The following is a 140,979-nucleotide window of genomic DNA, read 5'->3' on the forward strand; positions in this document are numbered from 1 at the left end:
TTCACCAATGTATTAACTCATTGATTAATGAATTCACAAGCAATGAACTATTAGGAGGTGAGACTTGATTGGAGGGAGTAGTTCTCCAGAGGTATGCATGTCGCTGATGGCTATACCTTGATCTCAGCATCCCCCCCCTTCAGAGTCAATCTGGAGTGAGCACCTCTGATGTACTACCTCTGTCATAATGGTCCGGCCCATCACAAGCTCACAGCATCGAGGCCAAGCAGCCACAGACTAAAACCTGTGAAACTGTGAGCCACAAGTCATTCCTCCTTTAAGCTGAGTTTTCCAGATTTTTTTTCCTTTGTCACTAAAAGGAAAGGTGAACCCAGCCCCAGGGCATTAAGGACGAGCCAAAATGGTGTTAGTAGGAGGAGTAACCCTTACCTTATGGACCCGATGGCAGTGGGGGATGGGAGGGGTGGTACTGATGCTGCTAGAATACAGCTCCTCAGAGTGCTCCCAACATCTTTGCTGGCAGTGGAGCACACTGGTCCCCCATCACTGGTAGAAAGAGACCTCACTTTATTCCTCTTGCTACAGATCTGATCCTTTTTAAGCCTTCTCTCCCAAGGAGTCAGCAGCAACCAGAGTGGATGAAGACCATATTGAAAGTGACTTGGTAGATTTTACAAGGGTCAAGAAAGCCCTAGGCCTGGAGCTCAGTTATTCCCTCAGGCAAAGTTGTCATGCCATGCTGAAGACCACACGGGTACCAGGGAACCAGAGCTTAAAGAAGCGGTAGAAGGAGGAGTAGGTAAGGGATGGAGAGCTTGAGCACTCCCAAGGCGTACTCAGGGGGTGAGTCCTCTTCAGCCAGGGCAGCACACTCCCTGGAAAGAGCCTTCCCATCTCTAGAGGAGCCCCAAAGCAAGTGTGTGACTCATGGCTGGAACTGCCCACAGGGGATGCGCACAGAGTAAAAATAATTAGAGATAAAAGTCCAAGTGGGATTTTCTTGCAGTCTGGAGGGTTGTGTGTTCTCTCTTCCATCAGGAAAAAGAGGACATGCCTAAAACTAGGCACGAGGACCTTCCAGGAGCTCCTTCAAGAATGAGGTCACTCCTGGAGTCTGGAAAACCTACTCAGAGACAAGTGCCTGACATTGCCTAAAGCTTTCTCCTCAGAAAAGTCATAGGGCTTTGAAACTAGCTTAATCTGGACTTGATAAACCTAAATGGGACTGCTTCTGAAGACCTAAAATAGACTGGAAAATCCATGGGACTGGACAGAGGTGGAACGATGGGGAAAGAAATGTAGTGATGGGAAGCAGCTGTTTCTGACCTTCCCTGAACCATGGCACCATGCCCAGTTCATGCAACACACAAGTTACCTCAGCAACACCGGGGCAGCCTTCCCATATGTGCAAAATGCGAGCCTATCCGTAGATAAGGGGGTCTCTGTGAAGTCACGTGGGTCTCAAGCAAGTCATAAAAAATGGCCCGCAAGCAAACCCTACACTGTCCCCTAACCCACATCCTGCCGTTCTTAAGGTTTATAGTCCTGAACAAAAGGGACAGGCTGGACTCTCCTGAAGTCACTGAAGCTGAATCAGTACAGACATGCTGGGTGCCTATGAGGGACCGATTGATTCCAGAACCCCAAGGATACAAAATGTCTAAGTCCCTTATATAAAAAGCCACAGGAGTCACTGGGGATCAGTATACATCCTCCTGGAGACTTTGTTTTTGTTTGTTGTTGATGATGATCTGTTTGGTTTTGCAAAGGAGTGTTTTCATTTATTGTTTTTGAGACAGGATGGCTCCATACAGTAGAGGCTGATCACTACCTCACGGCATCCCTCCTCCTCGGCCACTCAGTTGTTGGAATTACAGGCATTCTCTGCCACACCCAGCCTCTCATACACTTTAATTCATCTCTAGATTACTATGGTGTCTAATACAACATAAATTTGCTGACACATAACACCTGTGTAGACACATGAACAGTTGTTATACTGTCTAGCTTAGGAGTAGTAAAAAAAAAGTGGTTTAGGGAAAAGCTGGTATACATTCAGCCCAGATGAATTGTTTTTAACTATTTTGATCTGTGGCCGGTTGTGTCTAAGGATGCAGAAGCCGTAGGTGTGAAAGGATGGCTGTATTTACCATTCTGCTCTGGGACCACTCTTTTGTCAACATTGTCATCATGAGATGCCAGCACCAGCTTCAGGGGCAGGAAGGGGAAGCCTCGGCCAGGCAGCCAGGGGAATTCTGCTCTAGGATCTTGAGGATTTATTCACTCTTCCTGGTGAGGGTTGTTGATTCTGGGCACAGACTCAAGAACTGGAAAATGTCAGGCTTTGCTCTGCAAGTCCCTCTGTGATGGGGAGATGCATGTGGAGGGAATACAAATGGGGGGAACGCTCCAAGCAGCTGAAGGAAGCCACCAGCCACTCTCTAACCCTTTAGAGAGTCAGAGAAAGAGCTGTGGGGACACATTAGTTCCAGTGGTTTCCCTCTTAAGGAGGGGACAAGTGGCTTCTCAGTGCTCAGGAGCACAGCAGTATTTCCCTTTCCTATAGTTTCTTCCTGTGTTGCCATTTTTATTAATAGATTCCATTTGTGTTCTGTGTGTGTGCCTGTGTGTCTATATGTGTAGTGTGTATATGTCTGTATATCTACGTGTGTGCTGTGTATTTGTGTATGGTGTGTGTCTATGTCTGTCTGTTAGTATGTGTCTGTATTTGTGAGCTCTGGAGAGCAGAACTCCCAAGCCACGGTTGTCAGCAGCATCATACCCCGCAAAGGCTCCAGGGCAGGCTCTTCTGTTGATCTTCCAGCACTAGTGGCTCTGGGCATCCTTAGACTTGGCTGCATCACTATCATCTCTGCCTCTCTGTCCACACAGCCTTCTTCTCTGTGTGTCTACACCTACTCTTCTGCCTCTTATTAAGAAAACTTACCATTGAGTTTAGGGATAACTAAAACAATCCAGAATTATGTCATCATGAGATTCTTCACTTAACTCTGAAAGAACTCTTTACCCAAGTACAATTATAATCACAGATTCACTGTGGGTACGTCTTCGCAGGGAGGGTATCTTTCAGTTCACCTTGAAAGCAAAGAACAAGTGATGGCATGATGAATCATCCAGAGTCAGGAGAATCAAACCAAGCTTCCTGGGGAAGTTCTCTCTTAAAAGAGTCTGGGGAAGCCCCTCCCGCTCCATACAAGATGACCTGGTTGTAGCACACACAGGCCCTCCCTGTGCTTTTGGCCAGTGGCAGCGGCAGACTGTAGATGAAGAGGACAGAGCTGAGGTCCTCCCAAGTCTTTGTAGCAACTCTGTGCTCCTGTTCGATAGCGTGCAACAGAAGCATCTATGTTTGCTAAGAGACAGCCAGCCCTTCTCCTTAAAATAGGAAAATCAATTGTGAGGAACTCGAGACCTGTGTCTCCTGGAGCAGCTCCTTGAGTGAATACCACTCTCCAGAGAGCAATTGAAAGTGCTGCAGACATTTGCAAAGGCTACCTAAATGCTAAGTCTTCTTATCATCAATGCTGCCTCTGAGAATCAGTGAACTCCTATGGTGCTTGGATTCCTTCCCATGGATGGTGTCTTAGTCGGGGTTTCTATTGCTGTGAAGAGACACCATGACCACAACTCTTATAAAGGAAAACATTTAATTGGGGTGCCTCACAGTTTCAGAGGTTTCATCCATTACCATTGTGATGGGACACTGAGGTATGCAGGCAGACATGGTGCTGGAAAAGGAGCTGAGAGTTCTACACCTTGCAGACAAAAGGCAGTGAACTGTCTCACTGGCCATGGCTCGATCGAGCACATGTGAGACCTCAAAGGCCACCTCCACAGTGACACACTTCCTCCAACAAGACCACGCCTACTCCAATAAGGCCACACCTCCCAATAGTGCCACTCCCTTTGGGGGGGCGTTTTCTATCAAAGCCCTGCAGATGGCCATAGCTGCAACAGTATTAAGGGGTCTCTGCTGTATACAAAGGTGAACTACCTCCCAGACTTGGAGATACGACTATGCTAGGCATTTCACTCCTACTTCTGTAAGTTTCACCTTCCTTTATCTACTTATTTTTAAATTATATTTTATTTACTTATTTTGTGGTGGGGTGGGGGTGGGTGCGTATGCCACAGCATGCACGTGGAGGTCAGAGGGCAACCTGAGGGAGTTGGTTTTCAACTTCCTCCATGTGAGTCCCCAGGATCAAATTCAGGTCTTCAGTGAGCAGGTGTCTTTACCCACTGAGCAATCCTGCCAGTCCCCCTCCATTTTGTTTATATTGAACACGGTTTATTCTTTTGCAGTTCAGAGAATTGAGCTCAGGGCCTCTTGATCTTTTGTGGACCCACAGCCTCGACCCTTGCTTTTTTTCATTTTAAATGGAAAGTGTCACATCTGTAGCATGAATCTTAAAAATTCTTATTAATAATAACAAACCTGAACCCAGGTATTGGGGTGAATGCTGGAAGATCAGAGAAGCAGAACAAGCCACAGCTTCCTCACCTCGCCAATTCCTCAGCTGATCCTGTTTCCTCAGACTGGAAGCCTCTGTGTTCTCATCCAAATGAATCTCAGCTGAACTGCTTCTTGAAAGCCTGAAAGCTTAACCAGGCTCTAAGTTCCTGGTCCTCACGCCTTATATACCTGTCTGCTTTCTGCCATCACTTCCTGGGATTAAAGGCTGTTTCCAGTGTGGCCTTGAACTCACAGAGATCCGAATGGATCTCTGCCTCCAGAATGCTAGGATTAAAGGTGTGAGTGCCCCCATTTTCTGGCCTCTATGTCTGTCTAGTGGCTGTTCTGTCTTTGACCCCAGATAAGTTTATTAGGGTGCACAATATTTCAACCACACACACCCCTCTCTGCACTTGTCTAGAAAACTATATGAGTACCACAGCTTTCTCCATGTCACGCGGCCAGATATACGCATGGGCCTAATCCAGATTCCTAGAATTCTAAGCAGTGAGTTTAACTGCAGCTTGCCTTTTCCCACGGGTGTGACTTTATATAGCACAGGACAGTTTCTACCGACCGGCCTTTGCTCTTGGGCACAAGCTCTGTGTTCTCCAGAGTCTTCACCTGTGAGTACCTACCAGACCTTTTAGAAAAAATAAAAAACAAATGGATGCTTGGGGCTTGGACTTGGGAGGTGTGGCCAATATCAGCTGATGAATCTGGCACTCTGCTTTCAGGACCCCAGGTTTCAAAGCCAAGGTCATGTGGTGCCTCACATCAGCCTTTGATAAATGAAAAGCAGGATAGTAGGCATCAGGTTGGTGGACCATGGGTATTTATGGCAATCCTGCTAGGGAAGGGGCACCTCCAAGGGTGTTTAAAGTTGGGAAGTGTAAACATAAACAGAGGGCTCTAAAACCAAGTGTACCGAAGTACAAACTATTAGCAATAGAGTATCCTGGCAAGTAGAAAGGCAAGAGACATACCTGTTCAAATCCTGACTCAAGGCCACCCCAGAGGTCAGGGTCTGGTGCTGACCTGACCTCAAAGGAGCTAGCTATCTTGCTGAAGGCTGGGGTTGAGCTGACATCCTATTCAGCCAAGAATCTGTACCAGGGGCTTCAGACATAGTTAGTAAAGCACTTGCCTTGTAAGCTTTGAGGAAGACCTAGGTTCAATCCCAAGAAGACACACACACACACACACACACACACACACACACACACACACACACGGGGGGGGGGGCATAATCTTGTAATCTCAGCGCTGGGGAGGTAGAAACAGGCAGATCTCTGGGTTTCATTGGCCCTCCAGCCACAAAGAGTAGAATTGCACCCAAGGAAGAGTGACCCCTGAGGACAACCCTAACCTCCACGCACATGTGCATGCATGCACGAGCATCACACACGCAATAATATGTTCGGGAGACCCTTAGACAGCCGAGGAAATGGTGTGTGAACCCACGGGCACACAGGCACCTCCTCCTTCTCATCTACCCTGCAGTGGTCACGTGCTCCATAGAACACTAAAGTTAGTGGTCCAAGCCTTTCCTGTATCCTGGGACTGCCCACTGCTGTGGCCACTGTGACACCTTATCTGCCATCTGGCTGGTTATCACAGTGGGACTTCTGGCCCACTCATTAATTCCCAGGCAACGCTGAGTGTCTAAGAAAGCTCTGGTGAAGAGCTGAAGGAAGCAGGGGCTAGGCTGCTGGGGACGTGGGTAAGATTTCTGCACATCGCTGCTGGCTGCACAGCTCCCGAGACCTGCCTTGGGTCACAAAGATGAGGAGATCACAAAGATGAGAACACAACTGCCCCAAGAACCATGTCCCTCCAACCTCGGGTCTAGGCAGGTATGTTCTGAGGCTTCCACAAAAAGAAAAACAGACAGACAGACAGGCAAACAGAAAGCCTCTCTAAGAGATAATCATCTGAGATTTACAAATCTACCCTCGGTGAGAACATTGAAAACATTTTAATTATGTAAAATATTTAGTCATAAACCATTCTATTCCAGAAGTTGGTCTGGGATTTATGAGTCTCATAACCAAAATCCTATTAGAGAGTTTTTCTGCAGTGAGTGGAAAGCCTTCCCCCATCCCCAGAGAAGCAGATACACCATAGAGGCACTTCTTAAGAAAAATGATCCCTTCCTGTGTTCATGGGCCTTAGGGGAAGGAGTAGGAGAAAGGAAAGGCGATGAAGGGGTGGAGGAGGTTCCAAGGTCTCCTAGAGCAGCCTGCTATATAAGAGGTGGGAAGAAAGAAAAATAGAGAGGGGAAGAAGGAGTAGGAGAAGGAAGTGGAGAGGAAGCAGGGGAAGGCAGAGGAGAAGGAAATGAAGAGGAAGCAGGAGAAGGCAGGGGAGAAGGAAACAGGAAGCAGGGGAAGGCAGGGGAGAAGGAAGTGGAGAGGAAGTAGGGGAAGGCGGGGAGAAGGAAACGAGGAGGAAGCTTGACACAGTTGGCATGAGCCCCATAACCAAGCCCTGCTCCACACAAGTAATAACCAAGAAATAAGAAATTAAAACATGCTACTGTCTCTTTAAAATGGCGTCCCTTAAATAGGGTTACTAATTAGGAAGGCTCCTAGTAACATCAGAAGCTACACCCATAAAGTCTTACCAACACAATGGCCTAGATCAGAGCTGAATGTGGGTGACACTAATAGACATGCCAAAGTGGACAGGCAAACACACGAGGTCTCGGCCCGGCACGGGGAACTACGGACAGCCAAGGAATGCAGAGAGAAGGGGAAACACACGAGGTCTCAGACTCCCCCAGGGAAGAACACACCAACTGGTTATCCAAATGGTCAGCCCCGAAAGTATACCTTCGAGAAACATTACACAGACTGAGCAGGTTGAATTTAAGAATCTATGTGTGGATATATGTGTGTGTGTGTGATAACAATGCAAAAAGAGGACATTTGAAAGAGAGTGAGGGGGTATATGGAAGGGTTTGAAGGGAGGAGAGCGAGGGGAGAAATGATGTAAATGTATTATAATCTCAAAAATCAAAGAAAATATATACATAAAATGAAATACATGAAAGAAAAATTTTCAGTGTATTATAGTACTGTAAGAAATATTTGAGCCATAGCAAAAATTATGTGAAATTATAATTAAAATGAGACTCTCGTGTTTTGCTGTAACACATAAGAAACAATTCCTACTGGAAAAGAACCACCAAAATGTATGAAAATATTAAAACAAAACAAAATTAACCAATTAGGAATGCAATTTGTAGCCAGCCTTTAAGAAATCAAACTCCTCCAAGGCTGGTGTCTCCTTCCTTTACGTTACTGATGTTTTCAGCTTCGTCATGGCTCACTCGCTCACAAGCACTTTCTTGGTAGCATCATTGCTCTGAGGTTACACAGAGCTATGAGATGTGGGAGGAGATGGGGAGGGGAGGGAAGGGAAGGGAAGGCAGGGAAGAGACGTGGAGAGGGAAAGGAAGGGAGGATAGATGAGGAGGGAACAGGAGGGGGAGGGGAGGGGAGAGGAGAAGAGGAGAGGGGAAGGGAGGAAAAGGAAGGGGAGGAGAGGGCAGAGGAGGGCAGAGGAGGGGAGGGAAGAAGAGAAGAGGGGAGGGGAGGAAAGGGAAGGGGAGGGGAGAGGAGGGGAGGGACTAGGAAGGGAGGAGAGGGGAGGGAAGGAGAGCCCCTTGGTTTAGCAGGATGCTTTATTGCTTCCACTTACAAGTTCTACCAATTAACTCTAACACATGGTTTTTCTTGGCAGCTCTGTTTCCCATCACAGATGGTATGGAAAAGTCTGGCTGCTGACTTTTTGGCTCCCCTTTCCCATTTCCTCTCCTCGTAGCTAATTTAAGAACGTCTACACGGTACCAGGACAACTGTCGGCCCTGCCTCACTTCTCTTACCTTTACATCTCCAGCCACCCACAGCCCCATCTCCTCTGAGTACCCTCCAGAATCCGAGCCTGGCCTGGTCTGACTACAGGATCCTTAGCCAAAGTAACCGGTGTGGTGTGGAAGGAAGCCATACCTCCCAGGAGGGGATCCTGGGCCTGTATACACTTCTTAGTTCCTGCAAACTTCAATACCCCTGAGCATTCTCTGGGTTGCCAGCAATGGGGGTGGTAATTCAGCCGAGAACTGTGTGCCGACATAGCCTTGACTGCGCATGTCCTGCCCTTCCAGGTTCCATCCACCCCGTGGATGTAGGCTACTACTTGGCTTGGCTCGTTCCCCTAGTGTGCCAGCCCTTCACCCAAACGGGGCATTCCTAGCTCTGCCACCTCACCCTGTGGAGAAACGACTCATTTCTCAGTGCCTATCTGTAAGTAGACAAGATTTAGCAGATCCCCCGTGCATCAATTGCAGGGCCAAGGTGATGGCTGATCTCGAAGGAAGCACACTCTGGTGTATCATGGTTCCAGAGACAATTCGGTTGGCTCCTGAGGGCTCTGACCTCCTTAGTGGATTGATCACTTGATGAATTCATAATATAATGACTGGCATATAACAGATGGCACCATTGAAAGATGGGTCCTAAGGGCAGCAGTGGCACGCACCTTTAATACCAGTCCTTGGGAGGCAGAGCCAGGTGGATCTCTGTGAGTTCGAGGCCAGCCTGGGCTACAGAGTGAGTTCCAGGACAGGCTCCAAAACTACACAGAGAAACTCTGTCTCGAAAAATCAAAAAAAAAGAAAAGACTAAAGAAAGAAAGAAAGAAAGAGAGAGAGAGAGAGAGAGAGAGAGAGAGAGAGAGAGAGAGAGAGAGAAAGGAAGGAAGGAAGGAAGAAAGGTCCTAGTTGAAGAGGTAGTCACTTGGGCATGTCTTTAAGGGCATATCTTGTCTTAGCCCCTTTCTGTATCCCTGTCAGTTTTCTGTCTACCACATGAACTGTCACTGCTTGAACAACCCTTCCCTGCCGTGATGAGTTGAACCCTCTGAAACACTGAGTAAAATGAGTCGTCCCTCCGTCAGCTGTTTGTGGCAGACAGACATTCTGTCATGGTGTGGAAAGATAACTAGTGTAGTAAGTACAGCCCACCTCTCTACCTGGACGCACACCTGTCCACACACTCAGCTTCAAGAATACATGCAAGGGTGATGGATGGGAGCGCTTGTAGGTGACTGGTGTAGCAGAACTCCACCAAAGCCAGAGAAGAGACAAGAACCTGAGGTTTCTGGATATGGATGGTACCACATCCATGCACGTACAGACGTATGAAGTGGACTCAGGTTTTGGGGTCTTTGGGGGCCTTCTTTTTTTGTTGTTTTAAATACATAAAGTTGGGAGGGAAAGACATGGGGAAGAAACTGGGTGGAAAGGAATGGAGATTAATTTGATCAAAGCACATTTTATGCATATATGAAACTCTCTGTAAAAAATGAAGTATTTGGGGGCTGGAGAGATGGCTCAGAGGTTAAGAACACTGGCTGTTCTTCCAGAGGTCCTGAGTTCAATTCCCAGCACCCATATGGTGGCTCACAACCATCTGTAATGAGATCTGGCTCCTTCTTCTGGCCTGCAGGGATACATGCAAACAGAACACTGTATACATAATAAATAAATAAATCTTAAAAAAAAAAAAAGAAAAGAAAAGAAATGAAGTATTTGTTATCCTGAAAACATTAATACTTGTTATTGATCCAGGGGTAGAATGAACTCTGGGCAATAGAGACTTTACTAAGTACAGAACCCACCCAAGACTCTATTACGCAGTAATATCTCATGATTTCCCATTGTCTGCCAAGTATACTGGCCCACAAGTCACTTTATCATTGAGGATCAGTAATGTTTGACAGCTTGCTTGCTGTCCCATGGTAGCCCTACACAGTTCTTCTCCCGACAATGCCCATTCATACCAGGAACTCCAGTTCCTGGGATATGTCTACCTGCACACACTCCCAGAATCCTCTTCTTGAGTTTCTCACATTTTACTCTAGTTATATGTTAACCTGCTTGAACCTTGACTCTTTGATGTGCTCAAAAGTATATTCAGTCTCTTCTTCATTCTCATATGAGCAGAGTCTATCACAGTGCTCAGAACATTGTAGACTCTCATGGTTGAACAAACATTGGTACCCAAAGCTGAGACCTACACAAAGGTAAGTGTATTTACCTTAGTCAGGGATAGACAGGAAGACAAGGGCAGAGAAACTCATAACTACCCCCAGAATCATGTCCAATTCCAGTCACCGGAGGTTTCACTGAGACCAGAGTGTCTGCTTTGCTTCTTAAAAAAAGATGGAATTTTAGTAGATAGAGATGGGACAGTACAGTGGAGGGAATACCCCAACTAAGACCAGAGAGTGGGAGTCAGAGAGATTGCTCAACAGGTAAGGCACTTGCTGCCAAGCCTGATGACCTGAGTTCAATCCCCAAGCCCCACACGGTGGAAGGAGAGAACTGATCCCTACAAGTCAACCACTGATATCCACACATGTGCAGTGGTTTACACACACATGCACGCATACCCATAAATGCAATTTTTTAATTAGAGAATGAATAGAAAGCTGCAGAGAGTGTTGTGGAAAGAGCAACTAGATGTCCTAGGCTGTAAGCTATGTGAGGGCAGACTGGGCTGAGGTTAGGTCTGGAAGAGCAACAGGAGCTATATTCCTGCTGGTGTCAGTTCGAGGCCAAGCATCACAGGCAATGCAGTGGTCAATGGTGGGTGGCTGTCCACACTAGGCAAGTTATAAATGACGCGGTGATTCGAGCCGGGCTGTCAATTTCTGTCTTTGCCATAAAAGTTATTAGAGTAAGGTTGCTAATGTGCCAGTCATGAGGGATGAGCTCACTGATGTGACCATGAATTAAGAGCCCTGAGTGGGTGAGGGAAGACACTTCTGCATCATTCTTTGGCAAATCACGGTTGAGGCCAAAGACCTGATAGCTTGAAAACCACTTACTGCTCTCCCTTAGAAAACATCCAAAGGAAGCAAAGGGAAAATGTCTAAGGCTCAAGGTCCTAAACAGTGGCTCTGCTCTAGTCCTGGCTTCCAGGGCAGGTTGGGGAACACCATCCAATTGGTCCCCAGTGTGGAGAGACTTCAGGCTCGGGTTCCAGTCCATACTGAGCAGGGCTCCCAGAGCGAGGCTGTAATGGATCCCTTTTCTGGAGACTCAGGATGGTGTGGGATTCTTCCAGCAGCTTTGGCCTCTGCACCACCCCTGCGTCATCTTCAGTAGCCTTCACAGCAAGACACACCTGGGCCCTCCAGAAATCAGCTGCAAAAAGAAGCCACACAAAGTGGCCACAGGCTACTCTGGAGTTCTCATGCCTCTCCCAATGCCCACAGTTTTCTTTCCCTTAGTGAGTCTCAAATAGCAGTATGGACCCAGAGCTCCGAAGTCCACCATTTACAAGGGCCTAGCATTGGTTTTTAGTGTCCAGGCTAGATAAGGATCTCCATCAAGATCCTCAGTAGTTCACTGTACACTCTAAGCCTCATTCTGATACTTTCTGTGTGGCATCCTGTTGGAAGTCTGTCTCTCCTACTCCTGCAGACTGTGCCTTCCCTGAAGCTTGGGGCTGGGCTCACTGTTTTCTGGGTTGCCCATTTCTATCAGTATGACCCTCCCCGTGATCCCAGGCCCTGCAGCAATGACACTCTAGTTTTGTTTGCCAAAGAGAGATAAGAAACACATTGGCTCTTGGCATAAAAACTCTGTCCATAAAACACCCAACACCAGCGTTTGGGGGGATTGAACAAAGCCTGCACTGTGTGCACACTCAAGCCATGAAACAGCAGATGGGCATTGGACCCCATCCATCCTGATCCTTGCTGGTTTGTAAAGGCCTGGCTGCAGCAGGTTTGATATGATTGAAAGAGAGCTTTGGGAGGAGGGAGAAGGGCGGAGGACCAAGTGTCCTGGAAATTTTATTCCATTGAAATCTGTATAGAAGGCAAAAAAAAAAAGGACAAAACGATTTTTCAATTAAAAAAAAAAAGATGGAGAAAAGAAAACCTAGCTGATAAAAAAGAAAAAGAACAAAAGCCTTATTAAGCAGAGACAGATTCTGCCGACTCCCTCCAGACTTCATTCCACAATTAGTACCTTCCTTCCTTCCTTCCTTCCTTCCTTTAGAAAACAACAACAAAACCTGGTCAAATGGAGGGATAAATTGCCTGCCTGCAGCATTATGAAGCTCTGCTGAAGCAAAATGTTCCAGGGAGAGATCACAAAGAACTTCTGGATGTTCTACTTCCTTAGGTAAAACTGCAGGTGGTGGGTAATACCAGGGGCTGAGTTGATCTCCCAACTCTCAACACACACACCACACACACACACACACACACACACACACACACACACACTACATTTTTTAAGGAAGCTGAGTATGGCGGCACACACCTGTAATCCCAGCATTTAGGAGGTAGAGACAGGAGGATTGGGAGTTCTAGACCAGTCTCAGGTATTCTGTTACAGCCACAGAAAATTGACTGAGACAAGGTGAGAAATGTCAGGGTCAAAATCCATGTGGAAGAATGGTACATTCTGATACCTAATTGTCTTTTCAAGTCAGTTGCAAAGTCAAGGGCATAGTTCTATAGGCCTGGGTTCCACTACATCGGGGACGCTCTACCCCAAGACTGACCAATCTTGGCTTGCCTTCACCGAGTGGCCCCAAATCAGATGTGCCTTCAGAGGGAAGGTGCACAAGGCCACACATTCAGCATCTTGGTTGTGTTGTTTTTTGTCTGTTGCAGGAATTCCTCTGTTTGTGTGATTAGACCTCAGTGAGACTGCTGCTGTGGCCAGCTCCTGTGTTGCTGGGCTCCTGGGCAGTTACCAAGGCTTCCAAAGGCTCTGGGGAGAGCGTCACAGAGACTCAGTCTTCAAGCAAGTGTCTCGGGAGTTGGGATGTGGGACCTGGAAGGCTTCATTCAGCGGAGAGGGGAAGACAAAGAGTAGCTTCTCATTCCTGGGAGCAGTGGGGTGTCAGGATGGCTCAGCAGCGGGCAGTACTTCAACCAAAGATTGAAGAAGAAGAAAAAAGTCACCTTTCCTCTGTGTGCTAGTAATTCCTAGTGAGAAAAAGATTTACTTCTTCACATAGATGTTGGAGACCTCACTAGAAAATCCTTTCAAATGCGTACAGTCAACATATCTACTTAAAAAATAAAACCAATCTTATCTATTTATTTAACTGTGCACAATGTACATTCCTGGTGCCTGCAGAGGCCAGAATAGGGCATTGGATTCCTGGGCACTGTTGTGAGCCACCATGTAGGTGGGTTCTGGGCACCGAAACCAGGTCTTCTGAAAAAGCAATTGGGGATCTTAAATGCTAAGCCGTCTCTTCAGCTCCAAAATACCTACTTTTGGATTGCAACAAGTTCAAGGCCAGCCTGTAGTACACAGTTGGCTGGACTACAGAATGAGACTCTATCTCAGAAAACAAAAGGCAGCTACTTTGGAGCAGTCATTGTTATCTTGGGCTAGGGCCTGCAATTGGGCTCTCTCTTATTTCTAGACCTTCGGTAATTCTGCCCTTGTGTTCCTTCCCAGAAGAATAACATCAGGACATAGTTAACTTCTCCCCTGCCGTAAATTCAAAAACTTAAGGAATATCAAAGGAGAAAGGAGGTTGGAGCGACTGTAAGCGGCAGTCAGACATGATTTGTAGGAGACAAACACTCAAATGTTGGTCCCCTCCCAAGATCTCCAACACCTAACTATAAATCCACAGCTGAATTGCTGGTGAAAGCCTTTGCTCAGATAAGAATGCTGAGCAGGGATGTCACTCCATAGTAGAGAGGACACGTAAGAGACACATGATGATCCCACAGACAGGCGTTAACCACGGTTTGTTTGTTTGTTTGTTTGTTTGTTTGTTTGTTTTTACTGGAACTCGCCCAGTCCCCCTAGAGTGAGTTATGTATTGTATTTCACTTTAATACTTACTTTTGGTAGACATCTGCTTTCCTTTCAGGAACTATGCCTCCCATTCTCTGTGACTTCGCGAGCTGGAGGGCCTACGGTCTGTGCATTACACAGAACAAGGACTAGTCTTTATTGTCTTTGAGAAAGCAGCTGGAGTTGCCCCAATGACCCTGACTTCTCATGCAGCTCCTGCCTACAGTGTACCAGAGTGGGCCTGAGCCACCAGAAGAATATGGAAGAAAGAATGGCATGTCACTTTGAGACTTCTCTCCTCTTCCCTTCTTTCTTTGATTTTGAATGTGTCATTCTGGGGAAACTCAGTAGCCTATAAAGACATGACCAGTTTCCAACAGCCAATCAAGAACTGAAATCAGCCACCATGTTAGTGCTGAAACAGATCCTCCACTCAGGAAGATGGCTGCCCTGATCTGCAACTTCCTGCAACCTTAGGAAAAGTCGTGAGCCAGAACCACATGTTGCTGCATGTTCCTGACCCACAGGAGCTTTAGGTCAGCAGTTCTCAACCTGTGGGTCATGACCCCTTTGGGGGTCAAATGATCCTTTCACAGGGGTTGCCTAAGACCATCTACATATCAGATACGTACATTATGATTAATAACAGTAGCAAAATTAGTTATGAAGTAGCAACAAAAATAATTTTCTGGTGGGGGGGGGTCACCACAATATGAGGAACTGTATTAAAGGGTCACAGCATTAGGAAGGTTGAGAATCACTGCTTTAAATAAATGCTTTAAGTTGCAGGTTTGGGGATCATTAGCTATGCAAACATTGACCATTAAGGTGATACAAAGCCTTTAGCCACAAGAACACTATGATTGGTCCAGGGAAGGACAGTCTAAGCAGAGCCAATCAGAATCTTTTTCCAGAACCAATAAGGAGATGAAATGGCATAGAAAAAGCCAAGCTATTTTTGCCTGGATCCCAACTGTGAGTACAAAGTCAGCCTAAACTGTGGCTTCAACCAGGAGTCATGTTGGAGGATGTATCCAGTAATCTCAATACACAGCAGCGCTTTTGGCATGTGGATATTTGATTCCTGAAAGCCAGGAACACTAAATCCCACAATACATGGAACATTGCCACACAAAAGAATTATCCACGCCAAATTGTCAGTCGTATCCTCACTGAGAAACCTTGGCCTAGAACTTTCTGTAACTCTATTGCCCCAAATAATGCCCAGAGAATGAAATGGCAGAACCCAGATGCATTAAAAGAAATATTGAGCCTTGGTGCTAAAGTTTGAGCCCTGAATCAGTCATGCCTGAGGGGAACACTACAAACTAGAATTTCTGGTCATGTGAACCAATATATTTCAGCTTCAAACAAGTTAAACTGTATTTTAAAAAAAAAACCTGAATGTTTATGTGATATGAATTCATAACACACCCCCATGGTTGCGCATGGTTGCGCATGCCTGGTGGGACCTAGTCACTTCCAGGTCAAAACATCTCGTGTGACCAGGACCCCGTGGCTTTGCGTGGTTGCATAAAGTGGGCAGCGCAACCATGTGATCTACGTGCATGCGTGGAATAGCCACATGGGCCTGTGTGCGTAGGCGTGGCCCAGCCTTTATAAGCCGGCGCCATGATTCCCAGCTCCATCTTTACTCACGTGTCTTTTCCACAGGCCTGTGCACATCTGTCTCTCTCCTTTATCTTAATAAAACTCTTGTTAGTGGATTCTGTCTTGTTTTGTGACGTTTCCTTGCAGGGTAAGAGCGCCGCAAATAACCAACATTCTGTCCTACCAAACTTCATATGCGGCAATCCTAACCCCCAGGAGAGCGATGTTAGAGAGAAGGGCTTTTGGGAGGCAATGAGGTCATGCGTGCAACCTCATGAATGGGATTTCTACCAGAGGCCACCCGAGGTTCCCCATGCCTCTTCTATCATACAAGAATATGTCAAGGACTATCTTTGATGAACTAGCAAATGGATCTATGGATTCTTGGGGTATATAGCTCAACATGGAGCATTCCAGAATAACAATGAGTTAGCTGCTAAGGAACCAGAAGAGCTAAGCATCAGTACAGTCAGTGGTGCTGGGGGACAGGTCAAGAAGCATCTTGCTTGAAAAAAGGGGAAATGGATAGCAGCATCAGCACCCAGGGACCAGGAGCCTTGTTTGATAAACAGCAACTCATGGCCTGGGCCAAAGCTTTTAATATGTCCTAGTTCTGGCTACAGAGCCTGAGATCACCGTGACTAAAGAATCGCTTACAGGCCATTTGGGGAAACACGGAGTAATAAGACAAGGAGGCACTGATCCAATAAGCTGTCCTTTACAAAGCACTCAGGTCATTTTCTTTCTCCACTTTGCTATGATCTCTAGTATTTCATCCTGAGAAATGATGCTATTATGAAAGCAACTCTGCTTTTTACAAAGGATCCAGGAAAGAAGATATTCTTTCCCAACCAGGCTCGTCAGAGCGGGCCACATCATTTCCACTTATCCTGGTGTTTTTCTATCTCCTTCACCCAGTGCCCAGAATTATAGGAGAGAGTTCCATGCCATAATGGGTGCCACTGTGGTGAGACTAGTTCAAGGGACCAGGAGGGGACCAGGGAGTTCGCTATGTTAAGGGGGCTCTTGATCTCCAGTAAGCTCTCACTCACACTGGGCCTTGGAGGGGCATGGAGCAGCCACTGGATGATGTTTCCAGAGACTTCTTAACATTCCACCAACTTTCTCCCTCACCTAAGACTCCCAGGCCATCAATCAATCACAGCTCATCATCAATTGGGACAGGCTTATGGAGACAAGGTATTATTCAGGGGCTGCTGGAAAACATAGAGAATGAGCCCTCATTCTGGAAGGGTTGAATCAGAAAGACAACCATGAAGCCACAAAGATTTGATGTCATATTGCTGACTGAGCTAGGACAGAACGTTAATTAGGAAGTGGTTCATGATTGTGTGCCAGGGCCTTGCTCCAGGCCTAGAGATCAACATCATTTGCTCAAGAAGGAAGGACAACCTTCCAGTGAGCCACTATGAGCTAAGCCCAGAGAGACCGACCAGAGCGTGTGGACTGGGACACAGTGTATGAGACACTCGGGGGCCAGATGGAGGGGCAAGAAAGGGCTAATGTCCCGTTAACTGTGTATCATCTCAGCTCCAGAGCTTCCTCGCTTACGCTGTGACAGAAGCGCCTCAGGCCTTCTCCATCATAGCATATGAAGGCTGTCAGCAGAGAGCTGTGTCTGTGTGGGAGGAAAGGACTGTTCTTCCTGGCTCTGCTTGGCTGCTGTCCTTTCTCACCTTGAGCTCCGTGGCTCCAGGTGGCTTCCCCCATCTGTGCCCCTGGAAAACACCGTCCTTATGTTCATGCCCAGCCCTGGCTTGTAGCCACCCTGTTGCTCTATGTGCCACCCCACTTTTTGCACTGCCTTGCTGGAGAGTAGGCCCCTGAGACCCCCCTCTCCTTTTGTTCACTCTCCTACCAGACTCGGTTTCTATCCTGGACAAGTGTCTCCTCCTTGCCTAGCAACCATGAGTGTCTTAGTCAACTCAGGCTGCTTTGATGAAATACCTGAGACTGGGGATTAATGAATAATACAAGCGTATTTCTCTGTCCTGGGTAAGAGCTTCAAATGTTAAATATCACCTCCCTGCTTCCTCCAGAGGGGATAGATGCATCTGCACATAGGAAAAATACAGGAGTGAACTTTCGCCCTCAGGGCCTTTTAGACAGACACTATACCTGCCTGCCTGTGAGAGTAGCAACCTCAGGGTTAGCCACCTTTTAAAGGCCCCTGTGATTGTTTCAACATGAGCATTTAATGAATAATCCAGAAGACTTCTCTGCCACCCAGTGAGCTTCACCCACACCTCTAACAAGGCCTGGACCCAGACTTGGAAGAGGGCTCCACTTCTGAGCTCTCCTGAGTCCTCCCATAAGCCTTTGGGCAGTCTTCAGGCTTTCCTGACATCTTTATCCTCAGCCTCTTGCAACAGATAATACATGTTTACCTTTGCTTGCCTGTATTCAGATTGCTCTCCCTGGTCTAGACATGGACACACAGCCACACAGTGATGTGGTACAGGGCAGGGGGAGAGAGGGATAGGGGTGTGGGTACTGAAGACTGCAGAGAGCCATTGAGCTACACGAGAGCTCAGGTAAGAGCTGTTCCGTTCCTGTTACCTAAAAATCTAATGAAAAATGAGGAGTGGTGGAAGGATGAAAGGAGGAAGGGGAAAGATCAAACAAAGAAAGAGTAGAAAAGGTGAGTAAGAAGAGAAAGGGGAGAGGGGAGGGAGGAGAGGAGGAGGGAGAGGAGGGGGAGGGAAGAAGAAGGGAGGAAGAGGGGGAGGGGAGGAAGGAGAGGAGGGGGAGGAAGGGGAGGAAGGGGAGGGGGGAGGAAGGAGAGGAGAGGGAGGAAAGAAGAAGGGAGGAAGGGGGGAGGAAGGGGAGGGGGAGGAAGGAAGGAGGGAGGAGGGAAGAGAGGAAGAAGAGGGGGAGGAGGGGAGGAAGGAGAGGGGGAGGAAGGAAGGAGGGAGGAGGGAAGAGAGGAAGGAGAGGGGGAGGAGGGGAGAAAGGAGAGGGGGAGGGAAGGAAGGGGAGGAGGGGAGGAAGGGGAGGGGGAGGAGAGGAAGGGAGGAGGAGAGGAAGGGAGAGGAAGAGGAGGAGAGCAGGAGAAAACAGAGTAAGAACTTACAGACTTACAGTTCTATTTCATCTACCTGCCTTCCTGGCTTCCCACCCCCTCCCATCAAGGCTCCAGGTAGGTGCCTCTGGCCCTGCAGATCTCCAGCCTGGGAAAACCAACCCACATGATGCTAATATGTGTGAGAATGAGCCTGGGAAGCATTTGAGGGAATAAAATAAGTTGCTACATATTTAAACATATTCAATTTCCCTCAAAACCTTATATTGCAAACAGTTCTCAGTGCAAGTGTTTGTGGGTGGAGCCTAATGACGGATGTTTAGGTCACAAGGGTGAAGACTTCATGGATGGATTAATCCCCAAAAGGGGAAAGTGGGAACAGCTTGCTCACGTTCACATTTCTGTCTTGTGAAGACACACATTCCTTTCCTCTTACCTCACCTTCCACCATGTGAGAACACATCAGGAAGGCCGTTGCCAGATGTTGACACGTCATCTCAAGCATGTCAGTCCAGCACGTGAGTAAACAGATTTCGGAAAATGCCCCAGTCAGCAGTGTTTTGTTAAAGCAGCAGAGATGGACTAAGACAGAGGCAAAGGGGTAGAGGGGAAATGCAGACACTGAGTTGACTGAGTGTGGAATCTTATCATCCAGTGGTTGTTGCTGGAGAGCGTCTCTCCAGGTTCCCCAAGCCCCACAGTCTCACAATCCATGTATAAAATAATCACTCAGATGCTTATATTACTTATAAACTGTATGGCCATGGCAGGCTTCTTGCTAACTGTTCTTACAGCTTAAATTAATCCATTTCCATAAATCTATACCTTGCCATGTGGCTGGTGACTTACTGGCATCTTCACATGCTGCTGGTCATGGCGGCTGCTGGCAGTGTCTCTCCACCTCAGCCTTCTACTTCCCAGAATTCTCCTCTCTCCTTGTCCCATCTACTTCCTGCCTCGCCACCTACTTCCTGCCTGGCCACTGGCCAATCAGTGTTTTATTTATTGACCAGTCAGAACAATTTGACATGCAGGCCATCCCACAGCAAGTGGTTCTCATCCTGTGGGTCACGATCCCTTTGGGGTCAAACAACCTTTGCACAGGGGTTGCCAAAGACCTTCAGAAAACACAGATATTTACATTATAATTCATAACAGTAGCAAAATTGCAGTTAGGAAGTAGCAGCAAAAATAATTTTATAGCTGGGGGTCACCACAACATGAGGAACTGTATTAAAGGGCCACAGCATTAGGAAGGCTGAGAACCACTGCTGTAGTCTAAAGGAAACTTGGATGCTAGTTACTGTCTGTCTAGACATAAACAATGAGAGAATCTGAACCCGAGAACAGGCAGGAGTTATTCCCAGGAGCTTTCCTTTAGAGAGCTACATAAGGAGTTTGAGGCTAGTCTGGGCCACCTGAGACTTTGTCTCAAAAAATGGGGGGTTGAGGGAGAAGAGGAGAGGAGAGGAAGAGCATAAAGGAAGAAAAGGATCAGTCTCCCCACAGATCCCTGCTTGGTGGAGTCCATGATTCCCAGCACCTCCTGCAGGGGATGGCTTTAGGGATTCAGTGGACTGTATCTAATACAATGTCTAGAATTCAGAAATGCTCTCTGTAATGAGACAGCAGCCCACTCAAGCATGTAGCTCTGGCAGGCCCTGCTCTTTTCTGTTGTAGAATATTATTTTAAGGTGTGTTACTATTGTTTATGCTGCATTTGTTTAACTCTGTGTTAAAGAGTGTCAAAGCTGTGTTACTGCACCTATCTATAACATCTGATGGTCTAATAAAGAGCTGAATGGCCAACAGCAAGGCAGGAGAAAGGATAGGTGGGGCTGGCAGGCAGAGAGAACATATAGAAGGAGAAATCTGGGAGAAAAGGAAGGAAGGAATGAGAGAGGAAGGAGGAGGACTCAAGGGGCCAGCCACCCTGCTACACAGCCAGACACAGAGTAAGAAGGAAAGGAAAGGTATACATGAATAGAGAAAGATAAAAGCCCCAAGGCCAAAGATAGGTGGGATAATTTAAAGTTAAGAAAGCTGGCTAGAAACAAGTCAAGCTAAGGCCAGGCGTTTATAAATAAGAATAAGCCTCGGTGTGTGATTTATTTAGGAGCTGTGTGGCAGGCTCCTCAAAAGAGCAAAAACAACCAACTACATGTCTTCCCATTTCCTCTGCCTTACTAAAAACCCTTTAGATTACATTCCTAAAGCTAACCACTAAGGCTACTTCCTTCTGAGGCTGACTACCAAGGTCCAGCTTTCAAAGTACTGAAGTCCAGCAATCAAAATCCCCCTTTGGCTTACCTAATTAACATGCCCAATTAAAATTAAACACCTCATCCTAACATGGGGTTTCCCCTTGTACCTTTATAAACTGCCATTTCCCTGTGTGCCATGTCTGTCTCCCCTCTGTCTGGGGCAGTCCTTTGTCTGCCCCCACCCTTGACAAATACCCCTTACCCCTCTCCCTTGTCCCCTTTCTCCCCTCTCCCTAGTTCCCTCCCCTTCTGCCTCTTCCTCTGTCTCCTGTCTTTGTCCCTTATACCTGCCCCCTTTCCCTCTGGGGCAAATAAATCTTTGTGCTGAGAACTTGATCTTGGGGTGTCTTGAGCCAAGTTCGAGGTTCCCTACACCTTGTGGTGTCAGAGCAGTAGCTGAGAGTCCCAGGAGGTAAGCTTGGCCCTGGGGTGAGAAGCCAGGGGTGGGAGGGCTCTGCAAAAACAAGGCTTCTTGCATGCTGGGAAATGGACCCAGCAGGAGAGGCCAGGTTCCCTGGATAAAGAAGAGACCAAAAGGAAGGATGTATAGTCCTACATCTTTGGTGAGGAGCTTTCAATTTTTTAAGATATATTTTTATTGAATCTGAGAATTTCATGCAATGTTTTTTTTATCATATTCATCCCTACTCATCCCCCTAACTCCCCCCAGACCCACCCTAACCTCTCTATCCCTTCAACTTTGTAGCTTCGAAAGAGACTCATTTGATTTGCTATTTTATGTGTGTGTTTGGCCTACATGTATGTCTGTGTACCACATGATTACCTGGTGCCCTTAGAGGTCAGAAAAAGGTGTTGAGTCCCCTGAGACTGGAGTTACAGATGGTTGGGAGGTGCCATGTGGGTGCTGGGAATTGAACCTGGGTCCTCTCAAGAGCAACAGTTGTCCTTAATCACTGAGCCAATTCTGCGGGCCCACAACTTTTTTTTAGTAACCCATCAAGTTCAGTTTGTAATACCCATATACTCCAAGGTGTAGGGCCATCCACTGAAGGGTGGCTGACTTACCCTTGTCACAAATGTGTTGATGACCCACAGTTGTTTCAATAGGGTAAGTGAATATCAGACTGTTCAACATGCACTGACGTTTTCTTTTTAATTAACCTTTATACAGTGTCTGTGGGTCCGAAGTCAACCTTGCTCTGTGGTCACAGGCAAAGTCAGGAGAAAGGCACAGTTTCTTTTGCCAGGGAACTTCCCACCTCTAACTTCTTTTTAAACCTATGATCTTAGAAAATCCCCTGAAGGCTAATTAAAAGCTTTACTTTCCAGCCTCTGGTGAATTGTGCTAAATATATTTGTTGGTTTGGATGTCAACAGCAACTGGTATTTGTGAACAGCTTATGCAACATCAAAGAGTTGAGTAGAAGAAAGAGAAAAGCTCTCATCTGTACCCCGTAGGTGAGAACTTGTGTCACTCTCCGTGCTCATTAAATGGACCTAATTCTGTAAAGCACTTCATGAAAAGGTTAACAGTAAATACATCTATTCAAATGATGCAAATTTTTAATTTAAAGCATACCAATATTGATGTGCATTCATTAGAATTTCTTAGAATATAATCACATACAGGTCAGGTCAAGAGTAATTGATAAATGAGATAAAAACAGTTATATTATAAAGGCTTTTATGTTTTTCTTTCTCCTCCCCACTTCTCCCTCCCTCCCTCGCTCTCATGCATTACCAACAGAGGGGAGACTGAACAGACTCATTGGCTACAGCCTGTTATACACAGCAAAAAGGAAGAATCAGGGTTGTAACTCGTGATAAAGTGTTTGCCTAGCATGCAAGATGCCTTGGGTTTGATCCCCAGCAACACACACACACACACACACACACACACACACACACACACACACACACACCAGTCAACCTCTTGAGCCAAATCTGGTCTTTATTCAGTTCTAATGAAGATGACAAGGACAGGGAGGACAATGATGGCATCGATGACAGTTATTCATCAAGAGCTGATGCACAAAGCCAGGAATTTTTGTAAAGACGCATTTTAAAATGTTTTCCCCCTTTGAGAGATATCCAATTCAAATTTATTCTGAAACTAACACCCAATTCTTCAGAAAGAGGTTTATGCTAATTAAAGTTAATTCCCTTGGTTTATCAATAATGAGTTACCATTAAAAACAAATTTCATTAAGTCCTACTTCAAAGTTCAGAGCTCTCTGCTTGTATTAAGCACTGAACGATTGTGCTGTGTATTCGGGACTAGCTTGGAGAGGCCAGAAGAATGTGAGTGTCTTTAGTACTTCATGACTTGGCTTCTGTCCTTGAGTAGACCTAAAGGGGAAGAGAATTCTGCTTCAGAATTGCTATATTATGGGACCTTGAGTACCCCACAAAGGCCTGTGGGTTTTAGCTTGCGCCTGGGCTCCAGTATATGCTACTGGGAGGTGGTAGAGCATTCCAGAAGAAGGGTCTAATGGGAGATTTCCCATCATTAATGTGCTGACTTGGAGGGTATCCTGTGATTCTGGTCTAGCTTCATTTTCCAGCCACCAAGAGGTAAGCATTCCTTCTGCCCAGGGCTCGTACCATATGTCCAAACAGCAAAAGAGCAACTGATCCCTCTCCCATGGTTCCATGGACTGGAAACTCTAAAAACTGTGAGTCAAGAGAGACCTGGCCTCTTCTGAAGTTCCTCTCTCGGGTGTTCTGTCACCACAGTGAAAAGCAGATTAATACAGTGATGCTGTGGAGGAAAGGGAGCTAGCTACCGGGGAACTCTTAGTGACCAATGCTACCACCCCTGACTAAGCTCCACATTCTTCGGTTCCATTCAACTCCACCTGCAACCAACATTTCCTGAGGCCAGATCATTCTCGTTTCTCAATCAGGCTTTGCTTCATGTACCCAGCCAACCCTTAGGCCCACGTCTAAGGCAATATTCCCAGATGCATGCTTATTTGCACCCGGCACAGTAGTTAGTTTTATATGTCACCTTGGCTGTGCTAAGATACCAGATACCCATTGAACATTATCTCTGGTGGATGAACAGAAGATCACCTCCCTCTGGGGGGTTGGCAGTTCTTTGAGGCTCTAGATAGAACAAAAAGGGTGTATGGAAAATTCACCCTTTTTTTATGCTGCGACTTCAATCTTTAGCTCGTGGTTCTGAGACTTTCAGACTCCATGTGGGAAGCACACCACCACGCTCTTTACCCTGCTGTCTCTCAGCTCTTGGACCGCAACCAAGACTGATTTACATCATTACCCCCCTTAATTCTCAGTCCTGGGGACCAGGACCAAATTATACCACCAGCTCTTCTGGTTCTCTGTCTTGCTGATGCCATATCGTGGAACTTCTCATCCTCTATATTCAAGTGAGCCAGTTCTCTTAGTGACTTTCTCTTGAGGGAAACAGCTCAGCTAGTAAAGTGCTTGTGAAAGAATAGATTTGATCCGCAGAATTCAGGCATCATGGCGTGTGCTTCTGATCCCAGCCCTAGGAAGTAGAGTCAGGCAGAGCCCTAGGACTTTCTGGCTAGTACTTGGCTAGTGTCAGGCAAGTTAGAGATCCTGTCTCAAAACAGCAAAGCAACAACAAAAATGATGAACTGTGCCTAACAAACAATGTCTAAGTTGTCCTCTAACTGATCCCTGTTACAGTTTACATTCTGCTACTGTGATAGACACCATGACCAAAAGCTAGCTAGAGAGGAAAGGGTTTATTTTACCTTACAGCTGATAATCATCCATCAGGAAGGGAAGTCAGGGCAGGAACTCAAGGCAGGAACCTGGAGGCAGGAACTGATGCAGAGGCCATGGGGGAGTCCTATTTACTGGCTTGCTCCCCATGGCTTCCTCAGTCTACTTTCTTATAGAACCCAGGACCACCTGCCCTGGGCTGGCACTGCTCACAGTGAGCTGGGCTCTCCCCCATCAGTCATTAATCAAGAAAATGCCTATAGGCCAATCCAGACTTGCCTATAGGCCAATCTGATGGAGGCATTTTCTCAGCTGAGGTCCCCCCTTCCAAGATAGCTCTAGATTGTGTCAAGTTGACAACAGACTAACCAGCACACCCTCCAACACACAGAGACAGGATGTATTGACATGCATGGGCATGAATACACATACACACACAACATAAAAGGACAGAAAATGAACTTTCTATCTTCCTGCTAAATATCCTGCTAAAAAATAAAGGGGAAAGAAACCTTAAAAGAATCTATTGTAGTTATTGAGAAAGTCACATATGATCAACACTGAGTCCTCTCCCTCAAGATTTATGATCGAAGTGCCTCACTATTGAATAGAACCTTAAAGGTTATCGTATTACAAAAGGTAACCTCTAGCTGCTAAAACAAATAGCCCCTAAAAATCTCAGTGACCTAAAATAAAAATTTTAGATTTTAAGAGACTTTGGGACAGGTAAATTATGCTAATGTCTAGGAAGAAAAAATTGTAAAGGCTTGCCATTAAGTTAAAACCAAGAGCACAGAGCAAACATCTGTGTAGAAAGAGACTTTTGTGATTAATTTGCAGAAAGGGATACAGAGTCAGAAGACAATGGCTTCTGCCGGACATAGGACTAGGAAAGGGCAGAGACAGAAGCGCTTAGACCTCTAACTCCTTTACTCCCTATCCCTACATAGAGAGAACCAGCTTAACTCACCGCTGAAGTCCCCGAGTGACAGAAAACAGTCAGGCAAGACTCACAGAGCTCTTCTGGGAGATTGCCTCACCGGAAGATGTTTTGATTCCTAACGTGTCAAAACATGTAAAGGATCATAGAGTTCCAACTCGATCTCAGAGGGACTGGAGGCAATTGTCAAATTCTCAAAAAAGGAAATGTAAAAGTCAAACCACTTAGTCTCTCTTGTTTAACAGTAGGAAGCAGAGGCGAGGGTTTACTGTTCTCGATGACAAGATGAAAGCCACCACCCTGAAGAGGCCCCCAGCTGGCTTCCCAGCCACCGCTGCAGTGTGAGTCAGCTATAGGACAGACTAGGCACAGAGTGGGTCGTCCTGTCGGGGTGCTGGTGGGAAAGGAAACTTTAGAGCGTGTAAGCATGACTCTAGCCACAGAAACTCATTCCCTCTGAGTTGAGAGAGCTGCAAAGTCTCAGGAGCCTTTTCTGCTGGGAAGAAAGGAAGCTGCAGAGAGAGGAGGGAGAGGAAACAAGAAGGGGGAGGGGAGGAGAGCGGCTTAAACTATAAAGTCCCACCACTGCCCAGAAGCACCATCCCAGGGCCTCTGTCACACCTGTTTTGTCTGCCAGGTAGGATTTAGATACAGAAACCCGGACAACGGCAAATCAGCACGTCTGTTTGCAACAGACAAGGCCAAGGCTGCAGCTTGGTGTGTAGAGTACTTGAATGGTATGCAGGAAACCCTCGGCTCAATCCCCAGCACCACGTAAACCAGGTGTGGTGAGACTTCACTACTCCAGGCTGAGTTCTTTGTTATAGCCATTCTCTTTGTTTTCACATACACACGTTTGTTTGTTTGTTTGTTTATTTGTGTGTGTGTGTGTGTGTGTGTGTGTGTGTGTGTGTGTGTGTGTCTAGAGAAGCAAGACAGTGGACACCAGGAAAAGATGCCTCACTAGGCCCAAATCGATGGCAGATGGATGGTAGCTTTCTTAAAGCTGCGGCCATCATTCTGCCCATTGCCACCACAATTTGGGAGAGGTGGAAGAGATGCCTCCTTCACTTTTGCTTTCACCCTGGAATACGACGTAAGAAAAAGTTTTCTGACCCTGAGGTCAGTACCACACAGATCTGTGTAAATGGGGTGCTGTCCTTGGGTCATGCTGGCTCCCATCTCTCATTTCCTCTGCCCGTGGTGGCCAGCAGCACATTTCATACACTTCTTCCATCAAGGGAATTTGGAATATAGCAGCCCATATAATTGGCCTACACCACCAGCTTCTGGCCGTCAGTCTAACCTCCCATTATCGTCTAAACTTAGGCTTCTGAGGGTAACTTCAGGATGACCTACATGACAGCATTGTGGTCTGAGGTAAAAGAGCAATTGGAGGAGAGAATGAGGGAAATGAGGGAAATGGCCCTTCTGTGTTCTCCTGCCAAACTCCACAGCCCAAAGCTTCCTTCCACAACTGTTCAGCAGATACTGAGTAACATTATCTTCAGCTGCAGAGCTGAGGCTGGTCACAGATGCTGAGAAGAGGGACTCACATCTGTGCCTTCACACAAACGCCTCGAGGACAAAAGAAAGGCAGGCCACTTGAAAGTCACATGGAAAACAGTGGCTGATACAAAGGAAAAACAATCAAAATCACCTTCAATTATTCAGTAACAACAACCGCCACAACCAGTGGCTCTAAGTCATCCTATCTCTTTTGCTCTGTGTGTGTTTTCCTACCGCAGAATAGTGCCAAGCATGTAAATTCATTTCCTGATTGTTTTCCTTGTAATATTATTTTTTTAAAATCCCCATGATTACCAGAGAAACCCCACAGAGAAGATCTGTTCCTAATTAGTTGTTTTGTCTTTGTCGCCTGAGATAGATGCTTTTGTTTCCAAGTCTCATTGCAATCTGATGAGGTAGGGACTGTAGAACAACGTTCTAGTTTGCTGAGCTTTGCCTGGGTTTGTTTTAAATCTCGAGGGACCATCCAAGGGCACAGTGATGGTTCAGAAGGCGAAGAACTAGGAGGGATGGGAAAGCATTCGCCCTTCAGAGTTGGGGGGTGGTAAAGGGAGTTGGGGGCAGTGCTGGCAGCAGGCAAATGAAGAGAGAGAGAGAGAGAGAGAGAGAGAGAGAGAGAGAGAGAGAGAGAGAGAGAGAGAGTTATTGAAACAAATTAACTACTGATCTAAAGGCCAGATTACACTTCTATTATATACAAATCAGAGCAAAGAATCTCTTACTAGAGGTAAGCAAAGGTTAGAGACAGTTAGGCCTCTGTGGTACTAAGGAAACGGATGGGTAGGGAAAGGTGGAAAAGATGGTTGATGGTTAATAGTGCTTGCAGAGAACCTAAGTTCCGCTCCCAGGACCCAATCAAGTGGCTCACAATCACCTGTAAGTCCAGTTCCAGGCACTCCATACCCTCATTCTGTCCTCTGAAGGTAACTGCACACACTTTTGCATATTAAGACACACATACACACACACACACACACACACATATGCACGCACACACGCATGTGCACACGCAGCACACATGCATGCACACACATATATGCACGCACACACACGCATGCACACACACATATGCATGCACACACGCATGCGCACACGCGTGCGCAATACACCCAAAGATACATGAAAATAAATCTTAAAAAGCAAAATAAAACCGACTTGAAGTTGTGAAGGCTGGAGAAACGGCTCCGCAGTGCTTACTGCTCTTGCCAAGAACCCTGTTTGGTTCCCAGCACCACGTGGTGGCTCACAACCATTTGTACCTCTAGTTCTAGAGGATCCAGTGACCTTGCCGGGCCTCTGTGGGCTCTTGTGTGCATGGGGTACACATATAGAGGCTCACACACATACACATAGATAATAAATAAATAAATGAATGAATGAATGAATGAATAAATAAATAAATAAATAAATAGATAAATAAATATTTTTAAAGAGGGAGACAAATGGAAGGGAGTAGAAGACCTTCTGGAAGGGATTCACAGTCAGATAAAAGATGTGTTTGTTCTTTTTATGCTCAGTGAATATGAGATTACCAGGGTTATATGAACAATAAGTGAAATGGCTAAGAAACAGTGTGGACAGGTGCTAACTTTAGTTAAACTTTTATATCTCCTTGACCAACTGAATGACAGTCTTGGAAGGCACTGTGGGTTGATTTGTGTCCCCTAAAAATTGGTATGTTAAAGATCTAACTCTTAGGGGCTTAGAGCACCCCTTACTGTGAAAAAGCGTTGCTCCAGGTGTCATCGGCTGGGATGCGGCAGTGCTGGGATGCTGTGAGCGAGCTCTAATCCAACTGTCCCCTGTTACAAAACGGAAGGTCTGGTCAGAGTCTGAGGCCCCAGAATAGGGCTGTGTAACAACTAGAGCAACACTTCCCCAGCAGCATGCCTCCAGAGCCTGCAGAGGGAGGGAGGCCCTTCCCACACCTCAGCCGCGGTTCTCAAGTCTCCACTCAAGGGAGAAAACAAACGCGCCACTTTATGATAGCAATCACAGGAAACCAACCCAGAAGGGACTCTAGAAGCCACTTCATCCGACTTCCTATGTCACATAGATCTCCTCCATGATGAACAAGAAGGTCACTATCACCAGGTTTCTAATTGTTTTCTGTTGTTAGGATGCCCGATACTGGGTAGTTTCTAAAGAAAAGAGGTCTGAGTTTAGCGGACGGGGGAGTTCACAGTGAGGCAGCCACACGAGTAGAAGATTTCATACCACACTGGAGCATGTGAATGAGCATCTCACAGTGGGAGAACCCGCAAGAGAGACCAGCAGGTGCACGGAGAAGGTGAGAGACAGGGAAGCTCACCTGCTTCATACCAACTCACTCTTAAGAGAACTAATTCACTTCCAGCAAAACTCATCCAAAATGTATTACTCCCTCCCGGAGACCTCGTCTCCTCACACGCTGCACTGACAATTGAATTTTAACGTGTGTTTTGGTGGGGGACAAACTACATCAGAACCATAGCAGCCAGCCCCCATGGGGCATTTCTAAGTGATAGGGGCTCGTGGTTCTTATTTTAATTATTTTGTCACGCTTTGGTGATATAAATGTTAACAAGACAGGCTAACGTTACAGGTCATCATTTTCCCTGTAATGTTCTATTTTACATTTGATAAGAAAATGATGTATATGAAGTCAGTGTTCCTCTGTAGTTCAGCCATTGTCCAACATCCCATCATTTATGCAGAAGCAATAGAAAGCACCCGCTACTCCAGTGGAAATAAACGGCCTGTGGACTCTGCCACTGCAAACTCAGAAGCAAGCCCATGCTTCACACCCTCCTGGGCAGAACAGAGACTTCTGTCCGGCACAGGGCCCACCGGGAACAAAGCGATGCTAGCAGGCTGGCCCCTGAGTCATAGGAAGCTCAGTGCCGGAGCCAGAAGCCCAGCTGCTTCCTTTCCTGTGACAAAAAGGCAGGAAAGGAGATGGAGCCGTGAGTCACATAGTAATGCTTGAAATGGCAAAATCCCATCGGAGTCAGCAGGGGATCTAGAGACATCTTTGTTGTGTTCTATTAGGTTCCTTCTTCCCCTCCAAGCAGCCATATCTCAGAAGGGACTATGAGCTCGAAGGCTGCTCTCCCCCCCACATAGGCTGACTCAATAAGCAATTGTGTAGACAATGACCATTGCCCCAGGGAGGAATGACTAGTGTGATGGAGCTAGCTGATCTGAAAGAGCCAGCTGCCAGGAGGTGCCTGGGTGCTAACTGACTCATGATCAGAGATCAGCGCTTCCCAAAGAGATGGCAAACAGACAAACCTCATTTCCAGAACGCCTGACTCTGGGGGCGAGTGAAAAATTCTGTCCCTACCCTGTAGCATGGCCAACACCCAATCTCCAGGGATGGCACCAGGCTTAGATTCTGTCATTTCCCCACCATCATTATTACGGGGCGTTTCCAGTCCTTCTTCTTGATACACCTTGATATTTTCTTAATTCAAATTAAATTAAAGAAACTCACACTAATGTTAAGACTTCATAGGGGGAGGGGGTGTTACAAACAGCCAAAACAATCAAAATGATGCTGACAGGTCCAGGGCGTTTCATGCTTCAAAATGATCAGTTCTCATTAGCGTCATTCACAGGTGGTCCCACGTGTCATCCACTGTCCATCCAATGCTCCGATTGTACCTCTCTGTCCTATCTGAACTTAGAAGTGGCTTGCTTTGGACACTAAAGGAATGAGATCAGAAGAAATACGCCTCACCTGTGAGCAGACCACACGACTCCTTTCTCACAGGCATGTCGACATACCTGTCTCTCATGCAAGTGCTATCCAGCTCAACCCTGCCTAGCTTCCAGGATCAATCAAGATGGGGCTCATCCAGGATGGTGTGGCTGTAATTGGTGCCTCTATCTAAAATCCTTCATTCACCTGGGGCCCTTTGGAAGACAGAAATCCCTAAAAACTCATGATGGTTATACAGAGCAAACCAGAAAGGCTTGGGGTTAAGTCTCTGAGATGTGGGGTAGTGTGTTTTACCAGTATAAACTATCGTCTCCCATCAAAAGAATAAGTTCCCATAAAAGCCACAGGACTAAAGACCTCCATGTGGGAACCTGAGGACAATTTACAGGAATTGATCACTCTTTCAGTCATGTAGGTCTTGGGAATCAAACTCAGGTCATTAGGCTTAGTACCCAGTGTCCTTACTCACTGACCCATCTCTCCAGCCCCTGAAGGATCCAGGCAAATAGCATTATGACCTCAGAGTACAGCAGGATTTCTTTTTATTTTTTTAAGACTGTAGAACATAAAGGGAAAGATCAATGTACTTGATTGCAGCAGAATAAAAATGCTCCCCAATAAACACCACAAGCCAAAGCAATAAGCCACAAACTGGAAGTTTCCTCATGTGTCTAACTGACAAGACCCAAGTACAGAGTTCACATAGCATACTTGGAAAAACGTGCAGAGAGAGCACAAACTAGAGACTGTTACAGCTCATACATATAGAGAGTGTTACAGCACTTGCATGCATAGAGAGGATGTCACAGCACTTACATGCATAGAGGGGGTGTCACAGCAATACATACACAGAGAGGGTGTCACAGCAATACATACATAGAGAGGGTGTCACAGCAATACATACATAGAGAGGGTGTCACAGCACATACATATATACATACATACATAGAGAGGGTATCACAGCAATATATACATACATACATACATACAGAGGTGTTACAGCAATACATACATACATACATATATACATAGAGAGGGTATTACAGCAATACATACATAGAGAGGGTGTCACAGCACATACATACATAGAGAGGGTGTTATAGCACATACATACATAGAGAGAATATTACATACATACATACATACATACATACATACATAGAGAGGATGTTACAGCACATATATAGAACACTGAAGTCCTGTCTCATCTGTGGACACACAGACTTGAACAAGTATGAATTATTACAGATATCTGAAGAGCAATTTGGTCAAACTGAGTCAAGTTCACAACATGTAAACCTCTCAACTCCACAATAATTTTTCATTACAGTGTATTTCCTGAAGGAACACCTAGAGTGCACTAAGTGGCCTGCACTTGGGAACACTCTTCTTGTCTTTAATGGCAAACCATCAGGAGTAATGAAAATGCCCATCAACAACATGTACTATGGAATACTACGCAGCCCCTGGTGTCAACATAGATACATCTCAAACAACAACAAAAAGTCACAGCAAGTGTACTACGTACCATTTGTCCAAAGTTAGAAACATGGGCACGTCAGTAGGCACATGCACATTAATGAGAATGGAATATACAATTAGGTATGTTGTCTCTAGAGAGAGAGGACATCTCAGGAGTACAAAGTTCTTCACTAAGGAAAGCTCACACAGCACAACTTCAGGTTGAACCGAGGCTGTGTATGGCTGGGAGGTGGATTCACCATGCTATTCTTTCTATTTTTCCATTGAGAGTTTTTTTCTACTTATGACTTCCCAAGGCCATAGCAAGATGACCCTAGATCAGTGTGTTGCTGACCACACTGCTCCACCTCCATCGATAAGCTCAATAAAGAGATCTCCACCCCCAAACACTTCCATGTCCCATTAGAAGGCAGTTTCATGGAAACACTGGTTCTCAGGCTGGCGCTGTTGTGATGGTTGGTCTCAGCTGTGGATTTGATGAGGTCAAAAGATATCTAAGTCTGGTGAAAGACACTTCTGAGCATGTCCAGGGGCCATTGTCAGAGAAGACCCATGTGTGAATGACCGGTGAAGAAAGCCAGACCTAAATGTGAGTAGCAACAGCCAATGAGCTAGGATCCAGATGATTGGAAATCAGAGATGGTGAGGGCCAGAGGTTCTGGACACACAGCCCTTTTCTCCATCAGTGAGCATATCTATTGCTGTTGCCATTGTCTGTGAATGTGAAATTCCAGCTTCAGGGGCTTTGAACAGGGGCTCAACATCAGAGACTCTCCAGGGAAGTTCCAGGCCTTCAGCACTGAACTGGGATTGGGCATGCGTCTACCTCTTAGACTGGCCAGCTTCCCAGTTCACTGAATCTCCAGCATACAGACAGACTACACCCTGTATACAAATGTATTTTGTATACATACACTGTATTATTCTGTTGGGGTTTGTTCCTCTAGAGAACCCTGACTAATAAAGCTATGTATTAGGGTCATTGGTTCCCCTGGCTCCCAATCCTGGAAATTCTGATTAACTCGGTTATGGATGTGGCTTGATCAGGCCCAGTGTTTAAAGCTCCCAGATAATCCAAAGTACAATCAGGGTAAAAGCCACTGACTTAGGAGAATTGGGGGAAAGAATTCAGATTTTAGTACAATCAGGGTAAAAACCACTGACTTAGGAGAATTGGGGAAAAGAATTCAGATTTTAGACTCTGCCAGCTGTGGGAAGAATCTCAAATCAGCTGTTTCACTGCTGTGAGCAATTTCTTTAACTATTTTCTCTTCAGAAGCATGAATAACAACACCTGTTTTGTTGCATGGCCTATAGAATTACAGAAATATGATAGGTAGGCATTACCCACTGTGATATCTGACTTATAGTGGTAAATAATTTTTCTCCTAAAGACTAAGGAAGAAAACTGTTTTCTAGACATCAAAGTTAATTTTTTGTGTGACAGTAGAAAACACTAACAGAGTCGGAGTGCTAAAGATGGATGATCTGGCAGAGCCTGAAGTTTGCCTCCTCTGGAATGAGCTTTCTTATTCCATCCCCTCGACCCCCATTCGGGCTCTCCTTCTCTTTTCTCTTCATGTCTCTGCCTGTGATCTGAAACAGCCCACAGTCCTCCAGCCCTCTTAGCTCATCCAGGTGACGTGCCTGCTTGCAATTCTGGGACATTCCAATACCAAGTCCACACCCAAACCATGACTCTGCTGCCAACGACTTGGTCTGACCATTTCTGTTTAACTGGCATTATCTCAGTGTGTCAAATATTATCATTGAAATGATGAGTAGAAAGTATTTTATAGAGTTTACCTAGAAGGGAAGATAATATATTACAAGGCCATGGTCTCCTAAGCTACCTTACTGATGGGTTAGAGTCCTTTTGCTCTTCATTTTTAAAGTCTTCTGTAACTTGTTTTATGTATCAGCCATGCCTACTAATTCTTCTAACCGTCTTCAAGTGGTAGGGGAAAGGAAGGGGATGAGAAGTCTAGACATCCAAGAGAGAACATACTAGAATAATGGAGCCCACAGGGTGACATGTACACTGAAAACAAATGGTTAGCATGAGCCCATAACACACTGGATATGAGAGAAGCAGCAGACATAACCTCTTTTCACAAGACACTTCTAACAGAGTTTGGAAGAAATAGCACAAGCTTGAAGAAACTCCTAATACAGGATAGTTGAGGACCCAAGGCAGCATGTGCATGGATTCTGAATGTAGCGAGACCTTGGCAGTGGGTACAGTAAAGAGGCAGTCAGGGCAGGGAGCACTATTTCACCTAAGCACTAAAAGACGAACGGTCTGGCTGTCTTTGAGATTCAGCCTCATCTCACTCCTCCATCCCTTGACTGCTTCTGTTTGCAAAGTGAAGTGCCCACTTCAGAAAATAAGCCACATCCACAGCCATCCTGCGGTCTTCACAACTGATGGATGTGGAAGGCAAATTCCAGGAAATACTTCCTTGCCTCTGCCCCCACTCCTTTCCTTTGCATAGGTTCCTGTCCCAAGACGTCACAATTCTTAAAACTGAATCCACTTCCTAGTGAACACATAGAAGAATCTAGCAGTATGCAAAGGTGAACTGCCACTGGGGACGTCACAGAGCCTTTCTGTCAACCGCATGATTGCCCACCCGGGAGTGTTGTTATGTGAAGGAACCATGCACTTACTAGTTAGATGACTTGGCATGTCTATTCTGTCACTGATGCAGTGAGCCCTTCATCCCAAGGAGGACTGCAGGAGATTTTCACATGCATGGGGGGTGAGGAACAGAGAAATATAAGTGTGATAAAGTAGAAGGCTTGCAGATGGGAATCCACACTGAGCTTTGGTGAATGAAAGAGGGGATCCAACCTCTAACCTTGGCGGTCCGCTATCGATGTGATTATCAGTGAGTTATTCCACTCCTCTGTGTCATACTTCACATCTATTAAGTAAAATACTCAAATCTGCCCTGTGATGTTATGGTCACATCCTTAAATGGGAGGTGCTCAGTGAATAACAGTGTCTTCACTAACTGGTGAGAAAGTGGAGAGGTTAGGTGACGCCTCTGATTATGGGGCCAAAGAGATCAAATTTAATCTTATTCCTAAAAGGAAGTCCTTGAAGGTTTGTATTTTATAGATCTTAATACCATGTGTTTTTAAAAGTGTTACTGTGGGGACAGAAAGAAGAAGGCTCAGCAGGTGGAGGTGCTTGCCACCAAGCCTGAGGACCTGAATTTGAAACCCTGAAAGCTCATGGGAGAAGGTGAGAAGCTGGCTCCTGCAGGCTGTCCTATGACCTCCACACATGTGCTGTGCCTGTCACATATGCAAGCCACCCACACACACACACACACACAAATAAATAAATAAATGTAAACAATTTTTCAGTTATTAATGCATGAGCCAAATTATATCCTCGCACTAAAGGCCTGTTTATCTAAGACCCTTTTATGAAGCACATAATGTCCAGATTTCAACAACAAAATTCACATGCGGAGACTCAGATAACCTGGGTAAGCTGGTGGTTTTTAGAAAAATTGAATCAATAATGAATAGCCTTCTAACAAAACAAAGCACCAGAATCTGGTGCTTTTCTTGTTAATTCAAAGAAGCATTCTTTTAAAAAATATTTTTAAAAATCTTGCAAATAAATGAAAGCATCACATACCAATTAGCCAGACCCAAAGACCATACAACTCAATGGACTTTTATACAGTTACAGTTAGCATTCAGAATGGAAGCTGTGGAGCCTCACATTAAATTTTATACTTTCAGTATAAATATATTTTATGCACTCCACCCCTATTGAACACTTTTTAAAATAGTTATTGGCCATTTGTATTTCTTTGTTGAAAATTGTCTGATAGGTTCATTCGCCCATTTGTTGACGGGCAGTTTTATTCTTTTGCTAATTTAAAGTCTGCGGTTCTTTGTAAATTCTGAAGATGAGCTCCTTGCCCGAAGTATAGCTGCTAAAGATTTCCTCCCATGCTGAGGGCTGCCTGTTACCGGTGCGGATTGTTTCCCTTGCTGAACAGAAACTCGGTTTTCACACAGTCCCATCTGTGGATACCTGAGATTAGTTCCCGTGCAGCTGCTGTTCCGTTTAAAGAGTTCTTGCCAACCGCAGGATCTCGAAGGGTAACCCCTGCACTTTATTCTGAAAGTTTCCATGTTTCAGGTTTTAAATTAAGGTATTTGATCCATTTTGAATTGACTTTTGTATAAGGTGAAAGACAGAAATCTAATTTCATCTTCTGCAGGTAGAAATGCAGTTTGGCCAGCACCCTTTGTTCAATAGGCTATCTTTTTTCCAAAGCGTATTTTTGCCTCCTTTGTCAAAAATTAAGTGAGTATAGCTTTGCCATTTAAGTTCTGGGGCTTCTATTCCACTGGTCTACCCATCTATTTTCACACAAGTACCAGCTGTCTTTACTTGTAGGTCTAAAGGATAATTTGAGTTCAGGTGTTGTAACACCCCCAGCAGGGGGTTTGTTCCTTAAATTTGATTGCTTTGGCTATTAATGGCCTTTTGTGGGTCCAGATATTCTTGTATTATTTTTTCTAAATGTATGAGACATGACATGGGAATTTTGGTAGGTATTTCATTGATTCTGTATATTATTTTTGGTAGCATAGACATTTTCTCAATATTAATTCTGCCTATCCAGAAGCATGAAATATTTTGCCATTGTCTAGTTTCTTCTGTGATTTCCTTTTCCAGTATCTTGAAATCTTCATTATAGAGTCTATGGTAGATTGAACGAGAAAGCCCCCCGCCATAGGCTCATATATTTGTATGCTTAGTCTCCAGTTGATACACATTTAGGAAGGATTAGGAAGTGTGACCTTGGAGTAGGTGTGTCCTCATTGGAAGAAGTGTGTCACTGGAGGTGGGCTTTGAGGTTTGGAAAGCCTATACCAGGCCCAGGGTCTGCCCCACCCCACTGCCTGTGGATCAGGATGTAACTCTCAGCTACTTCTCCAGCACTGTGTCTGCCTGTGTACCACATGCTCCCCACCATGACGATAACAAACTAAACCTCCAAAACTGTAAGCAATCCTCCAATTAAATGCTTTCTCTTATAGGGGTTACCTTGGTCATGGTGTCTCTTCACAGCAATAAAACAGTGGCTAAGGTAAAATTTTTCACTTACTTGGTTAGATATATTCTCAAATACTTATTGGGGGAGGAATTTTGAATGGAATATATTTCCTACCAATCAAACATTCAAAGAAATCAATCAATCAAACATTTAAAGAAGAAATTATGTAGTGGGTAGCTATTCCAGCTTGGATCTGGAAGTTCCAACCCCCATTGAGACTCTGGCAACTGTCACGCCTACGAGGCGGGGTCAAGGGAGGTGTTTGGAGACCCGAGACCTGGATGGGAAGCACTTGCTCTGTTCCTGGACCCTGGACAGTGGAGGTTGACTGAGCAGAGCTCCAGAGAACACCGCTGGATTGCGATACACCTTCCCCAGATCCCCACAACCTATCTATTCCTTCATTTGTAAGTCATCCACTAAATAAATCTTCCTTTTAACTACGTGGAATGGCCTTTATAATTTCCCCAATAAAATTACACCAACATTTTCTATCTCTTCCCAAAAGTAGAAGCAGAGGCCGTTTCCTAAATGATCCTCAGAGGTCAGCATTGCCCTACACCCAAACCAGAAACATCGAAAGAAATCTGCATGTGACTACTGCTCATGAACACAGATATAAAGAGCCACAGTAGCCTATCACGCTCTGGCAACCCAACAGTGTAGAAGACATTATATACCCTATTATTTGGGACACATTCTAGGTATAGAAGAAGGATCAGCTTTTGAAAGTCAATCGATGCAATTTATGGCACTGAGAGACTAAAGAAGAAAATTTGTAGGAACATATACACACACAATAATAATAAATAAAATTTTAATTAATGTTAGACTTTTAAAACTTCTGTCCTGGAAAACATACTTAAAGGAAAAGGTGCCTCAAAATAAAGGAAAAAATATGTATAGCAGTTTGGATGTATCAAAAGAAAACATAAGCTAACTAAACAAATTCTCAGTGGCCAAAGGTAAGTACTATTGGTTGATATCCAAAGATATAAGATATATATCCATGAGTCCATACTGAAATAAATATTGAATCTTTAGGTAAGCAAAGGAAAAGAGACAAATCTTCTATACAAAAATATTCTAAACAATTGGTGTAGATACTCTACTGTAGAGGAAAGAAAATGAAAGTCCCCATTTCCTTATGGGGCCTTCCTTCTAAAGAGCAGAGGACACAAAGGGGAGAACAAGTCACTTCAGAAAGGAGGAGATTGGCAGTCACTACCACAGCCAAGAGTTCAAAGCCAATGCCAGTTAGGAGAGGATGCATTGTGATGTGACGTCATAGAAATGGCCATATACATAGAAACCGCCAAACAAATCCCAACTGGGAAATGTTTCATGAGATACCTGAGCTGTCTCCTCAAAACTATCAAGGTCATCAGATACATGAGAAGTTCAAGAAACAGTCACAGTCAACAGGCTCCTAATGAGACAGGAAAACTAAGGGTCATGTGATACTCTGGGCTGATCTTGGACAAAAAAGGAAGTCATAATCAAACCAAAGAAAGTCAAAATATAGGTTTTAAGAACACTGTATCAATATTTGTCCAGTAATTATAGTAAGAATACCATGTTAGTAATATGTTAGATGCTATAGGAGGAGAAATGGCGTGTGAGATACACAACAGCTGTCTAATATCTCCCGGACTTTTCTAAAAATCAAAAGCTTTTAAAAAATAAACATTTTAAAAATATTTACTTAATGATTTTTTGTAAGATAGCATTAAAAAGCTTATCTCAGAGTCTCCACCAGGAACTCAAAATCAGAGTTTAAAGAACACAGAGTCAGTGAGCTGTAAAGAAATGAGATTGCGTGCTGGTCTTTCTAAAGTTTAGATTAACACAATCCATATAAAATTCAGCAATAACAGAACCAACAAATGTGAGAGTGGGAAGATATGGATGCCAAATACCTCCTTGTTCAGAGAAGAGTAAATGATACTGGGTAAAGTAGACAGGTACACACAGATGCACACACACATATGGGCACACATACACACATGAGTACACAGAGAGAGAGAGAGAGAGAGAGAGAGAGAGAGAGAGAGAGAGAGAGAGAGAGAGAGAGAGAGAGTTAAAGGGGGTAGCTAGAGCTAGCATGGGGGGGAAAAATCACTTCTTTCCCACCTGGTAGCAACCTGAAGTTAACTACCAGATGAAGAAACTAGGCTTGCCGGAGCAGCTGACTGAGACGTGTTTAAGGCAGCTAACGCAGAATCTGGACCACGGTAAGTACTCAGTAAATCTCAGTATTATCTCAGGGCCTCCAGAAACGGATGTGGCAGGAAGGGGAACAGGGCCTTGGATTCCTCAGAGCCTTGGAATTCATAAGCACAGTGCAACTCAGAAGCACAGGAAGTAACCATTGCTCAGGTGGGTGCATCGCTTCAGGCTCCTCACTGCTCAGCATAGCTAGTGTATCATCATTCTGCAACCCGGTGCTGTGCTAATCATCTGATGCCGCAGTACCAGACACTTAACAGACAGCAGCCTCACATTTACCTGCATAATGAAGAACAAATGGTGCTTGACAGATGCTTAATTATTTTTGGATTTCCTATAAGAACAATGCTAGCATCCTGCAAAATAGATTTTGATGAATGACTACACTAAAGCTTTAAAAGAAAATTACTGACTTTGACGATCTGAGATTTTTCAGATTATGATATCATTAATCATTTTAAGTATTATGTCTCACATTGGCTAAAATATAGGATATAATCTTATACCCTAGAGGCCATGGCAGTTTATTACACTTAAAGTGAAAAACACCTTCTGCTCCTTGCTATTCAAATTTCTCTTTTGTTAACTTCTAATTCAGAAACCATTTCTATATTAAATGTAGAAAATTTTAAAATGGATTTAAAACAAAAATTACCAGGCTTATGATGATATTTTATTTGTATTCAAATGTTATTTGTATGTTAATAAATAAAGTTGCCCAGGGGTCAGAGCTATTAGCAAGCCATAGGAAAGCAGCTTGTAATCTCAGCACTTGGCAGGGAGAGCTAGGTGTCTGTTCTGTGTGTTCAGGGATACAGCCAGTATTGGATACACATGCCTTTAATCTCAATACCAATCATAGAAAACCTGGAGGTCTATACAGACAGGCCGTGATGAGGCGGTCATGTGATTGGGTTTACAACCAGTGAGAAGACAGAACAGAAACACTATAAAAAGACAGACACACAGGAAGTAGCTCTGGTTCGGAGAGATAGGACCAACACAGGAGGAAGGGTAAGGTTTTAGCTCTTAGCTCTGACCTCTTGACTTTCTTCTTTGCATTGGTTCTGTGTTTCTTATTTAATATGACGGTTGGTTACATCTACACAGGCTCCCCTGAACATTTTTCACACCCTAGAATAAGTGAGATGATATTAACAGTCATTTTTAAAGATTCTTCCTCTTTAGTGAACTTGCTACTGAAGATGGTTTTCTTCCAATTCTGAACACCAGCTGAACACACGCATGCTTCAGGTGAAACTGATAGTGCCCCTGCATGCATTAAAGTGCCTCATTCCTACTGCACTGTGCACACACATGAACTACATTCTTTGCAAGTTTTTAAAATTTCTGGAACCCACAGAAGCTCACATGGAAATCCCTGAAGCTGACAAATACAATGAGCATATGCTTTATCCAAAGTTCCTCCTAGGCCAGTGGTAGGAAGAAGGGTGTTTTAGTCACTGTCCTGGTGATGAGAAGAGATACCATGTCCACGGCATCTCTTTACAAAAAAGCATTTAACTGGGGGCTGGCTTACAGTTCCAGAGGCTTACAGTCCATTATCATCATGGTGCGGAGCATGACAGTACTCATGGCACTAGAGCAGTAGCTGAGAGCTACATCCCGATCTGCATGCAGCAGGAAGAGAGAGACACTGGGCCTGGCATGGGCTTTTAAGACATCAAAGTCCAACCCCAGTGGCAAAATTCCTCAAGGCCACGCCCACTAATCCTTCTAATCCTTTTAAAGAGTTCAACTCCCTGGTGACTAAGCATTCAAATATGTGAAACTATGGGGATCATTCTTATTCAAACCACCACAGAGGGGAAAGGTTGCCAAGAACTAGCAAGATATTTCATGCAGAATCTTGGAAAAGCTGGACAGTCAGATGTACCAGCTACTTGTGAATCTGGGGTGGACAAGGTCACAGAGGACACAAGCCTCTAAAACACTCTTTTCTGCTACATGCCGGCAGACAACTGATCCTCTCCAGCCCTTCCTTACTAAAGCTGGGAGGAGGTCTGTCCTCAGAGATGCTAGGTGCACCTGATGGGGAGACAAGGAGCCCTGCTGTAAACAGGTGTTAAATGGTAGTCTGTATGGTGGAAAGAGCATCAGACACCCTCCTTCTCCTCTCTGGGACTGCAAAACACTGGTCCCTGGGTTTAGCATCTAAGGAGAAATTCACCAATGTAAGGATGTTTAGAATGAGAATTGAACCTCTGCCACTAAAACAGGAATCCCACACAGGCACCAACAGGGGCCCAGGGGAGACAAGGCCACAGGCATACAGTGCTTCCATTGGGTTTGTTTAGCTCCCACTAAATGGATAAGACTGTTGAAAACCAGAGGTTCAGGAGATAGTTCTCTGTGAAAGACAGAGACCAAAACAGACCAATGAACTTGGAGATAGATGAAGCAGAGAGTGAATGAACACAGGAAAGATCTGAAATCAGTGTTTTCACCAAGACCCCAATGATAAGTATTCAGGAAAGGAGATAAAGAGGAGGAGGAGGAGGAGAGAAGAAAAGGGGAGGGGAGAAGAGAGGAAGGGAGTGAGAGAAGCAGGGAGAGGAGACAAGAATTCAGAGGACAATAAGACACTCTAAGGTTAAAAATAGCAGAAAACACCACTCGGGCCTGGTAAAGAAGAAAGGTATTTTCAAATTGCAAAGACTTACCATTTGTACTTTTTGAAAACACCCATCAAGCTGTTGGAGAATGTGCTTTATCACAAAAAAGGAAGGAAGGAGAGAGAGAGAAAGGAAAGAAAAGAAAAGAAAGAAGGAAGGAAGGAAGGAGAGAGAGAAAGAAAGAGAGAGAGAAAGAAAGAAAGAAAGAAAGAAAGAAGGAAAGAAAGAAAGAAAGAAAGAAAGAAAGAAAGAAAGAAAGAAAGAAAGAAAGAAAGAAAGAAAGAAAGAAAGAAAGAAAGAAGAGGAAGAAGAAATAGAGGTCTGGAAAGATGGCTCAGCAGTTAAAAGCACTGACTCCTCCTCTCAAGGACCTCGGTTCAACTCCCAGTATCCTCATGGCAGCTTACAACCATCTAATTCTGGTCGCAGGGCATCTTATACCTTCTTCTGGTCTCCTCAAGCAATGTGCACATGTAACGTGTATATACATGCAGATAAAACACCCAAACACATAAAATAAGTAAAATCTCAAAACAAATTTAAATGAAATACCTGTGGAGATGACTTGGTAAAATGCTTACTCTGCAAGCTAGAGGATCTGAGATCAAATCCTCAATATGCACATAAAAAAGAAAGGCGTGGTACCACATGTCTGTAACCCCAGCACTGGAGGACAGAGACGAGCTGATCCTGAGGGTTCGCTGGCCAGTCTCACCGAAGTGGCGAGATGTCACATTTGGTTGGAAAGGGTGAAATTTTAATTGTGAGATACTGGGGTTTAGTTATAGAAACAAATATAAGGAAATTTTAGAATGGGACAGCTAATTACAGAGAAAGCAAACAGTTATATAATATCAAAGATACTGAGAACAACCCTAACCACAGCCAGGAACAGTGCAGTCATGAGAAGCTCCACACCAAATGCTTCTACCATCTTCAATATAGTGGGGCTTTGTGATAAGTAAAAGTGTGTGTGTGTGTGTGTGTGTGTGTGTGTGTGTGTGTGTGTGTGTGTGTTTAGAAGACAATTAAAAAATTAACTCCTAATCTCCCAAAACAGAATATCAATAATGACTAAAATTGTGGAGATGTTTGAGAAAATGGAATAAAAGTTCAGTTTTCCAAACTAAGGAAAGGAGGGGTAATCAAAATTTAAAGTTTTCAGGGCTCAAATGCCTTGCCTTGACTTCTCCAGAACAAACTATTTAGATAATTATTCCAAGTAATTATATAGTCACATAGCTAGACACATACTTTGTAGGGAGTTAAATAACATCTATCCTGTTTGATATTTTGTTATCTATGATGTGATCGTCCAATACCAAAAGTTGGTGAATATTAGCTACGAAGTAAGGGAGTATATGGCGAGCAGACTCAAAGAGGATTGGACCTCGGTGTCCCCCACTCCACAGAACCTGTTTCTCGCCCTTGTCCTGTGACTCCTTTGATCATTTCCATGGCTGGGTTTCTCATTTGTTAAACACTTGAACTGTTAAGTATTTCTAGCACTAACATTATGATCAAAATTGGACATCTGAGGCAGGCTTTCCAGAAACTGGGATCTGGGTTCCACTCTGAAAATCCACAGTGGGAGTTTCAGAGGCAAAGCAAATAACTAGCATGTAATTACTCCACTGAGACTTCCTTTAGCATATATTTAGGAATTTTGCTGTGCAGAGTGACTCAGAAGGCTGATGATGGTGCGAATGTTAGGGACAAAGCTGTAAAATCTGGACAGGATCTGCCAATGAAGTCGGAAAGGAGCGGAAATCTCAGTCACCCAGCACTGCCCATGCTCTCAGCAGCCTGTTCCTCCCTCCTTTGCACTTCCCATGTCGCCACTATACTCGGACCCACCGCAGAACCATCACCTTGATTTGGGCTGTCTATTAAATTCATGCTCTGGGTTGCTGACGTAAATCCACAGTCAGACTCCGTATTGTAGCTGGGTTTTTTTTGTTTGTTTGTTTACTCGTTCTCTAAGGTGGTTTTCACAAAATGTCTTCCATCAAACCAGCCCCACTGAGCACTAGCAGAGGTCCAGGAAAGGGTTCTGAGATAGCTAAGTTTGAAAAACACTGAACAGATTCGCCCAAGGGTCTGTCTTTCAGACACTGCACAGTCCAGATGCTCACTCAGTAAGTCTGAGAAGACGACACTGGCCTTTCATCTCTGTCCACTCACACAGCAAGGACGCCTTCCCTTCAGGGACCAGCCACTTGGACACCTTCCACAACACATATTTGAGACAATTGCCATAATAAGATCCTGCTTTTCAAAACCATAAACCATAATTGTCTTTATATTTTCCCAATGAGCCATGAAAGACATGGCTCCTTGTCTATGTCAAAAATCAGGGAAATGTGTATATTATGCACAGTAATAGCTAGACTATGAATCAAAATAATGGTTCTTTAAGTTCTGTATCAAAAAAATCTGGTGAGGTTCTCATCTGGAATATGAAGCTGTGGGTAGGGGACAGGGAAGCAACTAGTGGCATTTCCCTCCTCGTTCCAAAGTCAGAATTTAGCGTTCTTTGGTCTCCAGGGATGACTCTGTACTCCACCCTCCTCTGGCAGCAGAAAGGCCACAAAATCAGCTTGTCATTTGTCCATTTTAACTGGTGGCTTTCAGCCTGTGGGCTCACAGGAGGCTGGAAATCATTGTATAATTCGAAGATCCAGCCAAAAAAAATTATGACCATAAGTTGAATCATTAGCTATACGGTAAGGAAAAACACTCAGTCAGAAGCAATGTCAACACATCCGTCCATTGTTTGGCTAGGACCAACGGTGATGTTGAACACAGTAAAATAGGTAGGGATTGTCTCTGAGGCAAGCAGCTGAGTCCATTACTCAACAAGCAGTGAGAATGGGAGTTAATGTTAAAAAAAATGATTTTTCAATATTACTTACCTGGATAATTAAAAGTTTTCAGGAGACTAACATGGTTCTCTTTCACAGCTGTTATTTACAATCCATAAGAATGTGTGCGTGTGTGTGCTTGTGTGTGTGTGTATATATGCACGTGTGCATCATATGTACACATGTATGCTGTGTGTGTGCATGTGTATGCAGGAGGATGATAATGGGTGTGTGAGTTTCTTCCATAAATGACATTAAAAGGACTCAAAAAATTGTGGTGGATTAAAAGGAAGAGTGTGGGAAGTTTGAGTTTAACACATACCAAAAATAGATGTTCATTTATTGACTAATAGTGTTCCTTAGCATTCAAAACAACATCTCAGGCTAAAGTGTTGCTAAAATAATTAAAATTCATTTAAAATGCTATGAGAAGACAAGCTTTTTAATCTGGAGATGGACAATAAAAACGTTTGCCATATTTCAAACTCCCCAGATGGAATTAATATGAAGCCAGCTGTCAGAATTACCTTACCTTGGTCCAGAATATGTTTAATGACAATAAGGTCATTTTTGATTGGTCCAGCCACAGTGAGATTGTGTTGGGACGAATTAGGGGAAGTGTTGAGAATTATATATCATACATTCACCCAACAAAGAAAACAAACACAGGTGGTCTAGATGCTAACGCCGAGTGCTAAGTGGACCCGCAATAATTGCTCCCTTCCTGTGCCCTGACGATTCTAATTCTACCTTCTCCCTCTTGGGTCTAATGACCACATGATCTCTGGCTTCCCCTCAGTGTTCCAGAATCTTCCCTCTGGCACCTTCCCCTAAGCATTCAGAGGTCCAGCTCTGGTGCTCTTCTCGTTCTGCCCCAGCATCTCTCCAGTGCCCCAGCATCTCTCCAGTGCCCCGGTATCTCTTCAGTGCCCCAGCATCTCTCCAGTGCCCCAGCATCTCTCCAGTGCCTCACCCTCAGCTGCTTTACAGAGCCAGGGCTCCAGGCCAGATCTCTTCCCAGAAGGGTGTGGCTAGAAATGTACAACACAAAATTGTTTATACCTGGTGGGAAAAACAAGGTCACAGGCAACCTGCTTGTCCAGGACACTCTTTCTCCTGAAACTCCAATCATCCCAATATAATGGTATAGTCAATAAACATCTGATTAATTAAAAATTATTTTGCTTACGTGAATATTTTAATTAAATCAAGGCCCAACCACTTTGAAGAGCAAGTTATCACATATCCCAACTTACATTACAGTATTGAGGCTGTAGTTTAATTTCTGACCATACATATCCACACTGAGTTTACTTAGGTTTGGATTTCACCATGGATTTAAATAATATGAGAAACTGTGGTCACTCCTTACTGTGTCTGAGACTCACTTAGAATTTACTCAGATTTCAACTTTAGTTATCACATTGAAAATCAGCTTATTTTAGGTGCTGCAGAAATGGCCATGGTTAAGAACACTTGTTGATCTTGCAACAACTGTGTATAACTCCAGTCTCAGGGTATCAGACACCCTCTTCAGGCCTCAGGTACCAGGCATGTGCATAGTGCCCAGACATACATGTAAGCCAAACACTCATACACTAAAATCACTAATAATTTTTTTATTCATTTTACATACCAACCACAGATCCCCAAAATTTTTTAAAAAGGAAACATGTTTTAGACAAAAGTAAACTTTACAATGAAAAACCCAATAGTCAGCCTATAGGAATAAATATTCATGATGGGTATTAAAATAAAGAAAATTAAATATGTAAGAAGAGGGCAAGGATCTGGAAATCATATAAAATGCAAGCTGTGAAAACAAATGGTTAAACTCAGGGATTTTACCTGAAACCAAGGCTGTCACTGCTGGTTTTGAGGAAAGTTCTAAAATCATCTGTAGTCTGGCTGAAGTATTCCAACAAATGAAGGCAAGCTTTGAGACTGTCAGCAAGAAGAGTAAAAGGAAGAGCACGCCCGCTCCCATTGCACTCTCCTAGGCTGCCTTGCTGGCCCCTCCTCTGAGCTCCCCTCTCAGCTCCAGCTGTGTGTCTAGCAACATCAGGATTCCTCTGGCTTTGCATCTGTCAGGCTGACATACTGGGAAATTCCATCCTGGTTTCCACAATGCTCCAAACCCTGCAAGTGTCCACTGCTTCCTGTCCTCGGCAGCTAAGCCTGAGTTCACGGGATACTCACAAGGGCCCGGGGAACTGTCTTCCTCTACCTGCTTCTTTGCTTATTACTTCTATAAAGATTCCCGAAGTGAATTAAACCACTGTTCTTGACTGACATGCGGTGCTAGCTCACTGATTATTATGAACACAGAATAACTACATACCCTCAAATGACTCAACAATGGTCATGGTTAGTAGACATAGTATTTTTTCTAGTTTGACCGGACTGTGCAAGGTAAGGAATTCCTTTATTTCACTGGATTCTATCTGCTTGAGCAGTTAGGAAAAAGTAAACCAAATCAAACAAAATAAAACATTTCATTTATGAAGATAATATTCTTATTTCATCTTCCCCAATGTTTCTTCTCCACTTGAAATAAAATATGAGGGCCTTTGTAGAAGTGTGGTGGGTGACGTTAGCTTTGCAGGGAGATTCTAAAATCTTCATGTCTATGATAAAGGCATTGGCTGAATGAAAGTTCACATTTGTGGTTATCTGAAGTGATAATGGCATCTCAACCATAAATCAGAGAAACCAAACATCTCGTTTAGAAATAATAAAATTTAATGGACAAGAAAACATTATCATAGAGAATACAACAGTATAGGATTGCCCTTTCCATTCAGCAGCATGGAGACTTGTGTTGTTTTGTGTTATTATTGTCATACATTGAAAACTCTTTAAAACCAAATCAACACGTTGGCATTAAGAAAAATATTGCCACAGCACATACAGACACAACTTCAGCACTGCAGACATCACACAAAGTAGCAAAACACAGAGTTGGTCCAGAGCCTTCTGGAAACCTCTTCCTGCGGTAACTCACCAACTCACTCAATGCCACAGCTCACACAAAATGAGCATCTTTCAAAAAGAAACCTTATATATATATATCAATCCAAACCACAAAACCTCTTAAATATTGTATTTACTCAAAGTACAAATGGAATTCTGGAAACCGCATCCACAGTACTACCTAAAACTAGGGTTTCTGGAATCATAAATGTATTTAGCTCTAAGTTGGGGTTTAAATTTCATTGGACCACATCCCACACATACTTTCTCATTATATGTACCTTGGGCATACATGTTCTTAAACTCAGTAGTTATGCAACTAAATAAAACTCCTATTCTAGATAAGTATCCATTTTTCCTTAATATTGAGTTTGGAACTGGCCCCCGTAACTACTTCACACAACAAATATTTCACCACAAACAAGTTAACAAAGTCTTGGTAAAGCCCTTCTCTAAGCATTATGGATATTTTATTGTTAAGTCATCAGTAATGAGTCTCAGAGACTAAGAAGCTTTCTTTCCTCTTTTTGCCTAGTTTCTTGAGCATTCTATTTCCCCATCTAAAACCTGCTAGACAACTTATTCCCATAAATATATACATTCAATGCCCCCCCACTCTGTTTCATCAAAAGGGGTTGATACTCAAGCCACACAGCCTACGCTTTTACTGAAAATAATTGAAGGACTTGAGTCTATCCCCAGACTCACTGAGCAGCAGGTGGCCGGAAGTGTGCTTGCACTCGGCCACCTCCACTTCATCCCCTTGACCTGTCTCTCCAAGCAGGGCATCAGCTTGGCATGGCTTCACCCTTTCCTCTGCCTGCACTTCCATAGGGCATAAACCTGAACCACGGCAACCTGGTACCATTCAACAGAACACTTAGGTTCTCCGTGCCTAGGACTAGAGCCGCTGGCAGCCTCTCACTGGGTTTTCACCATCACAGGTTCCCCCAGAGTGTTGCAGGAGTCAATGAAGTCAGCCCTAAGCAAATTTCTGAAACAAGGGGAACAAAATGAAACCTTCATAAACCGATAACAACTAATTTAAATGGAACTTCTTTCAGGAAAAGGGATGGGGCTGATTGAAGAATGTGGTTAGAAATCAAACGAAATTAAAATGCTATAAGGAATTACTCCAGTGAATGTCTCCACATGCAAAAACTGCTCATACCTTCTCCAGGAAGCCTGGGAGAAAAACACACATGGAAGGAAAGGCCTGTGTTGACCACAAATGGCCATGAGGTCTAATTCCATGCAGACTTCTCAGAGCTATCCATCTTCTCTAGCAACATGCCCAAACAGGAATTCTGCAGGAAGTACCCAAGGGGATGAGATTGCAGGACCCTGGGGCAGGGGGTACTGCAGAGTAGAGAAATGGATCTGAGGGCAGGCAGCAGACCTCAGGGAAGCATTACCTTAAGAGAGAAAGCACCTGAAGATGATTAGAGGCTCCAGCACTGAGAGAATGGGGGACACACCCATGGGTTTTGGAGCAACCTGCTTCTGACATCTACCCACCATCATGGGATACCCCTAAATTAAAGGAGGACTCCAGTCATCCGGACCTTTTCACAGAGACCCTGCCACAATATAACACACCTTGCCTGGTACCTGTCTGAAAGCACTCACTGAGCCCACACCTTTGCTCTCGGACATCTCACAACTGGCAGAGCTCCATAAAAGCTATGCACACACAGCCTTGCTTCTTGGCTAACCCTTATGTAGAAATGAACTTTTCTTTTTTAATTTTCAGATCCAGGAAAACCCATCAAGCCAACATCTGGACAGAAAATGGACCACAGACGTATGGCCAAGGGCTCTGTTGAGGCTGTAGACACTAATCATGGAGAATACAAAAAGCAAATCGTACGTACGTCATTTGAACGTAGCCATATGTGCCAAATTTCCTGTTTTGCATATTGATTAAGAAGGAAGTGCCATACAGTCCAGAAATTCATGACAAACACATTGGCAAAAACCATACACCATAAGGATGACAAGGCTGGAGGGGACGAGGCTAACAAAGACCACCCCAAGGGTGACCTTCTTAGACACCAGTAAATAGATCCCTAAGGGCAAGGAACTGAAGTACAGCAAGCCTAGCAGCCACACTAACACCCGGATGGAAGTCTGAAAGAGCAGTGAGGTGCAGTTCCACACCGTCCAATTGTGGGACACTGTGGTGACGGAGTCAAAACTGGCCGGCCTGTAGAATTCTACCACGGGAGTAGAACTGAGAGATGGGGAACTCTCCCTCTGCACCTCCATGATGGTGATAACCAGGCAGTTGGAGGATGTGTGGGAAGGACTGACCAGAGAAGCCAGCCTCTTCGGTGTGAGCAGCAGCTCCGTGGGATTCTCGGGCAGGCATTTCTTGCCTTTGCTTCCACAAGTCAAGTTTACAAGGATGTTATTGTCATCGGGCAGGCTACTAACTTCATCATCTGGCAGGCATGTCTCGAACCTGCAGAAAGGACAGACTATGACACCTTGGGGAGAGTCCCCAAAGTCTATGATCTTGTAGAGGCATTTGGCACACACCCTGTGACAACACTCCAGAACCTTGGGCTTCCTCTGTTTCAGGTTGTACCGATTGTAACAGATCTTGCATTCCAGCTCATCCGAGACCTGAGACTCCACAGCCTCTTCCGGCGGCTGGCTGGCCATCCTGAATTATGGATGCAATCTTTTGTAGATGTGCCTGGCTGCAGAGGGACTGGAATTAAGGAATCCCCCTGAACATCATCACATCATCCGAGTCAGGCGAGGGGGCTGGAAGGGCTGGAAAAGTAGAGAGAGAACTCGGAAGTTTTTCAAACATTTTCAGCTCCTGCTTGGCATTCCCTGTCTCTGATGCATATTTTAAAAGGCCACCTGAAGATCTGCAAAGGAAAAAAAAAAACAGAGGTTGTAATAGAGCTAACAGTTCACTGAAAAGGTGTTCTGAGAGCTGCTTCATGGTATTTTCTGAGCTCTAAGGATCAGGAGCAACAGACCTAACAGATTAAATCCCTTCCAAGTTCACCTTTCCAGCCCTGGAACAGGAAGGTGTCATGTCCAGGCTTCAATCCACAAACATCATAAGAAGGAATTGAGTCCTTAAGCATGTGAAGTCCACAGACATACACCTCAGTGCCACATGCTTTACAACGGTGTCTACTGTAGCTAGGACAGATGATCCTTTTGAAATAAGTACCACATTTTGGCCTCTTTGAAACATGGGGCTTATTCACAGCACCACTATAGAACACAGCTAAGTACCTTCTGCAGGGCTCACAAACACACTAAATCTTGTTGCTGTTGCTAACTTGTTTGTTTTGTTTGTCTGCTTGCTTATTTGAGACAGTCTCACTACATAGCCCAGGCTGACCCCAAACTTACCACATAGCCCAAGCTGACATTGAACTCAGTAACCCCGTGACTCAGGCATACACATCTTGGGATTGGAGGCGGTGCCCCATCATGCCCAGCTTCCCCCAGAAGAGAATATTAAGGAGAAGCACTAAGGACATTCTCAGGAAGCGTTTTGCTGTAGACAAGAGTGTTTGTAAGTGGAGCAGATGGTTTTCAGTTCTTCATCTGCTTTGCAAATGCCCTTAGTGTTTGACTGTTTGATACCAATTTCTATTTCAATGCCAATCTTGTGCATATACATCTACACAAAATAAAATGAAACACATCCAACTCCTAAGAAAGCAAAGCAAACATGGGAAACACATACAATTGCACGCACACCCCATGAACATAGGAAAGTCATTCCTAGGTGACTGTCAGGAAATACTGTTTGCCATCTCACCTGCCGTGTGACATGGAAATTCTGTCTGTGGTAGGCAGAGGGCACAGAGCAACCTGCAGGCCCAGTACTGGCGACAGTGACATCACCAGCACCAGCTTTGGACAAGGGGCAGAGGTCTCTTCATACGTACAATGTGTCATCTATAGTGAGTATCAGTGAAAGAGAGCAGCCGTGTGGGCAATCTCCAGCTCATCTCATTAGCTTTAATACGTGTGATATTCGGGCTGGTAGATCTGTCTTGAATTATGCTGTGCTTGGAAAGTATGCAAATGGATTTGAATTTCTGAGCACATCCCTCCGAGCAATAATAGCAGGAGGCTGTCACAGCATTTATGAGGAGACAGCAACCGTGCTACAATTCAAAATTTGCTATGGCTCACATAGCTCTTAGGGAAAGGGGCAGTGAAGAGCTAAATTAAGCTTGGGCAGTTTTAAAATCAAGAGTACATGATGTCTTCCTTCTTATTTACGGGTTTTGCAAATTTTCAAATGACTTCTTGTTCTATGTGACTGCGTAATGGGCATCAGTGGCAAGAAGTGTGCTGTGGCAACACCAATCAATGGATTCTCTGGTCATGAGCCCAAGCATGTAGATAGGCCTTTTCATCTATATTCAAAACTGCTCTCTAAGCTTTTTCTGTCCTGTGTGGACATTTAATCCTTTGGGTATTAAATGTGTGTTTATTCTGTAAATGACCCAGCAGCTTTGAGGCCTCTGAACTAGTGCAAACAATAGTAAAATGTGTTCTTTAAAGGTTACATAAAACTCAGCTGCGTAGCCGGCCATTGCTGTTTTCAAAGCTGGCTCTTTTACAGCTTTCCCATCTGTCTTTTCTTTTTGGTATTTCGAGACAGGGTTTCTCTGTGTAACTTTGGAGCCTGTCCCGGAACTTGCTCTGTAGCCCAGGCTGGCCTCGAACTCACAGAGATCCTCCTGCCTCTGCCTCCCGAGTGCTGGGATTAGAGGTGTGCACCACCATCGCTTACTTGTCGTACCGTTCCTATCCAATTCAAATTTTTCATTTCTTCTAGGGTCCCACTTACATCTGACAAAGGAAGTCTACTTCATCTGGATTCTTAGATTCCTTGTCCAAGAGTTGAACAAATTTCCTCCTTTGTCTTCTCTGGATTATCCCTGTACCTCAAATATGTCCCTTTTCTCATTTACACTTGGTTGGTCTTTGTTACATTTCCAATCACACACACCGACTATTATGCCAGCTTTATTGTGCTTATCAGAGAACTAGCTAGATAACATATTTACTTTATTGGGTTTGTTTCCTTCATTCCAGCCTTTTTCTTGATTGTTTCCTCTGATTTACCTTAGTGGGTTTTGTCATTCTTCTTCCTCATTTCATAATTAATAAACATGTTCTCTCTCCATTTAAGTGATGACGGTGTGTCAAGGTGGTGACTTCCCACTGCCTACAGCTTTTACTCCAGAAGTTTCTGTGGACTTTTAGACAGCTTTACATTTGACCTTCTTACTGCTGCTGTTTGTAGTCAGGGTCTCACTATGTAGCCCTTAGCTGGTCTGGAACTCACTATGTAGACCAGGCTAACATCCAGCTCACAGAGTCCACTCAGGACTCTCTCCCCAGTGCTGGAATTAAAGGAGTGCACCATCATGCCCGGCTCATTTGACTTTTGATTTATCCTTTGATACGAAGGTTATTTCAATCATTTCATTTCTAAGTTTATAAATTATTTGTAAAAACATTGTATCACATTCTTTTATTGATTTCTATTAATGAATTATGATCAGAGAACTCAGAAGATCTCTTTCCCTCTGAATTTATTGTTCTTTGTAGCCCAGTATGTGCTCAACTTCTCTAACACTTCCAGAAACTAATGTTCTGTATCTGAGAGACATCGGATCCAGCATAGCCATTAAAACACAACTTTCTATCTATTGCTTACTATCTCCAAGGTGGATAATACATGATTGTGGAGGAGACAAGTGAGCAGGGTTTATTAAAGTGCCTGGCAGAATTATATTTGTATCTCAAACAGTTTTGCTTTACAGATTTCATGGTACATTATGCAACAGTTTTGCTCGCCTTCACAAACTCCTCTTTAGCCTTAAGAATATCATTCCTTAACCCACTGATGACTTACCTCAAGTGCCACCTTGTCTAACCCTGACATTGCTCATTCTACTGACTGCAGTTACCCAGGATCACTATCTAGCCTGACGCTTTCAACTTTGATCACGTTATTTCAAGAGTTCCCTAAAAACAGTACACATTGTGTGTGTGTGTGTGTGTGCCTATGTGAGTGTGTGTGAATGTGTGTGCATGTGAGTGTGTCTAAGTGTATATGAGTGTGAATGAGTGTGCGTTGTGTGGTTTAGTGTGTGCGAATGTGTGTATGCATATGAGTCCGTGTGAGTGTGTGTGTGTGTGTGTGTGTGTGTGTGTTGTACCCAAGGCCTGTACATGCTGAACAAATGCTCTACTACTAAGCCACTGCCCTGTCCCACTTTTTAAAAAGTTTTATTTTGACACAGGATTTCACTAAGTTACTCAAACTGGCTTTTAACTCACCCTGTAGCCAGACAAGTATTACATTCACAGTCCTTCTGCCCCAGCTCAAGTAGCTGTTATTAGAAGCCAGCAACACCAGGCCCATCTTGGGATTTGCTTTTTAACTCAGGCAAACAGTCACATAATAAAAATAAATAAAATAAAATTGTTACTTGTGTAGCCGGATGGTGGTGGCGTATGCCTTTAATCCCAGCACTTGGGAGGCAGAGGCAGGCAGATTTCTGTGTGTTTGAGACCAGCCTTGCCTACAGAGTGAGTTCCAAGACAGGCACCAAAGTTACACAGAGAAACCTTGTCTTGAAAAAATCCAAAAAAAAAAAATTATTACTTGTATTCACTTATTTGTACATATACATATATACAATAATAATTTTTAAAAGACAAAATCATGAGTTTGGGAGGCAGGGGACCATGGAAGAAGTTGAAAGGAGAGGGAGGGACTGGAGTGATATAGTGTATTCATGTATAAAGTTTCAAAAAATAAATTAAAAAAATGAGCCTAAATATGGCCCCTGGTGTAATGGCCAGCACTCTGGACTCCGAAACCACCAATCTGAGTTCAAATACCAGCAGGACCTGGAATTTCCTCTCCATTATCTTCCCTCACTGTGAGGGCTATGGTTCTAATGAGCAGACCATTTCTTTGTGCTCTCCTCTTGAGCATTTTTGTCATAAAGCAAGTAATGAGATCCTTAAATTCTTACATAACGAACTTTAATCCCAGGAGGGGAATGGCTGGCTGCCTGCGTGCAGTCCATTCAGCTGCTGCTGTTTCTCTCCAGCTCTACCGTTATTCCTCCAGCTCGTCTCTGGTGCCAACGGTGAGACACCTGCAGCTAGCCAACACTTCCTCACAGAAGGTCATCTGCTCTCTGACAGGAAGCTGTGAAGAGTCTTCTCTTTGGGCACTCAAGAGCTCCAAATATGCAGAGGTGCCTTGAGTCACCTCTGAGAATGTGTGTCTTGTTATCATCTGATCACTTCCTGCATCTCTCCTGTTACACACACATTCTAGCTCGTAGGTTGACATTCTCTCAGGAATCCCAGCCCTTTATGTTTCAGTTCTGTGCTTCAAATCCCTCCACTTGACCAACTAGCCATCAATTCTGTCCAGAACAATCATCATGTCCTGCGACTCACTGGCTGAACTGTCTGAGGGGAAGTCACGTGTCTCGTCTCCTGCAGGTCTTCCTGTGCTGCGTTTCAATCTCCTTCCGTGTGCTCCCTGTTCTCCTCTGTCTCCAGCTGCCACTCTGGGGTGCAATGCACGATTCCAGCTGTTCTCGTAGGCTGCCTCCCCTTTGGCTGCAGTGACACCATCTCACTTGTTACATGACTGGGCTGCTGATCTGCTGTCAGCCACAGGGGTGAGTGGTGGGAAACGGTCTCCATCCACGGGACCACGGGGACATGGGTTCAAGCTGTGGGGTACAGCCACGTGATAGGAGAGAGCCTTCCTTCTCCAAAGCCTTGGAGACAGTGAGAATGCAGCCAAGCTGTTGTGACACCTGGGTCTTCTGCAGAGTGCACACACACACACACACACACACACACACACACACACACACACGGCTTTAGACTGCTGGAATCTTTCCTATTTGGATGGAGCTGCTTTCCTAAATTTCCATGACATAACTCTTCTATGCCACCTTGTGAAAGAATTCATAGTAGATAAATCATTTTGCCTAATTGTTACTTACCCTGACCCTTAGCCTGAATATTCTTACACAGCAATTCTCCGGGTGCTGCATGAACACTCTCTAGGGTATGGTTTTCTTTTTAAGCTATCAATGAGTGGAGGAACCTGTTTTCTCACCCTTTAATCAACAGGCATGGGGCTTCCTCCTACCAGTAGCCTGAAAGTGAGGCAGCCCTGTGGGAGTTCAGAAGCCTGACTTCAAGGTGCCCCATGCTTCTGTTCTTGCTCTCTGAAGCCTTGAAGACCCCCATGGAAGAGGCCCTGGTCAGATTCCTGAAGATCAGAAGCCACGGAAACCCAAACAAAATCAAGCAGCAAGACCAGTCAAGAGAACAACACCATCCAGCACTGACTTACCCCCCCCCCAGCCAACCGCCTCATTTGAATGAATGGCCCCCCGGAAAGACCTGCACAAACCTCCTCCCACTGCCTCAGTAAAGCATGCTGAATCACAGACTCAAGGGCAAAGGACATTCTAGTTGCTCTAAGTCGGTCTACTTTCAAAGTTGTGTGTTTTCTGACAACAGATAGCCACAATGTGCAAAACTTCCAAACAAATCTGAAGTCAGTTTCTATCCAATCAAGGTATTTCTGTGTGCTTAAGAATGGATACCATTCCTGCCTCTAAGCTCTTAAGTACGCTGAGTTGCAGTCAGTGTGATTCTTGTTAGAAATGATTCATCAAAATACAGCTTCTATGTATTCTTCTGGATATAAGGCTGTATCGTTCTTATTATCACAATGCCCATTAATTAAGAGAATCTCTCTAAGGAACTCAAACATTTTAGAGACATCCAATGAGCTCCATGATACTAAGGGTGAGTGTAATTCCCAAAGTCCTGATATGAATATGCATGGAAGGGAAGACTCTTCCCCAGACGGCAGGAGTTCAAATCCAAGAGCACACTGGAGATAGAGATCAATAGGACCACACTGCTTGCCATTCCAGGGCTCAAGTCTGTGTGATTTGTATTATCCATTGTCCACTCGAATTAATTGTTAGGTAATGGGGTGCGTTGTGTTTCTTCAGCACATCTCAGGTACAGGTTTCATGTAGCCTGAGTCCTGCTCCCAAAGGCCATCAACCATTTGAATTTGGCATTAGTGGGATCGATTACAAGTTTCCCTGTGTGAAACAACTACCAAGTTTCACCCTCATTTCCTGGCTGTTCCTCCTGTCCTGGAGAATAAAGATCAGCACTGCTGGCCCATGATGAGACAATATATTTAAAAGGATGCAAGAGCTGTGTTTGTTATCTGTGGGGCTGCTGCTGGGGACAGTTGCTGGAGGCCTGGCCCTCTCCAGTTCCCTTTTGTACCAAATGTAGTGTCACTCTTCAAACAGCTTCATTTCTTCATCATCAGCTTTCATGACATCCTAAGTTCTTTGACTAGTAACTCTCTCCCTTTGCACATAGCATGGCAGAGCATTGGTTTTTAATCTAAGCTATTAATACATCATACACAGGTGACTTCTCCTTGACGTCATCTCTCTCCTTCATAAAACATGCTATGCTCCTAATCTTATTGTGTATGGCAGTTAAGCCTCACATTAAATTTAAGCCACAGATTTGTGACCCACCCCCAAGAAAATGCAGTCAGATGTTGACTTCGGGTTAGGGCTTGAAAGAACCGTCTGTGACTTATCAATACTGCTCATCAACCTCTGATATCAGCCCTAACTATCAGAGTTCTCCCTTAAATGACTTTTGTAGCATCTAACCATACAGGTGGTCACCTCGGAGTTAAGATGCTTGCTATGTATTTCCATTTTGAAAACAATCCTTCTCAATAGCAACAGGATCTGACTTGGAAAATCCTAAATGAATAGACTCAACAGATGCTAAGCGCTCATTCCTGAAGGATCAACAGCTGCTGCCTCTAAAAGAATTTAACCTGCAATGCCATAACACCCCAATGGTTGCCTAGCAACATGTGAAGAGTTCCAGAAAGCTGCTCTCAAAGATTAAAACTTTAACTTCAACACTCACCCAAGACCAAGACAATTTAATACGATGGAGAGACACCATCTACTCATCAGGAAGTGCCAAGTAATCAAAAATCTGTGCTGCTGGGTTGGAGAGACTCTGCAGGGCAAGCTGGCTGGCAAGTCAAATCAGCAAGCACTGAGTTCAAGTGAGAAACCTAGTCTCAATATATAAAGGAGAAGGAAATTGAAGAGGACAGCCAGTGTCACCCCTTGGTGCATACACACACACACACACACACACACACAGATGCAAGCACACACACTATACATACACATGCAAAAAATAACTATACAAAAATACTAGAAATTTAGAATTGACATTTTAAAAGCACTTTACCACTGTAAATGACAGTAGAAAGAATATGCACTGAACTCAGGATTAGAAGGCATGCAGGTTTTCCGTCAGAACAGAAAAGCCCACTAGTAAGTAAAGTATAACATACCATTCTGCAATACTGTTCCACTACCTGTTGACTGGAGATGCAGTGGTGGTTAGAATGAGAATGGCCTCCATTGGCTCATATGTTTGAATCATTGTTTCCCAGTTGGTAGAACTATTTGGGAAGGATGAGGAGGTGTGGCCTTGTTGGAGAAGGTGTCACTGGAGGCAGGCTTTAAGGTTTCCAAAGTCCATGCCAAGCCCAGTTAATTCTCTCTTTTGGCCTCTTACTTTTGGATAAGTATTTAAGCTCTCAGCTACTACTCCAGCACCATGCCTGACTGCCTGCTGCCACACTCTCCACCATGATGGTTATGGACTCTAACACTTTGGAACCATGAGCCCCAAATTAAATGGCTTGGGTTTTTTATAAGTAACCATGGTCTTGGTGTTTCATCACAGCAACAACAACAACAAAAATAACTAAGACAAAGGCAGAGGTCACAATTTTTTTTTGTTTATAGCTCCTATATCAGATACTAATGAGTAATAAATAAGTCCTCTTAAGAGTTTGCCTTGCTTACTTGGTACTTTATTCTTTATTTGAAAAGGCAAACAAAATGTAATTCAAGAAGGTTGGCCTGGAGCATAGCTCAAAGTATTTCCCTTATATGCATGAAGGTCTGGATTGAATCTCCAGAAACACACACACGCACTAGTAGGAACACAGCCTGAAAACAATTACACTATTAAAACTGACTGATTCCTGTCTCATTGTTAATATCTTTTGTATTAAGTCCTTCCTCTACTATTCTCCCTGGCCAAGATTTGAAAAACTCTCCAACCTTATCAGGGAAAAAAAGGAAGGAGGAAGAGGAGGAAGAGAGAGAGAGAGAGAGAGAGAGAGAGAGAGAGAGAGAGAGAGAGAGAGAGAGAGACCGAAGGACGGAGGGAGGGGAGGAGGGAGGGAAGGAGGGTGGGAGGGGGAGGGAGGGCGGGAGGAAGGAGGGGAGGGAGGAATGAAGGAAGGAAAGAAAGAAGCTGCTATTGTGTAACACTGAGTCCCTCCCCCAAAGGCTCATCTGCTACTCACTTGATATTCATGGTGGCACTATTAGAAGGTAGTGGAGCCTTCAGGAGGTGAAACCTAGTAAGAGGCCTTTAGGTCACTCGAGTCATGGCCTTGAAGAAGACTGTGACCCTAATCTGTTCCTTTCTCTCTTTGCTTCCCAGCTTGTGATCTAAGTGGGTCAACACTACACAAGTTCCTACAGAGATATTTGCCCCACCGAGGCCCAGATGCTAAGACCAGCAATCTATGGCTGGAACTTTAAGCCCTGTGAGTTGAACTGAGTCTCCTCTTTTTATGCCAATGACGCAAGGAGTTTCACTACAGGGGTGGAAAGCTGAGGTACAGAGATGGCCCTCTGCAGTATTTCTACAATTTCCAGCCCAGATGGGTTAATTATTGTGTGCCTGGTCACTAAACGAAGGCAATGCACTACACAGCTTAGCTCCTCCTCCCGGCCAGTAGAATCGCCCTTCTTTTGGAACACAGAGGTCACTGGCTTGTTAGCCAAATGAAGCACACCACTCAACTCCTAAAGCAATGGCTAAAAACCACAGACTGACCCTCAAAGTGCTTTAGTGAGTGATGGGAATGGCATCTCCAGCTGTTACAGACAGTAGCTAAAAGAGCAATGTGGACAAGAAAAAGCTCACAAGGCCCTGGCTGACCCCTAGAAGATGGGCTAATAGGCAGTTAATGACTGCTAAGAGAGGAAGAAGCAGGCTTCTCCAGGAACAAGCCCTGGTAGGCTATCTAATCCCCAACTGTCATAGCTAGACAAGTGAAAATTACACAGCTCTGTAGTGAGCGGAGCCAGCCGGAGCGAGGGCTGAGGCTTAAAGCCTGGGCTCACAACCCAAAGATGAACTGAGGTGCGGCAGGTGGAGAGTGGATGTCGGGAAGCAGGATCACTCGACACCTAACAACGGGTGCTTTCTGCAAACTGTGTCTTTACCCGGTTTTGTCATTGTGTGAACATGACACACACATACACGCATGTATGTGTGTATATATATATATATATATATATGTATATATACATGTTTATGTATATATATACATAAGCCACACTAAATGGAGTCAGCAGATTGTATTTATATGTGTGTATGTGTATATACATGTATGTGTATATACATGTATGTAACAATAGGTTACAAAGTTGAGAGGGAATGGAGGAACACAGGAGGAGTTGGAGAGGAGAAGTATGGGATAGAAATGATATTAATACAGAACTCTATAGATTGTTTTTCTCAGTTCCCATAATTCAAGAGAACATTTGCTCTCTTTCCAGCACCCATAAAAATGGGTCCACTACCCCATGAAACAGAGCAGATCTATACTATTGAATCCAACTATATTCTGACTCAGCAAAATGTGACAGTCTAATTAACAGTGCTTCCATTAACACCGGGCAAAACATTCTGAGGGAAAAAAAAAAAACACTTTCTGAATTCCAGCACATCTAATATATGCCTACCCTAAGAGGACAGGAAGAAAATGAAATACACAAGATTAAATTGTATTGAATTCATTTGCTCCAAATGGCTTTTCTCAATTGGCCTTTTAGAGTCAATCCCAATGAATGTGTCACTTTTCAGGAGAGCCACATAATGAGGCAGTATTGATTAACACACATTCATTCAACTGTGAAGAGGAGGATAGGGCAAATATTGTAATTTTTTAATGGAACAAAAATAATACTTGTATAAAAGAGACTGAAGAAAAGATGCTTTATTAAGGTTAAGTAATTTTACTGTGTGACTGACATATTGGTGATCTCTTCCCAAAAGGCAAAGCCAGAAAAAAAACAAAATAAAACAAACAAACAAAAAAAAAACCCACTTTTCTCTCACCAGCCCTGGAAATAAACAATGGCTTGAGCTAAGCATTTAAGTTAAAAGAAAAAGTCTTCCTATTTTTATAGTTGAGAGTAAACAGCTCTGCTGTGGGCATCCTCTGACAACCAGGATTAGTCAGGAAATATATTCACTGAAACAAGTGAAAATTACACAGCTTTGTAGTGAGCGGAGCCAGCCGGAGCGAGGGCTGAGGCTTAAAGCCTGGGCTCACAACCCAAAGACGAACTGAGGTGTGGCAGGTGGAGAGTGGATGTCGGGAAGCAGGACCACTCGACACCTAACAACGGGTGCTTTCTGCAAACTGTCTTTACCCGGTTTTGTCATTGTGTGAACATCCTAGAGCATGCTTCCACTAGGTCAGATGAGGTCCAATCAGTCACTCATGTGGCCTCTTCAAGCCATCAAAGGACACTGTCAACATGGGATAGTAAAAGTTTATACCTGGCAGGAACACACTCTAAAATGATTAAGAGTTTAATATAATACGTTTATGAACAGGAATGAAGTCATTTATTGTTAGCAAGGATGGTGTGCTGTTGCTGTCCAGTGCAGGACTTGCTTTGCTTTGTTATTGTGAGACAGTCTTACCACACAGTCCAGGCTGACCTCAAACTCTCCACCCTCCTGCCATCAACTCCGGTACGCCACCACTGTGCTGAACTATCACACACACGTGGCAGCAGGGCGAGTTTGTGGACACCAGCACCGCCACAAACACGAGTGATGATGCATCGTTAGGGAATCAGGATGACTAGGATGTCACCAGGGAACAGAACTCCATTAGAATAGAACTCGGCTCCATTAACATCTTACAGGATATGGTCACCGTCGACCAAGACATCATGTTATTTATTTTATGGGGTGGCAGGGAGGTGTGCACCCACCACAGAGCAAGCGTGGAAGTCAGAGGACAACTTGCAGGAGTCGGTTCTCTTACTCTACCATGTGAGTTCCAGGATCAAACTCAGTTTGTCAGGATTGGCAGCAAGCACCTTCACCTATTGAGACATACTGGCCTCAAGAGGCCATTTTCCACAGTGTATGACTACAGTCTAATGAAAAAGGTGGCCAGCAATCATAGGACAAGTCAGAGACAGCCCAGAAGACGGGTTTTTTAAATGGAGGGGAGATGTCATTTTTGAAACCTTTAAACCCATATTCAAAATGTTTGTTATTGATCAACTAGCAACCAGGACTACATGAGTGATATGACTATTCTTAAATGGAAGCTTGAAACACATTCTCTTCTCTTGGTTTTTATTCTCAGATGTGTAAAATCATACACATTTTGTACTTGGCAATAAACAGAAATGAAAACATCAGAGCTGAAATTGAGAAGTCATCAGCACTGGGAGAAATAACTGAAATCAGGCCTGTGAGGCTGGTGGGAGTTAGGGAAGTCTGAAGTGAGCTGAACTGTGCTGGGGACTCAGGGCTGGGAGTTGGCAGGATGGACTAGGGAAAGAGAAAAGTAAAAGCAAGCTAGATGGGGAAAGAAGTCACGTCTCAACCCCAGGAAAGACAGGGAACTGGGAGGCCTGAGAGCGGCAGGTGGTCACTACCATCAGTGGCCAGAGAGAGCGGCAGGTGGTCACCACCATCAGTGGCCACGGAGAGCGGCAGGTGGTCACCACCATCAGTGGCCACGGAGAGTGGCAGGTGGTCACCACCATCAGTGGCCAGAGAGAGTGGCAGGTGGTCACCACCATCAGTGGCCACAGAGAGCGGCAGGTGGTCACTACCATCAGTGGCCAGAGAGAGCGGCAGGTGGTCACTACCATCAGTAGCCACGGAGAGTGGCAGGTGGTCACCACCATCAGTAGCCACGGAGAGTGGCAGGTGGTCACCACCATCAGTGGCCAGAGAGAGTGGCAGGTGGTCACTACCATCAGTGGCCACAGAGAGCGGCAGGTGGTCACTACCATCAGTGGCCACAGAGAGACACAGACATCTGAGAAGACAGTCTGCAGAGAGCTTAGAGCTTGGGCCAGGGCAGAGAGGAAATGTCCCTGATAAATCTGCGTAGGCACAATAACCAAGAAGAGAAACCAAGAGGGCACTAGAACAGCCTGTGAGTTAGTTAAGTGAATCGTGGATGATAAATCAGGAGGGTGCATTTTCATAGGAATGATCATGTTAGACTCGGGCTCTTGGAAACAGCCATCCTCCCCACTTGGCACCAATGTAAAACCAGAGGTCATTAAGGCAAATGGACTTACTAAACAACACGGCGTCGTGAAATGTTTTCAGTGCCAATGTTGTGTAATAGTGGTGTGCACATTAACAGGGTTTTAAAACTGGATAAAACTGCAAGAAAAAAATCAATTTCCTTCATTTGGAAAACACATTTTTATTACCTAATGAAGCCAAAACTGTAGCATCATCGATTTTAGGACCACAGAGAGAGGCTGCTGATTTATTGTATAAAAACAGTGCAACTGCAATGTGGAAACCATCCTGCCAGAGAGCACACGGTAGAGAAGACTGAAACATCAGCCATGTGCTAAAGCCGTAGTGTCGGGACGAAGCTTAAAACCAGCCCATCAGCCTTGGAAGATCTCTCAGAATGCAGCTCATTCTGAGAATGGAGAAGCGAAGTAAAAGACTCAGGAATTCATTGTGCTCTCCTTTGTGGAGTTTGCTTCCCATGTGTCCTTAAGGTAACCTGATTACTAATGATTCTTCCTCACAGAGGACGAGCTTCAATCAATAAACAAAGAGGGCTAGGCGGTAGCTCCCCTGGCCAAGTACTTGCCATGGCAGCATGAGGGCCCAAGTTAACACGCTAGAACCCACAGAATAAACAGGCATGGCAGCACACACTTGTCAGCCCAGCTCTGGGATGGTGGAGACAGGAGTATTCTGGGAGCTCCCTGGCCAGCCAGTCTAGCCACATCAGGGAGCTCCGGGTTCAGTGAAGAGGCCCTGTCTCAAAATATAAGGTAGGGGACGATAGAGGACACCTGAGAGTTCCACGACTCTGACTTCTGCACAGGCATGTATGCCCCTCGCACACAATCACATACACACATAAATTCTGGCCTCCAAACAATCATGTGTGTGCACACTCACACACACAAATACATAGAAAATAAGCAAAAGTGGCAGGATTTATTATAATATCATGCAAACTTTACTAAAATGTTTGGTTAGGTGAGTCGGTACGTCAGCACCAGGGCCTGCATCTGAACTCCTGTTTGTAATCCCATCCAGTCCTTTCTTCCACCCAGTGTCTGAGGCTGTTTTATCTCCCAGTGCCAGACACTGTGGACCCTCAAAACCAAAACTCTGACTATTTGACGCTTTCTAGAAGTGTCCCAGTACCTGATCTTGTAACAATTTTCCGGTTGCTAAGGCCCTAGGCACACAGCAGGAGAAGTGGGCCGTATACAAATCTGGCTGATGACACCATGCTAAATGGTGGGTCCTCCAGCACAAGAAGAAAGTGTCACCTGCCTCCTGGGACAGGCGATGGAAGTATCCAATGCCACCTCTGAAGTCGCCTGGCCAAGACACTGAAAATCTATCAAACCTCCATTCCTACTTACCAGGTGGAAGGGGAGATGGGCAGAGGAGAACAAATTACATTATGCCATGGGAGGACAGAGGGTTAAAATTCAGAATGGAGTGAATTCCACAGGACAAAGGACCTGATTTTCTCAATTCAAACAGAATGCAAGGAGGAAACAAGAAATGGAGAGCAGATGGACTGAGACCCCTGAGAGATAGCCCACTAAATATGGAGCCCTTGTTTGGATCCTGTCGTAACCACCAAGTGGGAGAGTTTACAAGACAATAAAGGAAATGTGGATAGTGGTCCCACATTTGGCAAGATGAAGAATTCTGTTGTTTTCTGCGGTGGTGATAGTGTTGTGTATATTTTTAAACCATGTCTTCTCTTTGTTTTAAGGAAACATACTACAGTATTCTCAGATGAAATAATATGACATCTGGTCTTTGTTTCAAATAATCTGATAGGGAGGGGGCAGAGAAATGAAGCAAGATCGGCCATATGCTGATCATTGTTGAGGCTCCGTGATTAGGATAAAGGGATTCATTATACCATTTTCTCTACTTTTGAATATGTTTAAAATTATTCATCGTAAAAAGATAAAAATAAAAGCCATCAGCAAGGCTTTCTGCCTACTCTCCAACACTTGTTCATGGATGCTGTCTTTATGGCCGCTCCTTCCTTTGCCCGTTCGCCACGGATATTTGTATTGGTTCGTGAGCAAAATGTTTATAGAACACTCTCTACAACACGAGCCCTAGGCTAGGTGCTACCTTCAGGAAATGAGAATGGGAGAAGAGGAAGGTGTGGGAGGGCAGAGAGGGAAAGAGAGGAGTGTGACTCGTTATTACAACTCTTGAAGGCAATGCCGCAGGACCTGGAGCCAGAGGACCTAAAGAGCTGAGGAAGGACACCTCTTGTGTTCCTTCATCACAGTCCTTAACAGTTGGTGACAGTGTGGTTAATCTCTCCTGATACTCTTCTCTTTCTCTTAAGGAGAAATCTCCATTTCTCTGAGTGGCCTTGATTGACCCACTTTAAAACTGGCGGCTTCCTCTTGCCTGTGCCCAACAGTGAAAGGTGGACTCTGCCTCATCAGTTCCCCACTGGGCCGGTGGCTGCTGTGAAGCTCCAGCCTCACACAGACACACACGTGTTTGCATGCACACAGGTACATGCCTGAGAGCTTCCTTTGCTGTACATATAACTGGGGGCTTGCTCTGTGGGCTGCGTGGATGAAGAATCACATACTACCTCCGTACCACAGGATCTGCCAGTAGAAAAGAACATCAAACAGGCAGAGAAACCATCAAAATGACACCCTGATGTAGCTGTAGAAGGGGAAAGGATAACAAGGGGAAGAGGGAAGCAGCAGCTTGCTGCCTACCACCAAAAATGGCACCAACCAGCAGGTTTTATGTCAGTGACTGCAGGGCTAGACTTCGGTCTTTGGGGTCCCTAGAATATGAGTGGCCGCTTCTAAGCAGACATCTTGAAAAGGCTCATTTGTTGGGGCTGAGGAGATCGCTCAGTCAAATGCTTGCTGTGCAAAGAATTGAGGACTTGAGGCCAATCCTCAGAACCCACACAAAAAACTGGGGTACACAGAACCTGTGATCCCAGGACTGGGGAAGCAGGGACAGAACAGACTGGATGGCCACCTGGCCTAGACTAATGGGTGAGCTCTAGGTTTAGTGAAAGACCTTGTCTCAAAAAACAAAGTGGAGAGTTACTGAGGAAGACAAAGGACACTGGCCTTTGGCCTCTACATGCATACACCTGCACACATATGTATACACACATGAACACATGCACAGGGTTCATATGTTTTTTTCTATGTTGGTTCTTTCGTGGTGGTTGTCATGCTTTTGTCTATTATAGAATATTATTTTAAGGTGTGTTACTTTTTATGTTTCATTTGTTTAACTCTGTGAATCTGTGTTACTGTGTCTGTCTAAAACGCCTGATGGTCTAATAAAGATCTGAGCAGTCAATAGTAAGGCAGGAGAAAGGATAGGCAGGGCTGGCAGGCAGAGAGAATATATAGAGGGAGAAATCTGGTAGGATAGATCTAGCAGCCAGAGAAGGAGGAGGACTCCAAGGACCAGCCACCCAGCTACACAGCAAGACACAAAGTAAGAGTAGGATTTACAGAAGTAAGAGAATGGGAAAAGCCCAGAGGCAAAAGGTAGATGGGATAATTCTAGATAAAGAAAGCTGGCTAGAAACAAGCCAAGATAAGGCCAAGCGTTTATAATTAAGAATAGCTTCCTTGAGTGATTTATTTTGGAGGTGGGTTGCAGGCCCCCCAAAAGAACAAAAACAAACAACATTTGTCTAACCTAGTATGGAGAGCACAGCAGTGTTCTGGTGGATTCTGACAGCAGGGCTTGAGGAAGGAAGTTGTGCCAAGCACCTGTCCAGGCTGTTAGGCGCGCACTGGTGAGTTACCTCCAGCCACCAAAGGTGGTTCCAATCCCGACAGGATTCTTGGAAAGAACACCCAGTCAACACTGCGGCTGTTTAGCCCAGATAAACACTGCGAAATACTCTAAGGGGATGGCTGAAACCGGGCCACAGTAATTCCATCTAAACAGAGCTCGGCTCTCTCTAATGAATAGGCCTTGGGTTCTTGGGTAAATCACTTCACGTTTCTGGGTCACAGCTTTCCATCTGAGAAACTGAGACTCTGTACTTGATAGCTACAAGACTCCACACTCCTGATGGCGGGGTTCTGTGAGCTCAGCGGTGGCCCAAGTGAGGGTGGGAGCATGCCCAGACTAAGGAAGAAAAGCACTGGTACCTCCTTCACAGTCCCACTGCTCAGCGCTTGCTAAGCCCCCATAAATTTCCCTCTTAGAATCTGGCACAGTAAACAGCTTCTCTGTTAACTATCATCAATAGAAATGACTTCTAAGGAAAACAAATCGCTATGTAGCAGCATTAAAATTCATGCTGAAGACCAGAAGATGGCGATTTGAAATTCAGAAGATCTGAGTTTGGATTCCATTCCCACCAGGCACTCACTACATGACTCTGAACACGTTACATAAACATTTGAGCCTGCATCCCTTGCTGGGGACGTGTAGACAGTACTAACCCCACAGGTTCGTGGGGAGAAAGAAATCAAAACAATAGATACATCGTGGCTGGTTCTAGACATTAAATTTTTCGCAGTATGCCCGATGACCACTCCATTTCTGTTCTTACCCTGGATTTTCATTCACAAAATAACCATTATTGCCCTGTGTTATGAACAGACGTTCTGTCCTTGAACAAACTCTAAGGAGGCCCCTCTGAGTCTATCTTCTCCCTAGACTTCAATGAACTACAGTTTTAGCATAAGCATTTCACCTGCATCCACTTAGACTTAGGCAAATACCAGCATGATTTCTATCAGCTCAAGGCCATGACCTTGTGCCCTTACAAGGTCAGCCTGAGAGAGTCAATGCTGTCAATACAATTCACTGCTTTCCAGCTCTCCTGTTGGTAGGTCCTAACCTTGCCTTTCTATAACACTGGGCTTTGTTTTTTAACATGGAATTATAAAGTCTTTCCTTACCTCCTTTTTAGACTGCAGATGCAACTCAATAGTAGAGTGCTTGCCTAGTATTTGTGAAGCACTGAGTTTACACGCACACACACCCACACACACACCCCAAAAATAAACAACATGGCAGAACTACGGATCTTCTACCATGCAGCAACACCTCTTAACGGACTTCTGTGCAGCTCACACACCTACAGCAAGGTCCCTCCAGTCTCCCAGCTCTCCTCAGTGAGCAAGAGTCCAGCTACAGTGGGCAGCTTGCTCTAGTTTGCAAAACTACCTTCCTTCAAAAGTAGGAGAAGCTTGTTTCTCCTCAAATGAGCACAAGTTCAGAGCCCAACTCACCAGACCGCAAAGGCCTTTCCTTCGCTCACGCCAGCATTAAAAAGGCTGAACCATGGTGTTTCCTTCTAAGAGCCCTAGAAGGCAATACAAAACAGGCTGGAGAACAAGAAAATTCAGCACATATGAGGTTAAAACACTAAATGGAACCTTCCAAAAGATCTATAGAGATGGGCAGAGAAACAGATTTCAGCAAAGAGAAAGGCCCTAAAAGACTTTCAGATGGAAACTCAGGAAGGCTATAGCCCATGAATAAAACAAATCCTTAAAAAGAATGAAATATGGAATTGAATCTTTTTAATCCATGTCCAAATCAAATTGACCCCTATCTCATCATTGGAAGAAAATCCAACATCCTCTAAAGACAGGTGACATCCGCAGCCCTGCAGTGTTCTCAGGTGCCACCCGGTGTCCTCTCTAAAATGCACAAAGAGCCAGCCTGGTCTGCATAGCAAGTTCCAGGACAGCCAAAGCTACATGATAGAGAAACTCTGTCTCCAAACAAACATCCCAAATCATCCAGGCGTGGTGATGCACACCTGTAATCCCAGAAGCCGGAAACCAAAGCAGGGGAGTGGCAGGTCTGATGTCAGCCAGGGTCACACACAAGAAGCTGTCTCCAACAGAAGAAAGAAGAGGGGGGAAGGAGGGGGGAGGGAAGGAAGGGGGAGGGAGAGAACAAAACCAAATGACCAAATGACCAAACCTAGCGGGAAGCCGACAACCGAGAAAATGTGGCCCAGATGCTGATATTATTAGACATGGGCCTTGAAGAACTTTGACACATTCAAGAGAATAGATGGCAAGTGAAAAAATCAGCAGAGAACTGGAATCTGTTTCTAAAAGAAAAAATGAGCGAGAGAACTGAATAAAAATTGTAGCACTCAAAAACATAATAACTAAAACAAGTTGGCCTTGGCACAACAGAGTAAGGCAGCTGTAAAGCCTCTCATCACACAAAGCCATTATAAACCTAGACAGGCCTGTCAAGGCCAGTTGGCTGGAGATGTGGCTCACTGGAGGCAATGTTCTTACAGCATGTTCGAGGTCCTGGGTTCACTCCTCAGTAACACAAAAGAAAGGGACAATTATTTCAGCACTCTGGAAAGTTCACACAGAACAGCCTGAGTGAGCACCACATACTCACGTAAACTTACTGAGCTTTAGGTAAGATTAACACAAGTCGTCAGTGATTCTGCCTGGGGCTGCGCCCATGAAGCCACGCTCTCCCTGCCTTCGACGTGGCATTCAACCACACTGTAACATCATCAGAACCAGCAGCCTCAATGCCACTGACAAAGAAGTTCTTTTGATATGAAGGGTCGGAGAGATGATGGTGTTAGCCACAGGCTTCTGGAAAGAGACGGCAGCTCCTCTGCCCTAATACTGCAATCTTGTTTGAGCAAGTCACACACTAACCAGACACTAAATAGGGTATTCTAAATGTTAAGACCGTCAGAGGAGGCTTGAAAACCTCCTTAGTTGGCCAGGGATCGTGAGATGGTGGGCATATGTGAAGCAGAGCCCAGAGTGGGTCCAAGTCACTCTTATATGCGAGGCAAATGCAGCCTGACCATATGGATAGAGAATGCATAAGTGTGCTCAGTGGAAGAAACTCCCCAACTCACATTCTGATACATTCATAGGGAGACGGAGACTCAATGACTTGAGATGTTTGAATATATCCTCTAAGTAGTCAGGGAAGATTCTTAGGCAGCCTGGCTCTAATATTTTTTAAAATGAGAAAAGTAACTAAGCAGAGACATCAACAGATGGTCATTATGAGAAAATAGATTTCAAATTTTAGGACAGAGCTGGAGAGATGGCTCAGTGGATAAAGGTACTTGCTGTCAAGCCTGAAGACCTGAGTTCAATCCCTGGGACCCACAAGGTAGAAGGAAAGAACCAACTCCTACAAGTTGTCTTTCAACTTTCTAATGCTTATTACAGCATGTGTGTACCCACTCCCACCCCACCTCCACCCTGACAAACCATTAATAAATTTAAAAGTTTCCTCATAGGGAATTAAATCACAATGTGGAGTTGTTAAAATATATAAGTCCCATTTAGGGCTGAGCACTTCACAGTCTCTGCACCTTGACCAACTCTGGGTCTCTGTGCCTCCATCACCATTTACTGCAAAAGCAAGCTTCTCTGAGGAGGACTGGGAAATGCACTAACAGAGGGGTATAATCATAAGTCATTAGGAATTGGTTTAATACCATGTCCATTTGTCAGAATAATAGCAGTAGTATCTCCCATAGGATCTATGACTTACCAAGCCACATGTTCTTAGCCCTCATAATGGTACTGGGTATAGGTTTCATCTCATGGAGTGGGCCTTAAATTAATCAGAAAGTAGTTGGTTACTCCCATGATATTCAGGCCACTATTGCGCCAAAGGCTGTGTCTCACCAGGCTAGTATCTATTGCAGTTCTCGGGGCTAATAGCTGGGTAAGATTAGGGATTGCTTTTCTACTCAGATCTGGCATCATGAAAAATGGCCAATAAGGATGAGGCATCCAGTTCAGTTCTAGGTTGCTTTCTCCATGTTCTGTGACTCAACTGAGTCTTATTGTCATGTTCTGGGGAATAACCGAGACCACTAGAAACAACCTGTGATGTTTGGGGATCTAATGGGACCTCTCTGGCCAACAACTCCAAAAGAGGTAACCCATTTCTAGCAATAGGCTTCTTATTTGTTAGCCTGTTGTAGGGTAACTTCATGTGTATGTGTGTGTGTGTGTGTGTGTGTGTGTGTGTGTGTGTGTCTATAGTAGGTTTCCATATAACTTTATACCTTTTTATAAACTTCCTTTCCTTAAACCTCTCTCCTTATGGCCCCTTACTAATTTCCTGACTTCTGTGGATATTTCAAACACACATCTGAAGATTCAAAGCTAACACCTATAAACAAAAGAAAATATGCAACATTTATCTTTCTGGATCTGCGTAACCTCATTCCGAATGATTGTTTCCAACTACATACATTTACCTGTGAATTCCATCATGCTGCTTTTCTTACCAGCTGGATAATGTATCACTCAAACTTGCCCATTTTCTTACTAATCAATAATAAGAAAAAGATAAAATACAAAAAGAAACAGAGAAGTAGGACTTATACTCAGAAAAAAAAAGTAGTCAATAGAAACTGAGTTTCAGCCAGGTATGGTGGTGCACGCCTTTAATCCCTGCACTTGGGAGGCAGAGGCAGACAGATCTCTGAGTCTGAGGCTAACCTGATCTACAGAGTGAGTTCCAGGACAGCGAGGGCTGCACAGAGAAATGTTACCCTGAAAAAACAAACAACAAAACTACGAATCTCTCCAAATGATGGATTTAGCGGAGTTTTCATACAGGTGTTAACATACATTCATAGAACTTTTTTAAAGTTTAAACAAATATGAGCCAACAATGACTCAACTAATAGAAAATCTTGATGAAAATCAGCTATTTTCAAAGGGCTAAAGCAAAACCCAGGAATTGAAAAAAAAACAATAACTGAAACAAAAAAGTCAACAGAGGTACTCAATAGTACATTTGGGACAGCAAACTAATTAATGATATCAGTATAAAGAAATACCACCCAATGGTGGGCATAGTGGTACACACCTGTAATCCTAGCACTAGGGAGAAGAGGCAGGAGGATCTTTGTGAGTTTGAGGCTAGCCTGGACTACATAGAAAGAAAGTGTGCCAGGACTGCCAGGAATACATGGAGAGGTCCTAGCTCAAAAAAAAAAAAAAAAAAACTATACAAACTGAAGAGTAGAGAGAAAAAAATTAAAAGAAATCTAGCTATCTTGAGAGCTAAAGAGAGAGAAAAGATTAGGAAAAGAATTTTTGTTTGTTTGTTTTTTTGTTTTTCGAGACAGGGTTTCTTTGTGTAGCTTTGCGTCTTTCCTGGAACTCACTTGGTAGACCAGGCTGGCCTCAAACTCACAGAGATCCGCCTGCCTCTGCCTCCCGAGTGCTGGGATTAAAGGTGTGCGCCACCACCGCCTGGCCTAGGAAAAGAATTTTTAAAACATATTATCCAATAAATCTCCAAAACTGATGTAAAAAATTAATTTATGGATCACAAAGTTAAGAGGACTCAAATTAATACACTCAGAGAGATGTACACAAAGACATCTAAGAGCTAAACTACTGAAAAACACAAAGAAAAATCTTGAGCAAGAAAAAGTTATTACAGAGGAACAATGACTACAGATTGGTTGGAAGCATGTTACTATAAATTAAAATACATATAGTAACCCCTACAGCAACCACTAAGAAAATAACAAAGAAATAAAATAGACTATAAAAATAGCCTCTAAATCTGTAGAAAACCTAAAAGTAGGAAGGAAAAAATACAAAATTAACAGGAAATATATAGAACAGAAATACCAGAATGGCAGGCATAAAGTGTTATCAATGATTATATTAAATGTGAATGAACTAAGCATTCCACTCAAAAGATAGAAAAGATAGAAATTGCCCAAGTGGGAAAAGGAGCACACTGAACTAAATCCAATCTACCAGAGGCCCCTCTTAATGCTAACAGGCAAATGACATACCAGCCAGACAGCAAACACAAGGAGCTGAACTGTCTACACTAATGTCAGAATGTCACGCCATAGGGAAATATTATTAAAGGCAAAAAGAATTTCTTGTAACAATAAGCCCATAAATACATAAGGAAGACACAATAATCACAAACATATATGCAATTAATAACAGAACCCTAAAACTCAGAAAGCAATATATGGCAAATGTGATCAAAAGATAACAACAATAATGGAGACTTCAGTACCCCACTCTCAGTTACTGACAGGGTGCTTGAGCCAAAAAGTCAATAGATACTTAAACTGTCAACCATGCTGACCTGACATTAGAAACCCTACTCAGTGACTGTAGGCACATGAAACGTTGTTAGAGATAAAACACACGTGGGACCACAAAAGTCCCAAGAAACTTAAGTTTAAACTAACACAAAATAGCCAGGCCTGGCGGTGCACGCCTCTAATCCCAGCCCTTGGAGGGCAGGGGCAGATAGGTTTCTATGAGTTCTAGGCCAGCCTGGGCTGCATAAAGCGTTCCATGGCTACATGAGAGACTCTGTCTCAAAAAAATTATCCAAAATATATTTTCTTGCCATAATAGAATCACATTAGAGACCCTTACCAAAAGAAATCTGGACAGATATCAAATGTTTGGAAATTAAGCAACACACTTTTTAAAAGCCCTGATAATCAAAGGACAAATTAAAATGGGACTTTAAGTACATTTTAACTCAATGAAAATATCATAAATTAAGCTATAAGGAAATAAATTGCCAGGCGGTGGTGGCGCATGCCTTTAATCCCAGCACTCAGGAGGCAGAGGCAGGCAGATCTCTGTGAGTTCGAGGCTAGCCTGGTCTACAAAGCGAGTTCCATGGAAGGCGCAAAGCTACACAGAGAAACCCTGTCTTGAAAAACCAAAAAATAATAATAATAATAATAAGATATAAGGAAATGATGCCTGGATAACATTTTTTTTTTTTTTTTGGTTTTTCGAGACAGGGTTTCTCTGTGTAGCTTTGCGCCTTTCCTGGAGCTCACTTGGTAGCCCAGGCTGGCCTCGAACTCACAGAGATCCGCCTGGCTCTGCCTCCCGAGTGCTGGGATTAAAGGCGTGCGCCACCAACGCCCGGCAGCCTGGATAACATTTTATTACTACATGCATGCCTAATTAGAAAAGGGCAGCCCAAGTCAGCAAACCTCACCTTTGAGGAGATGAGTAACAAATGTGACTCGCAGAAAGCCACAGGAAGGGACTAGTAAGTGCCAGGGAAGGGTGTCAATAGATAGAAAACAGAAAATAGAGAAAAATCACAAAACTGCAAGATATAAAGAAAACCAACAAACTTATTTAAACTGGCCACAAGAATAAAAGAACAGAGAATAAAAAGATTATCAAATACATATGAAGTTGGATACATGCTATTTACAGAAATTAGATGGATAAAATGGACAGTTTTTTAAAAACCAACAAATTGAGAAGAAAAAAAAGCCCTTTTATCATGGTAGAATATCTGAATAGACCTATGGAAAGAAAAAAGATGAGCCAATAAACAAAAAATCTTCTTCAAAACAATCCCCATGCTCACATGGCTTCTCTGGGGGAAAAATCTACAGATATTCAGGGAGAGAATGAGACTGGTTCTTACAAAGTGCTTTCAGAGTATAAAGGAGAGAGCCCTTCCAAAGCCACCTGGAGATATCAAAGGAGAAGCAGAGAACACTCTTCCTAAACATGGACACAAAAGTCCTTTTAGAACAGATTAAAAGCAAAATTTAGCATCACAGAAAAAGTAGAACATCCTTTCCAGATGGGACAAGTGAGATTTAGCTCTGGAAAGCAATGCTGGTTTAAAACTGAAAACTGTTAGCAGAAAAGGGGTAGGTATCATTCAATACATGCACAGGCCACAAAATCCACACCCACCATAACTTCAGAACTCTCAAAGTATATATATGATCACCCCCATCCTGACAGTGAGCATCAGGAAAAAGTGAGCCCTAATACTACTGTATACGATGGCCCCAGACTCACACTTCAAGGTCAAGAGCAAAGCAAGGATGTCTGATTCTGCCATCGAACAAGGGTGTGGATGGCTTCATGTCACTGCTAACTCAATACCATGGGGGAAGCATGGCCAGTGTGGCAGAAAGAGAGGAAAGGGAAAGAAAGAAAGGAAAGAAGGGAACAGCAAAGAAGAGCAAGTGATGGGGGAGGAAAGGAAGAAGTAAGTATCCAGATTTGAAAAGAAAAAAGTAGAACTTCCTTGATCCTCAGATTACATGGATGTCTACAGACTGTAACAAGAAGTTCAGAACTCCCAGAAACAATAAGTGAATTCAGCAGGGTTGCAAGGCATAGGAACAAACACAAAAGTCAAGTTCATATCTGAATATTACCAACAAACTCTTCAATTATTCAAAATGCCATATACAGTAACAAAGAACCTATAAAAATGAACAGTGTCATTCTTAACAGCATGAAAATACTGAAATCCCAGTAAAGAGACCCAGAGAAAGAAATGCCAGATTTACAATTAGAAGTGGCCAATTAATATTGATGGAAATGTTGAGATCTAAATCATGGAAGGGCACTCCATAGTCAGGAACTGGAAAACTAAATGAATGCTTGGAAACATTCTCCACAGTCTACCTATGGGGTCAACACAACCACCACCAAAATCTCAGTAGGAAATTTTTTTGGTATAAATTAGTAAGTTTAATCTTAATATTTATATGGGGATGGGTAGTATTTAGGATAACCAAAGAAATTTTGGGGAAAAACCTATTTGAACAATTTATACAAACCAATTTCAGATTTTAATATAAAATAATGGCATGATAAAGGGTAAAGAAAGTTATTAAAATAGATGGACAGATGATAAGATTATACAGATAAATATTAATAGATGATGGTGATGATGATGAAGGTAGGCAGGTAGATACATAGACAGAAGATAGATTAGATAGATAGATAGATAGATACATAGATAGATACATAGATAGATACATAGACAGACAGACAGACAGACAGAATTGAGAGCCCAGAAATGATCACAGATATGTACCACCATACTTAACTGTCAATTAACTTTTGATAAAAGTGCTAAGACAATTTAATGTCAAAATTATATTCCTTTTAAGAAATACTAGAGAAAAATTATTTCATTCCTATATTCAAATAAATATCAATAAGTAAAGACTACCTTAACCACCTGTAATAACAAACACCAAATAAACAATAGATGCAGATGCTACAGTAAGTTATAAAACTTGTGGAAGAGAATATAGAAAATGTTACCTCAGATGCATCAAGTTCTGAGGTATAGCACCAAAGTTATGCCACAGGCAAACACATTAATAATTAGAACTTAAATTAAAACTTCTAAGTAGACAGTAAAGACTGTCAGTGATTCAGGAAAATAACTGCAAGTCACATCTAGAAAGACCATGTATCCAGAGGATATAAATTTTACAGACAGTCAACATCAGCCAACAAGTGGCACAGTGAGTAAAGGTACTTGCTTCCAAGCCTGACAACCTGGAGTTTGATCCTTGGAGCCTACATGGTGGAAGAAGAGAACCAAACCAACTTCTGTAATTTGTCCTCCAATATCTCTCTCTCTCTCTCTCTCTCTCTCTCTCTCTCTCTCTCTCTCTCTCTCTCTCTCTCTCTCACACACACACACACACACACACACACACACACACACACACACACGAAATAAAAAGGTAAAATAAAATGTGCAAAATACTTGAATAGGCATTTCTTCAAACAAAACTTACACATGGCTAAAACATGCATTAAAAACATGAGCAACAAAAGCTTTTCAGTTTCAGGAGATCCCATTTATTAACTGTCAGTCTCAATGTCTGTGCTACTAGTGTTCCATTCAGGAAGTGATCTCCTGTGCCAATGCATTCAAGCCTAGTTCCCACTTTCTCTTCTACCGGGTTCAGTGTAACTGGATTTATGTTGAGGTTTTTGATCCACTTGGACTTGAGTTTTGTGCAAGGTGATCAATATGGATCTATTTGCATTTTTCTGCATGTTGACATCCAGTTATGCCAGCACCATTTGTTGATGATGCTTTCTTTTTTCCATTGTATAATTTTGGCTTCTTTGTCAAAAGTAGGTGTTCATAGGTGTGTGGATTTACGTGGGGGTCTTCTATCCAATTCCATTGATCCACCTGTCTGTTTTTTGTGTCAATACCACATTATTTTTATTACTATAGCTCTTTGGTAGAGCTTGAAATCAGGGATGGTGATATCTCCAGAAGTTCCTTTATGGTTCAGGATTGTTTTAGCTCTCCTGGGATTTTTGTTTTTCCTATTGAAATTGAGTATTGTTCTTTCAAGGTCTGTAAAGAATTGTGTTGGAATTTTGATGGGGATTGCATTGAATCTGTAGATTGTTTTTGGTAAGATGGGTTGTTTTTTACTATGTTAACCCTACTGATCCATGAGCACAGGAGATTTTCCATCTTCTGATATCTTCTCCAATTTCTTTCTTCAAAGACTTAAAGTTTTTTCTATACAGGTCTTTCACTTGCTTGGTTGGAGTTATCCTAAGATATTTTGTATTATTTGTGGTTGTTGTGAAGGGTGTTGTCTTCCTGATTTGTTTCTCAGCCTATTGTGCGGATGGGAACATGAGGGAATGGGTTGGGAGCGGGATAGCTGGGGAGAGTAATGAAAGAGAAGTCTTAATGGGGCTGGCATTTTGGGGTCAGGTAGAAACCTGGTGCAGGGGAAACTCCCACAATTCTACAAGAATGACCCTAGCTAAGACTCCTAGCAATAGTGGATAGGTAGCCTGAACTGGCCATTTGCTATAATTAGATTGGTGACTACCCTAATTGTCATCAAAGAGTCTTCATCCAGTAACTGAAGGAAGCAGATGCAGAGATCCACAGTCAAGCACTGGGCCAAGCTCTGGAAATCCTGTTGAAGAGAGGAGGAAGGACTGTACAAGCCAGAGGGGTCAAGGTCAACCCACAGAGACAACTAACCTGGGCTCATAGGAGTTCACAGACACTGGACCAACAGCTAAGAAGCCCACATGAGACTGATCTAGGCCCTCTATATATGTGTGTCAGTTATACAGCTTGGTCTACTTGTGGGACTCCTAGCAGTTGGAGTGGGGCCTGTCCCTGGTGCTTTGGCAGGCTTTGGGGAAAACTATTCTTCATACTGGGTTGCCTTATCAAGCCTTAATACAAGGGGAGGAGCTTAAACTCAACTTGATATGCCATGATTTGTTGACACCCATGGGAGGCCTGCTGAACAGAAACAGAGGAGGAGTGAATTTGGGGGTAAGGGCAGAGGGGGGTGGGAGGACAGAATGGGAGGGAAAGGGGGGAGAGGAAGCTGCGATCAAGATGTAAAATAAATGAATAAATTTAATTAATAATAAAAATACATGAGCAATATCACTAGCTCTTACACAAATAAAAATTAAATCACACATTGAAACCTATATACCAAGGGCTCAAAGATGGCCTAGTGAGTAAGAGCGCTTGATATGCAAGCGTAAATGTCTGAGTTCAAATCCCCATGACCCATATAAAAAAAAAAAAAGTGTGTGCTCTCACACACCTGTAAACCCAGGGCTGTGGGACTGTTGGAGAGATGGAGCTTGCTAGCTACCAGCCTAACTCTAGGTTAGAGAGAGACCCTGTCTCAAGCATTTAAGTCAGAGGATGGATAGGGTAGGAATGTTCCTCTGGACTCTGCATGCCCACACAGGCACCCTGACCTGCAAACACACATAAATATAAACCATACGCATATATAAAAATGAGTAAATACATTTACAAAGAAATCTACATACCCACTAGAATGCCTGTGGTCAGTAGTTGTTGAAAAGGCTGTAAGGAAACTAGAACCTTCACACTCTGCCAACGGGAATATAAACTTGGAGCACAGTTTGATGATTCTTTAAAAGTTAAATATACTTCCAGCATATGACCCAGCAGTTTTATTTATAGGGATTACCCCCCAAAAAAAATTTAAAGTGGGTATCTACACAATGACTTACATGAATGTTAATGGAAGTGTTCAATAACTAGAAACAGTTTTCACTAACTGATGAATGGCTGAACAAACCATGGTATATCCATACAATCAGATACTGTTTAATAGCAAAAGAAGAATAAAATAATCTAATCACAATGTGTACAAGTCTCAAAAAAGATTACACACTGCATGATTCACTACATGTCATATCAATAGGAAAGGCAATTGTAGCGCAGTTGACTAGCATTCATGAAGACCTAGGTTCAACCCTTAGTACAGGGCAAACAAAACAGTGGTAGTCTGAGGTGAGGAGTGGAAACAGAGTATGGAATCATGCAAGAGCATTCTGGGAATCTATAGAAATGTCCTCATGCTAGATGGTGATAGGGTGCAGAACTCTATAAACTGAACTAGTATTACTGAATTCATTGCACTGTTGGAAAGCATATGCCCTCTGTCATGGAAGCCACGCCCCTATCAACTGTAATGAGTAAGAAACTGAAGAGAAGATGAAAGCATTCTGAGAGAGATCACTGGAAAGTCTCCATACCAAAGGCAAAAGGGAAGACAACAATGGAAACACAGAGGAGAGTTAGTGCCAGAGAAGACAGAGTAGAAAGGTCTGGCAGATGGGCGTTCACACATCCAGAAGGCGAGGGAGAGATGGAACCAGACAAAGTACTGCTTGCTGAGGTAACTGCCAAGAATAGTCCAAAACTGACTCCAGAAGCCTTCCCTGACTCCCCAAGCAGGAGACAGGAGGGGAGTGTCCTCGGAACATTCCCCCAGAGCACTGCAAGCCAGACACCAAGAAAAAGGTGTGCACAGAGGAAAACGGTACACACCTTCAGAGGACCAACAATGAATGAGCTGTGACTTCTCCACCAAAAAGAAGAGAAGGAGGAGGAAGAGGAATGGGGGAGAAGAAACAGTGACCGCCAACGACCGAGGACAATGAAGTTACAGCTTTAAAATAATAAAAGAAACTGGCAGCCCTGAGTTCTCCGTGCAGCAAAAACATGATTCAAAACTAAAATTAGAGATAGTATACAAATGAGTTCTTCCACTAGTGAGAGGGTCACCCCAGGGGGATGCACACACTCACATGTAAGAATGAAATAACGTTACTAATGGAAATAAATTCTGGCTGCAACGATAACATACCCTGTGATGTCAGCCTTCTGTGAAGTTGGCATAAGTGGTGGAAGCGAGGCAGAAGAAAGTCAGGAGTTCTGTAGGACAGAAGCACTGGAGGAACGCTGCGACCTCGGAGTGGGGTTAAAACACTAACCTAGAGCGAGGCCAAGAGAAGAATGGATGCTGCCCCAGCCATGCACAGCAGGTGAAACAATAAGCTAACCAGATGGATGGCCAATAAGTAAACATAGAAACAACCTGAATGACACTTGATTCGTCAGAAAGCACAAGGAGAAAAGGGAACAAAAGTCTATTATGTTTATACCTACCAGCAGAACAATTAGAAAGCAGACTTTTTCGATCAGAGATTGAAGCCAAAACCCAAACATACTATTGGTTGCTGTCAACATAAATGGACTGTCGGTGCTCTGAGGACTGTCAGAAGAGGGAAACAAACAAACTATGTGGTGCTTATAAAAGATGTCAAAGTACAGACACCGGGCAAAGGAAGCCAGGAGTACAGTGTTCAGACATTCAGGCTTCCGAATCAAAAACCATCATAAAGACATTTGTAAAGACAGCCGGGCGGTGGTGGCACTCGCCTTTAATCCCAGCCCTTGGGAGGCAGAGCCAGGTGGATCTCTGTGAGTTCAAGGAGAGCCTGGTCTACGGAGCAAGGTCCAGGACAGGCACCAAAAACTATACAGAGAAACCCTGTCTCAAGAAACCAAAAAGAAGGAGAAGAAGGAGGAGGAGAGGAGGAGGAGGAGGAGGAGGAGGAGGAGGAGGAGGAGAAGAAGAAGAAGAAGAAGAAGAAGAAGAAGAAGAAGAAGAAGAAGAAGAAGAAGAAGAAGAAGAAGAAGAAGAAGTAAAGACAGGCATTTTATAACGGGAGTCCAACACATGAGAAACTATTACAAATATGCATATAGCTAATGATGGACTTGACTATATATAAAAAATAATGGAATGAAAAGGAGAAAAGACACATTCATTGTCACAAATTTTAAGAGAGAGATTTAGCTTAACTTTCTCTAAACTGACAGAATAATCAAACAAAAGACATTTAGTTATATCAAAACCCAACAAATAGATCCTTAGAACACCTTCAAGTCATTGAAAATTAAGCAGTAAGTGAGCAAATGGCCTCTAGGCCAAAAAGAAAAGCAGAATGACCATTTTAAAACATACTGAGCATAAAAAAATAAGACACATAAACAGGCGAAGGATGCTTCCAGCTCCAGGCCCCAGAGGAAAGCACAGAGCTCTGAATGCATGGATGGGAAAAGAAAAGAGAGCAATGGCCAGATATACAACATGATCACAAAGCTAGAGAAAATAGAGAAATTGACAACTCAGAAAAAAAAAAAGGCACATGGTAGCAAAGTGGGGAAAGGCAAAAAAAAAAGAAAAGAAAAAAAGGACCAAAATAGGCCCACTGAGAACAATGATAAATTTGGTAGGCTCCCATGCTAGACTGAACAAGGGCAATGAACTGTCAATGCCAGGAATGAAAGGGGTACCATGTGTATTCTCTGCTAAGCTGGAAATGGTTTCATTATCAACTTGGATGCAGAAATTTGGAGATTTAGGTCAAGTGGCAAAATCCCTTAAAAAGAGAAATGAACCATACAATTAAGAACACAGAATATCCATCTAGATACATTATATTTCTGATTTAAGTTGACAAGAAAATTCTAGAACAAGTGTCTTCAATGTGGGAGCCCACAAGGACTCTGGCTTTGTGGCTTGATTCCCATTCTGATTCAAAGTCAGAGAGTTCAAGCTTGTCTTTACCCCTTCAGTCTAGATAACAGGATGTTTGGCCAAAGGCATAGTTACAGGTGTCTTGAGAATTAAGGAGGTGTTTACACTTGTTTGCACTTTGAACCTTGATGTCCTTGAGAAAGAGAGAGGTCTTTCCCCCCCCCCCCTTGGGTATAAAAAGGCTGTGAGTAAATATACTCAGGGCAACTGTGGTATTGACTCAGAGTCCTCCCGAACCTATTCTGTGTCTCTTTCTTTTTCTTTTTCGTCTACATCTCTATTTTTCATATCTATTATTTCTCAATCCTCACTCCCCTATTCAGTACTATTTGACAGGCCGGACAGAACCCAGCACTTCAATATGGATTAATTTCACACAATTCGGGAGAACTAAGAAAATTCTCTCCCAGAGGACTGAACCAAAAGAAAACACATGTGCCAGGTAATTGTATAAAAGCCACACCCCCTAAATACCTAAACAAGTCATGGGAGGGGACATAGAAGGATAATCCCTCCCCTAACACAGAGACAAAAATCCCAAACCCAGTGCTGGCAAACCAAATCAAACCAAACACATAAATGCTAGCACACCGGTCGGACTGATGACCAAGTGGAAAACTGTTCCTCCAGCTTTTGCTTCCACTCTGGTACCATGTGGACAAAGTGAAAGAGGGACAATTGTGTGATCATTGTAATACCTGCAGGAAAAGCACTTGTTAAAATTCAACACCTGCTCACCACTAGAATATTAATCAAATTAGAAACAAAAATACTTTAGTCAAATAAAAATAATACTTAGACACAAATGCCAACTTAAATACTCTATTTTCCCCTGAAATTGAGTATGAGATAAACACATGCTATGATCATTTCCACTTAAAATTATAACTGAGGCTCTAACTAGTATAAGGAGGCGACAAAAAAATAAAAGGTGTAAAGACTGGATAAGAAAAAATAAAACTCTAGATTCACTGTGCAAGATAACACACACACCAAAAATGCAAATGATTCTGGAACTATCAGGATGGAACAGCAGTTAAGGAAATCCCCAGAGTCGAGGCAAATTGACAAAAGTCTATTATGTTTATACCTACAAGCAGAACAATTAGAAAGCAAACTTTTTACAGGTGTGATTCAGAAAAAAAGAATCGATGTCGTGAAAAATGTGCAGGAATGCTTGCAGAGAAATCTAATTAGAAGGAGAGCTACACCGGCTTCATTGGGAGAAGGCTTGCTAACGCAAGGTCATCAACTCTCCCAGAGTACATGTTCAGATCAATCCCAATGAAAACTTCAGTTGGGGTGTGTGTGTGTGTGTGTGTGTGTGTGTGTGTGTGTGTGTGTGTGTGTAAACTAACACAATGAAATTTACATGTAAATGCCAGACATTAGAAATAGGTTAAGAGAAAGCCAAGAAGAAAAAAAAGAGTACTTAGCACTACAAATTGTGAGCAGTTTTATTAGGAAAATAGCTCAAAAAGACAAAATACATAGATCAGAAGCAAACTCACAAATGTCCAATGGATCTATGAAAAGAATGCTTTTGCAATTTGGTGGGGGAAAGGATGTTTTCAATAAGTAATGCTAAATCAACAGATATTTATATATGTAAATACTTCCATCACCCTAGCTTGTAACTTTTCACTATACACACACACACACACACACACACACACACACACACACACACACAAATCAATTCTAAGTGGTGATAGATGTGTAAAAGAGTCGAATCATAAAATGTCTTGATAATCCTGGAGAGTATCTTTGAAACCTTGAAAGAGTCAAAAAGTTCTCAACATACAGGAAACATTGGCCTTCATTGGAACTCATAAAATTAAAAACTTCGGTATATCAAAATAAATATAAAATTAAAAAGCCAGTGTATAGGAGGAAACATGTGTAACATATATCTCCAAAGAATTTCCAACCAGAAAATATGAAGAATTTCATAAAGCTTATTCAAAACAAAAGCTATTAAGGGGAAAAAAGTTTTTTCATGAACAACCAAACCTTAACTAGCATTCCATAGAAGAGGTTATCCAAATGACCAATCAAATACATGAAAAAGTATTCAATATCACCTATTGGGAAACCTCAATGAGATGCCTACCCTCTTTTCAGTCTCCACTGTGAACTGCAATCCAAAACATGGATGAGAAGAGTTTCCATGCACAATGCTGGTCCTGCAGGCGGCAAAAGCCTTTGGTCAACAGTTTAGCATCAAAGCGAAATCTTCCCTGTAAACTCTGACCCTTCCACTACTAGCAGTTGCTCATCATATAAAATGCTTATCTAAGTACAGGAATGTTCATAGGCCACATGTGGTGCTGCACGCCTTTAATCCCAGAACTTCATATGCTGAGACAAAAGGATCATGAGTTCAAGGCCATCCTGGGCTCCAAAATGGGACCCTGTCTTGTGTGTGTGTGTATGTGTGCACACTATTTATAATGAAAAACTATAACTACCAAATGTGCATCATAGATTCTGAAAATGGTGATATGCAAATATGAAACTCTATATAGAAGATGATTCTATTTGTATGAAGCTCTAAAATGAGTAACTATTCTATAGTTCTGGGATTAATGCTATTGGCAATCTTTTTTAAGATTTTTATTTTTATTTTATGTGTATGAGCTTTTTGTCTGCACATACGTATATGCACCACATGTGTGCCCAATGTCCAAGAAGGGCAGAAGAGAATAGCCAATGCCCTGGAACTAAAGTTACAGATGGTTGTGAGTCACCCTGTGGGTGCAGGGAACCAAACTCAGATCCTCCACAAAAGTAGCAAATGCTCTAAACTGATGAGCGATCTCTCCAGCCCTGGCTATTGGCAAGGTTTCAGGAGCAGATAATTATCAGGAAAGGCAAAGGAGTATAGGATGTAGGTATTTCGGTATTTTGGGTGTGGAGCATGGTAGCATAGGAGTGCATTGTGTGGAAATACACTTCTCTGCGTGTACATTGATCTTTAATAATGAAATTTAGCTTAAAAACAAAAGCCTTGCTCCCTATGTCTCAGGACAACAGATGTGATACCCAAACGGCTAAAAATGTCATGACTTTGAAGAGATTTTTCTAAAACTCAACTCTGGGCTTTTATTTCCCAGCCAGGCCTTTGGCTCTCACCAGCTACAGCAGTTCCCACAGCCTTGCCCACCCCCTCACTCTATCCCTCTAACCACAGTTTCTGGACTAACTCAAGGCAGTTCCCTTCCCACCTCTTCTACTTGCTTTCCCACTCCAACCACCCCATACTTCCTCTTCCCTGGGCTAGCATTCACTCGGCATGGTTACACATCATTCTCAACTCTGAAATGCCTCTTCTCCTGACTCCCACAACCATCATATACCCCATAAAGCCACACCCCAGTGCAATGTGGAGACACTTGGCCATGACTTCTATTACCCCTTAGCTCAGGATGCTGGGGCTGTATCTGTTTGTTCACGTGTGGGTCATCAGTCCCTGTCACAACTGCACATATGGGTAAACTGAGTAAATAAAGTTAGAAGAATCCCTAACCATGCCTATTTAAGAGTTCTCCTCAGCTCTACAATGTGAGATTTTCACATGAGCCCAGTACATTTTCTCTTTTCTGAAGTCACTTTATCTGGCAGAGAAATTGGCCATGACCCAGAGTTAATAATCAAACCAGTGAAATTTACTGCAGACCAAAGAATAATGGAATCTCGGTCCAATTCTGAGCTCTAAAATGTTTTAAGCATCTTCTAATTGTGGCCCACTGTGGAATTTTTTTAAAGCAGTTGAAGGTTTCATGCTCTTCCATCATCACCCTGTAAAGACAAAGAAAATATTGAATTTGTCATGTTCCCAGTTCCTTACCCAAATGGTGTCCATTGATAGTGTGGTCTATTTCTAATCCCCCATTATAATAAGCAAGGTTTGTCTCAAAGGATTCAAAGAAACATATCCTCTTTTTTTTTAATTAAACACGTTAAATCATCTTTTATTTGTATTCATAGGATATGCTGAGTAACTTCCCCACCCATGCATTATCATGAGTGAGAGATCATAACAATGTCAAGCCTCAGTGACTTCACGCAGCTCTAATTGACGTGTTAGCCTTCCTGATGATCCAGTGCTCTGGTAGATTCCCCTGAAAGTGTCTTCCTCCCACTAATGGGTGCCTTGCACTGGCTCTGCTGTCGGAATCACAGAGAGTGGGAAAATATTCATCTGAACATCTGAATAAAGGCCTTGGCTATTCGACTTCAAGAAATGCTTTGCCAGACTGAGAGATGGCTCAGCCAGGAAAGAGCTTGCCACACAAGCATGTGGACCTGAGTTTGGATCCCTCCCACCCATGGAACAAGCCAGGCCCCATGGGTATGTGTTTGTGATCCCAGTGCTGGGAAGTGGAGAGGAGTCTGGAGCTCTCTAGCAAGCCAGTTTTTCCAAACTGGTGTGCTCCATGTTCCACATAATCCTGTCTTGAAAAATATAGTGGAAAGGGATTGAGGAAGACACATGGTGTCAGTCACTGGTAACAAGTGTGCACATGTGTACACCTGTAAACATAGATATACCACAGACAAAAATAGTTAACTAAAATAAAGTGAAATGTCTCCTGGCTGGGACATAGCTCAGAAGTAAAATCCTCACCTCCTATGCGTAAGGCCCCCCCATTCAATCCCCAGTACCACGAAGACAAGCAAGTGCTTCCTCTAAGTCATAATCATTTCCTTGGCCATGCTACCTACATCTAGCTTCCTTTGTAACATGAGGCCAGCTCTGAATCGACAGTGAAGGGCGCTGCCACGGGCTGCATCTCCTTCACTATTGTTTCTCATGACACTTAGTGGGTGGTCTAAGCGCCAGGTAACCAAGTACCTTCTGGTGCCAGGCTGTGTTGCATCCCAAGAATCACAGGCAAAAACAGACATTGTCTCTGCCTTCTTGGAGCCCATAGTCAGTGAAGATATTATCAACTTTTTAAAATCACATCAATACAAACAAATGGTAACAAACGCAGCACCTCTCCCTTGGACCACTGCAATTGGCTGAACAAGTCTCCCCGCTACACTCCAGCCTTTTCACTACCCGTTCACGACATGGAAAATTACCGGCCCCCTCTCCATCTGTGCTTTCTTTTGGTCTTGAAGTCTTTTGAGCAAGGAAGTGATAGTACCAAATTTCAGATTCAAAGAAATTGTACTGAAAAACAGACTGTAAGGGTCACAGGTGGACCTGGGGGACCAGTTAGAAGATCCCAGAAATAAAATAAAGGGGAGACAGCAGTAGATGGTAGCAGAGCGGTAGTGGTGGGTGAGATGAAAACGATCACACTCGATGGCAAAGTCAGCAAGCCCAGGCTCCTTTTGTTTGTGCTCACTGAGGATAAGCTCAGTAACCCTTTACCATAAATCAGAGGCCATAACAATGTGATCCGATTCAGTGACTTCCAATGGTTCTAGCTAATATGTTACCATTTTGATTACCAAATATCCCTGAAAGTACCTCTCATTTATTAATATGTGTCTTGTAGTGTCTCCACTGTCCGAGAAGGAATAAAGAGGAAAAAGAAGATCTGGGTCAGCTTCAAAGTTACAGTCTAAACAATTGAACAAATAAAGCGACCGCTTACTAAACTGGAAAGAAAGGAGGTTGAATGTGCATCATTCCGTCGAATCAGCACTCAGTTTCCTGTGTGGCGCACTGGAAATATCGAGAGTAGACACAAGGGTGTGGAATGAGGGACAGAGTTTCCAGTTAGAGACACATGGTAGAGATTTATCAGGACATTAAAGTCATGAGGCAAAGAGGGATTCTCTAAAACTTGAGGTAAGACCAGAAAGGAAAGGATCCAAAGATCCTTTAGTTAGAGTTGAGGTAACTTCAGTGTTTTCAAGATCTGAAGAAATTCACAAAAGGGGATCAACTATGTGGACAGAGAACCAAGACAGATGGGAGCACCAGAGGCTGCCGGAATCGTTGCTCAGTCACTGTTCACTCTCTTTCCTTGCCCTGAGGTGGATGGAAGACGACTCCACCTTAGGCCTGGTTGTGTGAAGTTCTCTGGCTGACAGGAATGCTAATGTGCACAATGAAAGGAGCCTCCATTGTGCACACACAGTTTGGCTTTTACTCTTTCGCTGCTCTGAGCTGCCACAAGGACATTCTCAGGATGCCTGCAGTCCCTTCAGCTTGAGTCCTAGAACCAACCCGGAAGGAGCAGATCTAACACAATCCATAGCTCAGAGTCAACGGCCGATGTGTCACAAGAGCAAACACCAACGAAGCTCACCTTCCTTGGCTGAAACACGGTTGGCCAAACCAACGAGCCAAAGATTCGATGCAAACTACTCAGCTTAAAGGATGTTGGTGCCACAGCAACGCTAAGCAAGAGCTGAACACCAAAGGAAGAAAATCTCTCCTGAAGAAACTGACCAATTGTCAGACGTTACTGGCAGGTGGGCTGAAAGGAAGATTGGGAACTCATGCTGGAAGTGTTGAGGAAGAGAGCATTCTGTAGCACTTCCAGCAGGGTGGGGGATATGAATGCCTAACTGGAACAGGTTCAAGAGGAGAGGGAGAAAAAGAGGAGAGAACAGTGTCTCTAACACTTCATCAAGTTTTGTTTTAAATGAGAGCAGAGAAATGGTACAGATGCTGAAGAAAAAGTGTAGGGGTCAGGAAAGACAAGATCACAGTGTCATGGATCATGCTGTTGGAATTTGAAACTGATAGGCATGATTCAGAGTCAGAGATATAGTGATTGGTATGGACAGGTGGGGTGCCAGATGTGCTGATCAGAGGCTGCGAAGTGGTCTATGGGTAAGACCATGTACAGAGGATGAGGCAGGAGGAGGTGACCCAGGGAAGAGGAGAATTACAGAAGACACAAGATGTTTATCTAGGACAGCCAGCTATGAGTAGACTGGGAAAATGGGGCAGGATGACCCACTGTATTTGACCTCACAGAGAGACTGTATTTAGTTCTTCACACTTCCACCAAGCTGCATATGATGAGACATAGACAATGTAAGCTTACTGTACTGTACCTCTTCTGGAACTGACAGCTGTTAGAAACAAGCCAAAAAGATTGGAGAGATCTCTTCAGAAAATGAGAAAAGCATGGAATATTTGGATCTGATGAGATAACTTTAAAACACCCATGCAGCTGATCAAATGTCATGAAAACCACTATGGAACTGTTAACTAGAGAAGTGCAGACTCACTGAGTGGAAGACGTCTGAAATAGCGGTGCCATATCCTGGAGCTGGGAGAGAATTGTGAGGAGTGAATGTAAACACATCTGGAGCTACATCACTCAACATGGCCGACGCAAACTGGGCGACTAAGCTCCTGGCAGGTGGTACGTACAATTAAGGAACCAAAATTTTTGTTTTACTCTATTCCAGTCAATTTGCATTTAGTGACTGGAGACACATAAAGTGTCTGCTCTACAAATATAACTTTACTGTTTGAGGAGGAGTACATTTAATTTTAACTCCTGAAATATAAATCCAGATGTTCTAGAAATGTAAAGTACGCACCAGATTTTAAAACTGAAAAAGAACAGCATTCATTATCTCATTAATCACTTTTATATTGACTACATGTTGAAATTATGATGAATCTTTGGGTACACTGGCTTTAAAATCTATTATGAAAATTACTTTTTAAAATATGGCTATCTGAAACTTGAAATTACATATTGGACAGTGCTGTTCTAAGTATTTAAAAAAATCAATATGACCTAGAAGAATGGCTTTCAGTTACCTGTTGCTATGGTGACTATAAAAGACAGGCCATCCATCAATGCCACAGGGAGAATTATCCAGGATGGATGCAATCCAGGTGCAACATCCGACCTTTGAATCTGTGATCCATGAGCAGATAGATTTTAGGGGAGAGAGGTCATGCAGCAGCTTCAGCATGGAGTGGTTTGGTAAGTAAAGCTCACCTGGAATGGCACCTTCTATTCACTTTCTTCTAAGTGAGCAAGCAGCTTTACAATCTAGAGAGAGTTTAGACGGACACTGAAGGAAACAGGTCCCAGGGCAGGAGAGATGGCTCAGTGGTCAAGAGTACTTGTTGTTCTTGCAGAGGACCTGGGTTCAACTTCCAGTACCCACACAGCAGCTCACAACCATCTATAACTTCAGTTCCAGAATATCCAATCCTTCTTCTGACATACTCAGACACCAGCCACACATGTGGTGCACAGACATACATTCAGGCAAAACACTCACACATATGAAATAAAAATAAATAAATATTTTATTTAAGAAAGAAAAGATTTCTGCTAATACTTTTAGTACAGCCTATGGTTGATTGTCATATTGTTAATGTTTAAAAATATCTGACAAACTGACAGCTTAATCTTGTGATTCTAATTATAAATGTGTGATAGATTTTAGACATTTGACTTATTTGGATTGAAATGCTTAAGAGTATTTGATTAAGTCTAGACAATATTAATTTTGTAAGTGATGGAATATTCAAAGAAACTTGAGCTAGTCTTTGGGAAGACTTTACTTACTAAAGTCAGAAATTTGCCCAACAATTATCTGATTTCTTAAAATAAAAATTCAGGTATAGTAAATTTACATATATATGAAATAATTAAGGTTGGAAATGAAGCTGATAATTTGAAGAATTCGGTCTGTTCAATTTGAATCAAAGAGAAGTGAAAGAAATTGAATCTGATTTGCTTACATTTACCAGATATATAAGCAAAATAAGATATGTAAGCTGACCTTACAGTTCTAAAGAAAACGGCTTCTATTGTTGACCTGTGATGGGGCACATAGTAAGTTTCCTTTCTGTACATAAAACTCAACTTTAATAAATAATAATTAGATACTTTCCAAATATGAATTCAGTTAAACCTTACAACTAAATATCACATGGTAGTGGTCTCCCCATTTTTGCAAGTTAGTTAATTGAGTACATTCAGATTGCTATAACAAACTTCCATAAAACTGCCTATATATGTGTGTGTGTATATATATATATATATATACACATATACATACATATATATCATATTATATGTATATGTATATATACAAGAGAAATTTTCTTGTCACAGTCCTGGAAGTTGGAAGCCCAGGATCATGGCACTGGAATTAGAATGTCTGGTGAGAACCCTCTTGCTGATTCATACATGTTACCTTCCCATTAGGTCCTCAGATACGGGAAAGATTAACAAACTCTCTGAGAACCAATTCCATTCATGAGATTTATGCTAATCCCTTTGCGAAGGCATCACCCTCCAATGCCATCATCACCTCAGGAGTCATGATGTCAACATAAGAAGTCGTAGGGAGCCGGGCGATGGTGGCGCACGCCTTTAATCCCAGCACTCGGGAGGCAGAGCCAGGCGGATCTTTGTGAGTTCGAGGCCAGCCTGGTCTACAGAGCGAGATCCAGGAAAGGCGCAAAGCTACACAGAGAAACCCTGTCTCGAAAAACCAAAAAAAAAAAAAAAAAAAAAAAAAAGAAGTCGTAGGGAGGAAGGGAACATTTGGGCCACTGCAATAGGAAGGTCAACGCATGAAGGTCATGAAGCCACAAAGACGGCAAATCCAGGTTCAAATCCAAGCCATCTTCTCCAATTGCTCTTGAGCAAAAAAAAAAAAGTGTTTTAATAGGCAATGTACCCAAGTTTCTCATTCTTCTTTTTGTCCATAATTATAAAATTTCCATGAGGAATCCCAGGAAAACTCCATTGTGTACTTGGAATGTTTTTAAGACATCTGACTTCAACCTTGATCTTCAACATCCTAAAACAAGGAACTCCCTCAGTGCAGCACTGAACACAATGCTCTAAGCATCCTTCAGAAGACCCAGCCTGGAATACACAACAGTCATGGAGTAGTTCTCATTTATTTTCTTTTCATAACTTTTAGGATTCACTTGTTTTATTTTATGCTTTGCCTGCATGTGTGTCTGTGTGTCACATGCATGCCCAGTTCTTGTGGAAGTCAGAAGAGGACATCAGATCCCCTGGAACTGAAGTTACAGTCATGAGCCACCATGTGGACGCTGGAAACCAAACCCCAGCCCTCTGTAAGAACAGCCAGTGCGCTCAACCACTGAGCCATCTCTCTAGCCTATTTTCTCCTTCCTTCCTTCCTTCCTTTCTTCCTTCCTTCCTTCCTTCCTTCCTTCCTTCCTTCCTTCCTTTCTTTCTTTCTTTCTTCTCATCCTGTACTATTCTATATAGCCCTTTCCAAATTAATTTCCAATCTAGGACCCAGTGTAAAGTAAAACAAACTCAGGGGATTTTGAGTCTACTTAATTCTGCCTTTAATTCTAAAAACATAAGTCTTCCCCCTCCTTCTGTTCCTAAGCCCCGCCTGTCATCTGTAGCCGACTCAACAGTGATACCCTTCCCTTGCCTACCTCCTGAAGACTGCCTAATCCAAGGTGAGCGTGCCTGCCATTGGCAATCTACCCACTAGGCAGCCCTAAGCACCAGCTCTTTCCAGAGCATGCATAACTTCATTGCACCCTCCCTACAGCAGGAAGACATTCTTGGGCTGCTGATAAGTAGCAGAGCCATCATAGTTAGCTTCAGATGGAGAATTGGCCACACACATCATGTTTTTCCATTTACCAACTCCATGTACTGCTAGGTAAACTGTGGGCAGTTTATAGTTAAGAAGACAAGGTTACTGCAGAGACCAGGAGAGAGAGCTTATATAGTACCCTTAGTAGGGTTCCTCAAACCAAGTAAGTGCTCACTAAATAAAAGCTAAGGTAGTATTTACTATTAAAAGAATCTACAAAACTGTGGATAATTGCTGCTTTCATAGATACCTGTCTCATGTTTAATCCCACTTTTCATACAGCTTAAAGAAAACAGACCCCTGCATTTAGAACTCTTAATCATTCTTCTATTGAGAACAAGAGAACATGTGTTATGGGGTGGTGGAGCAGATGGGAGGCAGTGGATAAAACATGAAGAACATTCAAAAGACAAGTGTAAATTGTGGAAGATCCATCTTCTGTTCTTTTTGATTAGAATAATCAAAGGCTTAATCATAACCGATGTCATAAAACTAAGCTAGCTAATGTTTTCTTTCTTTTACATACAATCTTGTAAGACATTGGCCTCAGAACCCACATAAGTTGAAAATGGAATTGTAATATTTGATTTCTAATGATATAATTCAAATAACTAAAACTTCAAATACTATCATGCTCTCACAATACATTTCAAACTTCAGAAAACTGAAATAATACTATAAGGAACCTGAGCCAGCTCTTTCAAGGCTTAAAAGCATACTGACTTTGGAACTAGATCCAAACATCGTAGTTCTACATGACATGAGAGTCGTTGAAGTATCTAATTAAGAACAGAAGATTCTGCCCACCTCATACTTAGTCCTGGAAATAAATAAAGCCCAGTTCTGTTGACAGTGTACTTTGAGGAGTGGGCTCAAGGGAGAGTTTCTGTATCACACTTTCTCTTGTGCCACCAACCAGCTCCCAAATCATGACATGGGGACTTATTACTAGTTATGAATGTTCAGCCTTATCTTATGCTCATGTCTTGCTAGTTCTTATAACCCGTTTCTCTTCATCTATGTTCTGCCTCAGGGCTTTTTACTTTTCTTTCATTCTGTATGTCCTACTCTGCGTCTGGCTGGCTGGAAGCTGCCTGGCTGGAGGATGCCTGGCTGGCTGGCCGGCCCCGAGTGTCTCTCTCTTTTTCCCTCTTTCTCTCCTTCTTTCCTCTCTGAACCTAGATTCCTCCTCCTACTTATTCTCTCTGCCAGCCCTTCCTATCCCTCTACTGCCTAGCTATTGGCTGTTCAGTTTTTTATTAGACCAATCAGGTGCCTTAGGCAGACAAAGCAACTGCATCTTTACATAGTTAAACAAATGTAGCATAAACAAATGTAACACATCTTTACATAGTTAAAGTAACATTCCACAACAGGTTTCTCTGTGTAGCCCTGGCTGTCCTGGAACTTAATTTGTAAACCAGGCTGGCTTCAAACTCACAGAGATCCATCTGCCTCTGTCTCCCAAGTGCTGGGATTAAAGGTGTGCATCACCATGCCTGGCATGACCTTTAAAAAAAAAAAAAAAAAAAAAAACAAAAACCTGTAAAGTTCTTAAAGGAGGTGGGCAGTCAGAGCATTCTGTCAAAAGAAAGAGAATGAAAAGATATACTACACAGTCCTTAGGACACATCAGAGATAGCCCAGGAGAGAACAGGCAATCCAGATTTAGGCCCCTCGTGAGACAGTGAGAATGACAGACATTTCTGTGACATATTTACAAGAATCCAGCAAAGCCAACACCAGGGGGAATCCATGTTCTTGTAGCATATGAATTCACATAATAAATAAAACATCAAACCCCTTCAGAAGTTCTGCTTTTAACTAATTAGTGTATTCTAGACTCTATGAAGAGAATACTAATCGAGCCAAGCCTGGTGGCACATGCCTGAAATCCCAGCATTGAGAGGCCAAGGCAGGAGAAGCATGAGTTTGAGGTCAACTTAGGCTTCATGGTGAACTTGTGACTAGCCGGGCCTAGGCTACAGAGACCTTGTTTCCAAACCAAACAAAAATAGTTAAGTGTGATGGTGCATGCCTTTGATCCTAGCACCTGAAGGCAGAGGCAGGCAGATCTTTGTGAGTTTGAAGCCAACTTGGTCTACACAGACAGTTCCAGGACAGCCAGGGCTATATCATAGAGACCTTGTTCAAAAAAAGAAAAAACAAACAAACAAATAAAACAAATTTTGAATCATGGACTATAAGTGTTCGCTCACACCTAGAATCGCAACATTCAGGAGGCTGAGGCAGTCCAGCCCGGCCACCTGTTCTAGTTCACACTGGACTACATATTTAGCTGCAGGCCAGCCTGGGCTATAGAGTGAGACCCTGTCTCAATTCCATCATCCCCCAAAGAAAATGATGCTGGCACATGTCATGATATACAATAAAGAAATGTATCTTATTCTGTGACTTCAGGTTTTGTTTCTCCTTATGAAAGAGATGGGGAAAAATAACGAAAAATGTCCAAGCATAATAATTACTGCTGTTATTTCTACACTTAGCATACATTGCTGAATAGAAATTAAAGCTTGGTACATTGCTTAATATAAAGCTCAATATCTGGTAGATTTTTGTGCATCTTTAAGTTAACATAACAGAGAAAACCTATCAGAGTCATCACCCATAAAATAGGGCCAATGGTTGCCGGGCGGTGGTGGCGCACGCCTTTAATCCCAGCACTCGGGAGGCAGAGCCAGGCGGATCTCTGTGAGTTCGAGGCCAGCCTGGGCTACCAAGTGAGCTCCAGGAAAGGCGCAAAGCTACACAGAGAAACCCTGTCTCGAAAAACCAAAAAAAAAAAAAAAAAAAAAAAAAAAAAATAGGGCCAATGGCCAGTACCTGCCTCCTAAGGTTCATTTATAGAAAATAAGGAGCTCATATTTGTAATGTGCTCAGCATAATGCCAAGCACACTGGTTGTTATTGATTGACTGGCTGATAGATTGATTGATAAATGATTTAAAAAAAAAAACAGATGGAAATCCAAATGACTGCATTCGAACAGGGGCATAGAAAATCAATATATAACCAGAGAAAATGCCAGATAGGATCACAGAGAAGCCCCTTCCCATCGATTTATATTCAAGAGTTTGAGTAAATATCTGTTCTTCAATAGAACTATACTTGACACACCACAACGTGCTCAAACTGCATAAAGGGCCATGTTTGTCTTGAATGACTACAGTTAGCAAGGAGGAAAGACAGTTGGCGAGGGATCAATACTCGGAACAAAGCCCATTCGAACACACCCAACACTTGAGACAAGCATGTAATTTATAGAGCCACTATAATCTTGAGTATCTAACTCTCATACCCGGCCGACTGGATTCCATGGCCTATATGGGGAAAAATGTCTTCTCAGCTCTTCAGTTTGGTTTGCAATGCTCAAAAGTGCACATAAGCCAAAATTCCAGAGACACCCATTTTAGTCAGAGGAGGAAAGTGAGTCTCAGCCACCGTAAGGGGAACCCCTGGTGTGAGAGTGCCTAGAAATGCTAAGTAAATGACCTTAGTTGGTTGCCAGGGAGTGCAAACCCTGAAGTATGAAAAGGATGTCTGGAGCCACCAGTCTTTCCTCCCCGGTCTTGAACACTGTGCCCCGAGGGCCCTCGGTGTGAACGGACCTCCTTTTCACGAATTGAACCCTCACCTCCCAGTTCGGTGTTTCACTTTTGACCGAATTTAAGGGAAGAAGCAGGAACCTAGCATAAGACACTTGAGGATGCGCATCACCACACACTGAGCTTCGAATATCTTTCTGGTGGAACCACACATTAACCAGACCACATTTTAAGGAGCAGTTCTGAGGGTATGAACATTTGCTTCTAACCAGTATGGGATTAAGTGGTAACTTTTCCCCTAAAAGAAATGAAGGCAGCAAAGTAAACCACAGGAGTAGATTGGGGTGGCAGATACAGTGAGTTAAAAACAGAAAAATCAAAGAAATAATCAGAGCGTGTATAAAACAAATACTTCTTCAACCAAAGAGTTCCAATAGCTTCATCTGTAAGAAGGAAGTACTTGGGACAGGCAGTAGTGGCCCACGCCTTTAATCCCAGCACTTTGGGAGGCTGAGACAGGCAGATCTCTGTGAGTTCGAGGCCAGCCTGGTCTACAGAGCGAGACCCAGGACAGGCTCCAAAGCTATACAGAGAAACCCTGTCTTGAAGGAAAAAAAAAAAAAACTAAAAAGAAGGAAGTACTTGGTCCACATTTGTCAGCTCTGTCTGAATCTATATACTATGTAACTGTGACACCTAGTAACTCGGAGGGAAGAGAACTCAGTCACTGTCTTTGAACTATACTTCCACCTCATAAATATAAACACACACATTTTCCACCCAGCACTTAGAGTTTACAAAATGGCTTTAAATTATCATATCCTTCCTTAGAGCACAAAACTGGAATAATCCCACAATAGTTTTTCCACGTCTGCCCATCATTACTAATAATCAGTGCCGCTAACCATCCCTTCCTGCCACCATGGCCAGCATCTCCCCACCTGTCCTCAGCACAGTGGTTATGATCAATACCCATGGTGCAGAGTGGGTCAGAAAATGGTATATTTATAGCACTTTACCTCGAGGTCTCAGGGTCGCCTCTTCTCCAGCCACATATCTAAGCCAGTGTTTGGGTAATGAAGTCATTAAAAACCTATCATCCTTCAGCAATGTGATTTTATAAATGCTACAGCACATTGCACTGGATGCTGAATTACCAAGCAGTAACTGTGCTATCACAGTGCAACCAGAAATTGCAAGAGAATGGTGACCCAGAAACGGCAAACAGAGGCTCAGTGGCTCTAGGCTGCCGGACAGGCTTTGTGGTTACAGACAACTGACTTTCAACTGCACAAAGATAACGTCAATTGGAAGTTAAAGAAAATTCCTTGGCTTGCTTTGGTGTCCATCTCTGGATACATCTGGTAAATTTAAAGGACAAAATCATCAGGTCTAGTAACTGACCATACCACCAATTTACCAAACTGTATTTTAACAACTTGGACCAAATATTACGGCCCATTTTACTTTGGAAAAAATCAGACTGTTAAACCAGGATGTGCAGGGAAAGACTAGCACCCTTGGGAACTGCGGAGAGCCACGATCAGCCCTTCACACCTAAGGGCGTGCTTGCTTCCCCCAGGTGGCTGATCTGAGTCAAGGCCCTAAGGTACGTTCTGCATTTCCTACTGCAATAGCACGACTGTCCCGGTGTGGCTTTCTTTTAGCACCTGGCAATATACACACTGCAGAATGCCAGTGATACATGTAAACATGAGACCAGAGTTTTTGTACGTACACCAATGCAGTTAAGCGGTACATTCAATCCATGGCTGTGCATTTCTATTTACTGGCTTTATTTTGGAAGGGAGCACAAAATGATACTGTTTTGAAGATGTCAACCTATTGAATCTTATGCCTGGGTGAGCTTGGCAGGGAAGGGCGAACAGGAGCCCTTGTCTTGCTGTATTAACACCAAGCAGTTCTATGCTTCAACACTCAACTGATTGTGAGCCACAACTGCCCAGGCTAGAATTCCCAGTGTGGGTTTCATATAGTTACATGTACAGAGTCCTTAGATTCGAATATTACAGTTGCTGACAAAGAGCTAAACAAAGCCGCACTCCTGGTACCTTAAAAAGAACTCAAACTGTATTTTTAGTACAGACCGGGCAACTACATCCTGTGACAGTGTAGTGTGCCTTCAGTTTTGATAGCATGATTGCCTTTCAGGCTGAAATGAGAAAATGCTGATTTCCTCCCCTGCTTATCTCCTCAAACCCACTCTACTTCATTTTAATCAGGCTAGTATTTCATTACCTCATCAAAGGGTATTTAGTAGAGCATCTGCGAGCCACTCTGCAGGTAAAACTCAGCTTAAAAACAAGCCCAATTGTGGAATAATCTGGAAATTACTGCAACGTAAGTCTTTTAGTTTCCAATACAGTCTTAGAATGAAGTGGCATTACTCAAAATTGCGGGCACACAAGAACTGGCTTAGGAATCCAGTAATCAAACAAGCTAACAGGTGTTGGAATCCCAAAGAAAGGGGGAATATTAGATAATCACTCTGGGCTGACACCTTCTGTAGCTATAATATCCCGAATTCTAATCAACTTAACCACAACTCAAAATGATAGACGTTACCGGTTCATTAACTATAATATTAGCTAAAAAAAAAAAAAAATACAGTGCCGATTGTTCGTTCCATACAACGTTCTCTAACCTACTTACACATGATTTTTCTAAGTTGGGATATACAACTTAATCAGGTGGCTGTTTCCAGTTATCAACATAACACCTGTCCCCAGTTAATACCAATGACATCAGCACACGTAGAACTTCCCGAACTGGTCAACTGTAATCCTGAAAAACGGACGTTGTCTTTCTCTCACGGTAGTACATATCATTTCTAGTGCTTCCCTAAGTCTTCACTATCACATTTTCAATTCTTTTCTTTGTGTCTGCAACAAACTATCATGAAATAATCTGCTGGCCTGGGGTCATTGAAAAGGAGTAGTACCCACAACTTGAGCAGTTCCCCATCCGGTACCCCAGTGCCCTTGGCAACTGCACCCCAGTCCTCGCCACCACACTGGTAAACACTGATGCAAACGCCGCCTGGATACCTGCCTCCGGGGGTGCTTTGGATGGCTCCCTCGCAAAAATACACAAGGCATTTTCCACTTGCCTAAAGCATGAACACAATGTCTTCCAAAAAACAATAGCAACGATGTCAGTGCCCAGTATCTCCTCGACGAGGTATTGGTCCAGCTAAGAGCCTGGAAAGGCTAGATGAGGAGCCCGGGTACTCTTTCCTACCATGCAGTTCCAGGTTCAGATTCAAAACCCTAAGGAACTTTAGAAACCACTTCTAAATGCGTGGACCACAAGCGTCAGAATGAGCTGACTTTTCGGAGATTTGTTTTAAATTAATAATAAAAAAATAAATCCCTCATGTGTTCCTCTTACATCTATCCTATTCTGTAAGAAATTAACCATAAAACACGAAAGTCCTGGGGCAATTTTGTTTCCTTCTAAAATCATCAAAGGCGATGGAGAGAGGTGGGGAAAAAAAGAGAAGATACCCCGGCAGGTGGTTATGACTCGGCCCGCCCCTCAACTTGGTCGGGACAGATCAGACGGTGTCGAGGGCTCTGTCCCGCGGCCCGGCGCGCGGCCCGAAGTTTGCTGCGGGTGCTGGGCGCGCGGGGTTCCCAGAGGCCGGGGCTGTGGGTGGCATTAGGGTGGCCCGGCAGGGCGTCTGGTGCATCCCCGGGGCGGGTGGACCCCACACTCGGGAGCTCCTGGGACCCTTCCCGGGCCGCAGACTGATGCGCGCCTTACTTACCTGGCCAGCGGCGGTGGGGGGCGGCTGGAGGACGGACCGGAGGATCGATGGGAGGACCGTGAGCCGCTCCGGCGGCGGCGCCGGGGATTAAGGGAGGCGCGGCGGAGGAGGAGCCCGGGAGCTGCGGGCGGGCGGACCGCTTTGTCTCCACGGCGCACAGCCGACCCTACGTCACCATGGCAACCGCCAGAGCCGGGGCCGGCCGGGAGCCTGAACCCCGAGGCACCAGGGTCCAGGACCCCGCCGGGCCGCGAGGCCCACGCCCTTCTCAGCAGTTGGGCTGTGCAGCCGAGACAAGGACCCCCACCCCACCCCGAGCCACGGCCATCGTAGACACTCGAGTCTCAAGAGTCCCTTGCCAAAACGGGAGGATCCAGAGAGCCCTAAGCACACAGCCAGATCTTATTGGCGTGCTAAGCACTGCTTTGCTTTCTCACACTGGACATTCCAAAGCCCTAGGTCCCCATCGCCACCCCATCTTTCTTCTATCAAGCTGTGCCCTCGAAACCGAAAATCACTTAAGGGAGAAGAAAGGGCGATACAAAGTGGTAAACTATTGAGCAACTGGTACCCGGTGCTCCCTTTGGGGCTGCTGCAGCAGGTACTAAGCTGCCAACAGAGGACAACGCCCCTCCTCCTCCTCTGCCATCACCGCCAGCAGCAAGCTTTGATTCTGCTGCACTTCTGGTCTCCCGCCAACCAAGCCAGGCACCTGCCTTCCCAGGGGCTCCCATAGGAAGGGAAAGGGGGCCTTGACTTCTGATTATAAACACAGGATGCTAAACCACAACTTTCACACGCAGGCTGCAATGTGGATTCGAGATGCTGCCACACTGCTTAGGGACTGATTATGACTGCTGAGCACCTACCACGAACACCAAGTGACTGACTGTGCCACAGACTGGCTGTGTACTGCATGCAGACTGTGACACTTGGGAAAGGAACTAGGCATCCTCACCTGAGGAAATTTTTGGAGAAGGAGGGAAAAGTACTAGCAGGCCTTGGGGTCATGCTTCCTTTAAAGGGCAGAGCAGGAGGGCAGCTCCCCCGGGTGAGTCATCCCTCCATACTATGTTTTCTTGAAAGTTCAGTGACTAAATCCAAATCCTACAGTGCCTTCCTTTGGACCTCAGAGAGAAGGGCACTCACTTCCTGGCATTTGTGAATCGCCAAAGAAGTGTCAGGAACATGCTAACCCCCTGGAGAGCTCTTGTTTTCCGGGCTTGCTAGCAATCTGACTAGGATACACCAAAACAACCGTATTTCCAACCGAGGCCACACGTATTAACTGATGAAGAGCGAAGATCCATTTTATGTAAAAAAAAAAAAAAGAAAAGAAAAAAGAAAACATTTCATTCCTGAGGAAGCTTGCCTACTCTTTTTTGATGAGAAGATTGGTGCTTCCAGATGAAGTCAAGAGAAAGAAATCTTTCTGACAAGCCATTAAGTCATTTGGAGACATGTATCAAAACTCAAAATGCATGTATGTTTTTCCCAGCTATCTGAATCTGAGAAATGTTACACAGAAACCCATGAATACGTAATGAGAGCTATGCAAGGTTGCACATCCAGCATTTTTCTGCCAAAAAGAAAAAAAATTAAAATAAATTGTATGCCAACCAATAGTAATCTGATTAAATAAATTTGGTACAGTTGCACTGTATAATACTATGCATCCATTAAAAATAATAAAACGCACAATAAATACATACTCAGTTTCTTATTGAAAGAATGCTGTGGACACCTGCACCCCCAGCATCATAGTTTATGTGAGATTATATTGCTGGGTTTTCTTTCTATCATCAAAAACAATATTTGCAGAGGGTGAACCCAGTCGGTACAAAAGTTTGATAACCATCTAGAATAGACAGTGCTACAGTTTGGTAAGGTTCCCCACCCCCACCTCCACAAAGACCACTTAGAAGAAGCTTGGTCTACAAAGTAATAGCACTGAGAGATTTCAGGACCTTTAAGAGGTGAGGCCTAACTGAGAGATGGGTGAATCGTCAGTGTCCTTCACAGAGGGATTAATGCTGCTGGAATAAGGTAGACCCACAGGAGTGGATTAGAATGAGGCTCACCCTCCCCTCTCTCCATCCCTCTCTCATCTTAGTGTGCGATATCTCTTGCATGTGCTCTTGCCAAAGCTGGTGCTAGCACTGTGCTTGGCAAAACTTTGCACCCAGCCGGGCAGTGGTGGCACATGCCTCTAATCCCAGCACTCTGGAGGCACAGGCAGGAGGATCTCTGTGAGCTGGAGGTCAGCCAGGTCTGCATAGTGAGTTTCAGGACAGGCTCCAAAGCTACACAGAGAAACCCTGTCTCAAAAAAAAAAAAAAAAAAAAAAAACCTTGGGCCAAAATAAACCTCTTTCCTTTATAAAGTACCCAGCTTTGGATATTTTGTTATGGTGACACAAAACGAGCTAAGAAAGACAAACAAAAGAGAAAAAGATGAAAAAGAAGGGGAGGGATGGAGGGCACAAGAGCAGGGGAAGGGGGCAGGACTGGTACCCCACAACCAGAGTGAGAATGGAAAGGACTGTTGCTACCCTAGACAATTCAGCACTGTTTAGACTCTTGGCAATTGTTCTCCTAAATGAGCATCTATTAGTCTGGCAAAGAATTAAACCAGGGATTCTTTATCAATTCATAAATATCAAAAATATTCATGGACCGATATAATATTGCCTTGAATGGAAACTGAATATTCATGGACCTATATATTATTGTATTGATTGGAGACTAAATACAGAAGAAAGAAGGGTCATTCAGTGGCCAATCCCACCTTCAAACATCAAGCATCTAGAAAAATCTGCATGGGGTCCCTACTTAGAGAATTCCTGAAGAACCTGGTTTTGCCTTAATATATAAGACAGTCTTCTTGCCTTGGCCTCCTTTTCCACTGGTGACTTCTTATATCTCAACATGAGCCATAAAAGATAAGCATACAAATCAATCAAGCATTTACTAATTATAAATGGCAACTAATTTTCAAAAATAATTCTTCAATATGTAATTTTACTTTTTATTGGAGATGGAAGTGAATTTGTATTCTAATAAGATGGGTGTGCTTATTTATTTTTTCATAAAGAATTAAATCTTGGCTGAATACTGCAGGACATGGAACATCTCTAATGTTGTTGAGAGTTGTTTGATAATTTGTTTTTATAGTCATCAGTACTCAGAATGCCACTTCACATAAACGCATTAATACTAAATGGCAGAAGTATGTTTAAAGACATTTCAGAAATTGTTGGAAATTCATTCTGTCCTACTCCCAAGTCAGAATCACTGGATGATTTTTTTTTAATCAATTCAAATCTCAAAGACCAATTTTAAAAATCAAACATTCGAACAGTATATAACCTAAAGATAAGTTAATAATATATTTACATGCTGAGAAATGGCATCAGGAAAATATCTGAAGTCTGTGTCTTCGGTAATGAAGTTATTGTTGTATTTCTAGCTGAGCAGAGAACATTGTTCACATCATGCGATGGTTTTGAAGCCGGGTAGTGTTTGTTGGTGGTGTGTGCAAGGCGACATGTACAGTACAAAGTGCATGTGCTGTGTGTTCAGAACCAAGGCTGCAGTGACTTCTTGGGATGCAGCGTGGGCTCGTGCAGCCAGCAGCACCTTGCACTCATTTATCACTACATTTTGAATTAACTTTTGGTCATTAGCATTCCAAACCCTTTAACTGTGACCCTCACCTTCAGTTACAGCATCACATCACACAGTTTAAGGACCTTTGGTCTAGACATTCACATTTATCTGGGAGGCTTAGCTTTATCCTAAGCTCTGCTTCCATGCCACCTCTTTGGCAGAATTAAAAAGTTGCGAGCAAATTATCATTCCCACTGCGCCCTCTTTCCTGCCGGGTGGATCACAGGAACAGATTAAAGGGGTAGCTTTAAGCCAGCTATCTAACCTAAAAATGAAGGGACGGTAATAGGATGTTAAAATCATTGTGTGGGATTGGAGATACCGCAAAGCAGTTGAGAGCACTTGCTGCTCTTCTAGAGGACCCGAGTTCAGTTCCCACCACCCACATCTGGTAGCTCACAACCACTTGCAGCTCCAGGAGATCTGACACTCTTCTGACCTCCATGGGCGTGCACACACAGCATTCCTAACACATATGCATATACACACATAAAAATAAATCATTAAAATTACATGATATGTCTCTGTGACCACTATGATGGCTAATGCTGGTTGTCAACTTGACTGCATCTGGAGCAACTGAAACACAGGCAGCTGTGACTCCTGTGACAGAGTCTCTTGATTTGACAGTCAGAAGCAGGAAGACCCACCCTAAACGTGGCCGTACCTTCTGGTGACAGCTGAGACAAAAGGAAGAAGGAAGTGTTGCCTTTTGCCTGCTTGCCCTCGTTCTCACTGTCAAGTTCCTCTGTCCCCTTTGCTGGTATCAGAACCAACTTCCAATACAGATTAAAGTAGCAGCTCTCCAGGAATCCTCCAGGCCTTCAGCACCAGTTGGAACTGCTGAGACAACCAGCCTCACGTGGGCTGGACAGCTACGGGAGCCTCATCCTCTCCAGTGTGAGCCAGCCATCATTGGACTGCGAAGACCACATTCTGTAAGCCTCTCTAATAAATCTCCTTTTAATATACATATTATATTTAAATATGTGCATATTCATTCTAGCAGTTCTGTTCCTTTAGACTAACAAAACCATTACAACTGGTCTTTCATATTTTCATGATTTTTTTAAATGAGATTAATTAAGAAATTCACTTTCCTAAAGTGATTCTCTGAAGCGAAACGGTCCAACAATACAGCAGCCACTAGCTGCATGTGAGGTAGCCACTGGCCAGCCCAATCTGACATGCGAACAAAGTGAAAAGGGCCAAGTCTTTGAGACTTAGAACAGTAAGATTTTCAAGTACTATGTCATTAATAATGTTGATGTGGGTTACATATGGAAATAATTATTTAGATATATTGGATTAAATAGAATATATTATTAAAATTATAACACCTATTTCTTTTCACCTTCAAACACAATAACTAGACATTGTTAAAATTTACCTACATGCCATATTGGACACCATTTAAAAGTTGATGTTTATGGTAAAATATAATTGAGAGATCCAAAGTCAGCTAGTCTTTTTAATCCTTCCCTAAAGAAGGTCGCCATGGGAGGCTGAGCAGAAAAGCTGTCACAAATTTGAGGGCAGCCTGGGGTACAAGGTGAGTTCCAAGCTAGCCTGGGATGCACACAGGGTGAGATGTGCTACCAAAAAATTTAAAAATTCAAATAAATAAAATAAAATTACCTCATTAATGCTCCTCAATATGTAAAGGGTAATTATTAGCAAATAATTTCTCTTTATAGAAAGCTATCATAAGATTTTACTTGTGCCAATGAAAGAGATACCATGATAGAGGGAGACATCGTGGGGATAGGGAGAAACTGGGTGCTAGGGAAGTTCCCAGAAATCCACAAGGATGACCCCAGCTTAGACTACTAGCAATAGTGGAGAGGGTGCCTGAACTGGCTTACTCCAGTAATCAGATTGATGAATACCCTAACTGTCATTGTATACCCTTCATCCAGTAACTGATAGAAGCAGATGCAGAGATCCATAGCCAAACACCAGGCAGAGCTCCAGAAGTCGGGTCAAAGAGAGGGAAGAGGGATTCTATGAGCAAGGGGCATCAGATCATGATGGGGAAACCTGCAGAGACAACCAAACCGAGCTAGTGGGAACTCATGAACTTTAGACCAACAGCTGTATAGCTTCCTTGGGACTGGACTAGGTCTTCTGCATAAGGGGGCCCCTGGCAGGATCAGGATCCATCCCTGGTGCATGAGCTGGCTTTTTGGAGCCTACTACCTGTAGTGGACACCTTGCACAGCCTTGATGCAGGGGGAGGGGCTTGGACCTGCCTCAATTGAATGTACCAGGCTCAGCTCACTCCCCGTGGGAGGCCTTACCTTATTGCAGGAGGGAATGTAAGATGAATTGGGGTGGGAGGTTGGCTGGGGGGTGGGAGGAGAGAAGAGAGGGAGATCTGTGGTTAGTATGTAAAATGAATAAAAAGTTTCTTAATGAAAAAGAGAGACATGAAAAAAGTAAAAATAAAATAAAATCTACAATGCTGAGGAAAAAAAAGATTTTGCTCATGCACGTAGATTTTAGAAATATTTCAGCCAAGACACTAATGTAAGATTGTTCAACCTGAATTTGTCACCTGTGAAGTGGGACTCACAATGAGATAGATGAGTGCCCATAGGTTGCTAAATTGGGGCCCTGAGTATAATCCCCAAGGCTGAATAATTTCTGTTTCTGTGTTTTTATTATTATTCTTTGTTACAGCTCTCACTAATTTCGTCTACCTTCAGTTCAGGCTAGCATCTGTGTGACAACCATGTCCTTAGCTCAGTACTTCTCAACCTTTCTAATTTTCGACCCTGACATACAGTTCCTCATGTGTGGTGAGCCGCAACCAGAAAGTGACGTCATTGCTACTTCTGAACTGTACTTTTACTACTGTTATGTATCGTAATGTAAACATTCTTAGAGCTAGAGGTTTGGCAAGGGGGTTGTGACCCACAGGTTGAGAACCTTTGCTGTAGACACCCTGAAAAGTGCTAAACCAAGCCATGACATTTGACCTCTTTCCCCCATAAACCAGATATAAAGTTGTCAAAAATAAAACAGGTATTTGAGTTACCAGAAAAACATTCATTGTAATTCCATCTTGATAAATATTAACCTTTCCAGATTTAAAAAATACAGCAAACACCCTCAAGTGGTTTGCAAACAATGTATTCTAATAAAAGATTCCATCATGCAAAGTAAAGGACACCTCCCTACTGAAGCATTTTTATAAGAATTTTCCTGTTCTATAATTTCAATTTTGCCCTCCAAATGATAACTCATATCTATTGTAGAGAGTGTCCAAGGTCACAATGTCCACACAGCGAACTTGCTAGACTCTAAAGCACTTCACACTACAGATTTTACAAAAGGGAACAGACCCTGTGTTCATTTTTACTTCCTGTCGTAACCAAACGCTAAAAGAAAGGTTTTCAAGAAGACTCAGATGGCAGAGCCTGACGGCCTGAGTCAGATCCCTGGAGCCCACATAGCAGAACAGACTCCCACAGTCTGTCTTCTGACCTTCACATGCATGTCGTGACACCTGTACACATAGAGAGGCACGTGCACGCGCACACACAGGCAAACACATGTAGGCACACACTGTACACAAATTTATATGCAATTGAAGTTTTTAAAAACCAAAAGAAAAACAACTGTCCTTTTAAAAAGAATCTTTAAATTATTCGAAAGCCTGAGTCCAAATGTGGTTCATTAAGCTCTAAATTTTGGATGAGACAGAGAAAAACACAGACGCGACGACGCTCCCTCATTACAACCTCAGTTAAGAAGCAGCTCTTAGGACCCCCTGCCTTCCAGCCGTGTTCTGACACTGTTTAATGAGGTGATGTGAACACATTCAAAACACATGTAAAAACACTTGTTTTAATCTCAAATTTTAGCTTAAAATATTCATTTATGGCTTCAAGTTTCCTTTCCTCTGGAATTTTTTAAATTCATCTGAGAGGTGGGGGAGGGGAGGGCAGCATTTGGAACGGTTAAAAGGCTGGAAATTCAGAACTCGGAAATTCCTCTCTGGCTGCCCTAAGGTACTGAGGGAACATGCTCTGAAGAGCAAATATTAAGTCTCATATCCTGGCAAGTGGAGGGGAAGCCACACCTTCATGCACTGTCCCCAAGTGGTGTGGACATCCTCATGCGAAGGGACCTGTTGGTTTCTTGGCCTCAACAACTTGAAACCCCAGAGAGCAATTCAAATCAAACTTGTTTCAAATGCTGCAAAGAGGTATCCTATTAACATTCTCAGCACCTTCATCTTACTGATCTTCCAAGAAAAATAAAGAAAAAAAGTTGAGCTTGAGAACAAGAAGTACCTGACTTGACATGAGTTCTATGTACGGTACATAGACTTCCGAAAGACTCACGTATACCCTTGCAGCTTGAGCAATAAAGAATTTAGAGGATCACAGTGGCTCCCTGGGTAAAGTCCTCAGCAAGCGTGAGGGTCTGCACCCACGTAAAAGCGGGGGATGGCAGCACATTCCAGGACTGGGTGGGTGGAGGGGTCACAGACAGGTGGAACCGGGGCCTGCACTGGCCCACCAGCCTGGCCAGAGCGGTAAATGCCAGGTTCAGTGAGAGAACGAATCTGTCTCGAAAGATAAGGTGGAGGGTGATAAAGAAAACACTCAACATTAACCCCTGGCCTCTACATACATGTGCACAGGCAAGTGCCCTATACAGAGCTAGCGAGCAAGGGTGTGTGTGTGAGAGAGAGAGGGGAGGGGGAGGGAGAAATTTAAGGGACACCCAGCCTTTTCATCCATGCTCACCAGTCTCAAAGCCCACTCTACAAAGATGTAGATAGGCTCTGAAATAACTCTTCTGCTAAAGCAGATATAATGGAAAATATGGACAATAATCAGTCCTGGCCAAACACAAACACTGGCTTATCAGCAGCCATGTGAGAAAGTTGCTGCTAACTGGAGGAACACTGCCCCTCATAACCGGAGACTTGAAATAGAAGGAAACCAGACAAGCAAGGCGGTGGGGGTGCACACCTTTAAACCCCACACTTGGGAGGCAGGGGCAGGCGGATCTCAGAGTTTGAGGCCAGCCTGGTCTATAGGGCAAGTTCCAGAACAGCTAGGGCCACACAGAGAAACCCAATCTAAAAAAACAAACAAACAAAAAAAAAAAAAGGTAATGCTGGGCGGTGGTGGTGCACGCCTTTAATTCCAGCATTCAGGAGGCAGAGGCAGGTGGATCTCTGTGAGTTCAAGGCCAGCCTGTTCTCCAAAGCAAGCTCCAGGAAAGGCACAAAGCTACACAGAGAAACCCTGTCTCAAAAAACAAAAAAAAAAAAAAAAAAAAAAGGAAACCAGACTAAGAAAGATGGTCTTACTCATCCTTCACTAGCCCCTTGTGTTTATTATGCAGTCCACTTAAAAATAGAGACATATTACTTCCCAATGAGAACCACATGGAAACAAAAAGTTAAAAAATATGTAAATAATTTGTAATTCTCTGCCAAGAGTTCCCCACAGCAAGACTCAACATGGTTACTTAGCCAAATTATTCATTTGACTTTGATCAGATCACATTAAGGTAAATTTTTGGTGAACTTTAATCTGGTTTAAGTATATTTGGTTGGGAACAAATCAACTTTAGATGGTATGGCTGGAAAATTCTGTTTAAAGAACGTTTTGTTTCCTCCTCTTCAGTGGTAAGTGAAGCCCACATCTCTTCTAGGGACCTCTCTGGGCCTCTCAGAGTTTGAATAACAGATGTCCCTCCACAGACTGTTACCAATGCTCAGTCCCCAGATGGTGATGCTGTTTAGGGGGATACTGGAGGAAGAGCCCAACCAGAGGAAGTCAGTCAGTCATGAGATGGGTAGGGAGGACTTGAAGGTTATATCATCCCGTTTTGCTTGATGATCTCTGCTTCCTGTCTATAAGGAAGGGGAGAAGTTCCTCTACATCTTTCCTATGGTGATGCTCCGTTCCAGCTCAAGGGGCAGAGCCACCATGGACTAAAATCTCTGAAACCACGAACAAAATAAGTCCTTCTTTCTTAAAGTTGTCTCAGTTGTTTCTGGTCACAGCAACAGAAAAGTAACTAATACAGCATCCACCGTTCCCTCCTTCACAGCTTCCCTCACCCTCTAGCAAGAATATGTCAGAATGTGAACTACTTCCAATACTATCTATTTAAGTCATTCCCTTATTGATCCCTCACACAGCCACAAATTAGTCTTTAGCAGGATTAAAATGGCTTATTCCCTCATCTGTTAAATGAGGGTGTTGAGGCCAGCACACTTTCATAAAACATTGATCAGAGAGATCCCATGAGGCTCTAATGTCATAACACCATTGGGGTAAAAGGCTAGAGCAGATATCAAAGGGGAACCGTGTGTTATATGCATCATTATAATAGTAAAAACATTTCAAAGGCCTTCTTAGTGACCAGATCTTCTGAACAGTTTACACCATGTGAACATTCTAGACCATCAAAAGCAAGCCGAGGGTGTTGTGACCAGACAGGTTCTTCATGCACAAAGTATGCCACATGTCAGAGGAAAAAGACACATGGTAGTGTTTCCCACTACACCTTGCCCTCCAGGTGAGAGCATACCTTTCTTTGCTAGATGGGCACAGGTCACAAGAAGTGCTCATACCTACACCTGTTGACTGCAGCCTGATGTGTCAGATCTGGAACAAACTCTGTTCCCTGGGGTGAGACCATCTCCAGCCAGGGCTAGGAGCATCAGACAAAGCACTGCCCTGGCCAGCATGGATAGGTTACTTTTCTTGTAACTGTGATAAAATACCTGACAGAAACACTTTGTGAAGAAAGAGTTTATTTTGACTGACAATTGAAGGTGCTGTCTATCCAGTAGGGAAGTCATGGCAGCAGCTAGTCACACTAAGTCGTGAGCAGGAGCAAAGAGAAAGGAAAGATGGAGTTCTGTTTGTTTTCTCTGTTTTGTTCAGTCCCTGACTCCTAGCTGTGGCACAATGCCACCCACATCCAGGGTGGTCCCCTCTCTTTAGCTGGTATTCTGAATAAAACCCTGACAGGTACATCCAGAGGTTGGTCTCCTGTGTGGTTCTAAATCCAGTCTCGTTAGCCGCCCAGACTAACTTTCACAAAGAGTAAACTGACAGTCAGTTAGGAGAGCGTTCTTCTCATGAAACCAAACAATGTTATCAGGAAAATCTCACTTTATATTTCCAAACCAAAGGTGTAAACATACCTCTGTCACGTCTTAGTTCCTTCTGTTCTATTATAACACAATGTCTAAAGCTAGTTGGTTTACCAAGATTTGTTTCTTATGCTTCTGGAGTCCAACATTAAGGGGCCCATATCTTGTGAAGTTTTGGTTTTGTTTTTATTCATCTTCCCATGATAAAAGGCCAAACAAAACAGGGCTAAACTCACCTTTCTACTGGGAGCCCATGTCCCACAATAGTGACATTGATCCATTCCTGAGGGTAGAGCCCTTGTGGCCTAATCACTTCCTGTTGGTCCCATGACTCAACACTGTTTAACTGAGAACATTGGGGGACACGTTCACACAGAACAGAAGCCATCCCCCAACTAAAAAGTTTTAAAAGACCTATTTATGCAAAGTGAGTTTGTAGTGGTCAGTTAAAAATCAGAAAACCCATGAAACTAATGCCTCAAGTGAGGAACAGTGGGGGGGGGGGGTCATGGAGCCGATTAAAGAAACACTGCACAAAGCAGAAGGCACACAAAGCAGAAGGCTCTTGGTGAGCGGCTCTTCCAGGACACGGGGGAGGGCAAAGTACCAAGAAGCCATCCAGGCTCTGGCCTATCATGAGGACACTGTGTTAAGCGAGAAGAGAGCTAATGAGACCGTCGTTCCTGAGAGGAGAGGCTTAACTCAGATCGTGGAGGTGGATAGAGCCGCAGTGTCCTGGCACACAGCTGACTACCTGCTATGCTGATCCTTAAGCAGGGAAGATAAGCAGCTACAAACGCTAACTCAAGAGCTGCGCAGCCTGTGTGAGTTCCACAGGGACCTCACCAGCTTGTTTTCTATCCCTGGAGCCCATCGAATGCACTCCTTCCTCCGTCTCCCGCTGTCTGTTCTTAACCTGGTAGGATTTTGTCTGGCTCGCAAGACTGACCTCCCTGTGCCTCTCAGTTCTTCCCCCTAATGTTACTTGCTCAAAGAGAATACTGGCACCCCATTTCTTGTGATCACATGACCCTCTGTGTTGTTTCCAAAACACTCAACATCTTTCAGTTATCACTTGCTCACCTATATACTGTCCTTGTCTGGAGCCCCTCTGAATAAGAGGTCTTGGACCACAGAGACTCATTCAGCCTTCTTCATACTGACCCCCTCAACTCTTAAACAGCGCCTCATGGGCCTTTGGGAGCCACCTGGGGAAGAAATGAGCAAAGAGGTTCCCCAGTTCTAGCTCACAGACAGCAGTGGTCACTCATTTCTTTCCTTGGCTCCTGGAAAATAATGTCCTGACAACTTTTTCTGTCTTTCCACCTCCTTTGAGTGGTTTCTTTTCCTCACCAATGAAAAGGAGATGCCAGAAGATACACAGGAATCCAAGTCAGCAGATTAAGTCAAAGAATGGGCCACTGTGTTTGCCTCTACTGAGAGCCATGGGTTTGTCAGTGTGCAAACATATCCTGAAAAGGAAGCGCCACCCTCAGCCAGCCTGCCACCTTGGGAACACCAGCTTACTAAAGATATTATTCCTTTGCAAAATAAATGCCATCTCCCCTCCATATGCAGCCTTGGACTAGACCAGAAATTCAGACATGAGTAAGATCTAACCCAAGTCCTGAGGGAAGGTGGTTGGCAAAAGAGCAGGTCAAGGCAGCAGCCAATGACAACCTAGACGCACAATACTCTGCGGCAGTCACCAGATCATGCTGGGGCTCCAGAGAAGCATCCAGGAGGGAATATTCACTTTGGTCCTGTGGGAATAATGGCAGGAGGTCACTCCAGATAGAGGGAGCAACAGATGCAAAGCGCAGAGAGAGAGTCTGCAGATTAAATTCCACAGGGCCAGGATCCAGGACGTTTACAGTGACAGGAAACTGCACTGAGACACAAGCAAAAGCCAGGCTGTCCAGACCTCCATGAGGAAAAAAACAAAAACAAAAACACAAAATAATCCCACTTTCTTTAGCGAGATTAAAAGTCAAGAGAGCAAATTTTATCCCTGAAAAAATAGTTTTCTCTTGGTCAAGACCTCCAAGATCCCAACTCTACTTCCTCCTGGTTCAGACTTCCCCCAGAAGCTCTCAATATTAACTTTGTCACACTTATGCTGGCCTCCAAAGTCCCTCATCCTTGCAGAGGAGGATCAGGGACTTGGTCCCTGAGGTAGCCATATCCACTCACACACCTTTTCATACATGCTCTTTGGCTGTCTTTATGAGGCCGTGCTGGACAGATCCTAGCAATACTAAAGCTGCATGTTATTAATAATGAAGCATCTTGGAAATTAAAAGGATGTTGGTCGTGGTCCAGGTTCCCATGGTTGATATCCAGCATTGCCAAGACCCACGCCATTGTCTGCCTCCTCGAGGACAGCTTGCTGGGAGCAGTAAGCCTGGTGTGTCAGCCCATGGGGAACTTGGAGTCACAAGGGACTTCAAGTAACTCACTTAACGTGGAAGGCAGTCAAGGCAACAGTTCTCTCGTGTTTCAGGTGAGAGAATGACGAGACTTCTGTTTCTCTCCGCGTTTCTGCCGTTGGCTAGCTTCTACCAACTCTTCCCTTTTACATTTAGGTTTCGGATCTCCTCTTGTACCTATGTTCATGTCTCTATCCCTAGTGCTATAGTTTGGACATGGAGTGTTCCCCCAGAGGCCCATCCATGTGTCAAAGTTTGGTCCCCAGCCTGGTATCATTTCAAGGTACAGGGCCTTTAAGAGGTAGGGTTTAGTAACTGGAATTCTGATGATTGACAGCTTGCCCTTGAAGGGGATGGTGAAATCCCAGGCTCCCCTCTTCATCTTTTCCCCTCCCACCCCAGCCATGAGGTGTTTTCACCATAAACTGATTCAAGTGTTTGGCATAGCAGTAGGAAGCTGACTAACACACTTCATAAGGATTTTGTTTAATATGAGATGTGGCAATCCCTTCTCAAATAGTCACGCCATTTGCCCCTCTGTGCAGTGTTGCAGGCTCAGCCTTCCTGTAGCCCAGTTTCAAAGGCTTCATGCCCTGCTTCTGATCCCTCCATGCTCACATTGCTGGTGAACGACTCTCTCACCCAGCTCTTGCTCTTTCAACCTGGTGCTGGCATGTTTCCGCACTCACCCCTGTATGGTCTTCATGTCTAGACTAAAGCAAAGCACAGGATTCTCTTCATGTGAAGTGACTGTACTGTTTGAAGGGTCCTTTTTTCCCAGCTTTCCCAAGTTCAAATACTACCCACCCTTCAAAGCTTACTTCAAGACTCAAGCTCATCCTTTGGATGAGACAGAAACTCTCTCATCTGGTATCTCCCATAACACATAATTCTGTATCTCTCTTGTAAAATTCACAACATTACAATCTATGCTAGAGTAATACGTGTGCATGTCAATAATGGATACCTCTGGTGCACGGAGTTTGATGTCCTTTCCCAGAATCCCACCCAGCCCCAAGCATGGAGTCTCATCCCAGGTATGAATTCCATCAGGGTCCCACTTCAACCTTATATCTAGTTGTCGAAGGAAAGTGCACACACTTCAGAGGATTATTTTGTCCTTCTAGACTGAGTGGGGGATGTAGTTGGTTGTGTGGGGTGTGGGGTGAAGACAAATTGAAGAGGTACCAATTTGTCAAATGTGGCCTGGAAATTTCCTTGTCCGGTTGCTCTGGAGGCAGCCCTTCCTGGCACAAAGGCTCCGCAGTTGCAATCTGAGCTGGCTTTCCCGGATCCCTAATTACCCATGAGCACTTCCTTTGTTGGAGAGTGTTTTTTTTTTTTCTTTTTCTTTATTCCCTCCTTTCTTGGACATCTGCCTTGCTTAACAGCCCTGAACTCCCCAGCACTGGAGACACATTTGTTTCCTCTGCTCTTACTCCAACCGGAGTAAATGCAGACAGAAACGGCAAGGAGCAGAAAACCAGCCCAGCCTCAGGGGACCTGGGAACACCCTCAAAGCCCACACCCCAGATAGATGTATTCGCCATTTTCACATCTGAGGAGGTAACTGTTCTTATAGTACCCATGTGAGGTAGTTTGGCGGTAACCACAGGGAAGGCAGGAATGGACCAAATGCCTCCTCAGCGATGCTTGTTTTACAAACCAAAAGGTCACAGGAACTCCAGCAGCTCAGGGCACCCCTAAAGGCTAGGGTCTTGACTCTATGTTCTCAGTGCTATGGCAGTGACCCCCTTCTAAATACATGGAGTCAGAAACAGCCAAAGCCTGTGTCTTCCCATGCCTGAATGCAAACAGCAGGGGAGACGCGATGAAATGTGTTTTTCTAGAAGGAAAGAGGCTCCCGCTGTAAGACGTGGAAAGGACTCTTGGGTAGAAACCCTCCTGGACTTGCTGAGTGCTGTACACCATTTCATCTAGTTCACACCAGTTCTTGAAGGTCACGAAAAGAAAGCGTGAATAAAGGATTTTCTGTGTAAACTAACCCAGATCTAATCTCAGGATGACATCCTGCCCTTAGCATCGTCCTCTTTATTATGGGAAGGGCTGATGATGACAGGCTGAATCTGAAGGACGGACATCCTGACATTCTCCACCTCATTTCAATACACCGCTCCTGAAAACATGGATCTCACACCGCCTAACTTAGGCTGGAAGGCTACCACTATTGATTCTTTTCATAGCAGTTACTAAATCAAACAGCACTCTATCTGTGTACAATTAAGGAACCTGGAGGCTCAGCCTCACCTGGAGGGGAATTCCTTTCCATCGTCAGTCGCTGTGAGCTTTCCTTCAGACTGCTTATCCACCTTCCACCTCCTGTAGCCTGAATTTTACCTGCCACTCACCTTTGACCTCCGCTTCACACAGAGTCCCCTTGACTCCTTCCTGACTGCCATTGTTCATTCTCATATCAAGTTTTGCACTTGAGGTTTCATGGATTTATTTGCCCCCCCCCCCATGTCTTGCACGCACACATCGCCCGCCATGATCTTTGGAACATATTGCCATCTTCATATGGCCTACACAGGTATAAATTCCCCTAAGGGAAGCCTTCAAGGTTACAGGCCACATGTAAGATGGCAAATAGCCTTTCAGCTTAAATTAGGCAAAAACAGAATCGAAAGAAGGGATATCTAATACAGGGTAAGCATCCCTGACCCAAAAATCCAGCATCCAAAAGGTTTCCAAATTTGAGATTTTGAAGTTCCCCAAGTAAAAAATATCTAGATGAAGAAACCATGTTCCCAGCACAAAGTTAATACAAATGTTATCTAAAATGACCTTCAGGTTATGTGTACAAGGTATAATAAAGCACATACTAGATCTGTGTTCAGACTTGGGTCCCCTTCTTAGGATTTCTCCCAAGTCTACGCAAATATTCAAAAATCTGAAACTATGCACAAATCCTAAACACTTCTGGTTCCAAGCATCTCAGATTAAGAAAAAAAATCCCCCTACTATGTGTGTGATGTGTATGTGTTTGAAGTGAGTTCACATGTTTGAAGTGGGTTTGTGTGTTTGCACATGTATGTCTTCCTCAATTGCTTCCTCAGCTTTTTGCTTTTTTTTTTTTTTTTCCAGAGACAGAGTTTTTCACTGGGCCTGGAGCTCACTGATTGGCTGGAGTGGCTGGCCAGAGAGCCCTAGGAATCCTCCTGTCTCTGCCTCCCCAGTGCTGGGATTACAGGTAAGTGTCACAGCACCCACATTTTTATATAGGTGCTGGAGACTTGAACTCAGTTCTTCATGCCTACAAGCAACCACTGAGCCCTGTATGCAGCCCCTGTGCATATGTGTCTCCTAACAAAAGAAGCACTCTATCTTGAGGGAAGGTCTTCCTGCCCATTTATTTCCCTTGACATCTTCTGCTAATACAAACTGAAGAATGAAACAGGCAATAATTCATGAATATGCTTACATATCATTTCATGTCTCCTCTATAAATTCCCAAATCCCCAACCAATTTTGTAGTCTGCTGCTTGATTTCCCTGTTTCGAATATATACTCACCACCATCAATGCATTTTGACCTAACTCGTCCCCCCAGATTCAAATAATAATAATAATAATAAATTACAAGAAAATAACTCCTATGTGTATGTGGATAGCTCTGAGTGTTCCCAGGTAACCCTTTAACACCCAGGCCCTATGATATAATGGAGAGAGGTCTACACCAGGGTGGTAGTCTTGACTCCAAGTCAGCTCTACCCTAACTGTACCTTATTTCCCCAGACACAAAATCCAGGAGGGTTTAGTTAAGTGACCACACATCAGCATCTCCTCTCTTCCGGTCAGCACAGCTGGTGGCTAACAAGCAGCCCAGATTCTGGAACCTTCATAGTTCTACTCAAGAGATTCTAATGAAGCCTTTCCCAAGCTAAGTAACCTTGAGCAAAATCCCTCATCCTTCCCCCATTCCCTTGACTTGGCTTCCCCGTCTATAAAACAGAAAAGATTAAAATGCTTACCTGGTGAGAGTGTTATGAAGATGGAGAGAGTCAACATATGCTCTGGCATATGTGTTTAGAGCAGTACCTGGCAAAACAAAATCTACGTAATGTAAGTAGCCACAACAGACTATAGCTTCTTCCTGAAACAAGACTTTGAAGCTGTAATTTGCATACTGTTGGATTCATCTGCTCTAAGTGTATCACTCAATGGTTTTACGGTATTCATGGAGCCATGAAATCATTGTCACAATGCTTTTGAGACCTTAACTTCAGCCACATCCAGAAGAAACTCCGCTAACATCCCCCTGCCTCTCACACACAAGCTAACTCAGGGCAACCAGTGATCTACTTTCTTTCTCTACAGATTTGCCCACTCTTGATATTTTACATAAGCACAATCATACTTTTGTACTGGATTCTCCCCCTTGATGTGTTCCCAAAGATCATCTATCATGTAACATGTGTCAGTACTTCCTAGTTTTTATTGATGGATAATATTCTTTGTAATTTTTTCATTTTTCTTTGTGTATATGCTTTGTGTGTGTGCTTATTCCTGTGTTAAAGTGTACATGCCCATGCTCACACAGGTACCCTGCTCTATCACTCTCTGCCCTGCTCCCTTGAGACAGGGTCTCTCACTGAGCCTGGAGCTAGGCTGGCAGCTGGCAAGTCTAGAGATCCTTCTGTATCCCCTCTACACAATGCTGGGGTTAAAGGTGCATTCACAGCCACATGCAGTGTTTTACATGGGTTCTGGGAATTTAAACTAAGGTCTTCCTATTCACAAAGTAAGTGCTCTTACCCACCAAGTCATGTCCACAGATTCTATTGCTGAACTGATAGACATTCATATTGTTTCCACATTTGGGCTGCTATAAATAGTGCGGCCATAACCATCTGTGTACAGATTTGTGTGTGGTTGTACATATTCATTTCTCTAGGGTGTAAACCTAGGAGTGGAATTTCAGGATCCTGTGATAACTCTGGGCCACCAGCCTGTTTTCCAAAGTGACTACGCCAGTTTTTGTTCCACCAGCAGCGGATGAGGGGCCCAGTATTCTACCTTGACAGCATTTGCTGCTACCCAACAACAAATGTTAGCCATCCCAGTAAGTGTGATTGACATTTCTCTAATGGCAGTAGTTAGTTTTAACATCAATGTATATATCACTACAGGTAAGCTGCAGGTTCTTGTGAAACATCTACTGCTGATACTTAAGGAGACCTTGGACCACAAGAAACACTTAGAGAGGAGTTCAGCACCTAGACCATCACAAGGGTCTGAGGACCCAGTTCACTATCACTTTGTCTTTGCAGTGTGAGCACAGAAGCCACATGGCCAATGTTATGAAAAAACAAGGCAGGCTGTGAGACTAAGACATCTTCAATTCAAACATGCCCCCTTTTCCATTGCCTGACTCTTGGAGTCTCCCATTTCTGTGAAAAGCCAGAAACACACCTATTCCAGTGTCCCCCAGAGGTGCTGTCTTAATCAGGTTTCCATCCCTCTGGCAAACACAGTTTAAGGAATGAAGCTGTTTATTCTGACTTAGCCTTCCAAAAGGTTCAATCCCTCCTGAGAGGGAAGCTGTGGCAGGGCAGAGCCATTCCCTCTGCGGGGGACAAAAGACAGGACATCTGTGCTGACCAGGCCTCTTCTCCCTCCTAGTCCACCTGGACTCCCAGGGTATGGGGGGGGGGGCATTTCCCAGGCTCAGGACAGTTCTCCCCACATAGAGAATCCTCTCTGCAAACAGCCAGCCACATACACACACACACACACACACACACACACACACACAGGGACACTCACACACGGACACACGCACCTATATGCACACACACACACACACACACACACACACACAGGGACACTCACACACATGGACACACACACCTGTATGCACACACACACACACACACACACACACACACACACACACACACCAGTAGTCTTCAATCAATCAAGTTGACCATCAAGATGAACCATCATCTCAATTATGGGTTTTTGCCAATTCTGCTGGCTAAATAATAGCCTTTTTGTGTATTTAGCCTCCTACTGTAAAGTCTCTATGGACATGTACTCTTTACATGGTTTGTAATATACATAATGCAATAAGCCAGGTTGAAGTCTTACTGTAACCACCCTGGTAAGACAGAAGAGAGATGCTTATGCTATCAGACGATCGGGTCAATGGATCCCTAAGAACGAAAATCTCAGCCTGGAGAGATGGCTCTTCTAAAAGACCTGGGTTTGAGTCCCAGCACCCACAAGACAGTTCACAACCATTTGTAGGCTCCAGTTCCAAGGGATCCAACACTCTCTTCTGACCTCTGTGGGCACCAGGCATAAGCATAGTGCACAGACAAACGTGCTGGCAAAACACCCATGCATATTTACTTAACTAATTAATTTTAAAAGAACTAAAATCTCCGGAAGAATCCCCTGCTGGAGGAAAGGAAAAGCTGAAGCCTCAGAGCCAACCAGAGGAGGAACTTACCTCCCAGGAAAGGCTTTCACACCACTCTGAGAACAATCCAGACTACCTTGCACCACTGGAGCAGACACAGTGATGGGTGAATGATGGTCCGTGATAGAGCAAACACAGAGATAGGCCAGTGATGGCACAGACTCGGTGATGGGTCTGTGATGGATCACAAAGATGGATCAATGATGGATCACAGAGATGGGTCAGTGATGGATCACAGAGATGGGTCGGTGATGGATCACAGAGATGGATCAATGATGAATCACAGAGATGGGTTGGTGATGGATCACAGAGATGAATCAATGATGGATCACAGAGATGAATCAGTGATGGATCACAAAGATGGATCAATGATGGATCACAGAGATGGGTCAGTGATAGATCACAGAGATGGGTTGGTGATGGATCACAGAGATGAATCAGTGATGGAGTAGACGCTGTGATGGGTCGGCAATGCGCAGGACCACATCTTGACCAGGAATGCTGAGTTATGCAAACCTCCTGCCTTCTATTTAACCCTAACCCAGTGCCCCCAAACCATCTTGAAGGGTCACTGGATCCCTTTATATGTTTATCTCCTCAGTGTGGTCTCAGTGACTAAATCCTTCTTCTCTGCCTTTCACTGTTCCTTTTTTCTTTAATTGATATAACAGGGACAAGTGGCTGAACCCAGATTACTGGGGCTGCCAAATACCAGGTTTTGACCCTAAAAACTCTCTTAACCTTACCACACCCTAAAAAAGAAAGGAAGAAAGGAAGGAAGGAAAGAAGGAGGGAGGGAGGGAAGGAAGGAAGGAGGGTAGGAGGAAAAGAAAGAGAAAAGAGGGGGAGAGTGGCAGGGAGACAGAGAGAGAGAGAGAGAGAGAGAGAGAGAGAGAGAGAGAGAGAGAGAGAGACAGAGACAGAGACAGAGAGACAGAGAGACAGAGAGACAGAGCTTCCAAAGTAATTTGGAGGTATGACCTGCAGGTGACTGGCCAGAAGGCTGGTGGCCCAGCGGAGTGGTCATTTGCTGCCCTCTACGGGTAAAACATTAAAAGTGACCTAAGCAGAAATTTGATTTCACATAATGGCTTGATCCTGTGATGAAATTCTAAGGAAAGTACCAAACAAGCTTGGGTTTGTGCACAGTTATCTCAACATGCAGAAAAAAGGATAATTTAGTAGATATGTAGCAATGCTATAATAAATAGCATGAACTCTCATGAATAGTAATTCAGACTGTGGCATTCAATTTAAAAAGGTAGATTTGAAGTTGTCTAGCACAACATTCTTTAACTGAGAGCAGGTTTTTAAAAAAGAGAGATCAAATTAGGTTAAAAGACATTTTAATAACAAAATTTGTCATTGTCTTGACTAAAATGAGGCTCACCCAAACCTATTATGGCAGAGCAAAGTCCATCTGTCACAGTTGCCAGGGAATTAGGAACTGCACAATGATTTAATGGCACTCTTTCTCCTCAGCTAGAAACTTCCACGCACAGAAGCAGGAGAATGGATGTTAATGAGAAAAGCTCAATTGTATCCTGAAATATTTATGCCAGCTCTACAAACAAGTATAAAACATTTACCAGATCTGCCTCCAAACACACTTTTGAAAAGGATACAAAAATCATTCCTTGATTCATCAATGTGCGTGTGTGTGTTTGTAAGCACACACACAATATGTGTGTATTTATCACCCATTTTATGTGAATTTAAAAGTCCAATTGAATGCATATCTATAATCTCAACACTTGAAAGACTGAGGTCAAAGGATCACAAGTTCAAGGGCAGCATGGGCCGTGTAGTTGCCTCGATGTATGAATGAATTAATGAGAGGATGGGTGGATGGATGGATGGATGGATGGATGGATGGATGGATGGATGGGAAATTAAAATTTAAAAAGAAAAGTCCATGATGGGTGTGGTGGTGGTTGCCTTTAAGCCGAGCACTCAGGAGGCAAAGGCAGGCATATCTCTATGAGTTCCAGAGCAGCCTGGTCTAGTAGTGAGTTTTAAGCCACCCAGGCCTGCATAGTAAGGCTTTGTCTAAAAAGTCAAAAAAGAAGAGTCCAGAATAGGTGGAATAAAAAAAATGAGGAGTGGCAACTCTTCATTCGGAGAGATGGAGATACATGTTTTACACATGATCCTTAAAGTATCTGCTGTGTATCCAGTTGGCGTGACTCTTAACTAGATATGAAAATCTGATAAATTAGAAATAATAATTCTTTTTAATTTTAACTTTATTTATTGTTGTTGTTTGTGTTTTACTCTTTTGGGGGGCCCTCCACCCAGATTCCAAATAAATCGCATGGAAGTCTATTCTTACTTAAAAATGCCCAGCCTTAGCTTGGTTTATTTCTTGTCAGCTTTCCTTAACTTATCTAATCTACCTTTTGCCTCTGGGCTTTTCCCTTTTCTTACTTCTGTGTATCTTACTCTTACTCCATGGCTGGCTATGAAGCTGAGTGGTTGGCTACTTCCTTTCTCCTCCCAGATTTCTCCTTCTATATATTCTCTCTACCTGTCAGCTCCACCTATTCTTTCTCCTGCCTTGCTATTGGCTATTCAGTTCTTTATTAGCCCACTAGGTGTTTTAGACAGGCACAGTAACACAGCTTCACAGAGTTAAACAAATGCAACATAAACAATAGTAACACACCTTAAAATAATATTCTACAACAATTTATCCTTTGAAATTGTCATACATATATATAGTGTATTTTGATCATACCCACCCCTTATTAATCCCCTTCGATTCCCCCTAGAGTCCCCCTACATCTCTTTCTCAATTTCATGCCCTCCAGGAAAGAGGGAATCTACCAATGGCCACACTCCTAAAGAAAAGCAACTTTTCCTCACCCAGCAGCCATCAACCACCAACAGCTCCTTGGCTACTGGTGAGGCTTGGGGACATCCTCCCCATTCCATAGTAGACTTTTTAACTGGCTTGATCTTGTGCAGGTATTGTGTAGGTAACCATTGCTGCTGTGGGTTCTTGTGTGCCACAGCTAAATCATGTCCAAGGGACAGCATTTCATAACACACTTCCCCCATCCTCCGGTTCTTACATTCTTTCTGGGTTCCCTTCAAGATGTCCCTTGAGCTAGGCTTGGGTATAGATATAAATGTTCCGTCTATAGCTAAGCACTTTGAACAGACACGTGTCTTTACATTAACCACTGTCCACTGTAATAAGAACTTCTCTGTGCAAGTGCAGATCTAAGGATATAAACATAGCTGTTTAGAAGGCAATTTGACAATATGAACATTTAGAAAAATGACATCAGTAGGTTCTCTGCCAGGATCTATGATTTCCCTAGCCATGTTTTTGTTTGTTTGTTTGTTTGTTTGTTTGTTTGTTTGTTTATTTCTAACCATGTTTACAGTACCCCTCAAGAATCCTCTCCTGTGGAGCAGGCCTCGAGCCCCATCAAGAAAGCCATTAGTCAGTGGTCCAGAGGGTGCCTGGACTGATCTAATCTGGTGACCGGTCTAGTGAATAACCTAACTGTCATCATAGAGCCTTTGTCCAGTGACTGATGGAGACAGATGCAGAGATCCACAGCCAGGCACCAGGCTGAGTTCCGGGAATCCAATTGATGAGAGAGAGGAGGGATTCTGCAGGCGAGGGAGGTCGAGATCATGATGTGAAGACATGCAGAGATGACCGGCCACACTAGTGGAAGCCCATGAACTGTGGACTGGTAGCTGTGGAGCCCCCAGGGGACTGGACTAGGCCCTCTGGATATGGAAGATGGTTGTTTGGGGGACACCCAGGCAGGGGGATCAAGATCTGTCCCTGATGCATGAGCAGGCTTCTAGGAATCCGGTGCCTGTGGTGTGACGCCTTGCACAGCCTTGGTACAGTGGGAAGGGGCTTGGACCTGCCTAGACTCAGTGTGCCCGGCTCTGCTGACTCCCCATGGGAGACCTTAATTTGGGGGATGTGGAGATGCTGGGTGGCTGGGGAGAGAGGACTGGGTGGTGGGAGGAGGGAGGAGGGGGGATCTGTGGGTCTTATGTGGAGTGAGTAGAAAATTTCTTAATAAAGAAAAATGAAAAAAATAAAAGAAAGCCATTGGTTACCTCATAAACAGCCTTGTCTGCTGGGTCATTATTGGAGCGTGTCGGGGCCAACACTGGAGAAGACTATTGATGTGCCCACTCCTGCAGTTTACAGAACACTTTCCATCAGTTAGCAACAGGGATTGGCTGGTCAGTCCAGTAAGTGATTTTTCTGTGCCTTGCAACCAAAGTCTTAAATTTAATAACAAATATTTGTAGCAACTTAGTCACTATAATTTATTTTATATCTACTGTGTGATTATGTCTATTTTGGATGCTTGCTCCTCATGGTGTTAGCAGGTTGGAAGGAAGGAGAGAAGGAGGGAGGGAGGGAGGGAGGGAGGGAGGGAGGGAGGGAGGGAGGATGGAGGACAGAGAACAAGAGAGACAGTGGGTTTCAGTGCGTATTGACATTGATACTAACTTGGGCAATGAAACCAAGAGGCAGGAGGCAGGAGAAATAACATCCCTTTGAGTGGATAAGCTCTGAGGAGGATCTTTGATTGGTTAATACATTTGTTCTGGTGTCAGCCCACATTACCAAGACGATGGTGCAGAGAGGTGAGGCTTTGATGAGGTGTGACTCGGTTCAGACAGATCGGTTGATTACTTTCAGCTAAAAAAAAAAACCAAAACAGTCACTTTTGATAAATAAAAAGAGATTCTCATCTATTTTATTTATACCTGGGTCCCTAACACTTAAATGCTTGACATAAAGTGGTTAATGTAAAGACACAATTCTGTAAAATTCTCAACAAATAGCTATTGAATGAATGCAATATCCTGTATTCGAAGCATCATCTGGCCCATTTGTAAAAGGCTTTCAGAGGTGGAACAACCTCCCCCAACCTCACTGCCAAGGTTATTTAAGAAGAAATCATGTGACTTTCCAAGATCCCAAAGTTAGACAATGCTGCATTGCTGATACCTCAGATGTAGTGTTATTGATCCTAGCAAACAAAAGGAGTGCATGCCATGAGAAGCCATAGCCTTGTCACCTGCCTTTCCCACAGAGCCTTCCTCGGTCCGCCTTCTGTCTGACGCCATCTGAAGGGTTCCATGATAATCGCTGCATTACATAACTGCCCAAGTGAGATTGTCTTCCATCTGTTAAGACCTATCAGAGCCCCCATGCAATGAATTTCAATTTAAGGAGCTTTGGATCCCATCTGGAGTAAGAGGATTCGTTCCCACAAAAGGGGGAGGCACCCCTGCAACTCTAACCTGGTTCGAACAGAAATGAGTCGTTTCTAATTTAAAATTTTAGATGCCATCTGAATATTGTGCCTTTCAGCATTCTGCGACAGAATCGTGTAGCCAACAGTTATATCCCAAGTCACATCTCATGGCAGTAAATGTGTATTAAACATACAAGAGCTCTCATGGCAGCATTGTTTGAGACAGGGAAAGAGCTTGGAAGTAACCCAAATGCCCACCAAAGAGAGGAGATAATGCCATTGTATTATGTTTATCCCATGCAGCTATGAGATTGACTAACGCCATCTACATGTACCAGAGTGACAAGGTGTCACAGACAAAGCAGTCAGTGCAGAAATGAAAGGCGTACAATGTTGTGCATGCTTTAAATACTGCAATAACTGCAGTGTTAAACCAGCCTCACACACAGTAAATGTCAGCCCATCCACACTGAAAACTCTGCAGGGTCGACACAGCAAACTATAAGCAGTAATTTTTCTGAACAAAAGAAATTTTGCTTTTAAGCTTATACATCTCTGTATTATACAGTGTTTACAATGATCATGTGCTACTTCTACAATTTAAAAGATGGAATGTATTTCTTTTTTGTTATTTTTATTTTGTGTGGGTGGTGGTGCATATGTTGTGTATATGGTGCATGCACATGAGTATATAGGTATGCACACCTGTACACATGCATGCAGAACTCAGAGCAGGATATGCAGTCTCTTCCTCTATCACTCCAAGCCTCATCACCTCGAGGCATGCTCACTCATTGAAGCTCAACATTTGTGGTAATGAGGAGAAAGACAGAGCCTTGCTTATAAAAACAACATAGATTGGTTACAGGAAAACTGAGGAAGTAAAACTGAAAAATACTACACAACAGTCATCTACCATCCCATTAACCAGTCAAGACTACCATTAACACTGTTGTGTCTTCTTTTAAGATTGTCTTTAGTTTGTATTGCATGTAGTTTGTGTATGTTACACAGTGTGTGTGTGGGGGGGTGTTTGCATGCATGGATTAAGTGCAATTGGGATTGTACTGTAAACTACCAGTCATTTTCTCATTACTATTATGTGGTGAACATACTCCCTCATGATTATTTATTTGAGACATGACTTTTAGTAATGGCAAAATGTTTCACTCCACCTGGCTCTCTCTCATCCCCTCTCACTCTCTCTGCTTCCTGGGTCTACCAAGATGTAAGCAGGCAGCTGCCATTCATTCCTGCGGCCATCCACCAGCATGCTTTCCCAGCATAATCGACTGTGTTCCTTAACCATGATCCAAAATAAATCCCCCTCCCTTTTTTCAGGTGTCTGGGCACAATGACCAGGGAAGTAACAAACACAGATCCATATAAAAAGTTCACCACCTCCTAGCCTAGAAGATGCAAACATTGTCTTCACGATCTTTGGTCCCAGGATCAAGATAAAATTCAGTGCCAGAAACAAATTCAACAATTATCAATCAATGAATTCTTGAGTTAATAAAGCCAGCATGGGCTTAATAAAATGTGTGTGTGTGTGTGTGTGTGTGTGTGTGTGTGTGTGTGCGCGTGCATGTGCATGTGTGCTTTCAGAACACCTCTGTTTCCAGGCTGTGCTTCAGAGTGCTTGAGCCCTGGTAATTCCTGGGTTTCATATGTTTTCACTTCAATAAATATACTTTGGCTAAAGTCATATTTGGCACAGTCTATCAATCCAAGCTTGGATGCCTGATTTAAATGACTGCAAGGCTCCTCAAACTCCTGGCACAATGCACGCAGGGCCAGCTATGATTAGCCAATGCCTCAGGACAGAACAGCTGGTGGCCTCTATAAGTGAAAAAAAAAATCATCTAGAGGGAAAGCAGGGTAGGGCAGATGCCAGAAGAGCTGGAACCTTCCACCAGTACTGAAATGTCTGTGTTATGGCTACCCAAATGATCCTTGACCCAGAATCCACCTAGAAACATGGTAAGAATTTTAACTCATTTTCAAATCTATTAATTGCTGTATTCTTCACCTCCTCTTAGGGAAGTCATAATTAAACTACCACCTAAGTGCACTCTACCATCTACACTCAAGTCCCAGTCAAGCATAATCCTCCTTGTCTTGAAAGAGTTGCCAGGTAAAATGAGATTTTAAGCATCCACCTAACATCCAGTATGCCCATGTGCCGTGTGGCAAGTAGAGGGGCTCCATTTGGTAGATAGAGAAAAAGTCAACAAAATAGGCACCTGCTGGAAAGGAAGCCCTGGTGGAGTTAAAATAGGTTCCGAATATTTTTATCAATGTAAAGACTCCAAAAGTGAACTCAAGGAAAGAGAAAACAGGTGTATAAAATGGGTCACAGTGGCTGAACGTCATCCGATAGTCTTTTCTGTGAGGTTTTCCAACTACAAAGGATTATATAAATATCATCCTTCTGGCTGGAATGTCATCACATCTTTTCTTCATGAGTCATGCTGTTCCCTAGAGAGTAACTTCTTCAGTCACATTTAGTTTTAAATCCCCTAAGAAAGACCAAAATTTGCTGTATGCATAGATGCAATAAATCACCTGTGTTTCCTGTCCTTGAAGGGTCACAGACAAGCTCTCCCAGATTTTAAGGGTGATATGGAGCTAGTTCGTTTGCAAACGAAAGAAAATAAGGAAGGTGGAGACTGAGAAAGAGAGGGCTCTTTACCTATGCCCTGGGCTCACCCTTAGGGAGTGCTGAGCCAGCATGGCTGTCCCTGGTGAGGTGAGCATATTATGGACAGGATTCAGTCCTGTGGGGGTTTGAATCAGAATGGCCTCCATAGGTTCACACATTTGAATACTTGTTCCCCAGTTGGTAGAACTGTTCAGGAAGCACTGGGAGGGGTGGCCTTCTTGGAGGACTTGTGGCTCTGGGGCAGCTTTGAGGTTTCAGGAGACTGCACTGTTCCTAGCTAGCTTTCTTTACCTCATGGCTGTGGATCAAGATGTGAGCGCTCAACGGTTGCTTTGCTCCACCGTCATGGACTCTAACCCTCTGAAACTGTAAGAAAAATTAAACACTTTCTTTTCCAAGTTGTCTTGGTCACGGTGTTTTATCACAGCAATAGAAAAATCACCAAGACAGATCCTAACCCAAAGTTCCTCAGAATGTGACTATATTTGAAGATGGGACCTTTAAATGGGCAATTAGGTTAAAAAAAAATGAGACCATTAAAACGGGGCTGGCATAACCTGAATCCTAACAGGAGAGGCAGAGTGCTGTGGTTTGACTGTCACATGCCCCCACAGCCTCATATGCTGGGACATCAGTCCCCAGTTGGTGGCACAATTTGGGGAGATTGTAGCGCCTTCGGGACAAGTAGCCTGGTTAGCAGATGTAGGTCACTAGGGCACATCTTAAATGTTGGATTTGATTCTGATCAGCCCAAGTCTTCTTCTTCCTGACCAGACAAATGTGAGAGTGACAGATACAAGATCCCACCTACAAGGGTGGAGACACTGCTCTGTGCCTTCATGTGGGTGCTGGGAACATGCTAACCCATGTTTTCTAGAAGAGCAGCCAGTGAGCTTAACTGCAGCTGAGCTTAGCTCATCTCTCCAGCCCTGACCTGGAACTTCTAACCACATAACTGTGAGAGGATACATTTCTGCTGTTTAAGACACCCAGTGGGTGGCGTTTTGTTACGGAAGCCCCAGCAAATGAATACAATGCAGAGAGACAGCTTTTGTCGGTCAAAGCGGGTCCATTACTCCTGTCTGAAATTCCATTATTGTTCATTCCTTCATACCAGCAGCAAGCTAGAGAGAGAGAGAGAGAGAGAGAGAATGCATTATTCACAAGGCCAGAACTAATAGCACAGAGATGAACATGCCCTCTTGAAGGAGCAAGTAACTACAAGAGCAGGGTAAAGATGAGGAGATGTTAGCTCAGGGTGGTCAGAAAGGGCTTCGAGTGAGGAGATGATCAGGCTGAACAAGGAGATGGGTGATCTGGGAGTAAACGAATTCAGATCAGGAAGGAAGCAAGAGCAAAAGGCACAAGAAGCCAAAGACTGGAATGCTGGGTGAGAGAGAGCCATGACCAGAGAAGAGCCTGGGACCTCACGGGCTCCAGATGTTCCAGGAAGAGCTGTGGGAGCCTGGAATCTGAAACACAGGGATGAAATAGCATCTGCCTCCCAGAAAGTCAGCTGGCGGAGAACTGCCCCAATGGCAGACAGATTGCAGATGGAGACTGTGGCGGAGCATGGCTGTTTCTGTAAGTCATCTGAGGAAGGACGGTGGCCTCTCAGAAGGATGCGAGTGTGAAGCTGCATTTCCACAGCCCTAGCAACGTGAGGTAGAAATCTACAGGCCGGCCCAAGATGACAGAGCAGAGAGAAGGCTCATGTGAGCATCCCGAGGTTCCATCCTCAGAGAAAGGGGTGACTCCCAGAGCAGCCGCCACCCTCTGAGCTCTCGTCACTTCGGAACCTTGCCTGTCATCTGCACCCTGAGGTGATGCCTTGAGGATGGGGTAATGTCATGCACATTTCAGTTTTCTGGGCACAGCACTCCCAATTCTTGATATAAGTCTCTAAAAGGACCTTGGGCTCTGTAGTCCAGCAGAACCAGGCTCCAAGTCCAACACCAGGAGCCACTAACCCAGTGAATTTGGGGCAAAAGACTGTGGCTCTGATCCTTGGTTTCTTCTTCTGTAAAATGGGGAGAGTAACAACCACTAGGTTGCTATGAAAATGAAGTTAAATCAAGAGTCAAGCATGGTGGTGATACGTCCCTGTAATCTCAGTACTTGGAAAATGGAGAAGGATAATTATTATGATCAACCCACATGCATCTACAAAATGGGCAACAGAATTTATTAAGATACAAATTGAGGAAATACACTCACAGTTGCAGAACGGAGTAGACAGTAGAAGTCATCCTCTGATCTGACCAGGAACAAATCCACCTCGCAGCCAGGAGCCAGGAGAAGGGGCCTATGTCCCTTTTCTGTCCCTTTTCCACTCCTTACCAGAGGTCACGTACCATCACTTTCTTTGGGCCCTATAGCCCAGGGTCATGGGCAGAGCAAATACCACTACAGATAATCAGACATCTAAAGCTAGCCTCTGCTACATACCAAGTTCAAGACTAACCTGGGCTACAGGAGACTTTGACTCAAAAGAACAAAAACAAGATCATGAGTATGGTACCCCTGCTACACTTCATTCATTCACCTCTGAGCACCTGCTATCTCTCGGGCATTCTCCAAGGACTGAGCATTCAGGAAGTGCATTCCAAATGGGGACAAGCAACCCTTGATGATAAGTGACCAAGGGGAATCATTTCAGACAGACTCATGAAGGCATGATGAAATCCCACTCCTTAAAGATTCTACTTGAACAGGAAGGGATCCTAGCCTTATACTTTCTTGGTAAGACCTCGAATCCAACTAAAGTTTAACAACCACAGTTTTACAGATGGGACTATGAACCTCAATTAAAAAACAAAACAAAGCACTGCATCCCTTATAAATCAGCCTTCCTGGATTTTGAAATTTGACTCTTTGTCTCCTTCACAGCAAAACCAGCTGTACTCAGAAAAGGACTGGCTCATTTATGAAGTAAATTAGCTCAGCTCTGAGCTGGGGGAAGAAATGCGGCCATGTTTTTGGCACCTTTTAATTGGAGAGAAATGCTATCATGTTGGAGAAGACCCAAAGAGCAATTAAGAGAAGGAAAGCACTAGAAACTTCTAGAACTAGTTAAAGATCATTTCCAAAAGCCAAGCACACTCAAACTCCAATGAGGATGGGGTGTCCAAAGGGATCTGTGAAGACCAGAGGAGGTTTCCAGAGGAGGGGAGTGTCTTGATTTCGGTAGGAAAAGTTGAAGTTAGAGTAGAGGAAACACTTGTGTCAGGCTTTATATGAGGTATGAAAGATCACTGTTGGTTGCATCGAGGAGACTGTGCACATGCTACTCAGTGCAGTGTGGTGCTTCAGAAGAGCCATGAGCACAGACAAGACGGACAGGGGATCTCTAGTAACACCTCCTTGAAAATGAAGCCGGGCCACCACTGAGGGTGGTAAAGGTGTGAGAGGGGCAGTGTATGGCACCAGAGTCCTGTGAGAAAAGCCTGGAGTGCAGAGCCTAGGCCAATGGGTGCCAGAGGCTGCAGAGGGACAGGGTTGAGTAGAGACAGGCTCCACAGTGATGTACACATTCAGAATCTGGGGGTTCGGAGCACCAGGAAAGGAGTGAGTTCCAGGAAAGGCACAAAGCTACACAGAGAAACCCTGTCTCGAAAAACAAAAAACAAACAAACAAACAAAAAACTTAGAAGTTCTCACAAGTATTCTTTGGATGCATTTTTAAATCTTGATGAGTCATAGTATTCTATTTATAGTGTTTTGTAATTTCTATTATTTTTCACACACACACAGAGAGAGAAGCAGTATCTCTATATGTAGCCCTGGCTGTCCTGGAATTTGCTCTGAGACCAGGCTGGCCTTGAACCTACAGAGATCCTCCTGCCTCTGCCTCCTGAGTGCTGGGGTTAAAAGCATGTGCCACTGTGCCCTGCATGCTTTCTGATTTAAAGCTACCAGGTATTTAGACATCTGCCCTCTACTGTGTAAATAGGGGAGTTCTGCCCTTCGCCTGTTGACATTGACTTTGATTGTACTTGAGCTAGAATATGGTCTTGGACATTTGTTGAGATGGGTTTTAGAGCTCTACAATCAAACCTTGTAGTGAGTTGCCTGGCATTGACGCCAGAGCCCAAACTCAGTCCTCTGAAATAGCAGCAGGCAATTTTGACCACTGAACCATCTTTTGAGGCCTGGATACAGGAGTTTATAATGCACTGAACTGATACATTGTACGTGTATGTAGCACTATTGAAATCTCCATGGCCTCTTGATTTATAATACTTTGCCAATGGTCAAGAAAAGTGCATTCAAAATATTTGCCTATGAGGATGGATTTGTCTATTTTTCTTAATGCCCCTCTCATTTCTCTCAGAAGCATATCAAGGCTCTGTCGGTGTTTATATACATTATTTTTCTCCTGTAACCTTAATGTTACGTCGTTATGAAGTGACCCTCTGTATATCGAATATTGCCTTCTTCTGGAGGTAGTAATAATATCCTCCGGCACAGCGGTCCCCAGTTAAGTCCTTCTCAGAGTCCAGGTACCCATGGGTACAGTTGTGGTTAGCGCTGCTTTGTGTGTCAAAGGAGTACATGATGGTTGTCTGGAGATGATCCCTCGACGAACTCTTATTCAAGGCTCAGGTTTATCAACTCAACGTGAGGCATTTTCCTCTTCTTGGCAGCTGATGATGACTTTGTCTTGTGGAACTGTGCCCACACTCCCTTTTTGGCAGAGCGGAGCAGAAGAAAATTGAAAAGCTAGTAATTAAGTGTTGAAGTCTCTTCGGGTCATTTCAGTCCGGTTGAGTGCATTGTGGTTTCGCCCGGACAAGAAAGTGTGTCCTGAGGGAGTCTCATTGGCTACAGTCACTGTCCAGCCGACGTCTGTTAGCAAGCAACGCGGTACATCCTGTACCCCTCTTGTGCGCCTCATCTGCTCTTAGATTTCTTCCCTTTAGACTGCAGTTCTGGCGACCTCTAGCGGCCGCTTCCTGCTCTGCACTGCGACAGGAGGATTGGCTTCGCGTGCCCAATGACAATGGTCCTGGAGTTCTCCACACTCTGGCTTAGGCAACTGGGGTGTTCTCCTGCCTGGCCTGCGGGGCTGGTGTTCCAAGTGTCTAACAGAGATCCTAACTCGTGGAAACAGAGAGAAACGCTCTTCCTTGTCCTCTACCCTCCGTGTGCCTTTCAGAAATTCCTTGACATCCCTGCCCATCACGCTTCGAGGTGCCCAGGCAGTCTACCCAGCCCAGTTTCTCCCCAGCCTGGGAAATGCTTTTGAAAGCTAGTGATTTGTGGGTGAGTGTGGTCATTAATTCCTTGCATAGGGTGGGAGGGACAGGTAAACATGTCCCTCTGCATAGGAAGGAAATGTCAGAGCCTGAGGATAACTCAGTTGTCAAGAGTGCATTCGGGAAGTCTTAGGTTCAAGCCCCAGTACTGCGTAAACCAATCGTGGTGGCCTGTAACCCAGAGTGGGGATAGAGGCAAGAGGATCAGAAAGTCAAGGTCATCAGGCTGGGGAGATAGCTCACTCAGTAAAGAGCTTACATAAGCCTGAGGGCTCACACTTGATACCAAGAACCCACGCAAAAAGCACTCGGGAGGCAGAGCCAGGCAGATCTCTGTGAGTTCAAGGCCACCCTGGTCTACAGAGCGAGATGCAGGACAGGCACCAAAACTACATGGAGAAACCTTGTCTCGAAAACAACAACAACAACAAATTTATGAAAAAGCCCAGTGTGGTGGTAAGCATTTATAATCCGGAAGCTAGGGAAGCAGAACCAGATGGATCCCTGGGTTCTCTGGCCATAACCTTACAGACAAGACCCAAGTCCCGGTGAGAGATCTGGTCTCAAAAAACAAAATGGGGGGCGAAGATAGGCTCAACTGGAAGAGAGCTTGCCTAGCATGATGAAGCCCTGGACCGGTTCCCAGCACACACACCCTAAAACTGGGAGTGGTGGCCTAGGCTGGCAATCCCTGTACTTGGAAAAGAGGATCTAAAGTTCAAGGTTTGGGGGCTGGAGAGATGGCTTCATGGTTAAGAGAACTGGCTGCTTTTCCCCGAAGACCAGGGCTCAATTCCTGCATCCATGTGGAAGCTCACAACCAGGTGATCCAACTCTCTTCTGGCCCCTGAGGCCACTACACATATGCACAAGATTCATAGACATGCATTCAGGCAAAACAACCATACACATATAAATGATTTTCTCAAAGTTCAAGGTTATCCTCAGCTATGAGCCAGTTTGAGGCCAGCCTGAACTTCGTGAGACATTGTCTTAAAAAAAAAAAAAAAAAAAAAAAAGTTTGGTGGCTTCTGAGGTTGACCTTTGACCTCTGGCCTACATAGGCACACAAGTAAAAAAATACAAGGTCATCCTCAGCTAAGACCACATTCAAGACCACGTCTCACACTCAAGACCAACTTGGCTACATGAAAGCCTGCACAAATAAGTGATCAAACAAATAAAGCTCCTTGAGTCACCCTCATAGAAGCAAAAGGGATAGAGAATGATGGAGCCAGTGGTGCTGGAGATGACTGATCTCCAAGATGTCACAACACCAGGTTGGACCATTTTCTTCCACCGCCTTATATATCCATGGTAAACATTCATGAGAACAGTAGATGGGTTTGTTCAAAGAAGGATCTCACCAAAGTATCCCGCGCATCAACTTTGATGGTCGGTCCCCAAACACCACGCCCGGCATCCCACCTGAGCACCCACCATGTTCTAATTCTAACTCTGAAATAAACAAAACAACTGTGTGTGGCATCTCTTCATACTTCACACAGCACCATCGCGAAGAGCTTTTGTTTCCCGTTATGCTGCCCGAGTCTATTAAAGTACAATAAATGGCTGGGATGAGCCATTTTCTGTGATCCCAATTAACTTCTGTGCGGCAAAGCATTTTCTAGCTCAATATATCTTGTGCCCCGTTTCCATAATCGCTGCCAAGAGCTGCTGGCTTTCTTTACCCAGAGACCGCAGCAAAGGATCCCATGTAATTAGAGTCCTCCAGGCTTTGTACCAATTAGCAGAGAAACCGCACTCCAAAGCTGGCTAGCTAAACCAGAGAAATGGGAGAGCTTTGGGTCCAGATGAGAGACCCTATCTCGACATTAAGGTGGAGAGAACAGGAAAGCACGCAGCATCCACTCTGGCTTCTGCACACACATGCATACATGTACCCTCATATTCATACATGCATTCACATGTAAAAAGAAGCAAATAAAAATAAAGTCATAAAGAGAGAAGGGATGCTCCAAATCCATTAGGATGGCTAGAGTTTGAAAAATAACAGTAATAATTAATAAGTAAATATTGAAAGGATATGGGGATACAGGGGTCCTTCGGCACTATGGGTAAAAGTAGCCACTGTGGAAAACAGTCTGACGGTTCCCCAAAGTACTAAAATTGAAATCATTGAGACTGGACAGATGGCTCAGAGGCTAAGAACACTGATTGCTCTTCCAGAGACCCAAGTTTGATTCCCAGCACCCATGTGGTATGGCTCATAACACACTGTAGCTCCGGTTCAGAATCGGGTAGAGTGAGGTTTGGGGGGAGGGTTCTGATGCCCTCTTTTGGTGTCTGTGGACACTGCACAAGCACGGTGCAGGGACATGAATTCAAGCAAAACACACATACACATAAAATAAAAATAAATATAGCTTTTTATTTTTGGTTGTGAGCCTAGCCTTTAACGGCTGAGCCATCTCTCCAGCCCAAATACAGCTTTTTAAAAAGTGAATTATTATGTGATCTAGCAGTTCCATTTCTGGGTATATACCCTCCAAAACTGAAAGCAGGTCTTTGCCTATCCTTGTTCATGACATTCTATTCACCATAGCCAAAAGGTCAAAGTGTCCACCAAATGATGAATGAATAACAATGCATGCTAACAGTTTGCTGAGACAGTACATTCTATTTGTTACATACACATGCGTGCGTGCGCGCGCGCGCGCACACACACACACACACACATGGGTGGTGAGGGAGAGAGAGCAGCTATCTATCTAAAATGATAAAATGGCAGTGATACTGGTTTGCTTGACTATCATAATCAATTCATCAGGTACAATTGACCCCTGTGCCAATGGGTTCTGCATCCTCAGGCCTCCACATCTGTAATTCAACCAACTACAGATTGAAAATATTTTTCTAGGACAGATTAAACTGCTCAGCAGGTAAAGGGGCTCAGTGCCAAGCCTGACCACGTGAGTTTAGTCCCTGCAGTCTACATGGTGGAAGGAGAGAAGGCTGGTCCTCTGACCTCCAGACTGAAGTGCATGCATCCTCACACATTCTATCTATCTATCTATCTATCTATCTATCTATCTATCTATCTATCTATCTTGTGTGCTAGCTCACTCTCACACTTTCACTCTCTCGCACTATCTTTCTTGTACAGGCATCATGCATAAGTAAATAAATACTTAAAATATTTTAAAAAATTAAATGCAAGACAGGTGTGCTACTGAACATCTGTAATCTCTCTCAGGAAGATGAGACCGGAGTATTGAGATTTGAACAGCCTAAGCTAGGTAATGAGATCCTGCCTCAAACGGCAAAACAACACAGCAAACACAATGCAAATTTTAAAACAGTGTAATGTCACAAACTACTTGCATAACAGTTACACTATATTGGGCGCTATAAATAATCTAGAAATGATGTAAAGCCTACGGGAGAATTTACATGGCTATAGAAATACAATGCCACTTTGTACAAGACACTTAAATGTCACAGATAATCATTTCTTGGGGAAGTTCCTGGAGCCAGTTCCCCAAGGACACAGAATGGTATGAATATAGATATATAGTTATGTCAAGTCAAATATACCAAGATATCATATCAGACACCTTAAATATAAATATATATTTATAAATGTATAAATACTACTTCATCTAAATCCCTTAAACATTTCCATTCTATACTGCTGACCAGAGCAGGTTTTTCCTCCACAGCTGTGAAGGGATGAGGTTCCGAGGGCCTTTGTCAGTTGTGTGTGAGCAAGCATGTCATGGAAATGCAGAAACATCAACATCATCTTTTAGAGTCTACTAACATGGCAACAAATATCCTCATGTCTCACACCCTAGAGCCGTAGTTCTCAACCTGGGAGTCGAGACCCCTTTGGGTCGAACAACCGTTTCACAGGGGTTGCAACATCGATGTCCTACTTATCAAATATTTACAATACGATTCTTTACAGTAACAAAATTACAGTTATAAAGTAGCAACAAAATGATTTTATGGTTGGGGGTCACCACAACCTAAGGAACTATATTAAAGGGTTGCAGTATTGGGACAGTTGAGAACCATTGCCTAGAGTGTGTGGCGTGTGGGTCTGTAGATGTTACTGGTGTCATCTCAGTACTAAACCAACTCTCTCTTGCAGTATTTAGACACTGCTTTCTTAGTCTCTGTAATCAAACACATGGGGCTGAGACCTTACACCGTCAAGACACTCTGTTACCCCTGTACATTGGGGTGGGAGGCTAAGTTTTAACATCTCTAGACCAAGATGGCTGTTAATTTCTGTGATGCCAACTCAACATAGTAAACTGGGACACTCTTTTCCAAAGAGGATAACACATCTCAAGCTTCAAAAATTCAAATATGTACATGTATGTATGTGTGTGTGTGCATGCACGTGTGCATGTGTGTAGAGAGAAAGAGGGCACACTCAATAACGGATATAACATCTATAGCAGCAATAGTTTTTCCAGGTTTTTCAGTCATTGGAACAAAATTGTAGAGACACCCAGCATACTGTGTTGGAAAAAAAATAATTAAAAAAAAAAAAACCCAAAATCTTAGAAAACAGGACAGTTCTGGTTTGGTTTTGGTACCAGATGCCATTTTTTTCAATTAGTTTCTTAATCACCATCTGGAGAAAAAACACTCTGAGCAGCATCATTAAAGACGGCTCTGAAGAGCACGGTCAGTACCAAGCATCCTAAAACAGGTGCACACTACTTCCCACGCACAGAGGTGTGCTACAGTCCACGCTGCATCTACACTGCTAGCAGACACGTTGTTTGAGACTTGATCCTACTTTTCCAGCAGAGGGTCCAGAGGATGACACGGCACAGCTCTGTAAAGAAATGCACCCTCTCAGCCAGAATTTCCTTTCTGTAGTGGAAAGGTTCTAGGGACTCAGTCTCTTCATGAACATCAGCTTAAAAATGTTATTTACAAAAAAAAAAAAAAAAAAAAGGCACCCTCCCCTCCAGAACATTCATACAAATATACTGAGATATACTGAGCAGAGGCATGCAAGATTCAGCCTTCCTAATGCATTCCAAAATCTAAGACAGGTTCTTTAAGCAACTCCACAGGGCAGATGTCGGAAAAGGAGACAAGTAGAATATGTGTTGAAATCATATTTAGAAATCATCCCTTTCTGTTTACAGATGAGGAAGCTTAGGCTTGGAGACAGAAGCAACGCGACTCGATGAATCCCCCAGGAGTAGTAGCAAACCTGAATCGAACCCCTGGTTCTAACTCCAGACCCAGCCCTTTCCATTCTACCTCACAATAGACAACTTTGGAGAGCTGTGAGATGGCTCAGTGGCTGAGGGTGCATGCTCCCAAGCCTGCTGACCTGAATTCAACCACTGGAACTCACATGGCAGATGGAGAGAACGAACTCATGCACGGTGTCTTCTGACGGGCTATTTAACACACACACACACATACACACACACACACACACACACACACACACACACACACAGTAAGTCTTTAAGGTACTTCTAACCAACTAAGGGAGCACCTTCACAAAAATGACAATGTTGATGGTAACCAAGGGAGCCTTTGTTGCGTGACCTGTGCTTTGCCTTTGCGGTATCCTTATTTTTCTCAGATATGCAATAGGCACTGTGATGACCTCATTTTGTAGATGGAAAAGGCATAAAAGGGAAGCTTACCTGCTCACAGGTTTGTGATAGAATCACGCCTTAGACTGGGTAGCCGATCTAACTCAAGAACTTAGAATTGCAGCCTTTGAATTCAGGAGAGCATTCACCCATTTATGAATGTGTATTTCTACATGTGTAAAGTCACAAACTTTAGGAGGACAGAAAGTTTTGAAACATAATCATTTTCTGCAGTTTCGCAGGGGGGCTATGGCTCTGATGCTGCTTCTTGGGGACAGGCCAGAGCTGCACTGCCATGGCAGATGGCACCTGCCTCCCTGCCAGCTCTGGAATGCCGATTCTGGCCACAGTCACACTCTCCATCTGGGAGAAGAACTAATGTCGTTTCTTCTCTCCCCATAGACACCACCCACCCCTGAAGTTTGTTAAAGGAGCCTCCCTTAGGGCCTGTATTAGGTACTTTTCTTATTACTGTGACTAAGTGTCTGACAAGAAAAACGTGTTGCTCCTCCAAAGAACTGGGGTTCAGCTCCCAGCCCCCACGTGGTGACTCACAACCATCTGTAACTCCAGTTCAAGGGGATCCAATGCCCTGTTCTGACTTCCATGGGCACTAGGCACCCATGTGCTACATGCATATACATGCCCGCAAAACACCTATGAGCCACATGGTGAGATTTACCACAGCAGCAGCTCCTTCAGGATCAGTTGTTTGTGTGAGCTACTTCTCTTGTTGTGACAGAGAATTCAGCAAATGCAACTGAAGCAGAGAAGGATTCTCCACAAATACTGGCCATTAAAAAATTTTTCTGTTAGCCTAGCAACTCCGGTGGACTTTTCTTCTCTGGTAAATAAAAGGATATACACCCTTATTTTACATGCACACACTGAAGGTTGATTTTTATTGTCCGCTTGACTGGATTTGGAATTACGTAGGAGACACACCTTTGGGAATGTCTGTTAGGGCATTTCCAAAAAAAAACGTTTAACTGAGAAGAGGAGTCCCACCCTGAAAGTGAGTGGAACCATTCTGTTGGGCTGGGGTCATGGACTGGAGAAAAGGGAGGGCAAGAAAGGGCTAGCTGAGCCAGGCGGTGGTGGTGCACGCCTTTAATCCCAGCACTTGGGAAGCAGAGCCAGGTGATCTTTGTGAGTTCAAGGCCTGCCTCGTCTACAGAGTGAGTTCCAGGAAAGGCACAAAGCTACACAGAGAAACCCTGTCTCAAAAAAAAGGCTATCTGAGCACCAGCATTCATCTCTCTCTGCCTCCACCCTCTACAGACGGCTTCACGGATCACAGAAAAGAAAATACATACACTGCACTTGGCTGGTTGTACAGTTACTGGAACTGTATCCTGCTGTTGACTCCAAAAATTTTCAAACAATAATGCTTAGATTCCAATTAGTCCCACAGATATAATCATGCAAAATCATTGGCTCAGTAATTTCTTTGTAACTCCAAAATAAACTCCAAAATAGAAGTGTTTGCTTAGAGTTAAGAATCTGTATACAAGAACAAAATCCTATGGAAATGTTAAGTCAACTTGCATAGACAAATATGAAGTGGGTGCTGGAGAAATTTTGAAATGCTTGCCTGTCTTCTAGAAGTGGAAAAACATCAAACATCTTCATAATATAAAAGACTCAGAATTAGGCAGTGTATTGGTTTTTTTTACACATCCATAGGCTGAATGCCTTCAGAAAGCCATTCCCTCAAGACATTGTTTACAGCGTTCTAGGATCTCCATATTCTTCCCGGAGACCCATTCCAAAGGCCCAGAGCTGCAGTGTCCAGTTTATCAGATGCCACCTGCAGCATCAGTGGTTAGCATTTGTCCCTTCTCTTGTCCCTGCGACAGAAAACCTGACCAACGCCATTTAAGGCCATAAGGGTTTCATGTGGCACATGGCTCAAGGGTTATCATCTATCATAGTAGGGAAGGCATGATGTGGTGGTTTGAAAGAAAATGGTCCCCAAAGGGAGTGGCACTATTAGAAGGTCTGGCCTTGTTGGAGGAAGTCTATCACTGTGGGGGTGGGCTTTGAGGTCTCTTTTCTCAAATTTTCCTCTGTGTGACAGTCAGTCA

At 43.8% G+C, this 140,979-nt stretch overlaps 1 protein-coding gene across 1 annotated transcript; it reads right to left on the minus strand.

The window, feature by feature from the left end:
* Window positions 1–48,079: 48,079 nt before the first annotated feature.
* On the minus strand, window positions 48,080–100,564 carry Rnf182 (ring finger protein 182). The gene is made up of 2 exons (XM_028867719.2): window positions 100,445–100,564; window positions 48,080–51,213 (listed from the first exon to the last, which is right to left on the minus strand). The coding sequence occupies exon 2, from the start codon at window positions 50,996–50,998 to the stop codon at window positions 50,255–50,257; it is 744 nt and encodes a 247-aa protein (XP_028723552.1). The 5' UTR covers window positions 50,999–51,213; window positions 100,445–100,564; the 3' UTR covers window positions 48,080–50,254.
* Window positions 100,565–140,979: the final 40,415 nt, after the last annotated feature.

This window comes from Peromyscus leucopus, chromosome 5, assembly GCF_004664715.2.
Source record: "Peromyscus leucopus breed LL Stock chromosome 5, UCI_PerLeu_2.1, whole genome shotgun sequence".
Taxonomy (NCBI): Eukaryota; Metazoa; Chordata; class Mammalia; order Rodentia; family Cricetidae; genus Peromyscus; species Peromyscus leucopus.

Bases quoted from the DNA above. Each gene is read 5' to 3' on its own strand.
- Rnf182 (XM_028867719.2), bottom strand. From the start codon at position 50,998: ATGGCCAGCCAGCCGCCGGAAGAGGCTGTGGAGTCTCAGGTCTCGGAT.